This window comes from Dipodomys merriami, unplaced genomic scaffold (assembly GCF_024711535.1).
Source record: "Dipodomys merriami isolate MVZ:Mamm:240054 unplaced genomic scaffold, mDipMer1.0.p SCAF_11, whole genome shotgun sequence".
Classification (NCBI taxonomy): Eukaryota; Metazoa; Chordata; class Mammalia; order Rodentia; family Heteromyidae; genus Dipodomys; species Dipodomys merriami.
Window position 1 is genome coordinate 49,207,603 of NW_027202382.1, and position 126,514 is coordinate 49,334,116.

General features: G+C 59.2%; 11 protein-coding genes across 28 annotated transcripts; 7 read left to right on the forward strand and 4 right to left on the reverse strand.

Moving 5' to 3' along the window:
* Positions 1–3,616: 3,616 nt before the first annotated feature.
* Lcn10 (lipocalin 10) lies at positions 3,617–17,350 on the reverse strand. 10 transcript variants are annotated; one of them, XM_070015089.1, is made up of 11 exons: positions 17,174–17,350; positions 12,376–12,493; positions 11,006–11,145; positions 8,514–8,624; positions 8,269–8,370; positions 8,009–8,034; positions 5,459–5,554; positions 5,005–5,075; positions 4,662–4,769; positions 4,246–4,344; positions 3,617–3,920 (listed from the first exon to the last, which is right to left on the reverse strand). In XM_070015089.1, the coding sequence occupies exons 4-11, from the start codon at positions 8,560–8,562 to the stop codon at positions 3,629–3,631; spliced, it is 843 nt and encodes a 280-aa protein (XP_069871190.1). In that variant the 5' UTR covers positions 8,563–8,624; positions 11,006–11,145; positions 12,376–12,493; positions 17,174–17,350; the 3' UTR covers positions 3,617–3,628. The 10 variants fall into 10 exon arrangements, with proteins under 10 accessions (XP_069871190.1, XP_069871187.1, XP_069871186.1 ...); XM_070015086.1 differs by lacking the exons at positions 12,376–12,493; positions 17,174–17,350 and adding exons at positions 9,118–9,188; positions 11,343–11,588 and having other exon boundaries at positions 3,617–3,842; XM_070015085.1 differs by lacking the exons at positions 12,376–12,493; positions 17,174–17,350 and adding exons at positions 9,118–9,188; positions 11,343–11,585 and having other exon boundaries at positions 3,617–3,842; positions 5,415–5,554.
* Positions 17,351–22,692: 5,342 nt separating this feature from the next.
* On the reverse strand, positions 22,693–25,810 carry LOC138822316 (epididymal-specific lipocalin-5-like). 2 transcript variants are annotated; one of them, XM_070015093.1, is made up of 7 exons: positions 25,602–25,809; positions 25,233–25,369; positions 24,184–24,263; positions 23,628–23,732; positions 23,376–23,477; positions 23,241–23,266; positions 22,693–22,809 (listed from the first exon to the last, which is right to left on the reverse strand). In XM_070015093.1, the coding sequence occupies exons 1-7, from the start codon at positions 25,695–25,697 to the stop codon at positions 22,798–22,800; spliced, it is 558 nt and encodes a 185-aa protein (XP_069871194.1). In that variant the 5' UTR covers positions 25,698–25,809; the 3' UTR covers positions 22,693–22,797. The 2 variants fall into 2 exon arrangements, with proteins under 2 accessions (XP_069871194.1, XP_069871195.1); XM_070015094.1 differs by lacking the exon at positions 23,241–23,266 and having other exon boundaries at positions 25,602–25,810.
* Positions 25,811–37,429: 11,619 nt separating this feature from the next.
* LOC138822318 (lipocalin-15-like) lies at positions 37,430–47,652 on the reverse strand. 4 transcript variants are annotated; one of them, XM_070015102.1, is made up of 7 exons: positions 47,515–47,652; positions 39,749–39,888; positions 39,363–39,433; positions 39,095–39,205; positions 38,496–38,597; positions 38,280–38,410; positions 37,430–37,564 (listed from the first exon to the last, which is right to left on the reverse strand). In XM_070015102.1, exons 2-7 carry the CDS (start codon positions 39,859–39,861, stop codon positions 37,520–37,522), a joined length of 573 nt encoding a protein of 190 aa, XP_069871203.1. In that variant the 5' UTR covers positions 39,862–39,888; positions 47,515–47,652; the 3' UTR covers positions 37,430–37,519. The 4 variants fall into 4 exon arrangements, with proteins under 4 accessions (XP_069871203.1, XP_069871201.1, XP_069871202.1 ...); XM_070015100.1 differs by lacking the exon at positions 47,515–47,652 and adding an exon at positions 40,835–41,333; XM_070015101.1 differs by lacking the exon at positions 47,515–47,652 and adding an exon at positions 40,183–40,283 and having other exon boundaries at positions 38,280–38,353.
* LOC138822317 (ficolin-1-like) lies at positions 42,518–46,164 on the forward strand. Of its 3 annotated transcripts, none has more exons than XM_070015096.1 (10): positions 42,518–42,758; positions 42,950–43,063; positions 43,224–43,274; positions 43,470–43,505; positions 44,098–44,133; positions 44,697–44,729; positions 44,841–44,968; positions 45,251–45,380; positions 45,478–45,612; positions 45,713–46,164. In XM_070015096.1, the coding sequence occupies exons 1-10, from the start codon at positions 42,671–42,673 to the stop codon at positions 45,958–45,960; spliced, it is 999 nt and encodes a 332-aa protein (XP_069871197.1). In that variant the 5' UTR covers positions 42,518–42,670; the 3' UTR covers positions 45,961–46,164. The 3 variants fall into 3 exon arrangements, with proteins under 3 accessions (XP_069871197.1, XP_069871199.1, XP_069871196.1); XM_070015095.1 differs by having other exon boundaries at positions 42,519–42,758; positions 43,221–43,274; XM_070015098.1 differs by lacking the exon at positions 43,470–43,505 and having other exon boundaries at positions 43,221–43,274.
* Positions 47,466–49,702, forward strand: Tmem141 (transmembrane protein 141). The gene is made up of 5 exons (XM_070015103.1): positions 47,466–47,559; positions 47,721–47,787; positions 48,326–48,409; positions 48,878–48,985; positions 49,332–49,702. Exons 1-5 carry the CDS (start codon positions 47,506–47,508, stop codon positions 49,343–49,345), a joined length of 327 nt encoding a protein of 108 aa, XP_069871204.1. The 5' UTR covers positions 47,466–47,505; the 3' UTR covers positions 49,346–49,702.
* A 2,879-nt stretch (positions 49,703–52,581) lies between these two features.
* Positions 52,582–62,997, forward strand: Ccdc183 (coiled-coil domain containing 183). Its single transcript, XM_070015105.1, has 14 exons — positions 52,582–52,721; positions 53,301–53,422; positions 53,994–54,071; positions 54,163–54,330; positions 54,966–55,070; positions 58,366–58,488; positions 59,843–59,968; positions 60,065–60,119; positions 60,530–60,630; positions 61,276–61,436; positions 61,639–61,807; positions 61,889–61,999; positions 62,075–62,171; positions 62,778–62,997. The coding sequence occupies exons 1-14, from the start codon at positions 52,652–52,654 to the stop codon at positions 62,894–62,896; spliced, it is 1,605 nt and encodes a 534-aa protein (XP_069871206.1). The 5' UTR covers positions 52,582–52,651; the 3' UTR covers positions 62,897–62,997.
* A 113-nt stretch (positions 62,998–63,110) lies between these two features.
* Rabl6 (RAB, member RAS oncogene family like 6) lies at positions 63,111–93,987 on the forward strand. Its single transcript, XM_070015104.1, has 15 exons — positions 63,111–63,463; positions 73,885–74,019; positions 75,338–75,385; positions 78,452–78,504; positions 79,288–79,379; positions 83,008–83,148; positions 83,551–83,656; positions 88,422–88,525; positions 89,440–89,744; positions 89,976–90,129; positions 90,920–91,132; positions 91,223–91,496; positions 91,746–91,917; positions 93,008–93,066; positions 93,161–93,987. Exons 1-15 carry the CDS (start codon positions 63,334–63,336, stop codon positions 93,356–93,358), a joined length of 2,184 nt encoding a protein of 727 aa, XP_069871205.1. The 5' UTR covers positions 63,111–63,333; the 3' UTR covers positions 93,359–93,987.
* A 1,439-nt stretch (positions 93,988–95,426) lies between these two features.
* Ajm1 (apical junction component 1 homolog) lies at positions 95,427–101,234 on the forward strand. Of its 3 annotated transcripts, none has more exons than XM_070015107.1 (3): positions 95,427–95,742; positions 96,340–97,243; positions 97,338–101,234. In XM_070015107.1, exon 3 carries the CDS (start codon positions 97,396–97,398, stop codon positions 100,285–100,287), a length of 2,892 nt encoding a protein of 963 aa, XP_069871208.1. In that variant the 5' UTR covers positions 95,427–95,742; positions 96,340–97,243; positions 97,338–97,395; the 3' UTR covers positions 100,288–101,234. The 3 variants fall into 3 exon arrangements, with proteins under 3 accessions (XP_069871208.1, XP_069871209.1, XP_069871207.1); XM_070015108.1 differs by having other exon boundaries at positions 96,889–97,243; XM_070015106.1 differs by having other exon boundaries at positions 95,427–97,243.
* Positions 101,235–101,610: 376 nt separating this feature from the next.
* On the forward strand, positions 101,611–103,640 carry Phpt1 (phosphohistidine phosphatase 1). The gene is made up of 3 exons (XM_070015109.1): positions 101,611–101,828; positions 102,856–102,980; positions 103,397–103,640. The coding sequence occupies exons 1-3, from the start codon at positions 101,669–101,671 to the stop codon at positions 103,487–103,489; spliced, it is 378 nt and encodes a 125-aa protein (XP_069871210.1). The 5' UTR covers positions 101,611–101,668; the 3' UTR covers positions 103,490–103,640.
* Positions 103,641–105,614: 1,974 nt separating this feature from the next.
* Mamdc4 (MAM domain containing 4) lies at positions 105,615–112,873 on the forward strand. Its single transcript, XM_070005232.1, has 29 exons — positions 105,615–105,696; positions 105,825–105,929; positions 105,999–106,169; positions 106,264–106,389; positions 106,505–106,635; positions 106,723–106,807; positions 106,895–107,020; positions 107,171–107,308; positions 107,396–107,484; positions 107,567–107,740; positions 107,949–108,033; positions 108,113–108,292; positions 108,514–108,630; positions 108,716–108,847; positions 108,930–109,054; positions 109,141–109,252; positions 109,339–109,455; positions 109,759–109,893; positions 109,991–110,127; positions 110,193–110,412; positions 110,492–110,629; positions 110,741–110,859; positions 110,938–111,028; positions 111,144–111,290; positions 111,435–111,569; positions 111,658–111,785; positions 111,881–111,989; positions 112,417–112,607; positions 112,715–112,873. Exons 1-29 carry the CDS (start codon positions 105,615–105,617, stop codon positions 112,754–112,756), a joined length of 3,687 nt encoding a protein of 1,228 aa, XP_069861333.1. The 3' UTR covers positions 112,757–112,873.
* Positions 112,874–113,951: 1,078 nt separating this feature from the next.
* Edf1 (endothelial differentiation related factor 1) lies at positions 113,952–118,580 on the reverse strand. The gene is made up of 5 exons (XM_070015111.1): positions 118,397–118,580; positions 115,678–115,729; positions 114,927–115,087; positions 114,595–114,688; positions 113,952–114,178 (listed from the first exon to the last, which is right to left on the reverse strand). The coding sequence occupies exons 1-5, from the start codon at positions 118,472–118,474 to the stop codon at positions 114,117–114,119; spliced, it is 447 nt and encodes a 148-aa protein (XP_069871212.1). The 5' UTR covers positions 118,475–118,580; the 3' UTR covers positions 113,952–114,116.
* Between the last annotated feature and the right edge of the window lie 7,934 nt (positions 118,581–126,514).

The window sequence follows — 126,514 nt, forward strand, 5'->3', positions numbered from 1 at the left end:
GCCCCAACTCAGCCTGAAGAAGTTACAGAAGACAGATCTTCACGCATCAACCCCCCTTTAAGATCAAGGGACCAAGGTCAGTTTTGGAAAAATGGGGCAGGATAAAGGAGTAGGCATGGGAAACCATGGTATGGTTACAGGCCCAAGCCTTCTATATCTGCCCAGGAGATCCTGGGCCCATTGGAGGAAATCCTAGGCCCATTGGAGGAAATCCTAGGCCCATTGTTGTCCTGACACACTGCCCCAGGCCACGGCCTAAAAGCTGCCTTGAAAACCAGCGGGGCCTGCTTGCCGAGCCTGCACACCCAGAGGAAGCACCCAGGAGCCCGTTGGGAGATTTCACTGAAGTCAGGCTCCCACCTAAGGTTCAGTGAATAATGCTCCCTTAAGACTGTGCAAAACTTGAGGGAACTCAGCAGGAGTGCACAATCAGACTGGGAGACACTGGGAGATACTGCTATGGCCCCACCGGGATCCAGCCCAACCCTTCCAACCTGTGTTCAAGGACAGCCTCAAGGCCATCTGGACAGGAGCCGCGTCATCGTGCTGACCACCCACACTGTGGTGAAAGTAGATGGGGCCCCTGCCTGGTTCCCTCACACAGGGCCGGTTCCGGATGGAAGGCCGCCTGGGATCTGCTGAAATGAAGACTTTATTTCTGTGATACACAGATTTGTAAGTCTTACCCAGCCTGACCAAGGCTGCTGATGAAAGCGGTCTAGGCCAGGGGAGCCTCCTTTGTAAGCTCTGGCTAAGGTAACTCCGTCAGGCTCTTGGTCCTCAGTTCACGATGCAGCAGCACTCTCACCAGGAAATCGATGATTTGATTGCGTGCAGCACGCTGGCGCCTGGCTGGGCCCAGCTCCAAAGGCCCAGAGGAGGACGAGCCATCCTGGGAATCGCAGGTGCTTGGCCTCAGGAGAGCTGGGGGAGCCCTGCTTTAGGGAATACGCAGATGTACTGTTTAGCCTTAGGGAAGTTTCGCTCCAGAGACTGACTGCCCCTCCCCAGCATGTGGTTATTGTCTTTAAAAGCTTGGTGCAAGCTGGGTTCTGGGCTGCAGGTCTTTGGGACAAGAATCCATCTACAGATGCCAGCTCTCCAGTAAAGACTCCCAATTCCACCTCGCAAAAAAGTGGCTTCTCTGTTTTCTCGTGACTGAATTCCTGTACCACGTAAATTCGGGGGTCTGGGTGAGAGGGCAGCTCAAAAGAACATGAAGCATCCAACCTAAAGACCTGAGGCCTTGCCAGGCGCCGGTGGCTCACGCCTGTCATCCTAGCTACTCAGGAGGCTGAGATCTCAGGGCCACGGTTCAAAGCCAGCCCGAGCAGGAAAGTCCATGAGACTCTGATCTCCAATAGACCTCCAGAAAACTGGAAGTGGTGCTGTGGCTCAAGTGGTAGAGCGCTAGCCTTGATCTGAAGAGCTGAGGGACAGCGCCCAGGCCCAGAGTTCAGGCCCCACGACTGACAAAAAAAAAAAAAAAAAAAAAAAGATTTGAGGCCTTGAACCTAGTGTCCAGGTCAGATCAGGCTTCCAGAACCGGGGATGGCAAGTGGGTGGACACAGGCTCCTGCAGAAGGACCGTGACCACTGTGGGGAGAGGAGGGGGACGTGGCATCGGAGGCCCCGGCCCTTGGCCTCCCAGTGCCCGCTGGCGAGGGCTTGGTTCTTTCCCACATTGCAGGATCTCACATGGCCTCTCCCAGACTTTGAGTGAACCTGTCACGTGCTTCAACTACAGTGGCTGGGCAGAAGCAGCAGGGGGCTACCTTGAACCCTCAAAAGACTCTCTCTCCCCTCTCTGCCACGTCTGGCTTAGCTGTGCCAGCACCTCCCCCCTCCCCATTACAGGGACGCAGGGGGGAGTGGACTTGTCACTGGAAGCAGGTGAAGGTTTGTGAAGTTTCAGTTTAAAAGTAAGGACTCTTCACCTAGGGTCCTTTACTGTAATCGCAGTGTAAGGATCTCTGGATGAGTCTCAATGGTGAGAAAACTTGGCAGACAGACAGACAAACAGAAGGGCAGGGCGCACTCTAGCAGAGTGTGGGTGCTCTCAAAGGGAAACAGAGACACACAGCTCTTTGGCTTCAAGGGTAAAGGCAGGGGGTCAGGCTTCAAAGTTACGCAGTTTGCTCTAATCACTCCTGGTGTTACTTGCTGAGTTCCTGGGTGTTTGGGAACATTTCTTCCAGGTAAGAATGTATCCTGCCATAAAACAGATCCTATCCTTGAGATAAGGAGGTGCCCTGGGCCTGCATTTGGGGCAGCGGTGGGTGTGTGGCTTAAGTTGTGAGGAAGCATTTTTCTCAGGAAGGCATGCATCCAGTCAGTGTGTTAACCCCTGCCTCCGGAAGGCATGCATGCTGTGTCTCTCTTTGAAGCAAACGTGACACTTCCATGTTTCCAAGTGCTGTATTTGAGATGCCTTCTCCAGGCTTCAGTTTCCATGTTCCCCTGCCTCATTTCCCCCTAAATGACTTTGCTCCCTTCATCTTAAGGGAGGTAGATGGACTAACTTGGGCTTTTGAATTCCTGGAAGCCATTTCCCATGCCCCATTTTGAGGCTATCCTGCCTCATTTTGAGCCAGCCTGCTGTGTCAGGGTCAGAATTAGAGTTAACCCTAATCCACTCACCTCCAGGAAACCCACAATGCAAGATAAACCCCAGCCAAGATCAACAGCCATACTCCAACCTGACCCACAGGGGAGAAAACTGAGTGAGTGTACACTGCTTTATGGCACTAAGATTTGGGGTGTTTGTTACGCAGTGGTAGCTGACAGTTGCAGCCCTGTTTTCTCCACTGTGGAGACCTGTGACCTCCCTTGACAAATACGTATCAGTGCCTCCAGAAGTTTTCTCTCACTTAGGTCCCTGCCTGCCCTCTTCCCTGAGGACTCTGAATTCAAGCTCGGCTACCCCCTCAAAACTGGGTCCCTGGTAATTCCTTCCTATTCCTGATGTACCCGCACCTCCCCACCTGCCTTTTCTAACCCATCCTCCACCTCCGTTTTTCTGCAGCCCTCATGCGGCTCACACACCCTGACTGCCGGGAATCGGGGTGCTGGCTGGCTACCCCTCCAACGTCCCTGGCCACTCCCAACTCCCTCCACCCAACCCATTCTCTCAAACCAGAGTCCTTCTGTCCCTCCACCCCCCACAGCTCAGCCAAAGTCCACTCAAGACCCCCTTAAATACAACCCACACCCTTTGCTGTGACTCTCCCTCCACTGGCCCACACACTCCGTCAGTGTTCCCCAACCTTCTGGATCTTTCCAAGAGTCACCCGAAGCTCCCAGCGGCACCCTCAGCCTGCCCCACCCGTCTGCCTGCTTCCGCGTCCCTTCCCCCTGGAGGAGCGCTGCGCAGGGGTCAGGCGTGGCTGTAATTCCCCACTCCTGTGATGGCACGGGTAGCAGCTGCCTCCACTGGAAGGCAGTTCTGGAAGGGCATTCGCCGTGTGGACGGCCTCTGCCCCAGAGCCAGCAAGGAGCCCGGCACCGGACCTATAAGTGTGTGGCGGTGGGTGAGCCGCTGCCTGGGGCTGCGGGCGTTCAGGCGCAGCTGGGCGGCGGCATAGAGAGGCACACACACAGCGAGGCTGGTGCGGGACCAACCCACCATCTATTTCACGACAGACACTAGGGGCCCAGGAGGAGTGCTGAGGGGTCTGCAGAGCAGGGCTGGCTGCCCGGCCTCTGCTCGCCAGCCTCTGCCCACACAGGTGGCACTCGCTCTGCCCCCCCCCTCTTCAGACAGAACCACAGGCACTTGGTCTTGCACATGCTCAATGTCCTCAGGTCTCCACAGCTTCTCCTCGAGCCTCCAAACGTAGGAGCTGCCATTGGGAACAGTGCTGTGGGGTCTGGAGCAGCAGGGCTGAGGGCTCATGGGAGGATGGTGTGGGCACAGGAGGCTGCCAGGGAGAAAGGCCCCCATGGGGGCAGGGCCGGGGGAGCCAGGCAGCGCCCGCCTGCCCACCAGGCTCCCACACGGCTCCTCCCTCAGCAGCCCCGGCCACCAGCCTGGCATCACCCAGCACAGCACACGGCACAAGCCCAAGGTGGCAGAGGGCCGGGTGGTGCTGGGAAACGCAGGGTTTGTTCACAGTGGGCTCTGGAGGGCTGAACGTGGCGTGGGGATCCTGGGTTGCTCCATCCCCCTCTCCCCACCCTCTGGAAGCCAGCCGTCTAAGGGGCCAGGTAGGGGCCAGGACAGCACCATTCTGGGCTGGAGCGTACCGTCTTTGGGGAGGATGGTGGCCTGGGCGGAGAGCTGCAGCTCGTGACAGGTGTCCAGGAACTCTCTCACGCTGGCGAAGCTGGAGGTGTTCTGTCTGCCTGGAGTTCCAATCAGGAACACAGCAGCGGAGATGCCCGTGTTGGTGTCTGGGTTGACGCACCTGTCCCCAGCTACCCCACCTCAGTCATTCTATCCCTTTCCACCCTCCCCCTGGCAGAGAAGCTGGGGCACCTTGCCAGGGCAGGCAGCCCTCGGCCAGATGTCCCAGATCCCTGATTTCGGAGCCAGCCCAGCTGATGTGGACGGAGAGCCGGCCTGTCCCCTCCGCCCACCCAGATGCTTGGAACTGTCTCCCTCCACAGCCCAGCGCCGGGACTCGCTCGGGCCGGGCCGTCGGGCCGCCTCTGGCACTCACTGAGGAGCAGCAGGCTCCTGTGGTTGCGGTGGGTGCGCCCCAGGCGGAGGAGCACCAGGCCAAAGCTGTAGTCGGTGGACAGCACGTGGAGGCCCTTCACCCCCTTCACTGCAAGAGAAGCCCAGCGCCCCATGCACCAGACACCCACCCCAGGCCACCCAGAGCCCCGTGCACCCGACACCCACCCCAGGCCACCCAGAGCCCGTGCACCGCCAGCCCTGGGACCACAGCCAGCCTGGCGACCGGCCTCGGTGTCTGACCCGCCCACCGCGTGCTCTAAGGACAAAAGGCCGCAGCTGGGCGTCTGGTCCACTTCCCCAGGGGCGCCTGCGCTCCCACGCACAGGAGTTCCGGAACAGAGCCTTCCTCTTGTCCTTCTTCAGGATCACCACCTGGGACTGGCAGCCGTGAGACCTGGGGAGCAGGTGCTGTGAGCCACAGGGCCCTTCCCGCCCCCTGGCTACCACCCCAAAAGACCTGCCCGTGCCTGGGGGCCGGGGGCTAGGGTCAGGGGGCCAGCTCAGGCCTGCATTTTCTAGCTTCGGCAGGAGCCTGCGCTGAGCTGGGCTGAAGGCACCTGGCACCCACGGCGACCTGGGAGATTCTTCCTCCGGGATGGCCCTCTGGGTTTGAGGAGGAGGATGGGGCGTGGCCTTGTGGGGATTTCAGGCTGGCCGGTAGGTATGCATCTCCCCTCCCCCTTTTCCCCTCCCCCCTCCTTTCGGAGCCGGCCCTGACCGCGCGTCCTCTCACGTGCTAAAGGCAATGGCCACCTTCAGCTGGCCCATCTTGTGCACCTTCAGCACGCACGCCCCCAGCTTCCTCTTGTCTCCGGCGGGCAGGAAGCCCTGGGCATCGGTGGCGATGGCAACGATGTACCAGAACCCTGAGAACTGGGGAGCCAGAGAGCACAGGGTGCGTGTGCACCTGCCTCGCCGCCCCGCCCCCCAGAGAACCGACCAGACGCCCCACCCACGTCTACGTCTGCGTCACCCCGGCCGGGGCCCTGGCTGTCCAAGCCAGGCCGAGGAGGAGAGGCCGGAGAAGGCCCGGGCTGGCTGTGAGCACCGGCGGCTGTTTCCCCACCCCTCTACTCAGAGGTCAGGCCTCCACACGCCCAGCCTCGGGAGCCCTGGCCTTCCGCTTCGCCCTCTCCTGCTTGTCCCCGAACCCTGACCGCCAGCTCGTCCTGCCACAGACATCCTGCTCCGACACCACCGTGCCTGGTCCTCCCAGCCACATGAGGGGCTGCTCGCCCGGAGCCTGCCCCAGCCAGGCCCCCTGCTCCTTCCTCCTCCCCCCTACCCGCCCAGGGGCCTCCCCACACTGCCCCCCTTTGCAGCGTGCCTCTCTGGGCCCCAGCAAGGCCCTGGGAAGAGCCCCAAGGCTGTCCAGCCGGCCCAGCAGGTCCTCCGCCCAGCTTCTGCTGGAGATGTCGCTCTAGGTACCATACAGGCGCCATCCCGGCCCCCTGGGGCCCAGGGGCCTGGTGCCGTGGACAGAGGGGACGAGGCTCACCTTTTCCCAGTTGAGGTTGTAGATGTCCCTGGGGAAATGGTCCCACGACTGGGACCCCACAGCCAGGACCGGGGCCGGAGCCAGGGTCAGGACCAGCACCAGCCCGAGCCCCATGCTCCCCAGCCTCAGCCAGAGGCCTGGCTGCTGCACAGACCTCCCAGCCACAGCCTCCCCACTGCCGTGGGCGTCTGCCCAGCCCCCAGCCGCCCCGGGAGGGCCGGGAGGAGACCGGCGCAGCGTGGGCCTCCACCATCCCCCTGGCACAGCGTGGGCACTCTGCCCTCAGCGGGGCTGCGGCCAACCATCGTGGACGCTGCACGTTGGGAGTGTCATCCTGTTCCCGAGAGCTCGTAAGGGTCAGGTCTCTCCATCCTCACTCTGTGGGTGTGGGGCCAGCACGTTCCCCTCGTGAGCCAGGGGCCACTACAGCCCCCCCCACGAGCCAGGGGTCATCACAGCCCCCCTCACAAGCCAGGGGTCACCACAGCCCCCCCATGAGCCAGGGGCCACCACAGCCCCCCCCACAAGCCAGGGGTCACCACAGCCCCCCCCATGAGCCAGGGGTCACCACAGCCCCCCCCCATGAGCCAGGGGCCACCACAGCCCATGAGCCAGGGGCCACCACAGCTCCCACAAGCCAGGGGTCACCACAGCCCCCCCCATGAGCCAGGGGTCACCACAGCCCCCCTCACAAGCCAGGGGTCACCACAGCCCATGAGCCAGGGGCCACCACAGCCCATGAGCCAGGGGTCACCACAGCCCCCCCCATGAGCCAGGGGCCACCACAGCCCACAAGCCAGGGGCCACCACAGCCCCACCCCCTGGGCTGTGGCCTGGTCCTCACGTCTTCAACCACCAGATGAGAGACAGAGCCCAGGGCAGCTGTGTTGCTCTCTGAGTCAGGGTGGTGTAAAAAGAGGGGGCTGGTTGGTGTCCTCTGGGCAGCCTTCTGGAGGCTGCAGTGCCAGTGGCCAGCCAAGGGAGGATGTGTGTGTGTGTGCATGCATGTGCGTGTGTGCGTGCGTGTGTGTTCACACGGAGGGTGTGCCCTGTCTACCAGCCGCATATATGTGCGCCCAGCCCCGGGGACCAAGACCTCGGCGTGAGTGATGTCAACCCCCTCCCAGCCCAGCCACCTCAGGACGTGGACCCAACAGGACACTGAGGCTGCAGAGCTCAGCCAGTCCCAGGTCAGCAGCCGCCCTGGGGCAGATAAGCCAGCTATAGCCATGGGGGGGGGTGCTTCCTGCTAGGACATCTGTGCACACCAGCCTCCCGTCCAGAGCCTGTCCATCCTGTGTCCAGACCTCTCTAGCACCTGTCTACCCAGTGTCCAGATCCTTCCCACAGGTTCTGCCCAACCTAGGCTGGTCAGCCTCTGCCTGCCTGGAGCCCTGTCAAGTCCTCTGGGAAGCCACCAGCCACTGCCGAGCTCCCAGCTCCCAGGCCCGAGGGCGCTCCTCCCCCCTCCCTGACTGGGTGGCTCAGCGGGTCTGCCCACCCCGCCCCGGCTCAGTCCAGACACACAAGGAAGGTTTGCAGTCACTTTATTCTGAGCTCAGGAGAGGGTCCTGTGGGAGCCGAGAGCAGCACCTGCTCCTCCAGCCACGGAGAGCACAGCCCGGCCCAGACAGACCAGACGGTGCCCCGTCACAGAGCACTGCGCACACCCTGAAAACCAGGCATGCATGAGGTGGGGCCATCACAGGCATCGCCCACATCAGCCACCGAGCCACAGGCTGCCTAGCCTCATGAGACCCCGCTGGGGTCCCCGTCCCCCTGTCCCCCCCCCCAGGGAGCCAGCGGCGATGCACAGAGGGGCCGCCTACCTGGACGATCTCGTGTGCGCAGGTGACTGAAAGCAGAGGCCAGGCCAGCTGTGAGGACAGCGCTGCACCCTGGGGCCCAGGGCCCTGTCCCCCCTCACCTCCCGGGACCCAGAGCCCTGTCCCCCCTCACCTCGGGGGCTGGGGACATCCTGCAGAACTCTGGAAGGGCGGGTGACCCCTCAAAGCCCCACACACTGACAGAAGCCAGAAAACAGCTCACACACCCAGCTTGCCCTTGGGGCTCCCCTGGGGTCACTCACGGTCCTCCTGCAGCTGGACTTGCTCGTGGGACAGGAAGCCCAGGCTCTTGCTCCACTTGGTGAAGAGCCGCATGGCCTCCTGACTGGCCACGGCTGTGCGACCTGGGGGGAGGGGTCACGGGGGCCTCAGAGGAGGCGCCCAGCCCAGTGAGCACGTGGTCCCGTGGGTCCCCACTCAGGCGGCCCACAGGACAGCTGGCCCCGGCGTGTGGGGGCCCGAGCACCCCCCGGCCTGCCCCACTCACTGTACAGCTCCACGGTGCTGAAGGCCTCGTCCTCCTGCTCCAGCTGCATGAAGATGATGGCGTAGTCCTTGAAGTTGGTGCCCAGCACCCGGAAGTCCAGCACGCCCAGGGCTAGAAAGCAAGTGTGGGCTCTGCTGTACTCCAGAGGGACTGGCTGGCCTGAGCCTCAGGGCGGAGGGGCTGACTCAGGGTGACCCAGGCGAAGCCCAGCTCTGTCCCTGGAAAGCAGCTGTGTGTAACGGGTGGATAGATGGACGTCAGGTGTGCATCCCTGCTCATCCTGGGAAACCTGAGGAGCAGCTGGGTGACCTACCCTGCCCCTGGCCCTGTAAGCCTGGGCAGCCACTTCCCAGACATCCTGCACATGGAAGGGCCCGAGGCCCAGGTGGCCGCCCGCACAGGCATCTGGCCGGGGCGAGGTGAAGGGGGAAGTGCTGCATTCAGGAGCCCCTCTTATCCAGCCAGATCTGCTAACTCCCCATGAAGAGTGGTTCTGGGGCCCTGGCGCAGAGTGGGCCACCACAGCCAGCCCTGGCCTACCCACCTGGGACCTGGGGACCGTCCAGGCCAGCATCGCCCAGAGACCCCTGGGCATCGTACTCACAGGGGTTCTCAAACACCCATCTGGACTCTTGCTTCAGTAGCTCCACAGTCCTCTGGTGGCAACCATCCAGCCTGGACAGCAAAGGCCCCTCAGCACCCATCCGCCCGATAGCGAGGCCCAGACCAGCACTGGACTCACAGACCTCAGGCCTCCAGGGGCCCACAGGTGCCTCAGCTACCCTGAACGCCTGCTCGGGAAGAGAGCCCCAGCTTCTTCCACCCCAGGACCCTGGTGAGGCCAGCGAGTGCGTGTGAGGAGCTCAGTGCCCGCCAGGGGGAGACAGCCTGGGACATGGGACAAACTGCAGCCAAGCAGCCCAGGCACCCCAACTCTCAGTCCCTAAACGCAAGCAGCCCCGTAGACCCGTGGCGCCTGTCAGACACATCAAGCCAAGGCAGCCTGGGAGTAAGACAACACAAGAAGAACTGAAGAAATTCTGGAAGGAAAACTCCAGCAAGAGCAGGTCCAGCAGAAAACGAGGCACATTTAATAGCCACAAAAAGTACAACCTTGGAGGTCAGACAAGTAAAAACATCAAAGGAACAGCATGAAAAGTGCAACAACAAAACAACAAAAGCAAAATATACCATAGGCATTTGGAGCTAGACAGAGATCACACTCTGGGTCCATGGGGAAAGCCAGGTCACCCAACAACACCGCGGCTGCACAAGCACCTGCCTGAACCTCACACTGACTCCCAGGGAAAGATTCCTGATATAAGAAAAATGCTAACAGCCAGAGCCTGGTGGTTCACGCCTGTAATACCAGCATTCAGGGAGCTGAGACAAGAAGGCCTGTCTCAGAAAATCAAAAATCAAACGGGACAGAGAGAATCCTCAGTGCCGGGGGTGGAGAAGCCCACTCCAGTCCTGATGCACAAGAAAGGGTCCTGTGTAGAACGGCAGAAAATGTTTTAAAACATATATGTCCTGGCAGAAAAGCTCCTTCATAACACAAGAAAAAATGGCAAACGAAACATATTTATAACTTGTTTTTTGTTTTTTGTTCTGTGGCAGTGCTGGGGCTTGAACTCAGGTCATGGGCACCATCCCTGGGCTCTTTTCTTTCTCTCTCCTCAAAACTAGGGCTCCTCAACTTGTGCCACAGCTGCACGTTCAGCTTTTTGATGGTTAAGTAGAGATAAGCATCCATGGACTTCCCTGCGGTGGCCGGCTTCAAGGGGCCATCCTCAGAGCAGAGCCTCCTGAGCAGCTGGGGCTCCAGGGTGAGCTGCTGGCACACGCTCAGCTAGTGCTGTTTATCACACACAGCTGGCTGGCTAACTTCCCGGATACTTGAGGGCACCACTAAAGCCGCCACTAAAGCCGTAAGAAGCACTAGGAGGGAACAGGCTGGAAAGGAGGCACCAAGGCTGTCCCCAGAAGTCAGCCTGAAGCCCCCACGAGTCAGGCCACCGAGTGCTGAGGGCCAGGGCTGGGAGGTAGTGTGGAGCTAGTGTTCAGTCCTGTAGGTCTGAAGGCTGGGCCCAGCCTGGGGCAGGGCTGGGAGGTGGGGCTGGGTGGGAAGAAGTTAGGGCATGGGGGAGGGGGAGCTGCACCTGTGACCTGAGCCTGCTGCACCAACCGAGTACGAGGCGCATCAGAGCAGGCGGCCAGAGGCGGGCTGAGCAGTCAGGGACCAGGCAGGCCCAGCATCCAGGAGTCCAGATGCCAGGGCCAACACAAGGGCGGCGGCTCAGAGGACAGCCCAGCAGGAGGAGGGAGCCCCAGGAGGTGGGGGGAGTGTGAGCACAGCCCCAGGCTCTGGGGGACAAGGCCTGGGCCAGGCGAAGGCTCTCTGGACAAGGGGTGTCAGGCGGAGGCTGGCCTGGCCCGAGGCCCGAGGCCCGAGGCCCGAGGCCCGAGGCCGGCCGGCCCTGCACACTCACCTGCGCAGGGAGGACCGCACTCTCAGCTTGTTTTCCGGTGTGAGAGTCACCACGACGCCCTCGATGCTCCTCACATTCTTCTCCACCACAAAGTTCTTCTCCTGGGAGGCCACGGCCAGGACGTACCAGGGCCCCAGAAGCTGTGTGGAGAGAGAGAGAGGTCGGTGAAGGCCGCCAGGCTCTCCTCCCCCAGGGAGTCCCCGTCCACGCCGCCCCCCGCCCCGGCCCAGCCCTACCCCCGGTACCCACCCAGGCTGGCCGGAGGGCCCCGGATGCTGTGTGGCCTCCGAGCCGAGGCCTGGTCTCCCAGCCCAGCCTCAGTCCAGGAGAGTGTTACCTGGTTCGGGTCCAGCCTTCCCAGCCACCCTGCCAGGGTCCCGGGCGCGGAGGCCAGAGCAAGAAGAGTGGTCAGCAGCCCCACCCCCATCCTGAGGCTGGGTCACCGCACAGCACGGGCGGGGCGAGCCCCTTCCCAGCCGGAGCCGTTTATGTGGCTCGGATGCCCACGTGGGAAGGAGGGCACACACACGCAAGCGGTAGCCTGGCCGCCGCCCAGCCCAGGTGCAGCCCGGAGCCAAGAGACAGCCCGAGAGTGAGGGCGGAGCCCGTCTTCCCACATCCATGATGGGGTGCCAGGTCCCACTCCTGTTCACACGTCTCTCCCCAAAGAAGGTTCCAGAAAAGGCATCCTGAAGCCCTCTCCCTCCTGCCCTCCCCAGGGCCTGTGGTCTTCACAGCTAAGTCTGGGAACAGACTCTGCCCTTCAGGGCCGGGTGGGGGCCTGGCCAGGGCCAGGGCCAGACGGTGAGGAACAAGTGGCTCTTCCAGAAGCTGTGCTTTAGATAGGCTTTGTGTTAATCAATTAATATACGGGAAGTTCTCCCCAAGTCTTCCACCCACTCCTGGTCCGTGTACCTCCTGCTTGGCTGGCCTGGGACTTCCTCCACCCCCAGAAAGGCGCCTGGCTGACCTTCCACCCCATCTCTCATGCGCGCCCCTCTCTGCGGAGGCCCTGGCTTGGCGCAGGCCCCGAGGCCTTCCCAGGCGGCCTGAAGTCAGACGCAGGCACAGGAGTCGGAGAGGCTGTGACTAGCCGTGCCGTCCTGGCCGAGGTGATGTCCCCGAGCCCTTGTGGGCTTCCCACATGTGGTGGACGCCATCTGGACCCACATATCTGACTTAGGGCTGTCTGGCCACAATGGGGGAAAGAGTAGCCGTCTGGCTGCTGTGGGCATCGGGTCTGAGTTCTGTCTTTACAGATGCATCTCACTGAATTCAAATCCTCACTTGTTATGTTTCGAGGTCTGAAAATCAGCTCACAGAAGCACCAGCCCTCCCCCGGCTGGCCTCTGTTCCTCACCCACACTCACCGTAACAGACCCCGTGTCCAAGTCCTCTCTCTTAACCACCTTGAATGGTCCTTGAGCTCCCAACTAGACACTGCGGGCGGAAACTGTCTCAGAATGCTGAGCTGGCTCTTCTCCAAGCCTGCTGAGACACAGATGGAACTTGGGTCTCCCGGCCCCCATTGCCGGAGTGGGCAGGCAAGAGGTCCGGAGAGATGTTGCACGGCCACCATCCATAGAGGACATTGGAACAGGAGGTCAGGAGGGAGGAGAGCACCCTGCCCCCCGCCTGCCCCTGCCTGGCCCCCCCCTTGCAGGATCCAGTACCCACAAAGAGCTGCTCTCAGGTGCTAGAGGAGGCCCCGATGTGCTCTGTCCCAGAGATGACATCCAGAAGTTCACCCACAGGTGTCCACCGCCTGACCAGGTAAAAGGTGGTCACAGGCCGTCAACAAGACCCAAAGGCCAACAGGTTGAGTTGGAAGGTGACGTGCGTAATAGTCGCCCCAGCCCTAACCTCCCGCCTCTTTGTGAATGTTTTGTAATGATCCCAAGGATGCAGTTCCAGAAACTTTCATTGGCCTTCCTACCACGTATCCTACAGAAGCAAGAGTCAGGATTCTGCCTCCTGTGGGGTATGTGGTCTTCCACTAAGGACGGAAGAACTCAGAAAAGGCTAAGGTCCGGGGACATGCGGGCCCACACGCATGGGCAGGATCCTCATAATAATTCCTTATTCTAACTATAGGAGAGAAGAGGGAGAAACACCCCTGAGCCAGCTTGAAGAAGTTACAGAAGATGAATCTTCGCCCATCTTCCCCTTTTAAGAACAAGGGACCAGAGTCACTTAAAAAAAAAAAAATGTGGCAAAATAGCAGAAGAAAAAGGCATGGGAAGAAGTACAAGTTGTCATGTCGAAAACGAACTTTACAACTTTGGTGGGGGGTGGAGGGAGGTTTGGGGGGGGAGGCTGGGAAGGGATGGGAAGGGGAAACAAAGGAGGAGGCTACAATGCTTGATAAGAAATGTACTCATTATCTTGCCCATGTAATTGTAACCCCTCTGTACAGTTTTTTCACAATAAAAAATAAAAAATAATTTAAAAAAAAAGAAAAAAAGAAAAGAAAAAGGCATGGGAAATAGTAATACAGGCCTGAGCCCTCTGTATCTGCCTGAAAAATCCTAGCCTTATTAAAAGAACTATCTAGTTTAAAAAGTTGTCATCTTGGTAAATTGTCCTGGGCTATTGTCTAAATGGTCTTAAAGACTAGTGGGTCACAGCCTGCCAAGCCTATGCAATGTATCCTTAACCAGTCTGCGTAGGAATGTGCAGCCCAGCACGAGGTGTGACAGTCCCTTGGAGCCACTGAGAGACGCTGCTGCTGCTGCTGCTGCTGCTGCTGCTGCTGCTGCTGCTGCTGCTGCTGCTGCTGCACATCCTAATGTGTAAAGTTCAACAACAGCCTGACAGTCACCTGGAGGAAATCTACGTTGTCACACAGACCACCTCCACCATGGTAAAAGTAGACTGAACTCCTGCCTGATTCCATCACCTGAGAATGCTTCCCGGTTGAAAGCTGCTAAAATTAAGATTTTGTGGGACATTCTTTAGGTGATATCCAGTATATTGGGGGCAAGGATATCACTGGCCTGCCTTAGGCACTTCAGGGTCACAGCCTAGTTTGGCTCTGGTATGGTAACAATCTGCTTCCTCTCGGGTGCCGGGTGCAGGTTAAAGATAGAGATTTTTTAATCAATGGAGGTAGTAAATGAGACCCAGCCTTACTCTTAGCCTTAAAATCTAGCAAGCTTCTGCATCCCAGTGGTGCCTTGAGGCTGTTCTGAGATAACTTGGTTCCACAAGCCAAAGGAACGTTGGGCAGTTTTAAACTCCAGCCACAAAGAAGCTCAAGGAGTTGTAAAGAAGAGGAGGGTAGTAAAGAAAGCCTTGGGAAAGGAATTGGGGAAAAATTGGCATCCTCTGGATAAAAAAGGATTTAAAAAGGATTGTCTTAAAATGTTTGTAAAGAAGACAAACCTCAGAAAGTTTAAGTATGTAGCAAATGGTATGTCTTAAAATTGGAGCTTCTGAGTACAGCTGGTATAAAATTAAGTTAGCTGTGACATACGGAGTCAGGACTCATAGAAGAGAATGTAAGGGCCTCTGGTGTGAAGACTTAGGGTCTATATTGAAGGGGCAGAAAGAGGCAGGCTCCGGCCGCAGGATGACCTGAGGACTGTGTGTGTGTATGTGGAAAGCTCTTGGCATGCCGGGCTACAGAGGGAACATGTTCTCTCTCCCTGTCTCAAAACACGTGTCACAGACTCCTGGGAGCTGAGGAAGTAGCTCTTCTGCTTGCTTAAGCATAGACGAACAGCTAGTCAAGCATTTTCCTGAGATTGAGGAAGTGGTTTGAGCTTGCTCTAACATAGTTTAGATAATAATATACAAAGACATTGTCTCATAGGTTAAGTAAAAATGTATCTGTTGAAAGTCTTTGTGTGAGGGGCTGGGAAGGTGGCTCAGTGGTAGAGTGCTTGCCTTGCATGCCTGAGGCCCTGGGTTCGATTCCTCAGCACCACGTAAGCAAAAAGAAAAAAGCCGGAAGTGTGGGCACTGTGTCTCAAGTGGTAGAGCGCTAGCCTTGAGCTGAAGAGCTGAGGGACAGCGCCCAGGCCCAGAGTTCAGGCCCCATGACCGGACGCAAAAAAAAAAAGGAAAAAGAAAAAAAAGAAATTCTTTGTGTGAATGTCTCCTGACTAAATCTTGGCAAAGATCATGCTTGCTTATCTTTAAATACCCACTAACAATAAAGCACAGCATGCAGTGGCAATTGCTGTTTGCACTCTGCATCCCCTGTGTCCTGGTGATTTAGTGACCCTTACCCAGGGACCCCAATGCCTTAGACGTTGACACTTTGGTACTGTTAATTTTGTTACTCACAATCGGACCTTGTATACTCAACAGACTGGTGTCCTTTGTAAAAGAAAAAGATCAGTGCAGTCCATCTATTAGTTCTGAGATCCCAATACCAAACTGTAAATATAAAAGACTATGCCAATTAGGGGACCATGATTGCCCCCTGATGCTCCAGAAAGGAGGAAATGAGGAACCTAAGCAACTCCATTTCACTAAGACCCCCATCTCAGTTCTGCAACTTAACCCTTGACCCACTTCAGCCCCAATGCCTGGAATTATGATATCTGAAACTCCAGAACTGCCCCTCCTAGGGTCTGGTGACCATTGTCTAAACCAGACACCCTGCAGTTTAGCACCTATCCTCTTGAGACTCCCCTGTGGTGCAAGCCAACCAGTGTAAAGTACGTCAGCCCCCTTGATCTAACCAACAACTTGTATTCTGGTCCTTTCCCGCTTTGTAGTGTGCCAATCATACTACAGAGTTGTTTTATGCTTTTTCCGCAGTTTGTAGTGATTTGTTACAAGAAGTTATGATGTATGCAAAGCCCCTGCCTTCCCTAAAAAATGTATAAAAAGTGCTGGAACCCTGGGCTGGGGGCCTCTCAGCGTCATGGCCTGCTGCCATGTGCGCGGGGGGGCACCAAGCTCGAGCTGGCAACAGACTCCTTTGCTTTTCCATTAGTGACGGTCTCTGGTGGTCTTTTGGGTAAGGATTTCCGAATTTGGCTTTACCAAAGGACCAGAAACAGGCTGTTGGTTAGTCAAGGGGGCTGACGTACTTTAAACTGGTTGGCTTGCACCACAGGGACTGCAGGATTCCTTTCTCAAACAAACACCACCTGTGGCCTGACACAGGGTCACCGCGCCCTCCAGCACCTGCCTGCACTTTTCCCAAGATTGTTTATGCTCCTGGTCCCCCGGGAATTGTATTTTCTGTTCATTCCCAGGCCGGGCTCGTGGTCAGCTGCGTGACTCGTACCTCAGAAGATGATCACTAGCTCAAGGAAACACCCTGTGAATGAGATGGGCCTGTGCAGACTTCCCTCTGAACCGCTGAGGTGAAGATGCTGGGTCTGACTGGTGCTATCTTGGCCACGTGGTAGATAGAGAATTGGGTTTACCTGGCGCCACCTTGTCTTCCTGTGGAGGAAGGGGAAGTCCCACCTCCCAGGTGGGAGGCGTGCCTGAATTCCTAGAGGCAAGGGCAGAGACTTGGATGATAGGTTACTGAACCTGTCAATCCTATGTCTTGAACTTGGGAGACTCTCAAGTTTCTGACCCTAATTTAGGGTCAGATCATGTGCTGTATCCTGTCTCGCCACTCAACATGGCATCCCTACTCTCCACTGAGGTTGGTCTGGTGTCGTTGGTGTTGTTTTTCTGCTCTTTCCTTCCTCTCCTGCACATGGGTCAGCTCTCTAACAGTGTTAACTATATTCCTGGGACTGCAGGTCTTCTGACAGGAGTCCGACTGCAGATACCAACTTTCTAATAAAGACTCCCAATTCCACCTCTCAAAATATGGCTTCTCTTCACCTCACTGACTGGATTCAACACCTCACAACACCTCAAAGTAGAAAACTTTCTATGCAAGATGGGGAGTAAAATAAGAAAGCATCCTTTAGCTTGTTTCTGCAGAAAGGAGGCCAGGACACACTGCGGGGAGGAGGAGGGGGCCTCCAGCCCAGGCTGCCGTGCATCACAGCTGAAACCAACACTTGGAGATGGGCTCAGATGTGGCTCAGATGGTAACACAGCTGCCCAGCACCTGCAAGGCACCTCAGCACAACCCTCAGTGTCAACAACAAAAATAAACAAACCAAAGGAGCCTGCCCGAACAATTCCTGGAATAAATTCCGTTTGCAGTGCCAATGGATGTACACACAAAAGAAAGGAACTTACCCCAGGACTTATGGCCAGAGTCCGGTATTTCTGTCTGGAGTTCTGTCTGGAGTTCTGTCCGTATGCACAGGCCAACGAGGGGAGGGGCAGCAGGCGGCCCCGGCCAGTGCTGGGAAGAGCAGCCGTGAGCAGAGGAGGGCCAGCTGAGGGAGATGAGATGCTCAGTGCTGGGACGGGGAGCCCAGCCGGCATGGACGCTCTGCCTGGTGTTACGTAGGAACTGGGCATCTTCATGGGAATGCTGGTTTTGCTAGGGAGGAAGAAAGGAAGGAGGAAAGAAAGGGGGGAGAGAGGAAAAGGAAGAGGTCTTTCTCCGGGTTCTGTACGTTGAGAAGAACTAGATAAAAGTAGAACCAAGCACACACCTAGCACTCAGCTGGCTTTTTTTTTTTTTTTCCCTTTAACTTGGGGGCTAGGTGCTGTCTCTGAGCTCTTCTGCTTACGTTCTACCACTTTGAGCCAAAAGGCCACTTCCAGCTTTCTGGTAGTTCATTGGAGATAAGAGTCATGGGAACTTTTCTGCCCGGGCTGGCTTTGAACTGCAATCCTCAGATCTCAGCCTCCTGAATAGCTAGGATTACAGGCATTAGCTACCTGTGCCCGGCTCAGGTGGTTACTTGATACTCTTCTCCATAAAAAGAACCCAGGGCCTGGCTCCGGTGGCTCACATCTGTAATCCTAACTACTAAGGAGGCTGAAGATCATGGTTCAAAGCCAGTCTGGGCAAGAACATCTGTGAGACTCTTATCTCCAGTGAACCACCAGAAAACTGGAAATGGCACTGTTGCTCAAGTGGTAGAGCACTAGTCTTGAGCTGAAGAGCTGAGGGAGAGCACCCAGGCCCAGAGTTCAAGCCCCATGACCAACAAAGAGAGAGAGAGAGAGAGAGAGAGAGAGAGAGAGAGAGAGAGAGAGAGAGAGAGAGAGAGGAAAAGAAAAGAAAAGAAAAAAGAAAAGGACCCAGAACCCCTTGGAGAAATATCTTAAGTGCTGTGTCACCGAAAACACAACAGGACCCTGGAATTTCTAGAATTCCAGGAAGCAAAATGTGCGCAAGGATCAAGAGAATGTGTCAGAACTCCTCAGACCAGCTTCTGAGCAGTAACGGAAATGATGAGATAAATTGAAACCCTTGGAAGAAGAGAGCTCCTGGGTCCCAGCTGGTGCCGATGAACAGCAAAAGCTTGATCTTACAGGGTCTGTTCAGCCTCACTCCCAGAGCTCTGCTTCTCCCCTGGCCTGGAATGTCAACAAAGCTGAGTGATGGTGGCTCACACCTGTCATCTTAGCTACTCAGGAGGCTGAGATCTGAGGATCACAGTTCAAAGCCATCCCAAGCAGGAGTCTATGAGACTAATCTCCAATGAACCACCAGAAAAGCTGGAAATGGCGCTGTGGCTCAAGTGGTAGAGTGCTAGCCTTGAACTGAAGAGCTGAGAGACAGCGCCCAGGCCCAGTATCAGAATGAATGAATGAATGTCAACATAAAATAACAACGCTGAAATAGAAAAGCATTTATTCTGCACCAAATGTGGGGAACACAAACTCCAGTTACAGGAGAGACATGGATGAGCAGGAAGGGGGTGGGGAAGCTTTCATAATCTCAAGGGGAAGTAGGCAGGACGCTGTAGTAGACCAGTGACTGCCCACAGGCGGAGGAACTGCAGGATTCAGAGCTGTGTTAAGCAAGTGAGGAAATCTCCAACAGGACCTAGTTCTTAGCTTTAGGGTGAAGAGAGGCCTGAGCCTGTCAGACTTAGTGCACATCCCAAGAGTTGTGTCTATTTGTCACACAAGCGTGAGCAGATGTGAAGGTGGGTAGTGAACACTGAAGCTGTTAAGGGGACAGGACGGTGACTGCAGATTCTCCACGTGCCGTCCCTCCTGTACTTGGCGATGCAGGCCGGTCTGTGAGTGCTTGACTACAGATGCAGATCCTTAGAGGACAAGAGCACCCTAGGGCTGGGAATGTGGCTCTAGTGGTAGAGCGCTTGCCTTGAGCTGAAGAGCTGAGGGACAGCACCCAGGCCCAGAGTTCAAGCCCCATGAACAACAACAACAAAAAAAAAAAAAACTGCAAATCTTCTCTTTAATAAGAAAAGATGGGCTGGGAGTGTGGCTCAGTGGTAGAGTGCTTGCCTAGCATACATGAAGCCCTGGGTTCAATTCCTCAGTACCACACACAGAGAAAAAGCCGGAAGTAGTGCTGTGGCTCAAGTGGTCTAGCCTTGAGCTGAAGAGCTGAAGGGCAGCGCCCAGGCTCAGAGTTCAAGCCCCATGACAGACAAAAAAATAATAATAATAATAATACCCTAGCATCGACTTGTACCTATAATATGCTAGAAAGAAATGTGCTCCATTTTATCTGCAATGTCTGCATTGGTCTAAAATGCCTTTAGTTTGCCCTGATTTTTTTTGGGGGGGTGGGGAGGATCAGTCATGGGTCTTGAACTCTGGGTTTGGGCGCTGTCCCTGTGCTCTTCAGCTCAAGGAGAGCACTCTACCGCTTGAGCCACAGAGCCACTTCCAGTTTTCTGGTGGTTTATTGGAGATAAGAGTCTCATGGACTTTTCTGCCCAGGCTGACTTTGAACCACAGTCCTCAGATCTCAGCCTCCAGAGTAGCTAGGATGACAGGTGTGAGCCACCGACGCCCGGCCCCTGCCCTGATATTTGAAGAATGTTTTCCCAAGAGATGGAAAGGTAAAGATGCCTTCCATCATTTCCTCTCCCTGCCTGCCATGAGAGGTCAGATATGCCCCCCCACACTGTGAGCCCCACCATGAGAGGTTAGGCACCCCCCTTTCCTCATACAAAACTGCCTCAGAGTCAGATACTTTCTCTTGTCATTCCCAAAATGCTATTAAGTCCACCCATGAAACTTTTTTTTTTTTGTCGGTCATGGGGCTTGAACTCTGGGCCTGAGCGCTGTCCCTCAGCATTTCAGCTCAAGGTAAGCGCTCTGCCACTTGAGCCACAGCGCCACTTCGGAAACATTTTTTGCTTATTGTTCTTTTAGGGTTTGTCATTTCCACATTGCTGTGGTACAGTTCCTATCTTCCTGCTGAATTTCCCCCAACTGCTCATGTGTCGATTCTACCTCTATGTTTAGTCAATTCTTTATTTCTACCATGTCGTTCCTTCTCAGAGTATGCATCTCTTTCCTTTCTTCTGAGATGTTTATACGCTTCTTTAGGATCTTTCACCTCTCAATCCAACTTTAGGTCCTCCTAAACTAGATTTTAGTAGCCAGTCCCTTTGGGACTATGGCGGTATTTGTCTGCTTTCTGTGTATTCCAACAACTACCTCGAAGGACGTTACAACTGCAATCACCTTCTGTATGGTAGACTTTTGTTGGGCCGGATAATCTCCTCTCAAAAGTCCTGTTAAAATCCTCTCAGTGTCACTGTTTGGAAAAGGGGTCCTCGGGTGAGAATAGAGCTGGGTTCCTGTCAAGACCCCAGGGAGAGTCCGCACAGAACGTTCTTGTTCTCTCCTCCTAGAACACAGAGCCGTCTGCTGGCCAGAGGCAGGAGCAACGGCGCCCAGATCTAACCTCCAGACCATCTCTGTTGCTTAAACCCCGGCGGGTGGCATTTGTCAGAGCAACCAGGGCAGACTGAGACAATGCTCCCACAGGAAGTCCCACTGCAGGCCGGTCTTCCCGCACAGGCCGGGGGACAGCATCCCTCAGCGGCCAGAACTCAGCCTCTCAAAGACTCTCCCCATGGGGCGTTCAGGACTTGGCCAAGAACACGAGCCTGAGCCCTGTCAGAGCCTTTCAGGTGCACCAACCAGACACCGGAGGGCAGCCTTCCTGGCCCTCGAGCCCTGGCACCAACTGCTGAAAGAAAGCAGGGGAACCAGACAGCAGAGCAGGCCAGGCATGGGGTGAGGAGGCCAGACACGGAGTCTCCACGCTGGGAGGGCACAGGGGACGCCCACGTCTAGAACATCCTTCAAAACAGAGGCTGGGGAGATTTGGTCTCTGAGCCTCAGAAACATGTATGCAAGTGTACGGTATGGCCAGGTGCCGGTGGCTCACACCTGTAACCTAGCTACTCAGGAGGCTGAGATCTGGGATCACAGTTTGAAGCCAGCCAGGGCAGAGAAATCTGTGAGATGCTTATTTCCAATAAACTACCTTCCCCCCAAAAAAGCCAGAAGTGGAGCTGCGGCTCACGTGGTAGCATGCTAGCCTTGAGCACAAAACTTAGGGACAGTGTGCAGGCCCCAAGTTCAAGCTCCAGGACTGTCATCAAAAAAAACATTAAAGACGCCAGAAAAAGGGTGAACAACGGCATCAGAGGAGCAGACTGAACAGTGATGAAAGTGAAGAACACACCCACAGGTGGAGATGGGAGGGAGGGACTGGGGGAGAGAGAGGGAACAGAAGACACTGTATAAAAGGAAATGTACTCATAGCCTGACACCTGTAAGGGTAACCGCTCTGTGTATCACCTCTGTAATAACAATAAAGTTAACTCATTTAAAAAAAGGTCTGGGAAGGTGGGTCAGTGGTAGAGTGCTTGCCTTGCATGCCTGAGGCCCTGGGTTGGATTCCTCAGCACCACATAAGCAAAAAGAAAAAAGCCGAAAGTGGCGCTGTGGCTCAAGTGGTAGAGCGCTAGCCTTGAGCTGAAGAGCTGAGGGACAGCGCCCAGGCCCAGAGTTCAGGCCCCATACCAGCAAATTAATTAATTAATTAATTTAAAATAAAGAGCAGGAATGGTCCTCCTTCATTTGCGAGACCAGCTGAGATTGCACTGGGTCTTTGCTCATGGCTGCCTGGGTTTGTCTCTGGCTACTGGAGCAGAACAGAGACTGCTCTGTGGTGGGGGTGAGGCCATGTGGCCCACAGCCTGGGGTGGCCTGACCAAAGCAGGCCTGGGCAGGGACCCTAGGGGCAGAAGTCCAGGGCCCACTGTCCTGAGTGAACACTCATAGAAAATCCAGCTGAGTGTTCCCCTACCCCTGCTGTCCCCTCAGCCCAGCGTCCCTCATCCCACCCCGCTGTCCCCACCCCCGCTGTTCCTTCAGGACAGTGTCCCCCATCCCGCTGTCCCTACCCCTGCTGTTCCCTCAGCCCAGCGTCCCCCTCCCTGCTGTCCCCACCCCTGCTGTCCCCTCAGCCCAGCGTCCCCCTCCCTGCTGTCCCCACCCCTGCTGTCCCCTCAGCCCAGCGTCCCCCTCCCTGCTGTCCCCTCAGCCCAGCATCCCCCACCCCGCTGTCCCCATCCCCGCTGTTCCCTCAGCCCAGCGTCCCCCACCCCGCTGTCCCCACCCCCGCTGTCCCCTCAGCCCAGCGTCCCCCTCCCCGCTGTCCCCTCAGCCCAGCATCTCCCACCCCGCTGTCCCCACCCCTGCTGTCCCCTCAGCCCAGCGTCCCCCTCCCTGCTGTCCCCACCCCTGCTGTCCCCTCAGCCCAGCGTCCCCCCTCCCTGCTGTCCCCTCAGCCCAGCGTCCCCCACCCCACTGTCCCCACCCCCGCTGTTCCCTGAGGACAGATGCTCACTGGACAGCATGCACAGCAGGTTTATTCGGACGGGAGCAGGTCGTCCCCAGGGCAGGGTGTGGAAGCGCGGGGGCAGAGGCTGTAGACTCAGACCAGGGCCAGAGGTGCTCTACATCAGCTCCTGCACGTGGAGGGAGGCACTCAGGCCCTGCGTGGCCTGTGGGCTCTGGGAGCACAGGCTGGGCACTCGGGACCCCAGAGGCCTGCATGTGGCTCTCTCTGCCACGGTCTCCTGAGCTCCACGGTGGGCAGGACCTGAAGGGACAGGGCTGGCCCGCGGTCACGCACAGCCCCTGTGAGCACCGGGCTGTCCTCCCCTCCCCACAGCCTCCACATCCCCCTCCAGAGCCCCGGGGCCGCCTGGGGCCCCGGGGCCGTGCTCAGCGCTGCTGGGGTCCTGTGCAGCCCTCCCTCCCGGCCAGGACGCCGGGCCCTGGGGTCCCGTCCCGCCAGGGCTGGGGCAGCAGCACAGGCTGAGGAGCACAGACCCCCCTCGCTGGGGAGCCCCCCCCCCGCAGAGCAGTGCAGGGAGGGAGGGGCAGGGGCACTCACCTTCTGCAGTACAGACAGACAGGTCACTGTGGACAAAGCAAAGTGGTGGCATGGGGCGGGGCCCGGTGGGCCAGGGCTCTGCCATCCCTGGGGGGCCTGATGGGGGGGTGCTGTGACCCAGTGGGGCCTACTCACAGTCCTGCTCGAACAGGTGTACGTCTGAGCCTGTGAACCCGCGCTCCTGGGCCACTTCGTGGAACTTGCTCAGCAAGTCCTTGTTGTGGGCGGGAGTCCGGCCTGTGGGCAGGGACGGCCGGGCTGGGCGACTGGGCGGCTGGTGGCTCTGTCCCCGGCTCCCGCCCGTCCCCCTCAGCACTGGGAGTCCTCACAGGCTGCTGGAATTCAGAACCGAGGGGGTGGCACCCCATGATTCCAGCCTAGCCTTACTGTAAAGCTTCATCATGGTCCGCACCTCCCCGGCTACGTGGAAAGAGATGTTGATGATGGCGTAGGAGTTGTAGTTTGTGTCCAAGATCTCAATCTCTTTGTCTCCTGGGAGATGAGAAGCCCGACGCTGAACATCTTCTACCAAGTGAGGGACCAGCCCCAGAGCAGGTGCCTGCCCCCCTCCCCCCCACCCCCGCACTCAGGCACCCTCAGATGGGAGGAGAGACCTAGAGCTGTCTGAGGGACTGAGGGACTGTCTGAGGGACTGTCTGAAGGGGAGACCAGGAACACTATTGACTGGGACAAAAGGGTACTGAATCACACCCTTTCTAAGGCTTCAGGGAAAAGGTCAATGACCCTTGGCAAAGAACACCCTAGAGGCCGTGGAAAGTGTATGGGGATGCCCAGCCAGGCTCCTGGTGTCTTGGCAGGACAGCCTGTTACCAGGTGGTGGAGAGGCCAGGAAGAGACCCCGTGAAATGAGTCCTCACAGGAAGGCATAGTTCCTGCCTCTGGCCAGGAAACAAAGGGACAGCTCACCGCTCCACCCCCTTACCAGATTTTCTGATGACTTTGAACTTCCCCGGAGCATTTCCCGGGAAGGCCCCGACCTGCTCCAGCACACAACCCTCCTCGCTGGGGAGACAAGAAGGCAGGCCAGGAGTGGTAGCCACACCCACAATCCCAGCACAGGGAGGCTGAGGCAAGAGGATTGTAAGTTTGAGGGCAGCATGGCCTACATAACAAGTTTGGGGCCAGTGTGGTCTACATAGTGAAGTATGAGCTACAGAGTTAGACCCTGAGAAAGAGAGGGAGGCAAGCAGGGAGGGAGGGAGGGAAGCAGGCAGGAAGGAAGTGAGGGAGGGAGGAAGGGAGGCAGGGATGGAAGGAGGGAGGGAGGCAGGAAGGGAGGCAGGCAGGAAGGAAGTGAGGGAGGGAGGGAGGGAGGGAGGCAGGGGTGGAAGGAGGGAGGGAAGGAGGGAAGGAGGCAGGAGGGAAGAACGTGAGGTACCACCAAATGCTGCCATCGCCTACCAGGCCCCATGTTCCACACCGGACAAGTTAATGGACAGGCCGGGAGTCCAGAGCGCAGCCTGGAGCAGGGGTGCTAGTGTCCACTGAGCCCGGGACCCCGGAAACCAATGCGCACGCGCCCCAACCCAACACCCCAGGTAGGACGGAGACTGCCCACAGAGCAGCGCTGGGAAGCGTGCCCACTCCACCGGCCTCTCCTCACACAGGCCTGAGCCCTCCTCCAGGATGGACACACACAGGACTGGCCAACGTTCTCCCTGAGGTGGACACAGGGACACACACACATTCCCCTGAGGGTGGTCTCATATGCGCGGGCAGGCCTGGGTATCCACCGCCCGCTGGCACCTGGGGACCTGGCACTGGCACCTGGTGTGCCCGCGCGCCCCGGGCTGGCCTGGCCGGATTTCTCCTCCGTCCCTGACATCATCAAGTCAGGGACTGTCACCTCTCATGGTCTCAGAGCAGGGAAGCCTGCTGGCTGGCCCAGCTGAGCCCCAGGTGACTGCGGGGGTCCGCGGGGGAGGTCGGGCCCTGAGGGCAGAGCCGCCCCCACCCCAGGCCCCTGCTCACCTGAAGTAGGTGGTGCTCAGGGAGATGCGATTCCCCTCCACCTTTATCAGCACACCCCCCATCTTCTCCAGCTTGTGAGGGGGGCCGAGCTCCCCCTCCTTAGAGGTGAAGGCAACCTCGTACCAGAGGCCCAAAAACTAGGAGAGGGGGGCGGGGGGGAGGGGAGGGGGGAGACACCCAGGTTTACCAGCACCCAGAATCAGGGACCCGGGGGACCACGCCATGCACACCATGCTCCTCCCTCCAGGGGGTTCAGAGATCGGCAAATTCCAGGGGAGGTGGAGGGCGTCCATAGCGTGGAGTCCCGGACCCCTCCCCAGGCTGGCCGCGAGCAGAGCCAGGCCCCGGACAGTGCCCCGCCATGGCTACCTTGGTGAAGTCGAAGTCCTGCGGCGCAGCGCCTTGCGTCGGGGCGGCCAGCCCCACACACAGCCCCAGCAGGGCCAGGAGCGCCTTCACCCCCATGTGCCCGGCGCCGGACCCCTGGGACTGGCGCCCAGAGCGAGGCCACGCACACACGTTGGCTCGGGCCCCTGGACTTTATATCTCTCTCCGTGGGCGCCCGGAGAGGGCACAGGAAGCTCTGCCAGACAGGTGGGCAGCAAGCCTGAGCAGCCAGGGGTCACCCACTTGCCAGGCCCCGGGGAAACCGCCTCCAGCCGCCCGCAGGTCTTGCTACCAGCCATCCACTCATGCATGCCCCCTCCCTCAGCACTGCCGCTGCCCGGGGCCAGCCGAGTGGGGGGGGGCCACGCTGGCCCCTGCCAGTGGTCTGTGTCCCACCAAGGCCCCTCCGTAAGCCTTGATCGCTGCCGCAGCCCTGGGGGCCTGCTGGAGGCACGGGCAGCCCGAGGCCCTGGAACAGGGAGGACATCAGCGTCAAGCGTGGCTGAGTCTGTGGTCCAAGGGCTGAGAGCAGCAAGGAGAGCACCAGCACCTCCTGGCCCCTCTGGTCCCACTGCTGCCCGGCTCAGTACTCAGAAGGTCAGCAAAGGCCAGATGACCAGCCTCCCAGGGGCCATCTTGGGCCACTGATGCCAGCCCCCTTCCCTGGCTACAAATTGCACACAATTGTTTTCTGGGGTCTAAATGGCTGGCGGCAGGGGGGGGGAGGAGTGAAGGGGCTGTGCCTAGATCAAGGCCTTTCTTCAAGTTCCGGGCCTGCGCTACGCCCACCTGTCCTGCCCTGCACGCACTAGCGGTGGGATCTCAGGGCCTACACTCGTCAGTGACGTCCGTAGGCCGAGGAAGCGAGCTCGTCGCCTGGGCACTGGGAGTTTTCAGTCAGGCTGCGTGCCCCGTTGGTGCTGTGGGACTCTGCGCAGAGCACCCCTGCTTCGGTCTGCGTGGGGTCCTGTTCACAGGCGGCCGTCCCCACCCGGCCCAGTCAGGCACCGCAGGGCCCCGGGCATCAGCCTGGGCTGGCTCCGGGCTGCCTCACGGGGTGCCGGGCACCTGAGCCGCCCTGGCACTCGGGGCGACTGGCTGGCCGCTCTGAGCTTCAGGAACCCATCTGTCCAGTGGGGACTCCGCGCCAGGACTATGGTGAAAAGAAACCGCCCATGGGCAAGCAGCCCATACAGGCAGTGGGTGGGGCCATGTCTAGCCTGGAGGCTCAGCCCCCATTGCTGGCCCTCACAGACAGCCTTCCTCCCCAGCAAGCGCCATAACCCCTCCGCCTGCTGCCACGCAGCCCCATGCTGGCTCTCACCAGCCTAGACTGCTCCAGCCCCCAGAAACAGGACCAGACAGACCTGCTGCCAGGAGGAGCCATGGGGCCCAGAACTAGGGGTGGGCAGCCCGCCAGGTCCAGAGCTGGACAGGGCCCTCGGGTGGGAACCCAGAGGCACTGAACTTCCAGGGAGACACCTTCAACACAGAGTACTCACAGAAAGCACAGAGGTGTCCCCCACCCACCACCCCCCACCCCCAGTGGGACCAAGCCCCACCCCGGCAAGCCTGTGGAAGTTCTTGAGCCCAAGGAAGGCCCCACGGGAGCCTCAGGATGGACCGTGACCGTGCATCAACCACCCTGGGGCCTTCTGGAGCCAGCAGCAGTGTTGGAGGAACTTTATGCAGATACAGACACCCCAAGGGCGAGGAGTAACCCCAAAAGCCATGTCTGAAGGGTCTCACTCCACCCTGTCCCTGCCCTTGTATGCTGAGGGGGATGGGGGCTGGGGAGGAGGGGACTTGGGGGACTGGGAGGTCTGGGGGGATGGGGGGTCTGGGGAGGATGGGGGTCTGGGGGATGGGGGGTCTGGGGAGGACTGGGGGTCTGGGGGGACAGAGGTCCGGGGAGGACAGGGGGCCTGGGGCAGCAGTCTGGGAATGGCACTGGTTGGGAAGCGGCCAGGTGCAGCTTGTGTGTGAGCCCAGCTGGGCGGTGGGGCTTGGGAGGAAAAGCTCATTTCCCTGGAAAGTCTTTCTGAGCTCACTACTTTTCTGTCTTGGGCTTGGTGAGCTGGACAGTAACCGAGTGCTCATGAGGAACCAGCTGGCCTGCACCCTCTTGGGGTAAGTCCCTGAGTGGGTCACACCTGCAGGGACGCAGAGCGTCAGCAGCGTCCTGGAGCCGGAGCGGGGAGGACCACAGGGGAGGACCATGGCCAGGACACTGCGGCGGCATCTCTCACCACCCGCGCCTGCCCTGCACCCACCAGCTTTAAACCCACCAGAACCCCATGATTATATGGGGGAAATGCAGACCCAGGAGCCCGGGCCTGGCTTTCTTAGGGCTGAAGGTCCCAGGCTGATGGACCACCTCGGCTAGATGGCAGCTGTACCTGGCACCTTCGTTGTGTGGACAACAGTGGGATGGGGTGGGGCCGCTCGCACCCCAGCAACAGAGGCAAGCTGTCCCGTGACCCCTCCTGACCCACCCCACACATCTAGCAGCCTTGGACAGCATGGCAACCCTCAAATTCACCAAGCAAGCTAGCATCTCTCAGATCACAGACTCTGTGTGTGTGTGTGTGCGCGCGTGCACACACACGTGCCTGTGCATCCTGGGTCTTGAACTCAGGGTCCCGACACTGTGCTTGAGCACTTTTTGCTCTAGGCTAGCACTCTACCACTTGAACCACAGCTTCCACTCCCAGCTTTTTGGTGGTTACTTGGAGATAGCGATCCTCAGATCTCAGCCTCCTGAGCTGCTAGGGTTACAGGCATGAGCCACCGGCGCCCGGCCATGAAGACTATTTCTTAAGACAGACAACTTTATTTATGACATCGCCTTCTGGAAAGAAGTTTAAGAAATAATATTTCCGGGGCTGGGAAGGTGGCTCAGTGGTAGAGTGCTTGCCTTGCATGCTCAAGGCCCTGGGTTCGATTCCTCAGCACCACATAAGCAAAAAGAAAAAAGCCGGAAGTGGTGCTGTGGTTCAAGTGGTAGAGCGCTAGTCTTGAGCTGAAGAGCTGAGGGACAGCGCCCAGGCCCAGAGTTCAGGCCCCATGACTGGACCTGCGGCGAACGCCTTCTCGGCCTGCGAGGAAGAACGACCACCACACCAGGAGTCTTCTCAGATCACGCTTTATTGGAGAGCCTTCTTGTTTGTAGGAGAGCTTGAGCGCGAGAGAGCGTGCACAAAAAACATGGCCGCTTATATAGGGAATAGGAACACGTGTCGTTCTATCATTGGTCGTCTGCCTTTCACCGTCACCAGGTGCCACGGGATTGGCTGGGGACTCTACGTGGCTCGCGCATGCGCAAAGCCCAGGACCCACCGTCCCGCCAAGCACTGCCTAATATGGAGTTGTTTACCTCAAAGCTGCAAGGGAGTGGGCGCCATCTTGTAATGGCGTTCACCCCGGCTCCCCGCAGTTCCCCCTTTTTGTTTTTGGCAACAGGTAAGAGTAGAGGTTGGGCCTCTATCTAAAACATTAATGAGAGGACCTTGCACTGGCCTTCGCCTGAGGGGCACCTTCCCCAGTGATGACCAGGCCCGTCCGATGCCTTTTTTGCAGAGGTGGGATCTTGGGCATCAACCCACTTGCAACCCAGCATGCTCTTCTTGAGGAGATGGTCCTCCTCAAGTGCAGTGCACTTGCCTCGCACCCTGTCCCAAATTGCAAGTTGCATACCTGTCCCGGTGCAATGGGATCCCCTGATCCCTTGGGGTGCTAAGGCTATGCAGAATGGTAAGGCTTAATTGCCTCTCAGGGCCGACAGCCAGATCTGGGGTGAGGATCCACTCTCCAAGGCGGCTAATGCTTGCGAGATAACAACCTTGTCCCTTCTGGTTTGGGCTCGAAGGCGACAGACCAACCATAGGCAGACCACGCATCCTCCCAGGCAGCAGGCTAAAAACATTCCGACTCCCACCCGCTCTTTGAAAAAGGACACCGCAGAGGCAATCCAGTCAGTAAATTGTAACAGCCCACAGCATCATTGGTTTAGCTATCACAGGGGTTGCTATTAGCACTGTTGCTAACAGCAGGAAGATCAGCTGCATCAGGAGACGAGTGGATGGCATCTTCATTTTGTGGGTCTTCTTTTTCAAGAGGGGGTTCTTCTGCAGTCTCCACCTGCCTGGTCAGTCTCGTTGGCACCCAGTGAGGTACTTCTTGACTCTGTGGAAAAACACAAACAGCTCCCCTGGATCTCGTTATTACCGGATCCGGTCCATACCATTTATTAATAACATCCTTCAACATAACCATGTCTTTAGTATCCATGGGGTCTCTTGTCATATGCTGATCTGCGGCAGACTGATCGTTGTCATTTAGAATTAAAAAATTAAGGGTAAAGAGCGCAAGAGAAAGTCTTTCCCTGGGGGACGCTGACTCAGCAATTCCCCCTTTTTGTTTTTGAAGCATTTCTTTTATGCTTCTATTAGCTCTTTCCACTATACCTTGTCCTTGAGGATTGTAGGGCAATCCAGTGGTGTGGGCAACCTGCATTTGTGCGCAAAAGGCGCGAAAACCATGGGAAGTATAAGCAGGGCCATTATCCGTCTTAAGTCTAAGGGACTTTCCCCAAGCTGCCCAAGCTTCTAAGCAGTGTATTTTGACATGAGACACCTTTTCTCCTGCCAGAGGTGTGGCATGAATGACATCGGAAAAGGTATCGACAGACACATGTAAATATTTCAACTTACCAAATTCTGTCAGATGAGTAACATCCATTTGCCATAGGGCGTTTGGTCTCAACCCCCTGGGGTTTACCCCCACATGGGGAGGATGAAGAAAGGTAACACAAAATTTACAGGCTTTAACAATATCTCTTGCCACATGCCTGGGCAAATTATATCTTTTCCTAAGGGTATTTGCGGGTACATGATACAATTTATGAAAGTCTTTTGCCAATTCTACAGGATCAGCAGCAACCAGGGCCACAGCCCGAGCTGCCTGGTCCGCAAGGGCATTACACTTTGCCATCGGGCCCGGCAACATAGAGTGGGCGTGAATATGTCCAATATAAAAAGAGTGTTTTCTGTTTAAGATAAGGGATTGAATCTGTAACAAAACATTAGAAATTATACTGGCCTGCTTAATTGAAGCAGCAACTTCAAGGGAAGCAATGGCATTTACAACATATAATGAATCAGAAAATAAGTTAAAAGGTTGATCAAATCTTTTAAAAACTTCAAGCACAATTAAACATTCAACAGCCTGTGGGACATTCGGCCGAAAATTAAAGACCACCGGCTGTTTGTGTCCTTGAACAAAAAAGGCACCTTGTCCAGATTTTGATCCATCTGTAAAGATGGTCAGGGCACTAACTAGGGGCTCCTTTGAAGTAATGACAGGAAAATACACTAAGTTTTTATTAACAATGGCAAGCAGGGGATGCTTAGGATAATGATTATCAATTACATTGGGAAACGAGCAAACAAGAATTGCCCACATATCCACTGTAGCGGCCAAAATCTCAACTTGTTCACGGGTATATGGAATGATTAATTTATCTGGAGTCTTTGCAAAGTGCATCAAACAATACTTTATGCCCAAAAGTGCTTGCTTAGCCACTAATTCAGGAAAATATTGAACTGTTCTTGCTCCCACAGAATTGCCATGAAGCCACCACAAGGGGCCATTTTGCCAAAGAACCCCCGTGGGATAATTTTTTGTTTTTAATATACATAAATCGATAGGTAATTTTAAATCAACCCGTGAAAGTTGAGCCCTAGACAAAGCTGCCTCAACCTTTTGTAGGGAATTTAGTGCTAAAGGTGTCAGGGATCTAGAGGAGGTAACTTCAGGGTCGCCCTCCAAAATGGCAAATAAAGGTAACAACTCTGACCGAGGGAGATTAAGAAACCCCCTTATCCAATTAATATCTCCTGCCAATTGCTGAAAATCATTAAGTGTTCTAAGGTGACCAGTTCGAATGGAAAGTTTTTGTGGCTTAATCTCATTGGGAGAAACAATGGTTCCCAGAAATTGAACAACACTAGCCTGTTGAACCTTTTCAGGGGCAATAATCAATCCCTTGTCAGCTAAGGTCTCCGTTACCTGCCCAAACACCTTATGAAGAGTCTCTACCGAGGGAGCAGCCAACAAGATATCATCCATATAATGGACAATCCGTACTTTTGGAAATTTTTTCCTTACAGGGGTCAATGCAGCCCCTACGAACAATTGACAAATTGTTGGGCTATTGGCCATCCCTTGGGGGAGAACTTTCCACTGATAGCAAGCATCCGGGGTTTCATGATTAACAGAGGGTAAGGTGAAGGCGAAGCGCTCCCTATCCTTCTCACAAAGAGGTATGGAAAAGAAACAATCCTTAATATCTAAAGCTAAAATAGGCCACTCTCAAGGTAACGCAGAGAGCAATGGAAGTCCCCTTTGGATGGGTCCCATAATTTGCATCTGGGCATTTACTGCTCTAAGGTCATGTAATAATCTCCATTTTCCGGAGGCCTTCTTGATCACAAAAATTGGGGTATTCCAAGATGACACTGAAGGTTCAACATGCCCCAGCTGTAGCTGTTCCTGGACAAGAGTTTGAGCCGCTTCCAATTTTTCTCGAGAGAGGGGCCCACTGAGGAACCCATACCTCCTTTTGCGTTAACCAAGGTATGGGTACCTCACCTTCAGTGGAAGCTTTGTTTTCAGAGGCCCCTAAGAAAAACCCAAACCCTTTCTGTCCTGCTTAGGAAGTGGCTCTATCGGCTCCTTGCGTCCTTGGAGACATCGACCAAGCCCCAAGGCTGGAACAAATCCTTGCTGTTTCATCATATTCTGACTGGCCTCAGAGTAATCATTAGTTAAAGTTAACTTCAGCTGTTGCTGCACATCTCTTCCCTAAAGATTGACAGGGACGTCTACCACAAATGGCTGCATTTTTCCAACCTGGCCTTCCTCTGTTCTCCAAGTCAATTTTTTTGCACTTAACTGTGGGGCATCAGCATAGCCCAGCCCTTGCAAGGTCTGGGAGGATTTTTGAGTTGGCCATTGCTTTGGCCACTCCCCTCTTTGGATGATGCTTCTATCTGCCCCAGTATCCACCAGTCCCTCAAATCTTCTCCCTTCCACTTGGAGAGTTAGCATGGGTCTTTGGTCTAAAGTTATGGACAGGCATGTAAGGTCGACTCCAGTGGAGCCTAGCCCTTTATCTCCTCTCTTTATCTCCTTAGCAGGGAAGTTGCCGTGAAGAGAAGGCAAAAGCAGGAGCTGTGCGATTCTATCCCCGGGAGAAATGGACACCACTCCATGGGGGACATGGCAGAGGACCTTGATAGTCCCCGTATAGTCAGGGTCAATCACTCCCGGGAAAATTATTAATCCTCTCATTGTGGAGGAGGAGCGTCCTAAAACTATTCCTACAGTGCCTTCATCTAAGGGTCCTGTCATGTCCGTCTCCACAATCTGGACTCCCATCTGCTGTGTTAATACCTGTCCGGAGGTGGCACAGAGGTCCAACCCTGCGGAGCCTGAGGTTGCTCTTTTTGGCTGGGGGGTTGTTGCGGGTGCTGTCCGGGAGCCAGAGTCTGAAATGCCCCGTAAATTTTCGGGCCCTGGGGACGAGGGCCCTTTTTCCCGTTTTTTGGCTCTTGTTTTGAATCAGTGTTTGGAATAATTTGGGGGATAAGATGTCCATTGATGTCTCTAACTGACCGGCATTCATTAGCCCAATGTTTCCCCTTTTTACAACGAGGACACACTCCTGGAGTCCTTGGCGGCCTGGGCGTGTTTCGCACCGGACCACCATTTTGTGGGCACTGCCGTTTAAAATGTCCCAACTGACCACACCGAAAACATCCTTTTCCTTTATTATCTTTTGCGGCCCTGGCAGCCGACAAGACAGCAGCCGCCAGCCCCGCATTGGTCAGGGGGCCACCCACTTCTCTGCAGGCCCTTAACCAAGCTTCTAGGCTTTGGGTTCTTACTGGGGTAATTGCCCTCTGACATTCCTTGGTACTTTGTTCGAAAATGATTTGTTGTACAAATGGCATGGCTGTTTCCAGATTTCCTAACACCCGCTCGGCTGTCTCTAGCATACGGGCAACAAAATCAGAAAATGGCTCATTAGGGGCCTGAATGATTTTTGTTAGATTGCTGGCCATCTCTCCCTTGTTTGGGAGGGCCCACCAGGATTTGTAAAAAAGAGTATTCACCTGTCGATACACCTCAAAGGGATATCCTGTTTGATCTACAGCATAGGGTCCCTGCCCGAGAAGCATATCTACGGTCCAGTCCGGGTGCCCGTCACGGACATTTTGTCTGTATTGGGCTTGAGCCTTGTCTTGAACAATAGACCAGAAATCAAGGAACTGCCCATGATTAAGGCAGGTACGGGCTACCTCAAACCAGTCCGTGGGCGTCATAGCATTGACGGTCAGTCTTCGGAGCAGGGCAATGGTATAATTAGCCGTCACTCCATAAGTCTGGACTGCCTCAACTAAATCCTTAAGCTGGGAGTAGGAAACCGGCTCAAATTTTTTTTTATTAGTAATTGGATTTTTAAAAACTGGAAAGGCGGCCGCCAGCCGCGACCAGGTGCTCCCTTTTATAAAGTGACTCCGCCCCGCCGGCGGGCACGGGGGGGGGGGGGGGGCCGACGGGTGAGGGCCAGCTCCTTTCCTCCTTTCTGGCTGCTGCGGTACTCTTATTGTTTGGGGACGCCACCCCCCATATCTGTCTGCCTCATACTCAGCCGCAGCCTCTTCTAAGTCTTCATTATCAGCTGGATCGAGCTGCTCTCCCTCCTCCTCTAACATTTCTTTCTCTGAGTCACTCACAGGATCACTGCGTTTTTGGTCCTGCCCTTCCACATGTAGGGCTGAGAACCGGTTTGCCTTCAAAGAAGGGTATAGGGGTCTCCTTGAGACCCCCTCTTTGTGGTCATCCCCACAACGCAGAACCACCAGAAAGACAAACCACAAGGGAAGAAGCAACGCAAGAAACAAGTAATCTACAGTAAACAGCATACCGGGGGATACTTACCAACGTCTCCTCCCCGCGTGTTGAGTTCTGGCTCCTGTTCGGCCTCTCGCGTGGGTCCCGGGTTTCGGCACCACTTGCGGCGAACGCCTTCTCGGCCTGCGAGGAAGAACGACCACCACACCAGGAGTCTTCTCAGATCACGCTTTATTGGAGAGCCTTCTTGTTTGTAGGAGAGCTTGAGCGCGAGAGAGCATGCACAAAAGATATGGCCGCTTATATAGGGAATAGGAACACGTGTCGTTCTATCATTGGTCGTTTGCCTTTCACCGTCACCAGGTGCCACGGGATTGGCTGGGGACTCTACGTGGCTCGCGCATGCGCAAAGCCCAGGACCCACCGTCCCGCCAAGCACTGCCTAATATGGAGTTGTTTACCTCAAAGCTGCAAGGGAGTGGGCGTCATCTTGTAATGGCGTTTGCCCCGGCTCCCCGCACGGACCCAAAAAAAAAAAAGAAAAAAAAGAAATAATATTTCCCTTTCATCTTCCCATGCTCACTTCCTCCAATTCCCTACAAATGAAAAAGGGGCAGAGTCCTGGGGTGCCCGGATGCGAAGCCTTCCTCCCAGGGCCCGGGGAGGTGATCCGCTCAGTGGTGACGTGGGGGACACAGACGCCCTGGGGCCCGGGATCCAGCTCCCAGGGAACTCACACAGCAGGGAACAGCTGGCACATGGTTGAGAGGGGCCTCAGGGGACCCGAAGCAACATCTGCCCAGTCCGTGTTCCTGGTCCCGGCTGAGGGGCTTAAGAAGAGGTCCTGCCCACCAGTCACTGATGCTACTCACGGGGGGGGGGGGGGGGGGGGGGGGGGGGGGACTATGATGTGCCCTGCCACGCCGACCCCAGTAGAGTCTGCTTAGCATGGGAAACCATCTATCAGACCATGATAGGGGCCTCGAGACCTATCTCTGAGTTTTGGGACTTCACCGAAGTCTACCTCAGAGAATGGGGCTTTACAGAAACCTATCTCCAAGTTTTGGGACTTCACCGAAGTCTACCTTGGAGAATAGGGCTTCTAAGAGGCCTACTCCTGGGAAAAGGCTGGAAAAACCCCTGGGAAAAGATGTGTTTCTGCCTTTCTTCACTGTATAAGAGTGCCTATTAATCTTTTACTGCTTCTACTGCTCTTTGTACTTACTCATTGTCAACGTTCCCTTATTCAAAGCTCTTTCTTAAGAGTGTTGATGACTCCAATATCTGATGAGTGTCTTAAAAATATGACTAACTCACCAGAGTTAAGTGCTACCCTGAAACCCCTCTTATGGAGGCTAGTAGACAAGCCATAAGCAAATATAAAAGTATTGGGGGTTTCACAAAGTCACTCCAGCAGAAGGAATTGTAAGAAATTTACAAGAAGCTGTAGGCGCGGCTAGAACAGAAGGAATGTATGGCAATTGCTGAGATAACTACTTAGGAGAAAGAACTTCCTGTTACTCTCTTTCATTTATTAAGAGACTTGCTAGATCTAGGCCTCCGGGGTGCTTACTATTAAAGAAGAAACAGGAAAGATCTTATGGGACAGTTAAGGCCTCTATAGAAAAAAGTAGTGGTTAATTGGTGACAATCATCGAAACCCATTGTATTTCTTAAAAATAGAGGTAAAGCCGGAAACAAGTGCATATCAGGCGACTAGCTGGTGACCACCCAAGGATGAAGCCCTGCAGCAATATTGTGTATCCTTTTGCCCTTTCTTCTGGAGACTTTTGCTATAAAAGTTTGTTATCCTCCGCATTAAATCGCACTCAGCACTCAGCATCCACTCCTCTTGTGTGTGAGTTGTCTGTTTGCCATCTCCCCACCTATTCCAGGTTCCTCCCCTAGGTGTCCTCCGTCGTCCCGACAGAACCCGGTCCGCGGCAGTGCCCCAGATGGACTGTTGGGCAGGCACAAGGGGACATTAGGACATGGGTCTAGAGCTGGCTAGAGACCGAGAGGAATCACCACAAGAGGTAGGGAAAGGCCGGCTGAGGACTGGCTGATCCCCAGCTGAGCCAGCGTGTAGGGTGACAGCAGAAGCAGACAGGGCAGGCACAGGACAGGGGAGCCCGTGGCTCCCTGTGTGCCCAGGACAGGGAGGGCACAGGCCCCCTCAGCGCTGACCGCTTCCAGCTCAGGTCTTCTGAGGACCACAGGCAATAGACCTTCTGATGCCACATGCTCTTTGCATGTGAGCTCTGGCCCATCACAAGAAAGGTCTCCAGGACAAGGACACAGGCCCTGACCCTAGGAGGGTCTGCCCCGTACCCCACCTCGCATCAGGAGCAGGGTACGTGCACACTCTGGTGTTCAATCACAGCTCGCTCCCTGCCGGCGGGGTGGTCCTGGTGACCTGCCAGGCCCCAGGCCTCAGTGCCTCTCTAGACATGAGGGGGGAAGGGGCAGCCACAGGGGAGCTGCCGGCCAGCACGGAGCCAGCTGTGGTGACAGAGGAGTAGGCCGCCTACTTCTGGAACTAACGCGTGGGCCCGGGGTTGCAGCTGGGGTGGGTGGCGGACTGCAGACTCTTCTGGACCCACTCCAGCTGCTCTACATCCAGTTCCTGCCCCCCAGAAAGCCCTGGTGACGCAGGGTGACTCCGTTTCCCCAGAGGCCCTAGGAACCTGGGGGCCGCAGAGGGACGCTCAATTCTCCCCTGACACGGTCCAGGCCTGGCTGCAGCCTCCTGCCCACCCCCAGACCAGAAGAACCTCAAGGGGCTAGGGATCCTTTCGCCCCCACCTCCCTGCCTCAGTCTCCCCAGGAGGGCTGGGGTCAAGACGGGACCTGCGATTTCCCTGCACAAAGACAAAAGGCTGTGCGGCTTGCAGAGTCTGTTTATTGGGCGGGAGGAAGCCCGGCGGGCTGGAGGCTGTAGCAGGGGCTGGGAGGCTCGGGGGGGTCCGAGGATGAGGGCCTCACTCTGTGCGGGGGGTGGTGAGGTTTAGGGCTCCGGGCTCACCCTGCGCAGAGGAGGTGCAGATGTGGCATCCACCCTGGACAGAGGCGCTTGCTGCTCCCCACAAGCTGGCCAAGGCACAAGGCCGGACAGCGGACTCTCCACCAGAACTTCCATAAACCGGGAAACACCCCACACCCACACTACCACCCCAGAGAGTCCCTCAGTCTTGATGGGCAGGGACAACTCCGCCCCCCAGGCTCTGCCCGGCCCTGGGTCAAGGGGTGCAGGTAACAGGAGGGTAATCGAACATCGACCCCCACACCCTACCACCATATTGGAAGGCTTAGGGTTCCCTGGGTTGTTTAGATCCATGAGCAGTTAACCCATCCCCAAACCCCCAGGCCCTCTGGCAGGCAGCCCACGAGAGAAGAAAGCAGCCATGAGCCGAACTCAAGCTTACCCGAAAGGAAACAAACTGTAGGAAATTAGGGAAGGGAAGTAAGGACTGAGGCAGGCTACAGAAACATCTGGAGGAACCCCAGGAAAGCCCACAAATCTTCCCCCACCATGCCGGTGACCCGCACACCTCGTCCACTGCTCTGGCTGTTTAAGGGCTCAGGCTGTGGCGCTTTAGCCCCAGAAAACCAAGGCAGGCTTCCCAGCGGGGGGGGGGGGGGGGGGGGGGGAGGCTTCCAAGAGGCTCGCCAGGCAGAAGGGGGAGAGGACGGCAGGCTGAGGGCCAGCCCGGCACAGCCCACACAGGACACCAATCTCACCGTGCTCTCCTGGGAGGGGCTGGCCTGGGCCTCTGGGGGTGCCGGGGTGCCTCCTTCCCTGGGGGAGCACATGTCTGTCGGGGGAAGACACATCTGTGCTGCCTGCACCCTCCTGCGGCCCCCGGCCTGGCCTGGGTGCGGAAGGAGGGACGCTGAGGAGCAGAGGTCACAGGTCACCCAGCCCCAGGGGACCCGGCTGCCCACTCGACCACACACCTGACTTGGGCAGCAGGATCATCATGTCATCCTGAAGCCCCACGGTGGGGTAGAAGTCACGGAAGGCCCTCAGGGCCTCGGGGGTGGGGTCCTGAGTCCGGCCTGGGGAGGGAACAGGGGGGGGAGATACCAGAGGTTTCCTTTCCTCACTTCCACTCCCCAAAGGTGACAGCTAGGCCGCCAGCTTGGGGGGCCGGCTGGCTGGGCAGCGGGCACAGCCACCCAGAAGACCTCCCAGTTCCTATGAGGTCCTGGTAGTGGCTGGTGTGGCCGGGATGTCTCCGGGGCCATGTTTGCTTTGCTCCACCACCACCCCCTCCCCGCCTTTTCCGGAAGCTTCCACACCATTCCCCCCTTCCCCCATGTTCACTTGGTCTTCTCCACCACTCCAGCAGGGATGCCAGACCCCGGCTGGCCCTGACTGATGACTGGGGGCCAGGGAGGGGCAGGCGGGGGACCCCAAGGTACAGGACCTGGGACAACCGGAAATACAGCTAGCCGGAAAGCAGCTAGTGCTGGGTGAAGAACCAGGCAAGGCAGGGGAGGGAAGGAGAGGTCTGAGCGGTGGATGGGCGGTGGGGGGCAGGGGAGGCGCTCACTGTACAGCTTCACCGTGGTGCTGAGAGCCCCCACAAGCTCCTTGGAGATGTAGAGCACAGCGAAGGAGCTGTAGTCGGTCTCAGCCACGCGCACGTCCAGGTAGTGCAAGACTAAGGAGCGGGTGAAGATGTGGCCAGTGCTGTGACCCAGCCATGAGCAACCTCGAGCCCCGGGGAGTGAGGGGCAGAGAGGGAGGGAGGGGGAGGGCTGGGGACCTCCAACGGAAAGGCAGCCCCTCACCCCGCGAGGAGCAGCTCCAAGACACACCTGGGACCTGGAAGTGGCCCTCGGAGCCCACCCTCAGGTAGTCAGCGTCCACCTGGATGCAGCCTTCCGCCCTGGAGAGCACAGACAGCATGGCGTGGCCTCGCCCCCTCTCCCCCCTCGCCCCCCTCGCCCCCTCTCCCCCCTCTCCCCCTCTCCCCCTCTCCCCCTCTCCCCCTCTCCCCCTCTCCCCCTCTCCCCCTCTCCCCCTCTCCCTCTCTCCCCCTCTCCCCCTCTCTCCCTCTCCCCCTCTCCCCCTCCCCCTCTCCCCCTCTCCCCCTCTCCCCCTCTCCCTCTCTCCCCCTCTCCCCCTCTCCCTCTCTTGTCTCCCACCACCTCCCCCCCCACGCTCTGGGCTCCCCCACGCAGCGCCATCCGCAGACACTCACCCGGGGAAGACCATGTGGGCACTGAGGTCACCTTCCGCGGTGGCGTTGATGGTGCTGGAGGACATCAGTAGATGGTCCTTCGTGCCCAGGAAGACTTGGCAGTCGGACACCATGGCCACCACATACCAGAGGCCTGAGAACTGCAGGGCAGCTCTGTGACCAGCCAGGTGGGCGGCCGACGCCAGACCCCCTCCCCCGGGACGAGAGGTGGTCTTCCCCAGCTCGGACCCACGGACAGACGGACGGAGGCCCCGTTCTACCTCCTTCCCCACGGCCCCAGCCCCACGGTCGCCCACGCCCAGGGTCACTTTGGATCAGATGACAGCAGTGCTAAAGCTGCCCCCGGCCAGGCCCATGCCCAGGCCAGCACGGTGGCGGCCATGCTCCCAACAGGCGCTGGGCACTGCGCCCTCCCTGGGTGCAAAGCCCAGTACCTTTTGGGCATCGAAGTCCGGCTGCACCAAGACCTCAGCCTGAGCCACAGACACCCAGAGCAGCACCAGGACCCAGCACGGCAGGACCAGCCCCATTCCCACACCTGTGTTCCAGCCCCAGCACCCCAAGACTCCAAGCCCAGGCGGCCTCGGCTTTATGGCCCAGCCCAAGGCTCACCGGAAGGGCAGGTTGGGGAGGAAGCAGAAGGCGCCTTGGACACCTAGCCCTGCTTTGTCCATTGTTTGGCACAATCACTCAAGTGTACCCCCTGACCCCAGGGGTCACTTCCTGAAGCACTCCAGACAGCTCGGCTCCCACACACACTGGCATTGGCCAGCAGGGTTGCCTGTGGAGCCCGTCGAAACAGGACAGACCCAGGAGCTGCGTCTCCCTCTGCCGCGACCATCTCGGGCCCCGGGTGCAGCTGGGAAGAAGCCGGGCATGACCGTCCTCGGCCAGCAGCCCCGCCCAGACCCAAGAACACAGGGATTCTCTCTCTCATCCTCAACTAGGAGCTGGGGTCACCACTGGCCGGCCTCCAGGCCTCATCAGGCCCCGGTTCTGTGTCAGCACAGCTGTAACACCTCTGGGCCTCCTCCCTCCCGCCTCCACAGTCCCCACACAGCCTCCAGTGGGCCCCTGAATGCTCACCTGGGCAGGAGGGGCTGGGCGGCACTGAGAGTGGATTATGGTTATCGGTGGCCGCCTTATCTCCAGTTTAGGAAGTGTGCCCATGGGAATGACGCCGGCGAGGCGCCAGGGCTGGAAGAGGTTAGAGTGGGGGAAGGACTTCCCAGGTAACCTCTGTGCCCCTCAAGACCCCAGGGACCCTAGTCCAGAAACAACGCCCAGTGCCCTGCACACCTCCCGGACCTTCCAGACACAACACATAAACCCTGCACACCTCCCAGAGCTTCCAGAAACACCACCTCCCATACTTCCAGGGTGGGCTTCTGGGAGGCCACACTCTAAGCCCTCCAGGAGTGCCTGCCCACCAAGCATCAAACGATAGTACTGGCCAAAACAATACAAAGACTGTGGGAACAAACCACCTGGCTCAGTGCTCCAGCCTGTGATCCTAGACTTTGAGAAGCAGGGACTGGGGGACTACAGTTCCAGGCCAGTCTTGAAGCTTTTCATCTGGACCAACAGTTAGGCAGTGTTGTACCACTGTCTCCCCAGCTACGGGAAGAAGAACAGCTAGATGTAATGGGGAAAGCCACCATGGCAGCTGAGAAGGAAGCTCAAATGGGGGACGGATGTCCAGCCAGGCCCGGGAAAGATTAAAACTCCATCTTGAATTTTCAAGATCTATGCAAAATGAGAGTGGATCAAATAGTAGGATGTCTGCTTAGCAAGCACAAAGGCCTGAGTTCAAACCGCAGTGCCACAAAAAAAAAAAAAAAAAAGGAACAAGCTTTTTGTGCTTTTATGCATATCCCAACTCATCTATCTGCCATGGGCAAGTCCTGCTTCTCAAGAAACAGTAACTTCTCCATAAGAGACTCTGTTGGCCGCGGGGAGCTCGGCCAGGGCTCTGGGGCAGTTGCAGATGGGTGGCTGGCTCCGGTACAAAGAGTTCATTCAGATGCAGTGATTTCTGTTCTTTCCCACACAGAGGAGAACACGAAATCAAGGAGACTAGGACAATCACCAGAGGTAGCCCAGCAAGTAAGGGCCCTCCAGAGGGGGAACCTGGTTCTAACCTGAGCCCCAGGTGGCACCAGAGGCAGGCCCGCGGTGTGGTGGCGGTGGACACTACCCGTCCTCTGGTGCCTGGTGCCAGCAGCCTCCCCGGGGACGGGAGTGCAGGGGAGCGGCACCCTGGGTAGCAGCCACCAAACCTGCAGCTCTGGATGCTGCAGCTGCCCAGGACCCTGCAGAGGGCAGGCTGGCTGACGGACAGCCAGGCGCAGCAGCTGAGCAGCCAGGCCTAAGACAGAGCGGCCTGCCACCGTACCAAGTGCACACAGCCTCTATCACCAAACCACTCCAGCCACGCAGCCCCTGTGAGTTCCATGCTTGCTGGCTACAGCCATCTCCACCCCGCCAGACCAGGCCTGACCCCCGCAGCAAGCAGATGCCGCACCCTGAGTAGGGGTCCCTGCCCAGCCCCTCTGTGGCCATTCCTTGTCTGAGCCCCGGTGACACCTGTCCCCCATGTGCACAACAGGAGGCTGCTCAGGCCCTGCTGGGCAGGAGAGCCGCCCCTACCACGGGGGCACTGGGTGCGGGGCTGGGTGCGGCTGGCGACAGGCAGGAAGTGTGCCTGCCCGGGACTTGGGTTCCCTTTCTGGGGGGGGGAAGTTGAGCTGTGAGGATTGTGGACGAGGCTTCGGGGGGTGGGGGAGGAAGCTGAGCTGTGAGGATCGTGGACGAGGCCACCCCAGCCACGGCCCGCAGGAAGAGCCCCAGCTCACTCCTCACTGAGGCGGAGCGGCAGAGGACTGAGCTCTGGACCCTGGAGCAGCTGCTCTCCTTAGAAGAATGGGGCGCCCTGCCCTGCAGCCCCTTATGTACCTGCTCTGCCTCTGCTCCTCCCAGGCACTGGGCCAGGAGGGAGGTACCTGTCCAGGTGAGGGGGCTGCTCAAATGTGTTTTCACGCACACGCACGGGCGTGCGCGAGCACACACACACACACCAGGCCTGACAGGTGGACCAGCCGGGAACCCTCAGGAGTGTTCTGACTGGCACCGAGGCTTGAGGAACAGGGGTGCTGGAGGGGGCAGGCCTGCCCTGAAGCCCCACCCTCTTTGTTTGTGCAGATGTGAAGATCGTGGGTCTGGGGGCCCAGGACAAGATGGCGATCATCCAAACTTGCCCTGGCTTTCCTGGCCCACCAGGGCCCAAAGGGGAGCCAGGCAGCCCTGGCAAGAGTGGTGGGGCCAGACCCGGGGTGCGGTGGAGGGGTGGGGTCTGAGGGTCAGGGGGGAGGGGGAGGGGGAAGTTTGAAGGCTCCATCCGGGAGCCCCCCTCCCGCAGCCCTCCCCACACCCATCCCAAAGATGCAGTGCGGTCCGCTGTCTGTGTTTCCAGGAGACCGGGGACCCCCGGGCAGCCCGGGGAAGAGGGGGCCGGCCGGCAGCACAGGTAGGAGGGGGCCCCTGGCTGGACGTGGGAGCAGTCAGACTGCCCGGTACACAGGAATTCCTCCCATCCCTCCCTTCCCCCTCCCCCCTCATCCCTCTCCCCCTCCCTTCCTGCGCCCCTTGCACACATGCAGTAGGAAGAGGAGGACCTCCTCCTCTCAGGGGGCTGAGTGTGAGGACGCCCTTACACCCACAGGAGAGCCCGGAGCTACGGGGCCCCCGGGAGCCAAAGGTGAATGAGCAGACGGAGCCTATCTGGGAGGGGGTGGGGGCTCTGGGTGAGAGGTCTGGGGTGGGCTCCCACCCAAGCCTTGCTCAGAGGACGGAGGGAGTGCCTGGACCCATCTGGTTGGCTTGGGGGACCCAGCAGCAACCCCAAGATCTTCCTAGGGTACACCTCTGGGAGCAGCTAATGGCTGCCTGCTCCTGCATGATAGGTTCCCTGCATGACAGTTTCCCTGCATGACGGAGCTCCCTGCATGACGGAGCTCCCTGCATGACGGAGCTCCCTGCATGATGGTTTCCCTGCATGACGGAGCTCCCTGCATGACGGAGCTCCCTGCATGACGGAGCTCCTGCATGACGGAGCTCCCTGCATGACAGAGCTCCCTGCATGACGGAGCTCCTGCATGACGGAGCTCCCTGCATGACGGAGCTCCCTGCATGACGGAGCTCCTGCATGACGGAGCTCCCTGCATGATGGAGCTCCCTGCATGACGGAGCTCCCTGCAGGGCAGGGTCCCTGATGTGGGGTGCGGAGAGGAGCTGGGGGCGCTCGGGAGCTTGGTCAGGGCTCTAGCTCTCCATGCCCTGCATCTGTCCAGGAGAAAAAGGCGACAGTGGAGCTACAGCCTCGCTGGGTGAGGACACCCCAACCTGAGACTCCCAGAGGAGCCTGGCTCCCGGTTCCCGGCGGGGCCCTGCACCCCCAGCCTGGGCCTGTGCGGTGGAAGGACATGGGGACCCCAGGAAGGCCCTGGGGCCTGAGGAGACTGCTCATACCCCCAGCCCAGCTGGGCTGACTTGGCTACAGAGCCTCGGAGCCTCGGGGCACACTGGTCTTGGGGCCAGCACTTTGGCCAGAGGGACTAAAGGCGGGGAGGGGCAACCGGCACCCCTCAGAGGGGCCAGATGCTAGCTAGCGGGGATCCAATGGCTGTGCCGGGCCTGGGTGAGAGGGGCAGTGGGAGGGGCCAGGGTGAGGGTGGTGAGAGGAATGGTGGGAGGGGCCTGTGTGGGAGGGGCTGGGGACAGTGGGAGGGGCCTGGATGGGAAGGACACCAGGAAAAAGGACCTGTGGAAAAGGGACAGTGGGAGGGGCTAGGTGGGAGGGGCAGTGGGAGGGGCCTGAGTGGGAAGGACAGTGGGAGGGGCATGGTGGGAGGGGAAGGGACCAACAAAAGATACCATGTCTCCTGCCCAGGGGCAGCACTGAAGGACACACTGTGTCAGAGAGGTGAGCGGCTGGCCGGCCCTCCCACCCCACCACCGGCGGGAAGGTGAGCCAGGGACTTGGGGAACCCACACGGCACACCCCCCAGCAGGCCATCCCTCCCTGCCGGCACAGGGGCCCGGAGCTGCAAGGATGTGCTGGCCCAGGGTGGCTTCCTGACCGGCTGGTACACCATCTACCTCCCGGACTGCCGGCCACTGCAGGTGCTGTGCGACATGGATGCGGACGGAGGGGGCTGGACCGTGAGTACCGAGCCTCGGGCCAGCACTCGGGAAGGCAGCGCAAGGGCGGGGTGCAGAGAGAAAATGGGGGGCCTCCCCGACCAGAACTCCCACCTCCATGAAGAGGGGTGCAGAACGAGAATGGGGTGAGGCCACAGCAGTGGTAACGGCTGCACTCAAGCCTCCAGTGACCCTGCCCACGCCCCGTGGCCCCTTCACCCCTACTCCCCACCCACTGGTGCCTCTGTGAGGAGAGAGGAGGGAGGCCCCGCAACCCACGACTCATGTCCCTGAGCCCCACAGGTTTTCCAGCGGCGAGTGGATGGCTCCGTGGATTTCTTCCGGAACTGGGAATCCTATAAAAGAGGCTTTGGCGACCAGAACACAGAGTTCTGGCTGGGCAATGACTACCTACACCTACTCACCAGCAGAGGTGAGGATGGCACCCGAGCCGGCCAGGCCTCCGCACACCCTCCCCGCTGCCGCCTGGGACTCAGCCCTTCTCTTCCCTCCTCCTGCGCTGTGGCCAGGGAACCAGGAGCTGAGGATCGACCTGCAGGGTTTTCAAGGTGAAGCCGTGTATGCCACATACAGCCGATTCCAGATATTGGGGGAAGAGGAGAAGTATAAGCTGCTTCTGGGTGACTTTCTGGGGGGCACTGCAGGTAGGTTTTGGAGAAATCGCGAGGCCCTGGGCAGGGCATGGCGAGGGCCGGGCTATGCCTGAGCTCTGGGAGCTGACAGGTGCTGGGCTTTTCTTTCCAGGAGATTCCCTGACGAACCACAAAGACATGCCCTTCACAACCCAGGACCAGGACAACGACATGCACAGTGAGAACTGTGCCACTCTGTTCCGAGGGGGCTGGTGGTACAACAACTGCCATCACTCCAACCTCAACGGGCGCTACCTGGAGGGCTCCCATGAGAGCTACGCCGATGGCATCAACTGGCTCACTGGCAGGGGCCACCGCTACTCCTACAAGGTGTGCGAGATGAAGATCCGGGAAGCCTAGGTTGCTTGCACCCACACCCTGACCCCCCATGCCCAGGCCAGGTGAGAACATGGACAGAAGGCCACACAAATCCAAAGCCCATGCTCTCTGCAGTGTGCTGTCTGCTGTCTGTTCCTCCGGGAATCTGTCCAGCGCATGCACAGTGCATGAGGGTCACTGCATAGCTGGCACAAATAAAGATGAAAAGCAGGGCATATGCCTGACACCCTCAAAGGACTTGTGGAGGCAGGGCCACAGAGGCCCAGGCAGGAGGAGGGAGGTCCCCGGGCATCCTTGCTGGCCCCAAGATCACCTTGACCTCTGGATCACCTCCCAGAGTACCAGGGAGGACAGGAGCAGCCAGCTTCTGCCAGAGCCTGCTTCCAGGAGCAGACTGGTAGGAATGGGGATGTGAAGGGGAACCCAGCTCAGCCCCAACCACAGCCCTGCACACACCTAGACACCAACAGAGGGGCACATCAGGCCTCAAGAGACTTGGGGTGGCCTCTCCCAAAGCCCCTTCTACCACAGATCTCCACGGTTACCCCAGGCAAAGCCCCTTCTACCACAGATCTCCACGGTTACCCCAGGCAAAGCCCCTTCTACCACAGATCTCCACCGTTACCCCAGGCATGGAAAACATAGGGCAGAGTAGCCAGTGCAGGGCACAGCCTAGGAACACCAGGAAAGGCAGGCAGGTCATCCCAAGATGACCAAGGATGACAGGCTAGACCAGGGACCAGACCAGACAATGGCCCTGCAGGCAAGCAGAAAGCCACACCTACAAGGAAACTGAGGCCTAGAGGGCTGAGAGCTGGCTGAGACCCACCCCTGGCTCACTCTCAGGATACAAGCCCACCAAGGAGACCCCCCGGAAAGGCAGAGGCCGCAGCCCTACTGCTCTGGGCCAGGAAGGCCAAGCCCGGGCCCGGGGATGCGGTGGAGACCCCGGACCGCAGGCAGGCGCCCCGCCCTCACCAACCACACACCCAGCCGAGACTCGCTGGGCCAGGAGGGGCGGAGGGAGGGGGCCGGCCCGCGGGAGGAGACCCGTGGACTCCCGTCGACCAAGGCATCCGCAGCCCGTTCGCTTTCAAGAGGTTTAACCCTGACCATCAGGGCCGAGCAAACTCCAGACCCGACACACAAGACACCCGCCTCAGTCTCGGGTGGGAAGAAGGCCGCGTGGGCGCTGGGAGAAGAGTCTGCAGCGCGCTCCGCTCCGCCCCGCCCCGCCCAGCTCCGCGCAGGCCCCGCCCCGCCCAGCTCCGCGCAGGCCCCGCCCCGCCCCGCTCCGCGCAGGCCCCGCCCCGCCCAGCTCCAAACAGGCCCCGCCCCGCCCAGCTCCAAACAGGCCCCGCCCAGCTCCGCCCCGCCCCGTCCCGCCCAGCTCCAAACAGGCCCCGCCCCGCCCAGTTCCGCCCCGCCCCGCCCAGCTCCAAACAGGCCCCGCCCCCAAGGGCTCCTCAGGCTCTCCCGTGGCCCCGCCCCCTCCGGCGCCCGCGCAGGCTCCCTCCGTAGCTCCGCCCCGGCTCCGTCCCCCGCCGGCTCCCCCATTCGCCCGCCATGGTGAACCTGGGCATGTCCCGTGTGGATGACGCCGTGGCCGCCAGGCACCCGGTGAGAATGTCGGGCGAGGACTCAGAAGCTGGCCTGTGTGCTGGGCCTGTCCGGGAGGAGGGCGGAGGGGGGGCCGCTGTGGGGCCCGGGATGGGGGGGAGCCTCCGAGCCCGCAGGGGCGGGGACGGCGCGGGAGCTGAGCCCCGCCTCTTCCGGCCCAGGGGCTCCGGGAGTACGCCGCGTGCCAGTCCCACGCCTTCGTGAAGGGCGTGCTCACCTTGCTCGCAGGTAGCTGGTCCGCCCCGCCCGCCTTCCCGCCCCTCCCGTCCGGGATCCCCAGCTAGGGGGGGGGGGTGAACCGCCCCTCCCGTTTCCTTCCCCCCCCTTCCCAGGGCGGGGGTCCCGCCCGTCCCGGGGCCCCGCCCTCCCGTCCCGGATCCCCAGCTGGGGGGGTGAACCGCCCCACCCGTTCCCTTCCCCCCCTCCCCAGGGCGGGGGTCCCTCCCGTCCCGGATCCCCAGCGGGGGGGGGGAGGGGACCACCCCTCTCGTCGTTCCCTCCCACCCTTCCCAGGGCGGGGGTCCCGCCCGTCCCGGGGCCCCGCCCTCCCGTCCCGGATCCCCAGCGGGGGGGGGAGGGGACCGCCCCTCCCGTTCCCTTCCCCCCCTCCCCAGGGCGGGGGTCCCTCCCGTCCCGGATCCCCAGCGGGGGGGGGAGGGGACCACCCCTCTCGTCGTTCCCTCCCACCCTTCCCAGGGCGGGGTCCCTCCCGTCCCGGCTTCCCAGCCCCGCGCGCCGGCCGACCCGAGTCCTGGGCTCCCGGCAGGCGCGGGCGCCGCCTTCGGCCTGCTGACGGCCCTCCGGCGCAGGCGCCCCTACCCCTGGCAGTGGAGCCTGCTGGCGGCCGCAGGTGCGTTCCCGGGGAGGCCTGCGCCCCGACACACACCCGGGTTGTCGGGGTGACCGGCTCCTTAGCGGGGGTGGGATGCCACAGTTTGCCCCTGGCACGGGACCCCCATTTGGGTAAGAACCCCATGGAACCCCGCCCACCATTCCTTCTCAAATAGCCTGCACCCTATTCCCCTTTTTATTTTTAGTCGGTTGTGGGGCTTGAACTCTGGGTCTGGGCGCTGTCCCTCAGCTCTTCAGCTCAAGGAGAGCACTCTACCACTTGAGCTACAGCGCCACTTCCGGTTTTCTGGTGGTTTATTGGAGATGAGTGTCACAGACTATTGCCCAGGCTGGCATTGAACCGTGATCCTCAGATCTCAGCCTCCTGAGTAGTTGGATGATAGGCGTGAGCTGCTGGCGCCCGGCCCAGTTTCCCTTCTGAGAGGTTGAAGCCCCAGCCACCACCTTTCTGCTTCCTGTTCCCCAGTTGTTGGTTCTGTGGCAAGTTATGGGGTGACAAGAGTGGAGACCCAGAAATGCAGCAACCTCTGGCTTTTCCTGGAGACAGGGCAGCTCCCCAAAGACAGGAGCCCAGGTGAGTGGTCTGGAGAGGGAGCAGTTAGGCTCTAGTGCCTGGAATTGGGGGGGGGGGCAAGCTTCCCACCTGTTCTTCCCAGTCAAAGGGCTGGTTGGGAAGGGGCACAGCAGAGCTCAAGAAGATTAAGGGGTCAAGGAGACTCCGAGACAGAGGGAAGATTGCAAAGTGAGGAGTGTGGGCAGGGCGCAGCAGCCATGTGGACACTCGAGGAAGAGCGCCCGGGACCCTGGGACCCTGGGACCCAGCCTCCAATACCAAGCTTTTGCCCCTGTCCCATGGTGAGCTGGAGGCAGGACCTTGAGCAACCATGGACACAGCTCTGTCACCCTTTGCCTCTTAACAGATGGCCGCAGCTAGGTGCACTCCAGCTGAGATGTGGAGGATCTGGGACGGAGGCAGCCCTGAAACACAGCCCTCTGCACCTCCAATTCCAGACCTTGCCTCCACCTGCACAGGTGTGCAGCCAGATCTGACACACCTGAGACCTGCCAAGGAGTCAGCTCAGAAAAGGTTGGGGTGGTGAGCTCTGCTCCAAGATGACAAGAAACAGGGTCAGCACCGTGAGCCAAGGGCCCTGCAGCAGCCTGCAGGTGGAGGAGACTCCTGCACGGTCCCAGGAGCTCAGGGTCACCTTCCAGCCCCTAAACCTCCGAGACTCAAGGGGACATTGGGTACTGGGGATGTGAGGTGAATAAATGACATCCTTTCTCCTGAGTGAGAAAGTAATGAGTGGTACAGTATTTGCCTAGCATGTATGGAATCCTGGGCTCAGTCTCCATTCCTACAAAGGTTCAAACACACAAAGAGGCACACACATCTCTGGTCACTCCCCCTCCTTCAAAGGGACTTCACCCTGTGACTTTGTTGATAATGTCAGGTAAATGACTAGATTGCCAAGGAATGAGAACACCATGCAGTAGTCAGGCCAGGGAGAAAAGTTTATTTTCTGAACTGCTGGCTGGCCTCTGGTCAAGTTCGAAGCCCAGGAGGCTGGAAAAGGGTCAAACCACCCCCAGGCCAGGACTTACCAAGGCCAGGGGCTTTTTCCACACCGGAAAGAGAATATGACCTTGGGGAGGGGGGAGATGAGCGCCTCTGGGTGTGCCAGTTACCTTAGGTGATGGGCAGGTACTGGGCGGAGACTTAGCCAAGAGGAGGGAGGAGTCTGCTCTGCCTTCCCAGGGCAGACCTTACAATAACCATGGCTTTAACAGATGACTTTTATCTAATCCTAATCACCTCCTTGCAGCCCCACATCTAAAGAACTTAATCATGTTCCTTTATAATAAGTTATCAAACTACTCAATAGGTGTTAGGCTCTTCCGTAAGCCAAATGCTGAGAGCAGTTGTGTGGGAAGTTGTGGGCTCAATAACTCAGACTTCTCAGTCTGTTCCCTGCTGTAATGGCCCCCCATTCCCAAATCCACATCATGGTTCCAGGTGACTGCAGTTACCCCAGCCAGTGTCTTCCTACCATTTAATAGGAAGGAGGAGGGTGGAGGAAGACATGGAATCCACCACTTCTGTTCACATTAGGCCGAACTGTCTACGGGTAAGATCACCCAGGAAGGTATCCTTGCTCTGGGAGGCCATGAGTCCCACTAAAATTCAGGAGCTCTAATTCTGAGGAAAAGGGGACAGCCAATATTGGTGTTAGGTTTTTAAAAAGAGGTAGCCGAGTAAGAACAGCACCACACACGTGGTATTCAGGTAAGGGGTAGGTTTATTCAGTAGACCTGCTGGGACCAGGCCAGGTTGGCACTCCACACAGCTGGGAAAAGCCTGTGAAAGACCTGGGAAATAAAGCTGGGAAAGAGGGTGTCTGGGCCTGGGCTAGGCCTTATCTAGGGTATGGGTGGAGAAAGGTGTGGCCACATCAAATTCAGAAGTGACCTCAGTGGATGCAGATGTGATCTCTTCCAGGTGTGCCAGTTGCTAGGTAACGTAGGTACTGGTTGGAGTCTGCTTGCCATCCAGGAGCGGACCTTACAGTTGGGGGACTGCGGATAGGCTCTACCTCAGTCACACAAGGGGGGCCACCAAAACTGGGGAAGTGAGCAGACTGCGCCCATGGCAGGCCTGCTTGGGAGGGAGAGCAGGGGATGAGCTTGGAGTTTAGACTGGAAAGGGAAAGGAACTGTGTGAGAAGTCAGAGGAAGATGAGTACTCTACCTGACCAGCACTACATACACTGTGGTCTGTGTCCCCAGATTATTATTTTCTTTCTTTGTTGGTTGTGGGGCTTGAACTCTAGGCCTGGGCGCTGTCCCTCAGCTCTTCAGCTCAAGGCGAGTGCTCTACCACGTGAGCCACAGCGCCACTTCAGTTTTCTGTTGGTTTATTGGAGATAAGAGTCTCACAACAGCCAGGGGCCGGTGGCTCACACCTGTAATCCTAGCTACTCAGAAGGCTGAGATCTGAGGATCACGGTTCAAAGCCAGCTCGGGCAGGAAAGTCCGTGAAACTCTTATCTCCAATGAACCACCAGAAAAACCAGAAGTGGTGCTGTAGCTCAAGTGGTAGAGCGCTCGCCTTGAGCTGAAGAGCTGAGGGACAGTGCCCAGGTCCAGAGTTCAGGCCCCACAACCAACAACAACAACAGAAAAAGAGTCTCACAGCTTTTCCTGCCCGGGCTGGCTTTGAACCAAGATCCTCAGATCTCAGCCTCCTGAGTAGCGCAGAGTAAAGGCGTGAGCCACCAGCACCCAGCTGTGTTCCCAAATTCTTATGCTGAAGCTCTAAGCCCCCAGGACTTGTAAGGGGCGATTAAAGTTAAATGAGGTCACCGAAGTGGCTAATCCAATCTTCCGGGTGTCCTCACACGAGATCAGCACACAGTCCCGGGTGTCCTCACACGAGATCAGCTTACAGTCCCAGAGATCGACCATAGAGGACATAGGGAGGGGCCAGCCTGTGTGTGTGATGGGAGAAGCTGGGGCGTGCACGCTGTGGAGAGCAGAGACGCTGGCCCTGCCCACCCTGGCCTCAGCCTTCTGCCCCAGGACTGAGAGGCACAGACATCTCCCAAGCCCTGGGCACACTGCTCTAAGGGAAGAAGCGGGGTGCAGAGGTGTGGCCTGGACCCTGTGTGGGGTAAGTAACTGAACCAAGCCCAGGGTCTGAGCCAGGTGGAAAGTGGGCAGGCTGGGCTTCAGGAGGCGCAGCACAGGTCAGAAATGGAAGAGATGGAACAGTGAGGGGCAGAGGTGGGAGGTGCCCAATGGGTTGTCTTGGGCATGGGCTTTCAGGACGTGGCTGTGGCACGGTGGTCCTGCCTGGTGATGACAGGTGTAACAAGCTTGGGAGCAGCGCTGCGGGCCTAGGGACAAGAGGGGGTCAGAGAGGAACAGGGTGTAAGTGTGGAGTGGTGTGCCAAACCACTCCAAGTCACCCACCACTACCAAGAGGCTCCTGAAAACCAGCAGGGTTCCTGGGCAGCAAGCAGCCACCACAGAATTCATTTCCATGACAGTCAGCATCCAGGCAAGAGTCACGGCAGAGGGCAGCTAGGGTTCCAAGGTCCCCTGGGCAAGGCATTCAGAACACTGTCTCCCGTCACAATGGGCCCAGGTTCCAGACACAATCTGAATGTCAGCTCTGTGAACAAGCAACACACTGAGAAGGAGAAGGTGCACAGAGCCCTGAGGAACCCCCAGGGCCACCATGAAGTTGCACGGAGAGGCAGAGGTGGAGGGAGAAATTCAGGAGCTGAGGACCATGACTCGGCTCCAGGGTGAGCCACACCCTGGGCTGGCCCACCTAGCAGTCGGGGGTGTCCCGGGCATTAGGTACCTGAAATAGGTGTACAGGTGGCCCATAAGGAGAACACCATATGGTATTCAGGCATATGGTTCCCCCCCCATGTGTGGGGGAGGGGCAGATCTCACTTTGGGTTGGGTTTGCTTTGTGGGGGGGGCTACTACCTGGAGGATACTAGGCAAGCACTGGAGCACTGACCTTCACCCACAGAAGTTTCTGTTGTTTTAATACAAAGCTCCGCAGGGCGATGGCCACACTGCCCCCCACCCTATCCCCCTCCCCCCCCACGACACGAGGGGAGATGGGGGAGGGAGGAGGCTTCAGGGAGATCTGTGCTCACAGACACAGTAGCGGCTGAGGGGGGGGGAGGGAAGCAGGCGGCCTCTGGAAGGGACGAAGGTGCCCTGCTGGCCCTGGCCTGGGCGGATGGCCTGAGCCAGGCAGCCCGCGCCCCCGCGGGGGGAGCCCGGGCACCAGCGCGGCGTCCCCCCGCACGCGGCCTCTGGCCCGGGCCTGGCCCTCAGCTGGCCCCTCTTCCCGCGGCCACCCCCAGAGCAATGCCGGACGCTCCAGATCCAAGGGATGAAGGAAAAGCTGGCACAGAACAAGACCGCTATGGCCCTGCTGCGCGACCACATCCGGGAAAGCGCCCAGGACAGGGCCTTCACCGCCAAGGTGCGGGGCTGGGCCTCACACAGACGGCTCCCCGGGCGAGCTGGGGCGGGTGCCCGGCCACGCGCGACCCCGGCCCGCCCCACGCCCCGCCCCGCGCGACCCCGCCCCGCCCCGCGCCCCGCCCCGCCCCGCGCGACCCCGCCCCGCCCCGCGCCCCGCCCCGCGCGACCCCGCCCCGCCCCGCGCCCCGCCCCGCGCGACCCCGCCCCGCGCGACCCCGCCCCGGCCCGCGCGACCCCGACCCGCGCGACCCCGGCCCGCGCCCCGACCCGCGCGACCCCGGCCCTCGCCCCGCCACGCGCGACCCCAACCTGCCACGCGCGACCCCGACCCGCGCCCTGCCATGCGCGACCGCGCCCCGCCACGCGCGACCCCGACCCGCGCCCTGCCATGCGCGACAGCGCCCCGCCACCCGGAGTGCCTGGCCCCGGTGGGCCGGCCGCCTCCCAGCCTGGCAGCTGGCTCTTCGTCCCGGGAGCGCAGGACCCGGAAGCCGGCGGAGGCTCCCGCAGGGCGGCGGCCGGGGTCCTCCGGGGCCCGCGGAGCGCTCAGCCTCCCCGTCGCCCCGCAGTTCGACCAGCGCGCCATCTCCAAGGTCTGCGCCAAGGACCCGGCCCTGTGGCTGGCGCACAGGAACGGCACGATGGAGGTGAGGGGCGGGCGGGCCCGGGCGGCCGCCCGGGGTACGGGGCTCCCCGGCCACCCCGCGCCCGCCCACCCCGGACCCCTCCCGGACCCAGGGGACGCAGGACAAGCTGCGCAAGTGCATCTTCGACCGCGTGAACACGCACAACGAGCTGATCCACCTGGTGCGGCGGCGCGGGCAGAAGCTGGAGGGCCTGAAGCTGGAGCTGGATCAGCTGCGGAGCCAGTCAGAATCCACGCGGGAAGAGCAGCGGCAGCTGCAAGTGCGTGGGGCCGGCCCGGGGGTGGGGGTGGGGGCCTGGCCGGGGCGGAGCCTGGCCGGGGCCCCGGTGGGCGGAGGCCCCCGGTGGGCGGAGGCTCCAGTGAGGGGCGGGTCTATGCAAGAGCTGTGCTTCCATTGGAGGAGTAGAGCCCCATCAGAGAAGCAAGATTAGGGAAGCCAGACTTCTTGGGAAGGAGTGTGTCCTACTCATAAATTGACTGGTTGAATTGAATCCTTTGTACAACTACTTAATCATTTAAATTGGTGCCTGAGGCTCAAGTCTATAATCCTAGCTACTCAGGAGGCTGAGACCTGAGAATCGTGGTTCATGATTCAAAGCCAGCCCACGCAGGAAAATCCCTTAGACTTTTATCTCCATGTAATCATTTAAAAAAGCTATACATGGAGCTGCAGCTCAAGTGAAAGAGCTCTAGCCTTGAGCAAAAAAAGCTCAGGGACAGTGTCTAGGCCCAGAGTTCAAGCCTCAGGCCTGGCACCAAAAAAAAAAAAAAAAAAAAAAAAATTAGCCCTCTTGGAAGAAAGCCCAGGTCCCCATGCCCTCTGGGCAGGATCTGAGCTCTCCAGGCCCTGGGCCTGCTCCCCAAGCACTCTAAGTGAGTCTTCAGCCCACCCCAGGTCATCCGTCAGCTAGAGAACAACATTGAAAAGACAGTCGTCAAGATTAATACCAGCCACAACATCCACCAGCTGTACCTCAACCTGCTGGAGTACCTGAAGAGGGTGAGTTACTCACCTCGGGCTAACAGGGGCAGGTTGCAGGGCTTAGCTTTCGGTGGGGGCAGAAAGACTTGGATAGGGCTGCCCCAAGCCCGCAGCCATCTTCCAGGCTACCAGCAAAGCAGGACCCTAAAGTTGTAAAACATTCTTATACAGACTTCATTTTTGCTGTTCCAAAAAGCATGTTGTAGGGTCTATCAGAATTACTCATACTTAAGGCTGGACGTGATAAGCACATGCTTGTAATCTCAGCACTCAGAAGGCTAAGAGTGGAAGACTGAGTTTAAGGCCAGCTTAGCTACACAGTAAGGCTCTGTCTCAAAACCCAGCCGCAACACGGCTAAGCACAGGGCCTCTGAGGGTCAGAAGTGGCCAAACGTCCCCTAACGAGGGCAAGTCCTTCTCACCTTCCAGTCCTCCTGCTGGCCACAGCTTGCTGCCTGCTGCCCACCTGGCCTCCCTGCTCTCTGCACAGAATATGAGGAGAAGCTCCTAAGAGCCATGAGTTACAAGGTGGCAAGCCCTCAGACACCCACAGTGGAGAGCAGATAGGGAGGAGTTGAAGGGTGGCAGGAGAGGCACTGAAATGGAAGCCTGGAGAGCTGAGGGTCCGGAGACGGACACCGCAACCCCAGACACCTCTGCCTTGAGAAAGGGCAGCATGCAGGACAGAACGGCTTAGCAGGAGGAGCTGGTGGGGGGACAAGTAATGCAACTCTTTCCTGCCTGGGTCCTGTTTCCTGGCCCTGCCCCGGGGCTCTCAGCTTCATGTTTCCACTTTGCCTTCTTGCCTGGCCTCCCTACCAAAAGACTCTGCCCATTTTCCCTTCTTCAGCTGGGTGCTTTTTTTTTTTTTTTTGGTCGGTCGTAAGGCTTGAACTCTGGGCCTGGGTGCTGTCCTTGTGCTCTTCAGCTCAAGGCGAGCTCTCTACAGCTTGAGCCACAGCACCACTTCCGGTTTTCTAGTGGTTTATTGGAGATAAGATTCTCACAAACTTTCCTGCCCGGGCTGGCTTTGAACCTCGATCCTCAGATGTCAGCCTCCTAAGTAGCTAGGATTATAGGTGTGAGCCACCAGCAGCAAGCTGAGACTCTTATCTCTAACTAAACAACTGGTAGAGCCTTAGCCTTGAGCACAAAATGCTTAGGGACAGCGCTCAGGCCCTGAATTAAAGCCCCAAGACTAACCAAAAAAAAGAAAAAGAGGGGCTGGGAAAGTGGCTCAGTGGTAGAGCGCTTGCCTTGCATGCCTGAGGCCCTGGGTTCGATTCCTCAGCACCACATAAGCAGAAAAACCTGGAAGTGGCACTGTGGCTCAAGTGGTAGAGCACTATCCTTGAGCTGAAGAGCTGAGGGACAGTGCCCAGGCCCAGAGTTAAGGCCCGACGACTGGCAAAAAAAAAAAAAAGAAAAACAAGAACAAGAAATAAAAATTACCATGTTCATCCATATTTCGCCCCCCAAAAAAGGCAAATATTCAAATTACTAATAACTTAGTTAAAGATTCAAATAGTAATCCCCTGCAGGAAACATGCCATTTTACATTCTCCCTCAGTCCCCATAGCAACCTTGCAGAAGAGCTGTGCTATCAACTGTTTAGATCAGGAATTAACTTTCCCAAAGTAAAGTGAGACTTGGCCATGGCCTTGAGCACAGCCTCAAGGATGCCTGGCTCAGGTTTTGAGCCCCTCCTCCACCTCAGAACCAGCAAGCCCCACTGGGCTTCAGCGTTAGCCTTTCCTACAGGTAGACTGAGCTCAGCACATCCGCTGAGTAGGCCAGGGTTTACTCAGAGTTTGAACTCCAGGCCTCATACATGCTAGAGAGACCCTCAGCCCATCAGGTTCTATCTTTTTTTTTTTTTTGGTTAGTCATGGGGCTTGAACTCTGGGCCTGGGCGCTGTCCCTCAGCTTTCCAGCTCAAGGCCTAGCACTCTACCACTTGAGCCACAGCACTACTTCCAGTTTTCTGAGTGGTTAATTGGAGATAAGAGTCTCATGAGCCAGGCACTGGTGGATCACGCCTGTAATCCTAGCTACTCAAGAGGCTGAGATCTGAGGATCACGGTTCAAAGCCAACCCAGGCAGGAAAGTCCATGAGACTCTTATCTCCAAGTAACCACTAGAAAACCAGAGGTGGCACTGTGGCTCAAGCAGTAGAATGCTAACCTTGAACTGAAGAGCTGAGGGACAGTGCCCAGGCCCAGAGTTCAAGCCCCACAACCAACAAAGAAAAAAAAAATGAGTCTCATGGACTTTCCTACCCAGGATGACTTTGAACCATGATCCTCAGATCTCAACCTCTTGAGTAGTTAGGATAACAGGCGTGAACCACCAGAATCTGGCTATGTTCTATCTTAAAGTACCTCTGTGCTGGGTACTAGTAGTTCATGCCTGTAATCCTTACTGCTCAGACTGAGACCTAGAGTTCAAAGCCAACCTGGGCAAAAAAGTCTTCAGGAGGGCTGGGAAGGTGGCTCAGTGGTAGAGTGCTTGCCTTGCATGCCTGAGGCCCTGGGTTCGATTCCTCAGCATCACATAAGCAAAAAGAAAAAAGCTGGAAGTGGCGCTGTGGCTCAAGTGGATGAGCGCTAGCCTTGAGCTGAAGAGCTGAGGGACAGCGCCCAGGCCCAGAGTTCAGGCCCCATGACCGGACCCAAAAAAAAAAAAAAAAAAAAAGTCTTCAGGACTCCATATCTAATTAACCTGCAAAATGCCAGGCTGAAGTGGTAGAACACCAACTTTGTGAACAAGAAACCTTGAGTGTAAGCCTCAGTACTGGCACCAAAAAAAAAAAAAAAAAAGAGTTAAAGCTAGCACCAGTGATTCACGTCTATAATTCTAGTTACTCAAAGGCTGAGATCTGAGAATAATGCTTCAAAGCCAGTCTGAGCAGAAAAGTCTGCAAGATTCTGCCTCCAGTTACCTGGCACTGGAGTCAAATAGTAGAGCATCAACCGTGAGAGGAAAAAGCCAAGCAAGACCAGGAAACCCTGAGTTCAAGGCCTCAGGCCAGCAAATGAATGAATGAATGCTTGCATGGGTAAATGTGCCTCTGTGCTGTGGGGCTGGACAGTGAGTGTCCCCTGGTCTGCATCTGGCCCTCCTGGCATACTTCCTTTTGCCTGCACTGTGCCTGGGCACGGGCTGGGACCGCAGACCAGAGCCCAGCCCTGGCCTGGGACCCCCAAAGCCTGGTAGAGGCCGGGCTGCTGGGTGGGATCAGAGAAGCCAGCCCAGAGCGTAATGGCACCCCATCTCTGTGGCCCTCATGACTACTGCCTGCTGGCTCTCACAGGTGCTGGCAGTGTACCCCAAGGAGTTGGACAAGCTGCAGAACCTGGTGGCTGACTACTGCTCAGAACTGTCAGACATGACGGTCATGTCCCAAGACGCCATAATGATTACAGATGAGGTGAAGGTAAGCTCAGCGCCCAGGACACGGGGGACCCTCTGCCCCTTGAACCTGACCGGCACAGGGCCCCCCAGGACACTCCCTGCCCACACCATCTGCAGCCCAGGAAGAACCCAGCAATTGTCCCTGTCGGCTGCTCTGTCCACTCACTGGTCAGAGGAGTCCCTTTGGACCGAGAATCCATGAAGTGGATGCAGCCGGGACTGGGTTTACCTATTACCCCAGGCTATGCCAAGACTCCTTTAAGGCGCTGGGGAGACAGCAAGGACGGGTGGGCGCATACACTGTCCTCCCAACGTGGGCGGTGTGAGGCGGATGCCACATAGCAGAGTATGGGTGTTTGGGGGCTGTCCAGGGTGCTGACCTCCTACTCAAGAAGGTCCAGGGCAGCTTTCCTAGAAGGCAGTGTTTGAGTGGTCTGCAGCAGCTGGAATCCCAGCTATCCCAGAGGCCGAAATCTCAGAGTCACAGTTCAGAGCCAGTCCAGTTAGGAAAGTCAATGAGACTCTTATCTCCAGTTAACCAGCAAAATGCCAGAAGTGTAGCTGTGGCACAAGTGGTAGAGCACCAGCCTTGATTGAAAAAGCTAAGGGACAGCGCCTAGGCCCCGAGTTCAAGCTTCAGTAGTGGCATGCACACACACACAGCAGGGGGGGAGTGGCCCAGCAAGGATAGCTAGAACTCAAGGGGAGAGGTTCAGAAAAGCCAAGGCCTGCAGCTGTGAGGAGGCTGCGGCACAGGGAGCAACAGCCTCTGCGTTGGTGGCAGCCTGGGGCCTCGGAGAGGCAAGGGACACATGGTAAGACCCACACTTCCAAAGGCTGCACTCAGACTGCATATACTAGCAGGTGCTAGGGAAGAAATGCTGGCCCCGGCAGCAGGCTGGTTATGGAGTAGAAGTGGCCTGAGCAGTGAAGGTCACCCCAGTGATCTCTAGTGCTGGAGCTAGAGAGGGAGAAAGCTGTGTCTAAGATGCAGAAGCATTGATTTTGGTTTTAGCCACCAAAGCAGGATGCACTTAAAGAGGCCAGGGTTTGGGGTTTCTTGCGGGGGGGGGGGGGGGGAGGGAGGGAGTGGGAATAATAAATTCACATCTAGACATGTCAGTCTACTTGAATGGGTTCTGATGTAGGCCAGGAGGCAGCTGGGGGCAAAGGACTGGAGGGCTGAGGGAACTGAGCTGGAGAGAGAAGTCGTTAGGCAGGAGTGCCAGCCAAGGGTCCCAAAGAGGAAGGCAGGAGCCAGCCAGCGTGCAGGAGACGGTAGGAAGAGAGACATGGCAAGAAGCCCTGCAGGACAAAGACTGGCAGAGCACTGCCTTGGTGAGCCAGCACCCCCCCCAGCATCCCTGTGTCCCCAGAGGAACATGAGACAAAAGGAGGTGACCTTCATCGAGGCGCGCCGGGCCCGCGAGAACCGGCTCAACCAGCAGAAGAAGCTCAATGACAAGATCCACAACAAGGAGGCCAGCGAGAAGTACCGCCGGGTGTGTCTCAGGGCAGAGCCCGGGGACCCTGTGCTCGGGGCGCAGCCCTGCTCCCGCAGCTCCGCTCACCGTGCCTGCTCCCCTCTCTCCCATCAGGGCCACAGAGACTTGGACTTCCCATCCAACATAATAAACGCTGAGACCCAGAGGGGTGAGTCTTAGCTCCCTGCCCTGGTCAGGGTCTCCACAGAGGCTAGCTCTGGCTGACCGCCCAGGCAGGCCACCATGAGGCCAGGTATAACCTGTGGTCACCAAGGTAAGTGACACATACAGGCCCCGCCTCTCCCCAGCTGCTCCTAATGGGGACACCGAGATGCTGCCCCAGGGCTCGGCCACCCAATGACTTCTCGGAGCTACACAGTACCATACTAGCTGGGTCCTCAGCTGCCTGGACCGTGTTGGGGTGCCCACGCCAGGTCCTGCTGAGGCAGACAAGTCCAGGTCCAGAGAGCTCTGAGGAGCTCCGGCATCCTGGGTATCTTCCCAGGGACTTGGCACACACAGAGATTTCTGATGGCCGTCACCGCATGCCTATGGCCCTTCTCTTTCTGCTGTGCCCAGTGAAGAAGAGAGACTCGTCTCCAGTGGATGTGGAGTACCAGACGGAAGTGACGGCCCTGGTGGAGAAGGTCAAGTCCACTGTGCAGTGCTCCCAAATCTGGGTAAGGCTGCTTGGCCTTCCCAGGGCGTGAAGGGCCTATCCCGGGCCTGTAGGTCCCCTGGCAAGGACAAGGAAGGCTTAGCCCCGTCGCATGTCCTCAGACGTGGGGCTCCCAGGCCTCACGGCCTAGAGTAGGAAACGCACCCACGATATAGCTGACACATCCCAGCCCTGTCCCAGCTCCTCCGTGGAGCTTGCCAAGAGCTAGACACCCAAATGGTCAGAGCGTAGCCTTTACCTCTGGCTCTGCTTCCCTTCCCACCCTCAAAGAGCCGAATAAACAGCTGCTTCCGGCCGGCCCACTTAGTATAATCCTGGCAGCTGATCGTCTGGGGGCCTCCAGCTCCCGTCCCTTGCCCTGACGTGAGCCTGTCCAAGATCAGACAGAGCAGCTCAAGGTGCCATGTGCTCTCCTCACCACAGGTGAGGGTCTCACTCTCTGCCTGTCTTGAGGTGTGTGCCACGGCTCAGGCCCAACCCTTGTAACCGGCTCCTCACAGCCCTCGCTGCCCACCACTGGTCAACATGGTGACTGAGCCCAGAGAACCGGCACTAGCCACCGTATACCACCCAAGAGAAACCAGGGCTGCGGAGCCCTGGCCACCTTTCAGGCCCGCACCTGCTTCTCTCTGCCCGGACTGGTCAGGATATTGCCGGCCGCTTCCTGGCTCAGAAGAACACTGAAGAGAACCTGGAGGTACAGATGGACGACTATGAGGCGCGACGGGCACAGCTGGACGCCCTGATGAAGAAGCTGGAGCTCGAGCAGGCGCTGCTCAAATTCCACCAGACACCGGGCTTCACCAGGTACATGGCTCCAAGGGCTGCTTCCATCCCGCAGATGTCAGCAGGGAGCTGCAGCCTCTTCATGGCGGGTCAGCCTGTGTGTCTACAGAGGAGCTATAGGCCCGTGTGCCAGCTCTGAGCTCCCAAGCTCGGGACCCAGCTCAGAGCCAGGCCTCGGCACCCTCCTTGGGCCTGGGCACTGCGTCACCCTTACTCTCCACAGCTTTAAGTCCGTTGAGAAGAAGATGAAGAACAAGCTGGAAGAGGAGGAAGCCAGGCTCCAGCTAGCCACCAGAAACCTGACCAAGAGCCAACAGCTGCTGCTGACGATCCAGGTGGGAATCGACAACCTCTACATGCGGCTCATTGGCATCACTCTGCCAAGTCACCAGGTACCAGCCCTGAAGAGGAGCTATCACCCAGGGTCCCTTAGTGTGGCCCGAGCGGAGATGAGCCCCTCCTCTGGCCTGCAGAAGGAAGTGGTGCTCTCCGACCCACTGGATGTGTACAGCAAGCTGGAGTACTGTGAGAGGAAGCTGGCGTACCTGGCTGACAAGCTGAAAATGAAAACCATGACGCATGAGGTAGCCCAGGGTTGAGGGAGGGCCTGGAGCCCCCACGTCCGCTCCAGGCTGACAAGAGTGTGGGCCTGCATGCAGGCCAACCTAAAGGTGAAGGATGCCTTGGAGTTGTCCACTGTGAAGGAGAAATACAACACCAGGATCACCTTTGAAGACTCGGAGGAGGATGTGATAGGTGAGGCTCTGGCTGGGGACCTGGAGGGGTCCTCCCAGCCACAGGGAAGGGGCCACGGGGCCACAGGCAGAACCAGATACAGGCCTGAATCGCTGAGACAGAGGCTGAGGGTGGTGGTCCTTCCATCTGACCACATCCCAGAGGGACAGTAGGGGCTGCGGGGACAGGGACAGCTTGCTTGTATGTATGTAGGTAGGTAGGTAGGTAGGTATGTGTGTAAGCATGAACTTGGGGCCTTGTGCTCTCATCTGGCTTTTTCACTCAGAGCTGCTGCTCTATCACTGGGCTTTTAGAGGTGACTTAGCGATGACATGGAAAAGCTAAAGCCACAGAACGTATTAATTTTCCCAAAGGAAGGGCCCCACTGGCCACGAGGGGAGCCGGGCCGGGGCCTCTGGCAGAGCCGGGCGGTTGGAGGCGTTTTAGTTGGTGTGGGCCCTTCCCCTGGGCCGCCTCGGACGGGCCTGGCTGGAAGGGGCGGGCAAGCGCGGGCCTGTGGGGGTGGGTCGGGAAAGGGTCCGTCCCGGGGCGGGCGGGGCGGGGCTCAGGCCGGGCCGGGCACGCGGACTCGGACGTCCCCCTCGCCCCCCCCTCCCGCCTCCGCAGACACCTTCCAGTTCGACGACGTGGACATGAGCTACGTGCCGTCGAGGATGGAGATCAAGAAGCAGGGCCAGGAGCTGATCGAGGGGAAGCTCAAGATGGCAAAGAAGAGGAAAAAGTAGCGCCGCTCGCCCTCGGTTACACGAATAAACATTTTTTTCCGGGACCTCGAGGGCGCCGCGCGAGTGCCGGCCCGAGCCAGGCGGGTCGGGGAGGCGGCGGGTCGGGAGGCGCGCGCCCGAGCGCACCCAGGCGCGGGGCCGGGTCTGCGCTTGCGCGACCGGCGCGGCCGCGTGCGCATGCGCGGCCCTCGCGGCGCCCCGTAGGCCCGCCGGCGCCAAGATGGCGGCACTGGCAGGCGGACGGCGGCCGCGCCGGAGGCCGCGGGGGCCGGAGCGGAGCTGCCGCGGCTGAGGCCCCGCGAGCGCCGCTCGTGGCCGCGCCGGCTCCGGCCTCGGGGGGAAGCCCGGGCCGCCGGGACATGGTGCCGGGCGCGCCGCGCCGCCGCCGCCACCGCTGAGCTCCCGGGCCGCGCCTGGCTCCGGCGTCCAGGAGGAAGATGTTCTCGGCGCTGAAGAAGCTGGTGGGGTCGGAGCAGGCCCCGGGCCGGGACAAGAACATCCCCGCCGGGCTGCAGTCCATGAACCAGGCGCTGCAGAGGCGCTTCGCCAAGGGGGTGCAGTACAACAGTGAGTGCGGCCCGCGCCGTCGGGGAGGGCGGCCGGGGGGGGAGAGGGCGGCGGGGGGACAGGGCGGCGGGGGGGGACAGGGCGGCGGGGGGGACAGGGCGGCGGGGGGGGGAGGGCGGCCGGGGGGGGAGAGGGCGGCGGGGGGACAGGGCGGCGGGGGGGAGAGGGCGGCCGGGGGGGGGGAGAGGGCGGCGGGGGGACAGGGCGGCGGGGGGGGACAGGGCGGCGGGGGGGACAGGGCGGCGGGGGGGGGGAGGGCGGCCGGGGGGGGGAGAGGGCGGCGGGGGGGACAGGGCGGCGGGGGGGACAGGGCGGCCGGGGGGGGAGAGGGCGGCGGGGGGGGAGAGGGCGGCGGGGGGGGAGAGGGCGGCGGGGGGGGAGAGGGCGGCGGAGGGGGAGGGCGGCCGGGGGGAGAGGGCGGCCAGGGGGGGCGACGCCGGGGGAGGGAGGAGAGGGCGACGCCGGGGGAGGGGAGGGCGGCCGGGGGGAGGGCGGCCGGGGGGGGAGGGCGGCCGGGGGGGGGAGGGCGGCCGGGGGGGGAGGGCGGCCGGGGGGGGCGACGCCGGGGGGGGAGAGGGCGGCCGGGGGGGGCGACGCCGGGGGGGGAGGGGCGGCCGGGGGGGGGGGAGAGGGCGGCCGGGGGGGGAGGGGCGGCCGGGGGGGGGCCCGGAGCCCCGCCCCGCCCGCCTCGCCCCCCCCCGCCGGGCCCGGGCGCCCTCGTGGAAGGGGCGGCGTTACGTAAGAGCGGGTGCAGGTCCGCCCCGCGCGCCCCGGCCGGCCGGAGTTGGGTGGGGGGTTCGTGGTCGACTTCGAGCCCCTCGGGCTCCGCGGCCGCGCCTCTTCCTTATTCACACCTATTTGCGTCTCCTTAGGAGCACTGGTGAGGGGCGCGTTCAGAAGAGGCTGCGGGAGGCGCAGCCTTGGACTGTAGCCGCCTCCCCGGCCCCTGCTGGAAGCGGAGGGGCACGGAGACCCCCGGGGCCCTTCCATCCCGACCCCAGTGATGCACATCGTGCAGCTCCTAGAAGTGGACTGGCTTCTTGACCTCTTTTGAGTTTTTCTTTTCGGGGGTTCCTGTAGCAGATGCTGGAACACACACACACTGCTCACTTTATACTGAGCCTTAGTATTCTATTTTGGTGATAATATAACGTAATAACTGATTGAGAGGACTTCTGAGCAGGGTTTTTTTTTTTTCTTGGTCGGTCGTGGGGCTTGAACTCTGGGCCTGGGCGCTGTCCCTCAGTTCTTCAGCCACAGCGCCACTTCCAGTTTTCTAGTGGTTTATTGGAGATAAGGGTCTCACAGACTTTCCTGCCAGGGCTGGCTTTGAACCGAGATCCTCAGATCTCAACCTCCGGAGTAGCTAGGATTACAGGCTGAGCCACCGGTGCCTGGCTTTCTGAGCAGGTTTAAAAGCAAACTCAACCTGTAATCGAAGCTACTCAGGAGGTTCCTGAAAGGTTCTTGGTTTGAAGCCAGCCTGTGCCCTCCTCCCCACCCTCAGGATAAAGAATTGGTTGTGGTAGCTTTCATCTGTCTTGGCTGCCACATTGGAGAGGTAGAGTTGGAGGGTTGAATTCCATACTGAGCCAATCAAGAAATGTGAGATTGGGCTGGGAATGTGGCTCAGTGGTAGAGTGCTTGCCCTGGGTTCAATTCCTCAGCACCACACAGAAAAAGCTGGAAGTGGCGCTGTGGCTTAAGTGGTAGAGTGCTAGCCTTGAGCATAAAAAGCTCAGGGACAGTGTCCAGGCCCTGAGTTCAAGCCCCAGGACTGGCAAAAAATAAAGAAAAGTGAGACTATAAACCAAAAGTAGAGAGGCCTTCACTAAAGCAGAAAGTCTGGTAGTACAGCACAAGTGATGGAGCACCTGCCTGCCTGGCCAGCGCAGAGTCCTGGATTCGAGCACCAAAGTAAAACAAAAATACTCATTTCAAGTCAACTTGAAATTTTGTATGTATTTCTCTCACATCAGAGAATTTGGAATGCTCATTTACAGCCAGTCTTTGGAATCTTCATTCGGATCCCTCATTTATTACTTACAGTGTTACCTGAAACCTAACCCTGGTCCCTTGGAAATCTAACCTGAACGGCTCACTTTGTGAAAGGGTTCCCTAAGGGGCCCAGCCCCCAGTGATCCTGGCGTGAATGGACTTACAAGCGCAGTGAGGTTGTTCCAGAGTAGAAAATCTAACCTCCGGTAGCTGGTGGAGCTGGTTATAATCTCACAGAACCAAAAAGAAGGTGGGAGGAGGGGAATGTGTATTTGTATATCAGTTACACTTGAGGGGGACCGTTGTCCATATAGATGAGGAATAAGGTTTTAAAGTTTCTAGATCTTGGGGCTGGGAAGGTGGCTCAGTGGTAGAGCGCTTGCCTTGCATGCCTGGGTTCAATTCCTCAGCACTACATAAGCAAAAAGAAAAAAGCCGGAAGTGGCTCTGTGGCTCAAGTGGTAGAGCGCTAGCCTTGAGCTGAAGAGCTGAGTGACAGTGCCCAGGCCCAGAGTTCAGGCCCCACAACTGGACCCAAAAAAAAAAAGTTTCTAGTTCTTATTTTTTTCTTTAATATCTTGGAGATCACATCAGCAATATGATAACTATAGATCAGGATTCTTTTTTTTTTTTTGATTGGTCGTGGGGCTTGAACTGGGCTTGGGTGCTGTCCCTGAACTCTTCAGCTCAAGGCGAGCACTCTACCACTTGCGCCACAGCACCATGTCCATTTTTCTTTTTTTTTTTTTTTTTTGTCGGTCGTGGGGCTTGAACTCTGGGCCTGGGAGCTGTCCCTCAGCTCTTCAGCTCAAGGCAAGCGCTCTACCACTTGAGCTACAGCGCCACTTCTGGTTTTCTGGTGGTTTATTGGAGATAGGAGTCTCACGGTCTCTCCTGCCCGGGCTGGCTTTGAACCGCGATCCTCAGATCTCAGCCTCCTGAGTAGCTAGGATTACAGGCGTGAGCCACCAGCGCCCGGCTCCATGTCCATTTTTCTAGTGGTTTGTTTATTGGAGATAAGAGTCTCACAGACTTTCCTGCCCCGGCTGGCTTTGAACCACAATCCTCAGATCTCAGCCTTCGGAGTAGCTAGGATTACAGGCGTGAGCCACTGGCACTCAGCTAGATTAGGATTCTTTTTTTTTTTTTTTTTTTTTGTCGGTCGTGGGGCTTGAACTCTGGGCCTGGGCACTGTCCCTCAGCTCTTCAGCTCAAGGCGAGCGCTCTACCACTTGAGCTACAGCACTACTTCCGGTTTTCTGGTGGTTTATTGGAGATAGGAGTCTCACGGTCTCTTCTTCCCGGGCTGGCTTTGAACCACGATCCTCAGATCTCAACCTCCTGAGTAGCTAGGATTACAGGCGTGAGCCACCAGCGCCCGGCTAGATTAGGATTCTTATAAGTAGGAATCAATTATTGCTTTCTAACTCACAGAATGTTATCTTTCTGGGGCTGGGAATTTGGCTCAGTGGTAGACCTTGCCTAGCATGCATGAAGCCCTGGGTTCAATTCCTCAGCACCACATACATAGAAAAGGCTGGAAGTAGTGCTGTGGCTCAAGTGGTAGAATGCTAGCCTTCAGCAGAGTTCAAGCCTCAGGACTGGCCAAGAAAATGTTGAGGCTAGGAAAGTGGCTCAGTGGTTGAGTGCTTTCCTTGCATGCATGAGGGCCTGGGTTCGATTCCTCCGCACCACATAAGCAGAAAAAGCCGGAAGTGGTGCTGTGGCTCTAGTGGTAGAGCGCTAGTCTTGAGCTGAAGAGCTGAGGGACAGTGCCCAGACCCAGAGTTTAGGCCCCACGACTACCACTACCAACAAAAGTAATACAATCCTAGCTACAGGCGTGAGCCACTGGCGCTCAGCTTACTTTTGTTTTTTGTTTTGTTTTTGAAACTGGAGATAAGAGTCTCATGGGCACTTTCCTGTCCTGGCTGGCTTTAAAACATGATCCTCAGATCTCACTGAGTAACTAGGATTATAGGTATGAGCCACTGGTGCCAGGCTTCGTGAAATAGTGTCTTACTATGTTGCCCAGGCTAGTTGTAAAGAGTTCAGACTTTCTTCCAGCTTCAGACTGCATTGTACCTGAGATTACAAGTACACACCACGCAAGGAAACCACCAAGCAAGAGAGTGAGTCTAGAGTTCAAGCCCCAGTACCAGTGCAGAGGGAAAGGGTGGGGAGCTCAGCCAGGACACACTAGGCAAACACTCCACCACTGATCCCCGCCCCCCAGGCATGGGGCTTCTTGAACTCAGGGACTGAGAATTATCCCTGAGTTTTTTTTGGGGGGGGGAGAGGGGGTCTGGTCGTGGGGCCTGGATGCTGTCCCTCAGCTCTTCAGCTCAAGGCTAGCACTCTACCACGTGAGCCACAGAGCCACTTCCGGCTTTTTTCTTTTTGCTTATGTGGTGCTGAGGAATCGAACACGGGGCCTCATGCATGCAAGACAAGCGCTCTACCACTGAGCGACCTTCTCAGCCCCTATCCCTGAGCTTTTTTTGCTCAAGGCTAGCGCTCTACCACTTTGAGCCATGGTGCCACTTCTGGTTTTCTGGTAGTTAATTGGAGGTAAAAGTCTGGCAAACTTTCCTGCCCTAGCTGTCTCCAAACTGTGATCCTCAGATCTTCAGCCTCATGAGTAGCTTAGATTTATAGGCATGAGCCACCAGTGCCTGGCCAAAAACACACTCTTAATAACTTTGGATGCCTAGGCAACTTGCAAGGAGTTGCCAAAAACTTAAAGCAGAAGAAAAAAAAGGGGGGGGGGCACTTGTTACTTCTTAGGGAATAAAGCATTGTATAGGGAACGTGAATGGAAGGGACGCAGGAGATAGGCAAAGAATGAGGAAATGGGCTCCCTACTTCCCTGAAGAGAAACCAGTAGGTAGAGCTCAGAACTGAAAGTGGAAATATAATACAAGAGTTTCTCCAGAACATGGAAACAAATACCACATACCTTTTCTGTCCTTTGGAGTAATGTCCTTGTAGATCTTTGAAGAAGTGGGCAATGTAGACTTCAGGCTTGGAGAATTGAGATCTTTGCACAGCTAGCTCCTCATAAAGTACTAGAGGAAAATGACAGTGACATGTCAGTGTAGGCATGTGATTCAAGGAAGACGAGTGAGCCTTGGAGACGGTTCCACATGTGCAGCCCACATGCAGGGGTGTCCAGCTCCCGTAAGTAAAAGGAGCAGATTGAAGATACCAATGGCATTGTTTGGGACTGGGAGTATCCACTGTATAAGGAGGCCGTTGGTTGGGTTCCCAGCACTGAAAGGGAAAAAAAAAATTTAGAAGAACTCTCAAGAGTTTCTGTTACCTGAGAGGAAGTTGTTATTCTACCAAAAGGGTAGACAAGTATTGATAATGGAGGAAAAACTAGAGAATACACAGAAGAAAAGCAGACAAGCCACGTGCTAAGGAGCCTTCGTGTACAGAAGCTCTGGACACCTAGTTGGCTTACCACTTCAGATAAGCCAGACCCCAGCTGTGTTTCCTGGCTAAAATACAAGATTGTGGAAAGGCTAAAGAATGAAGCAAGCAACTGTAAGGCCCGCACAGGGATACCTCCCTACATCTTGGCTAAGTTTCCACTCCGTGTCTGTTACCTAGGTAACTGGCACACCTGGAAGCAGTCAACTTCCCCCTCCTGCTAGGTCACATCCTGGGCCACCTCTGGTCACATGCCTCCCATCTGAGCTTAGGAGGGTTCCAGACCCTGAGGTCCTGTTCGGATCCAGTGTGGCCATACCTTTCCCCCTCCTGGCCCAGGGGTGGGTTGCGCCCTCCCCCCTCCCCCCCACTTTCCTTTTCAGCTGTGCTTCACTACCATGCGTGGCAGGGGCAGCAGTTTGGTAAATAACTTCTCCTGCCTGAATAGTGCATGGTGTTCTTCTCATCGGCTACCTAATGAAACCTACCTATTTAATATATATCTTACATCAACTGTATCCAGGAGAGGGCTAACTGAAATCAAATCGATTTAGTTTTATTTCATTTACAACAGGTAAAGTAGATTCTGAGACCAAATGAGAGAAAGTGACCGAAAGACAGGAGAGATTGAGGCCCATTTTTGTTTGTTTTTTTTTTAACTAAGATTTGAACCCAAGACACCATACTTGCTGCTCTGTGCTCTGCTGTTAAGCCATGCCTCTAGCCCTGCTTTTTAGTGGTCATTTTGGAGATAAGAATTTAGCAAACTTTTCTGCCCAGGCCAGCCTCAAACCACAATCCTCCAGAGCTCAACCTCCTGAGTAGCTAGGATTATAGGCATGAGCCACCAGTGTCCAGCTAAACAATATTTTAAATGTTCAATGTAGGCTTGAAAACGTAGAAGAAGCTGGGCACCAGTGGCTCACGCCTGTAATCCTAGCTACTCAGGAGGCTGAGATCTGAGGATCGTGGTTCAAAGCCAGCCCAGGCAGGAAAGTCCATGAAACTCTTATCTCCAATAAACCACTAGAAAACCGGAAGTGGCGCTATAGCTCCACTGGTAGAGCGCTCGCCTTGAGCTGAAGAGCTGAGGGATAGCGCTCAGGCCCAGAGTTCAAGCCCCACAACCAAAAAAAAAAAAGAATGTAGAAGAGCAGTCTGAGGAAGAGGTAATTCTCTGTAAAGACCAATAAGTTTGACATCTCTGGAAAATGATCAGTAAATGATAATAAAATAGATTTGTAAAACTTCAGAAGCTTTCAATATCAGGGAAAATTACCTTTTCAGTAAACACACACACACACACACACACACACACACATACATCTTAAAGGCCCTTTATCACCAGGCACAGGTGGCTCACACCTGTAATCCTAGCTACTCAAGAGGCTGAGATCTGAGGGTCACAATTCAAAGCCAGCCTAGAGAGGGAAGTCCTTGATATTCTTATCTTCAGTTAACCAGCAAAAGACTAGATATAAAGCTGTGGCTGAGTGGTACAGCACTAGCCTTGAGCAAAAAAAGGCACAGGGACAGGCCTTAAGCCTTAGTTAAAAGCCTCAGGGCAAGCACCAAAAAAAAAAAGCCCTTTGGGCTGGGAAGGTGGCTCAGTGGTAGAGCGCTTGCCTTGCATGCCTGAGGCTCTGGGTTCGATTCCTCAGCACCACATAAGCAAAAAGAAAAAAGCCGGAAGTGGCGCTGTGACTGAAGTGGTAGAGTGCTAGCCTTGAGCTGAAGAGCTGGGGGACAGCGCCAGGCCCAGAGTTCAGGCCCCATGACCGGAAAATAAATAAATAAATAAAATAAAATAAAAGCCCTTTGTTATAAGGTATAGTTTTAAACTTTACTCAGATTAAATTTATAATTGCTATGATTTCCTGTATATGTAACAGGAATGTAGTAAAATTACCAAATACTATTTTATCCTTCGTTGTGGTATATAGAAACAGTACATACATCTAATATATGTTGGTTCTTTGACTTATTAGTTACAGTAACAATGCCACAAAATATAAAATGTGTGCTTGGTGATCACTTGTTAACATCTAAAAGATGGCAGCTAGAGACGAGCTGTAAATATTGACACGTGGCTGTCCTGCTGACAGTTGTCACTATATCTTGTAGCATGCCATTGAGACAGACGCAAAGCCTTTCTACAATCTCTGTGCCACAGCAATGATGCCATGGATTTCCTGGCTGGGCTGTCAAGAGTGTCAGGTAGGGTGTGAGGAATGACTCAAGTGGTAGAGCACCAGCCAGTGAGTGAAAGCATCAGATACCAAGTCCTGGTCTCTGGCAAAAAAAAAAATATATAGTGCTGAAAGAAAGGCAGATGCCAAGTCCTTATTGGCCTGTGCTTGTTCCAGTCATTGTCCACATTTCTGATGGAGATGATGTAACTTTGGTGAATGTGAAATCATTAGTGATCATAGAGCTGGGAGATGATGTGAGCCCACAGCAGACTCAAAGTATGTGGTGATCAGCCCCAGCTCTGATGTGCAGCCCAGAGACATAGAAGATGGCAGGATAGCCTGCTCCCCTCACATCAGTCTGTTCCATTGTACTGTTCTCAGCTGGCATCATTGACCCTGGAGAAACAAGAGGGAAAAAGAGGGAAAACTGGGTGCCGGTGGCTCACACCTCTCCAATTAACCACTCAAAAACTGGAAGCGGGGCTGTAGCTCAAAGTGGTAGAGCACTATCATTGAGTAAAAGAACTCAGGCACAGTGCCCAGGCCCTGAGTTCAAGCCCCACCACCACCAACAGCAGCAACAAAAAAAGAGAAATCCTGGCATTGTTTTTCTTTTTTTGGGGGGGGGGGGGAGGTCCAGTCATGGGGCCTGAACTCTGGGCCTGGGCGCTGTCCCTCAGCTCTTCAGCTCAAGGCTAGCGCTCTACCACTTGAGCCACAACGCCACTTCCAGCTTTTTTCTTTTTGCGTATATGGTACTGAGGAATCGAACCAGGGCCTCTGGCATGCAAGGCATGCGCTCTACCACTGAGCCACTTTCCCAGCCCCTGGCATGGTTTTTCTAGAGATGTAAATCATGCATACAAATAAAATAACTCAGTGGGAAAAAGTTACTTGTAAACTTTTATTCATAAATAGAATTGAAGGTATATCTCAAATGGTAGAGCAGCAGGCCAAAGTAACCCCCCCCCACGCACACACAAATTATAGTATTATAATTATTCCAGAAATAAAAAAGACAAAATTGTTTTAAACAATATAGCACCAATAAGTTTAGATGAGTTAGATGTCTTGGGTCAGTCCTTAGAAAGTATGTGCTGCTCTTCTCGGATCTCTGGATCTGTCTCTTCTACCGTACTATGAACACATTTTGGGGGAGCATCCTGGATCTGACTAGGCCACACATACTTTCATGTGGCTGCAGTGGGACTTGAAGGGAAGATGGAACAGAGTGAGGTTAGTGAAGCATTTCATGGAAGAAGAGATGAGTGTCACTGAGAACAGAGGTGCCAAGTGAGCCCAGGAGTAGCCCAATGAGCCTGAATCCAGCCGAGCTGTGAGGCCAAGGTGCCTCATTTGTCTTTGGTGTCAGGGTCCTCTGTACCGGAGAAGGATTCAGACTAAGAACTGTGTTAAATAGCCCTGTAGTGAGATTGAGACAATACTGGAAAAAGAAGCCTGCTCCTAGCCTTGCCCTGAGCCTCCGACGCTTCCTAGACCCTTCCCCAACTCCCTCCTGGAAGCCTTGAGGGGGTGGCCGGGTCATGGTGGCCTCCTCTGGCTCCCTGGGGTGTGCCCAGGCTGGGAGCTCCTCTGCCTGGATGAGCAAGACCACCAGAAACCTCAGGCCTGTTTTTGACATTGTTTCCCTCTGTGTCACTCACCAGATGTGTCATGCTTCCTCCAAGTAAGAGAGGTCAGATGCACCCCCCAACTCGGATGATGAAGCATGGTTTGTTGGAGAATTTGAATCATTCATGGTCACAGAGCTGGGAAAATGTTGTGAGCCTCAGGCATATTGAAGAGCTCCTGGCTCTGCTGACCTGGTCCTCACCTCCAAACTGCTGTTCCTCCCCTTTTCAGCCACAAGGTGGCGCTACCCTACTCCAGAGCACAGGCCCACCCACAGTGAGTGAGACACAGCCTCCTTAAAAGTCATGTACCAAAAGTACATGCTGCTTCAGGAGTCCGAGATCCCAAGCGTTGAGAGTCAAGGCCAGCCTAGGCAGGAAAGTCTGTGAGACTTCAGCTCCAGAATAACCAGCAAAAGCCAGGTGCTGATGCTCATGCTATGTAATCCTAGCTACTTGGGAGGCTGAGATCTCAGGGTCATGATTCAAAGCCAGCCCAGGCAGGAAGGTCCATGAGACTCTTAACCACCAGTTAGTTACCAAAAAGCCAGAAATGGAGTTGTAGTTCAAGTGCCAGTCTGAGCTAAAAGGCTAGAGGATAGCACCTAGGTTCTGAGTTTAAGCTCCAGTACTGGCACAAAAATAAACAGTAAAAAGCCTGGTTGGGGTGTAGTTCAGGTGGCATACTACAAGCCTAGCAAGCAAGAGGTCCTGAATTTAATCCCTAGTATGTGATCCATCAATCAATCTGCCAGGATGTGGGGGAGAGTAAAGAGCAGACCATTAAGGCCTGGAATGTTGCCCTGGGTCTTACTCAGGTTGGGCAGGTCAAAGCTTCCTCATAGTGGGTCCTAACCTGAGGGTCGTCCGTGGTTCCCAGCGCATGTGACTCTGGGAGAGATTGTTCTTCCACAAATTGGAAAGCTAGGCTCAGGGGAGCCTCCTACTCAGAAGTCTGACCACTGTCCTTGGTGTCGGCCTGCTTGTTGTCAGGTACCCTTGAACCTTGGAAGAAGCTATCTGGCCAGCCAGGGTTGACGGGTGAAGAACTGCTATTCTCCCCATGCTTGCCAGATGGCTGCAGAAAACAGCGTGTTGAGGTAGAGCAGACAATGTCTTAGAAGTGTGGTTTTGATTTCTTTTTCTTTGCCCTTTTTCATTCCAGTGAAGATTGTGATCCGGGGGGACAGAAACACAGGCAAGACTGCGCTGTGGCACCGGCTGCAGGGCAAGAAGTTCCTGGAGGAGTACATCCCCACTCAAGAGATCCAAGTCACCAGCATCCACTGGAATTACAAGAGTAAGTGGAGGGGAAGGCACGCAGCACTACAGCATGGACTGGGGACGCGTGCAGTACAGTGCCCCAACCTCCTCACCCTCCCAGCACTCACATGGTGCCCAGACCCTCTAGCACAGTACAGCCCTGCCTGCCCCTCTACCCTCCTTCCCTCCCTCATGGGTCCTAGGAGGTGCTTTCCCCAGACTAAGCAAACAGTGGCTGTCACTGTGGGAGTCCCTAGGTGAGCTCAGAGCTATTTGGGGACCATTCATTCATAGAAGCTGCTTTTGAATCACCCCAATTCATAGATTTAGATCATGAAGTTCCCTTTCAGTGTTGAAGCCACAGCTGTGGTTGAACAAGAGAGAAAATATCTTCAAACACTACAGTTTCTAGACACCTCTGGGGGTGTTGCCTGCCGACACTGACAGCACATGGAGAGACACTGAGCCCCACTTCTGTTCAGCCCACCCTCCATGTTCTAGGGCTTCCACTATCCTCTAAGGCCTCTCTGCTCCCACTTACCTAGGGAGAGAGGCGAGATCACAAGAACTCAGAAACTGGTCCCCTTTCTCATGAGGCAAGTGAGAGGGTCCACAGCCCTGGAGAATACCATGGGACTGGCAGGATATGCATTCCTGGAGAATACCACGGGACCGGTAGGATGTTCAGCCCTGGAGAATACCACAGGGCTAGCAGGATATGCAGCCCTGGAGAATACCACGGGGCTAGCAGGGTCAGCAGCCCTGGAGAATACCACGGGGCTAGCAGGGTCAGCAGCCCTGGAGAATACCACGGGGCTAGCAGGGTCAGCAGCCCTGGAGAATACCACGGGGCTAGCAGGGTCAGCAGCCCTGGAGAATACCACGGGGCTAGCAGGGTCAGCAGCCCTGGAGAATACCACGGGGCTAGCAGCAAGGCACAGAGGCCACAGGATCAGTAGCAGTGGCTGCAGCCTTCCTGGGCCTGCTCTGTGTGACTAGCCCCGACCTCCTGAGTTTGCTCCTAGGAGTAAACTGGGAGCCAGCAGGATAAGGAAAGGGGCTCAGGAGGACGGGACTCAGGCAGCCTTGCTGTGTGCACGTCCGTTTATGTGTGTCTGCCTGGGGGACCCAACAGGTATGCTCGGTGGTGGAGGCGCTGTGCAGCAGCTTTGCCCACAGGCCAGCGTTCATGTGGAGACCAGTAGAAGAAGCCCCGCCTCACTCAGTAGAAAGCTGCCAGTGAGGCGGTGGGCTACAGGGACCCAGGGAGCTGGTGTCTTGGGGAGGGGCAGCCAGCCGCATAGGGTAGGAATCCAGGAGTGTATTAGCACCAACCAGAATTCTGCTTGTTTCAGCCACTGATGATGTTGTGAAAGTTGAAGTCTGGGATGTAGTGGACAAAGGTAAGGTGCCTCTTCCTTTCTCTCTTGAATGCTCTAGTCACTCTAAATAGAATCTGCCCCTTGCTTCCAGTCTTGGCTTCTCTGCCTTGAGTCCTGTGTTCACATAGGACCTACTGCACAGTCTGGGGAGGCCCAGAGATGTGGCATAGGCCCCAGCTGCCCCACAGGGGTTGGGGAGCTCCCAGATTCTTAGTCCAGCCCCTGCCAGCTCTGTTCTAAGCCTGGCTGAGGTTCTGGGTCCCCAGGAGCTCCCAGATGCTTTGCGCATCTGTTTAGTCCTGACCAGCTAACCTTGGGTGGGGTGAGGAAGCTCCCAGCCCTGGCCCACACAGGAGCCCTTCCTCCCATGCAACCACTGGTGTAACTCTCCAGGTGTCAGTCCAGCCCTGGTCATGAGCACCCCAGCCACCTGGAAAATCCTGGCAGCTGCATGAAGGGAACTTCAGAGAAAATCCCAGAAGCTCCCAGAGGGTTGCCCACCAGATACTTACTGCACTTGGTGATGGCCTCATGCCGTGATCAGAGGTTCCTCTCACAGGTTCCCATCTTCACTGGCCTTGTGGTTCTTGTTAGACTTGGGGCCAGTTTGTGGCTGCCGAGCATAGCTCTTGTACTAGGAAAGCCCAGCACAAGGGAGCTCTGGTATTCTTACGGAAGGTGCAGATTCTATGCACCACCTGGACAGGAAAGTGACAAGGCAGGGACACAATGAGAAGACATCAGTCCTCCATCCCCAGTCGGGTGAAGTGGGAACAAAGAATTATGGGAGCAAGAGAGAAGGCAGAGCGAGTGCCTGAGCCTATCCCTTTTTGTGTCAGTTGGTGGGTTTGGTGGGGGCGCTGCTGTCACTAAGGCTGCTGGCCTCTGCCTTCTGCGGCATGGGAGTCGGCGGGCCCTGTAGTCTCCCTCAGGAGGGTGCTCACCAAGCAGAGGGACTAAGGAGCCTTGGAACCGTTGCTTCTGCCTGAGAACAATTGACAAAAGTTCACTACAGCACCCAGGACTCAGGCCTGTGCGCTCACAACTGAAAATCCAGCTGCTTCACTTCTGGGTAGACATCCCTCCCCCAGATACCCCGACCCACCAAAACCTGTAGCAGGCAACAGCAGGGTCCCAGTGTCCCCAACAGCATCTGATTCCATTCCTGTCTTCTCACATCAGGTCACAAGTTCCTCTATGATCCTTGGGTGAGAGCTCACAGCCCACCCTGCTGCTAGCATTGTGTGTGTGCGTGTGCATGTGCGTGCAAGTGTGCACGCGCACACACACATGCATGTGTATGGTGCTGAGCCATATCCGGTCAGGCCAGTGTATCACCTGACCTTGCAGGCATGCTCTGAGCTGACCCGTTGAAGGGCTCACTAGGTGATGTGCCTCATGCTGTGTTCTCCACTACGGGTTGTGCCTGCTCCTCTCTGCAGCCCACGTTCAGTAGGGCTCTGTTGGGGGTGAGTTGGGAACATCAGCTGATGAGAAAGCAGTGAGGCCAATGTGGCTCAGCAATTCCAGCAGCAGCAGGGTGCAGCTAGCAGGGCCGGCCCAGCAGGCATGCCAGCTTTGTGCTTTCATACACTTTCTCTGCGCGCGTGTGTGTGTGTGTGTGTGTGTGTGTGTACACACAGCATTTGGAGTGTAGCTTGCCATCAGAGGCCCTGGTACTGCCCACATTGCATCCCCTTCCCGGGTCCCCACCCCTGTCCTCGTCACTGCTGCTGTCCCTTGAGAGGCCAAGACCTGGGCGCTCAGCGACCTCCAAGCCCTGCCTCAGCTCTGTCCCAGATCTGCACCTGCTGGATCACGGTGCACTGTCCCGTGGACAGGATTTCCAGAGTGGGTCAGGACTTGGGGCTGAGTGTCATGGGGAGCCATACTCCACGTAGGAAGATCACTTGTGGATGGCGTCCTGTACCCTCAGCAGGCATAGGCCAGCCTCCCCTGCCTAGGAGTCTATGAAGTGCCCCCTTCCCATTCTGTGTCTGGGATAGACAGGGTAGAGGGTCCCCAGGGCCATCACTGCCTCCTCACACCCACCTAGTGATGTCCACCCCAACAGCCTCACTTGGCTGGACCCCAGGAGGGGTCGGTCCCCGCGCAGTGTCGCCTCCACACAGCCCTGTGATCCGCGTTGCTGAAACACAGAAACATTGTTAAGGAAAGGAAAGTACCTCTGCCTTCCCCTCCCCCAGGATGAGGGCTGAACACAGCAGCAGGGGACCGAGAGGAGTAAGAATAGTAGAGACATCTTGAGGCTCAAGGCCAAGAGGAACAGAGGGGGCTGGACAGGCAGGACTGGCAGGTTCAGATTTTACGAAGGCAGAACTTGTGAATATGTATTGAGAAGCTTCTGGAAGGGATGGTGATAGGGAGCAGCCTCAGCAAGTTTTAATATTCTCTGGTTTCTCCCCCCTGCGAGGTGGGCTGGAGGCCTCTACCTCTTGAAGATCAAGCTGGGCTTCGGCTCCTGTGGAGCTGGACCCCTCAATGCTCCTGCCCCACTTCCAAGCCAGTCAGAGCATGAGGGTGGTTCAGAAATGAGTTCAGGAGTGATGGAAATTGATGTCTTAAAGACATGAGCCCTGGATTATTGGAGGGACTTTCCTCTTCTGCCCAGTTGGCATTCTAGGGAGGAAGGGAAAGGGAGGCAGAGTGTCAGCTTGGAGGCAGAACCTAGGGCTTTCCCCTGGCCACAAGTGTAGCATGGGCTGGCCTCGATCATAACCACTAGCCAGGATGGGGTCCCCTCCCTCCTAACGCTGCTATCTCCCCTTTGCCCTAGTGGAGCTGCATCTCACTACTACTCTACTCACCTGGACTTGGTCTGGGAACCAGGCAGTTGGGAAGGGCCCCTTTCCACCGTGGCAGAACTGACCTGGCTTCAGACTGCTCCAGCCGCTGAGGCCTGCGGGGTGTGCCCTGCACTCCTCCAGCCCTCAGGGCCTGTCTCCCAAGGCAGAGCGAACCAGCACAATCAGTGGCACTATGAGAGGCGTGGGGGGTCCCCCTTTCCCTAGTCAGTCGCAGAATTCAGAAAGGTCGCTCCTGAGCTTCTGCTTGTCTTTTAACTAGGAAAATGCAAAAAGCGAGGAGACGGCTTGAAGACAGAAAACGACCCACAGGAGGTGAGCCACACACCACCATCGTCATCAGGCTGGTCTGTGTCTCTCCTGGGCAGAGCTGCTTATGGTCCTCCACAAGCCTGTACAGCCCACGAGAGAGAGAGACAGGTGGCCAGTGAGCATGCCCAGCGTTCCGTGGGATGCTGTGCAACAGGGCTGAGTGTTCTTCAGTGCATTCCCGGTGATTGTCCCCTGTGAGGTGTCTGCTCTGATTCACTCAGCAGGTGCTGTAGTGGACTCACCATCAGACTGCCTTTGAATCACCTCAGCAGCAAATAAGGGCCACATTCCCATCCCTCTGGCAGATGGTTGGAATCCACAAGCCCTGGGCGTTGTACCATTGATGGTCTGTGGGAGGCAGCCCTCCCCTGCAGAGGCTGCCCACCCAGCACCCCGGCAGATCCATGTACCCAGCAGTGTCGTTTCCTGTCTTTCCCCAAATGAGACAGATGATTGCTGTCTTTTTAATTTGTAAAGTACCATTCAAAAGCTGGCACAGGCTGGGAAGGTGGCTCAGTGGTAGAGTGCCTGCCTTGCATGCATGAGGCCCTGGGTTCCATTCCTCAGCACCACATGAGCAGAAAAAGCCAGAAGTGGTGCTGTGGCTCAAGTGGTAGAGCGCTCGCCTCAAGCGGAGGAGCTGAGGGACAGCGCCCAGGCCCAGAGTTCAGGCCCCACGACCAGAACCCCCCCCCCCTAAAAAAAAGTACCATTCAGCTTTTTCCAGGTGACTGAGGGACCACATGGCTGGGACAGGGTCTTACACCTCTTCCCTCCCGCTCCCAGGCGGAGTCTGACATGGCCCTGGATGCGGAGTTCCTGGATGTGTACAAGAACTGTAACGGGGTGGTCATGATGTTCGACATCACCAAGCAGTGGTAAGGAGGACAGGCAGCTGGCAATGGCTGCATAGCTCTTAGCCCTGTGGGACATTATGGACCAGCCTTTGTTGGTGTGGGCCTCCTGCAGGGCTAGTGTTGAGTAGCGCAGCCAAGCCCCTGCCTTAGACCCAGGCATTGTACCGTGGGGCAGGAATGGCCCAAGTTGGTACCTATGCAGAGGGTAGGATGGTACTGATGGCTCAGGCCTGTGGCAAGGTGCGCCCCAAGCAGCCCCCACTCCCACCCCCGTCCTGAGACGGGGCAGAATCAAGTGACTGTAGTCTACTAGGAAGACAGCAAAGACTCACAGCGGCCAAGGACCAAGAGCCAAGCGGGCGGTGGGTGGAGGTGCTAAGACTAGAGCCTCAGTGGTACACAGCCTCCTCTGGGGATCCCACAGGACCCACCTAACTCCTACCCCTCAAGTGTGATGTTCCAGTAGGAAATGGCACATTGCTGTCACCAGCCACAGGACGAAGATGCCCCTAGACACACGGCCCTAAGGTCATGCCTCCTGCACACCACTGGAAACGAGGCCCTTAAAAATGCTGAAGGAGCTAGGCGCCAGTGGCTCCAATGGCTCACACCTGTAATCCTAGCTACTCAGGAGGCTCAGATCTGAGGATTTCGGTTCAAAGCCGGCCCAGGCAGGAAAGTCCGTGAGACTCTTAATTAACCACCAGAAATCTGGAAGTGGCACTGTGGCTCAAGTGGTAGAGCATTCGCCCTGAGTGAAGAGCTGAGGGACAGCGCCCAGGCCCAGAGTTGAGCCCCACAACCGATTAAAAAAAAAAAAATGGGGCTGGGAAGGTGGCTCAGTGGTAGAGCGCTTGCCTTGCATGCATGAGGCCCTGGGTTCGATTCCTCAGCACCACATAAGCAGAAAAAGAAAAAAGCCAGAAGTGGTGCTGTGGTTCAAGTGGTAGAGCGCTAGCCTTGAGCTGAAGAGCTGAGGGACAGCGCCCAGGCCCAGAGTTCAGGCCCCATGACGGGACCAAACAAAAAAGAAAATGCTGAAGGAGGGCTTGGGATGTGGTTCAAGCAGTAGAGTATCAGCCTAACAAGCATAGCCCTTAGTTCAAGCTCTAATACTGCCCCCTTCCCCATAGAAAAGACTACGTCCTTTTGCTTCATCTAGCTGAAATGTGGCTCAAGTGATAGAACACAGTCTAGCAAGCAAGTGCAAGACTGTTCAAGCCCCAGTAGCAATAAAACAAGGACGAAATGCTGAATTGATCTTTGAGGTGCTTGCGTAGCTTCTATTCTGCTTTTAAAAGTTTATTATTGCATGTGTAATCCATATTCATAGAAAATTGGAAAATGCAAGGGAAGACAATCTGTCCTGTCATCAAGACCACACAGCTGATGGCTGGTGCCACCAGATTTTCTTACAGCATTGCACAAGCACACTGGGATCCTGCTACACCTGTCTAGGTGGGCATACTGCTTTATTTTAGAACAAAGTGAGCCAGATGCTGGTGGCCCATACCTATAGTCCTAGCTACCCAGGAGGCCAAGGCCTTAAGGATCCCAGTTTGAAGCCAGCCTGAGTAGAATGGTGAGACACTTACCTTGAAGTGGCACAGTGCCAGCCATGAGCAAAAAAGCCAAGCAAGTGCCCAGGGCCATGAGTTCCAATGCTAACAACAGCGTGTATGCGTGAGCATGCGTGCGCGTGCGCACAGAACACAATGATGTGACATGGGCAGATGTCTCGGTGTTGTAGAGGTTCACAGAATAGAATAAGCCTGGGGATGAAGCTTACACTTGGCATGTGTCATCAACTCAGGTCTGAGGGATACGGAGTTGGAGGCCCTCAGTGGCACAGTCTGGGTTGGTGTGGTTGTCCCCAGCCTCTGCCTGCCAATCAAAGGCCCAGACTCGGCCCACCACATGTTCAGGGGCCTTCCAGGGAGTGCCAGTGGCAAGCTAGCCACAGAACGTAACCCTGTGCTGTGGGCCATGAGCAGCTGTTTCAGGTACGGAGGAGAGGAAGTTGCGTTTCCCCATATGGGTGGTGGTGGTCTGTTGGCCTGGTGAGTGGAGAGTAACTTCATCCACATGACATTGAGTGGACATTGAGGGGCTACCTCAGCTGCACTGAGGATCCGGGGGCCTTTATAGGCCTTATGGCTCCCAAGAGGACTGAGCTGGGAGAAGGTTACTGAAGGCCTGTTGGCAGGGTAGGTCCGGAGCACCAGGTGTGATCAAGATTCCAGGGCTGCAGCAACTTCTCGGTGCCTGGACATTAGTGCATTTGGTCAGGCTGGGACTGTGCAGCAGCTGATACTCTCCAGAGTCCCAGTGTTCATGGAAAGGAAGAAAATACGCCTCACACTGTGGCTGTGTCACACCAGTGAGTAGGCTTCAGGATAGCTCCTGGGTCAAAAAGATGGAGGAGCCAGGCACTGGTAGCTCTCACCTATAATCCTGGCTACTCAGGAGGCTGAGATCTGAGGATCGTGGTTCAAAGCCAGCCCGGGCAGGAAAGGCTGAGAGACTCTTTATCTCCAATAAACCACTCAGAAAACATGAAGTGGTGCTGTGGCTCAAGTGATATATTGCTAGCCTTAAGCTGAAGAGCTGAGGGACAGCGCCGAGGCCCAGAGTTCAAGCCCCATGACCGACAAAAAAGATGGAGGAGATGCCCTCAGGAGAAGAAGCTAGAAGACAAAAGGCCTTCGCAGTTAGACAAGTGTTTTCACCACTTTCTCCATGGGGAGGGCGGGCTGAGTCACTGGTGTCTCTGTAGGCTGGGCTGACCTTGTACTTGGGCTTTGGCCTCCCTGAGCACTGGATTTGCAGATTGCATCACCACCACAGTTGGCTGTGTCTGTGCCAGCCTTTTGAGAATGTTCACGATGACCAAACACAGAGCAAGGGCTGGCCTGGAGAGCCTTGCCTGTCTCTCTCCTCCCCCCCCCCCCCCCCATGCTGTGGATCATTGCTCAAGGCAGCGCCAAGCTCATTGCCTCCAGGATACCTTGGTGTCAGGAGGACACCTCCATGATGGTGTCTATACACCAAGAGCCACTGAGCAGGGCACTCTGCAAGGATCCCAGGAGACGTTTCAATCCAGTGTGGTACTGGCAGTGTGGAAAGGGGGTGCTAAAGAGAGGGGGCACCCTAAAGAGAGGCAGAGAAGTGGGGCGCCTGGACTTGGTACAGGCACCATGCCAACATGCTGGGGTGGCGTTCCTCGCTTCCCTAAGCCCTGATGGCGGCGGTGATTCCTGCTCTTAGCAGGTCAGCACCCAGCCGTGGGTGTGAGCCCAGGGCCTTGAACTTCCACACTTAAGCCACTCTGCTACTGCTTTTGCACTGTTGTTTTCAGGATTGAATCTCACTGTTTGCTCCAACTGGCCTAGACGGTGATTCTTCTACTTGTGTTTCTCCCCTCGCTCAGACTGACAGGCACCACCACAGCACCCAGTGGAAATGGAGTCTTTGACCTCACGTGTGCCTAGGCTGGCCGCCAACCTTAATCCCCTTCTCCACCTCCCCAGTATCTAGAGTGAGAGGCAAAATAACTAGAGGCATCACTGCGGGCTTAGCAAGTTGGACCTCAGACAGGAAAGGCAGTCCCCTGGGGCCACTGGAGGCTAAGATACCCTTCCCTCCCAAGGACCTTCAACTACGTCCTCCGGGAGCTGCCCAAGGTGCCGACCCACGTTCCAGTGTGTGTGCTGGGCAACTACCGGGACATGGGTGAGCATCGAGTCATTCTGCCAGACGACGTGCGTGACTTCATCGACCACCTGGACAGGTGGGTGCTTCAGCCCTTGCGTGGGGGCCCCCATTTTGGGTGGGGCGGAGAGGACAGGTGAGCGTGGGCAGCCAAGGCAGAAGCCACACCTGAGTTGGGATAGAGCGGGGAGCGGTCACAGCCCCTAGTGAGCAGCTCCAAGAGATCTGAGATGCTGGGAGCCAGGGAGCCAGGAAGTCTTAGTTCCCTGTGAATGGTGGTGGTGCTGTGAGGTGTGAGCGGAGCGTGTGCCGGGTCAGCGGCTCCGGTCCAGCTCCGCAGGCCACCCCAGGCAGGAAGGCTGTGTTCGCTTCTCTAGAGCCTATTGGAGGAAGGGGCAAGTGGACTGGCAGCCTCAGGCCTGGGAGAGGCTGAGCCAGCTGCCCACCAGGAGCCTTCCCCTTAAATCTCTCCTGAAAACAGACCTCCAGGCTCCTCCTACTTCCGCTACGCTGAGTCTTCCATGAAGAACAGCTTCGGCCTAAAGTACCTGCATAAGTTCTTCAATATACCGTTCCTGCAGCTGCAGGTGAGCTCTCGCCACACCAGGCACGAAGGCTGCTGCCACTCTTCCCTGTCTCTTCCCTGTCTCTCTCTTCCCTGTCTCTCTCTTCCCCTGTCTCTCTCTTCCCCTGTCTCTCTCTTCCCTGTCTCCAGAGGACAGGCCTCCTCTCCAAGCCCTGAGACGGTCATTTGTGACGTCTGCTTGAAAGCTGGCCACCAACAAGGACCCAGAGGACTTTGGAGGTGGCCTGCAGAGCAGTCAGCAAGAGGCAGAGTGGGTGACAGGCCCACTTTGTTTTTTTGTCAGTCGTGGGGCTTGAACTCTGGGTCTGGGCGCTGTCTCTCAGCTCTTCAGCTCAAGGCAAGCGCTCTACCACTTGAGCCACAGCGCCACTTCCAGCTTTTTCTGCTCATGTGGTGCTGAGGAATTGAACCCAGGGCCTCATGCATGCTAGGCAAGCACTCTACCACTGAGCCACCTTCCCAGCCCCAGGCCTACTTCTTGATAAGGAGGTCTTCCCCTGCAAGGGTGGAGCCTTGTGCTTCTGGGCTGTAGGTGGCAGCAAAGCACGTAAGATGCACAGGTGGGTGTTGCCCAGTTAAACGGAGCTGCCTGTCGGGGCTGTCTAGAACATGCAGCCCCCATGGCCCTGACTCCATCCTCCAGTGCTGGGCCAGCTGGCCCGTGGCTCCTTTGTTGGACTAGATGCAGGCTGCATGATCAGGGTACCCAGCGTTCCTGATACAGACGAGGGAATAGGGCAACTTGCTAGGGTGAGGTTCTGGCCTGTGAGCAGTCATCTTGTTAGAAATTGAGGAGATGATGGGGCCGGGAAGATGGCTCAGTGGTAGAGCGCTTGCCTTGCATGCCTGAGACCCTGGGTTCAATTCCTCAGCACCACATAAGCAAAAATTAAAAACCCGGAAGTGGTGCTGTGGCTCAAGTGGTAGAGCGCTAGCCTTGAGCTGAAGAGCTGAGGGACAGCGCCCAGGCCCAGAGTTCAGGCCCTATGACCGGACCCCCCCCCCCCCAAAAAAAAGAAAGAAATTGTGGAGATGAGCCGGGTGCCGGTGGCTCATGTCTGTAATACTAGCTACTCTGGAGGCTGAGATCTGAGGATCTCGGTTCAAAGCCAGCTCAGGCAGGAAAGTGCGTGAGGCTCTTATCTCCAATAAACCTCCACAAAACCAGAAGTGGTGCTGTGGCTCAAGTGGTAGAGCGCTAGCCTTGAGCTGAAGAGCTGAGGGGCAGCATCTAGGCCCAGAGTTCAAGCCCCACGACCTACAACAACAACAACAAAAAAAAACTGGAAATGTACAGAGTCTCTGTACATCTCCTCCCTCCTCTCCCCTTCCCCCCCCCCCCCCAAGGTCTCATATTTCCACGTTGTTTTCTCAAGGCCAGAGAATTAAGGTCAAGGATCCATCCAGACCTTCTCTGTCCAGGGTCACTTCAGGAGCCTACCTCCATGAACTGTCACCCTGCCTCCTTATGGTGACTTGGTGGGTAATTTCATCTGCCCCCTACTTGGATTCAACTGACATATCCCATGAGACTGAAGCTTTGGTTTGGACAGAAGACCACAAAGACAGGATAGGAGCCGTGGCATGTTCCCTGCTGCACTTCACTTGAACTCTGGGCTTCAGCCACCGTGGGACAGACCATGAGAAAGATGGGGCTCCATGGAGCCAAGGGCAGAGGGCTAAGACAGCTAGGGGAGCCTGGTGTGGGATTGCTAGTAGACAGGAGGAAGGTTGAACAGTCTTGGGCTTTCAGCCTGCATCTGGGAACCTGTAACCCTTCCACAGAAGGACACGGAACTTAGGAAAGCAAAGCCTTCCCTTTCCTTGTATCTTTTCCATTTGAGAGACATGGGGCTCACACAGGGTTCTGTACTGAGGACAAGACCATGGGGTCTTAAAGTGCCCCCCACCAGGGAGGCCTCTGCTCACCTCACCGTGGCGATGACGGCGCTCAGCTGTGCCACTCCATGGAGGCTTTGCTGCAGGCTTCCAAGGGAAAGGAGCAGGGCGCCAGAAAAGCCCTGGAGCCGGGACCGTCACGGGCTCCTCCTGTGGATGCGTGCAGAGGCCAGTGCCCATGGTCTGCGTTGGCAGAGCGATTGGTACCCGGCGGCCAGCCCTCTGGTCTCTTGCCTGTTCTGGATGTTCTAGAAGGAAAGCACGATGCTCCTTAGTTTTATACAGACACCTCTAAAAACCAAGACTAGAGCTGGCCATGGTGGTACACGTCTGTCCCTGACCCTGGCACGCGGGAGGGCGAGGCAGGACAGCGGAGGTGCAAGGCCAGCTGGTTGGTGCGGTGGGGCCTCCGCAAAGACTGCCGCGGTAAAAGGAGTGGCAGTCTGCTTTTAGTCTGTGCTGCTGCTGTCCTGGTTTGGGGGCTTACTTTCCAGACCTTTTTCCACTCAAGGCTAGTGCTCTACTACTTGAACCACCACCATTTCCAGCTTTTTGGTGGTTAATTGTAGATAGGAGTCCCATGAACCCTCCTGCCCAGGCTGGTTTTGAACCATGATCCTCAGATCTCAGCCTTCACAATAGCGAGGATTAGAGTGAGCCACTGCACCCAGCTTTTTGTTTGGTTCTTTTTGTCAGTCGTGGGGCTTGAACTTGGGGTCTAGGGACTGTCCCTCCTTGCTCAAGGCTAGTAGTGCTCTACCACTTTGAGCCACAGTACTACGTCCACTTCTGGTGGTTAATTAGAGGTAAGAATCTCACAGACTTTCCTGCTTGGGGTGGCTTTGAACCGTGATCCTTAGATCTCAGCCTCCTGAGTAGCTAGGATTACAGGTGTGAGCATTCACTGATGCCCAGCTAGTTTTTTGTTTGTTTGTTTGTTTGTTTTGGGGGGGGGGGAGGTCTGGTTGTGGGGCTTGAACTCTGGGCCTGGGCGCTGTCCCTCAACTCTTCAGCTCAAGGCTAGCACTCTACCACTTGAGCTACAGCGCCACTTCTGGCTTTTTTCTTTTTTTTTTTTTTCTTTTTCTTTTTTTGCTTATGTGGTGCTGAGGAATCGAACCCAGGGCCTCATGCATGCAAGGCAAGCGCTCTACCACTGAGCCACCTTCCCAGCCCCCGGCTTTTTTCTTATGTGGTGCTGAGGAATCGAACCCAGGGCCTCGAGCATGCAAGGCAAGTGCTCTACCACTGAGCCACCTTCCCAGCCCCGCCCAGCTAGTTTTTTGTTTGTTTTCACATTGAGGAGTCTTCGTTGAAAAGCTGGCCAATGCGGGTGGACTCCTGCCACAAAGGCCTGCAGCCCCGTGACCACACTTAACACAGTCAGAAAACAGCCATGAGAGACAGAGAGGAAAGAAAGAGCAGAAAAACAATGCCAACAACCCAGGTCAGCTCTGCTTGGGGGCTGAGTGGGACGCCTGGTGACAGTAGAGCCAGGAGATGGGACCGGAGCAGACAGGAGATACGTGGATGGCACTCGTTTTTAATTGATAAAAACTACGTGTGAATGGGCACACTGTTTTGATACATAGTGATAGGGTCCCTGATCTCGCACGTCATTTTTCCATTTTGAGTTAGCATGTGTTAGTCATACAAGGGGTTTCATTGAGCTATCTCCATTAGTGCATACGGTGTGCCCCGTGTCCCGTCAGACGCAGCCCCTCACCACCCCACCCCCACAGATTCAGCAGGTTTCATGGTTTGTTTTTATACGTTGTACACCTTAAGATTTAAAGAATTCTTCACACTAGAAGGTATTCGGTCCGTGCGCAGAATAGGGTCTAAGCTGGGTTCACGCTTTGCATTTGGTAGTTGGGACTAGCTGTCTCTTCAGATCTCATGTTTATTTCAGAAGTGAAGCTCCGCCTGCCTGTCGGCACACGCCTGCTTGTTCCCTTGGGGTCCCGGAGTCGCCCTGCACTGTGCCACGCCGTGGCTCTCTCTCACACGTAAATCCCAGGTCTCTCTGATCTGTAATTGCTGCTTTTTTTGCTCTCTACCAAAACCCCAGTGTGGTTCTGTGGCCATCCCACAGCTTTGCTGAGCCCTACTTCTGCGCCAGCAGCAACTGCAGGCCCACGTGGAGACCCCTTCAGTCCTTTGGCACCACCACACACCTGGCCACAGCCTCAGTGGCCACTGTAACTGAGCCTAAGCTGGGCACTGCAGGCTCACATCTGTAATCTTAACTACTCAGGAGGCTTAGATAGGAGGATTGTGGTTCAAAGCCAGCCCCAGCAGGAGCATCCATGAGACTCAGCTCCAGTAAATGACCAGAAAAGCCAGAAGGGGCGCTGTGGCACAAGTGGTAGAGCTCCAGCCTTGAGGAGCAAAAGAAGCTCAGGGACAGCTCCCAGTCCCTGAGTTCAGTACCAATGACCTGCAAAAGGACACCTGTTTTTTGAGTCTAAATGTAAGAAATCAGATTGACTAGGAGCCGCAGTGGCAGCCTGACCCAGACTCAGATCTTCAGCCCAAGCCTCGGCTGGCAGTCTTCCTCGAAGCAGCCGGGTGTTTCCAGGACTGTGGATACACAAGTGACCACGGTCGGGCTTGGGCCTGGGTGGCTGCTGCAGCCAGCAGTAGGCGGGGCTGAGCTACTGTCCAGACATCGGGGCTTCTTAAAACTCCAGCATCGTCTCGTGACACGGAAGGGGCTGCCTTTCTGGGGATGTGTCTTCTGAGCCACCGGGTCCTTCCACTGTGGACACACAAGCAGTTAGGCCCCACATACCTCCCTCTGCTGCGTGAGGGCTGCACATGGGTGGGGGAGGTGTGCTGCTCATCCATGTCCTCTCCCTTTCCAGAGGGAGACCCTGCTACGGCAGCTGGAGACAAACCAGCTGGACATTGATGCCACGCTGGAGGAGTTGTCAGTACAGCAGGAGACGGAGGACCAGAACTACAGCATGTACGTGGGCGCCGCCTGGGGACACCCATGCCCTGTCTCACCCTGGCCCTCAGAGCAGGGGGGTGGGTACTACCCCCTCCTGCCCGCACATCCCTACTGGTGAGACGGGCAGAGGGGCTCAGAGCACGGCACGGTGGGAACACGTCCCCTGGGACAGCACCATGCTGTGTCACCTGTGGAGGCTTTTTATTATTAATGTGCAGTCATTCACTATTTAGTCAGATGGGCACTTGAATAGAGCAAGTGGCTGAAAACCGCTAAGCGGAGCTGTGCTGGTCCCGGGGCAGCTGTGGTGGCCGGGCACACCCTGGCCAGGCCACGCTCCCACTCCCCAGCACTCCGAGCCTCTGTGACGGCCTTCAGGACCACAGCATGGTGTGCGAGGACCCAGGCTTGTGAGGTGTGGACGGGCAGCTGCTGTGCGTGAGCCCCGACACCGCATCCCACAGAACAAGCCGCACACTCCAGCCAGCCCCAGCCGGCTGCTGGTCCTGGTGGGTTCTGCCAGTGGCCACGCCTCCCCGTCGCTGTGGAGCCTGCGTGTCCTCGGGTCGGTTGCGGAGGAGGAGACCAGGGCCTTGGCCCCTGAGGCGGAAGGGCAGCCGCTGCCTGGCAGCTGGGCCGCGGAGGCCGGTAGTGGGAGGCGGCGACGCGGCCCTCACGAGGGCGCGGGCGGCATGGGGGCGGGTCCTCACCCCGCCTCCGCCTGCCTTCCCTCAGCTTCCTTGAGATGATGGAGGCGCGCAGCCGCGGCCCTCACGAGGGCGCGGGCGGCATGGGGGCGGGTCCTCACCCTGCCTCCGCCTGCCTTCCCTCAGCTTCCTTGAGATGATGGAGGCGGGGAGGCGGCCCTCACGAGGGCGCGGGCGGCATGGGGGCGGGTCCTCACCCCGCCTCCGCCTGCCTTCCCTCAGCTTCCTTGAGATGATGGAGGCGCGCAGCCGCGGCCACGCCTCCCCCTTGGCAGCCAACGGGCAGAGCCCATCCTCCGGCTCTCAGTCGCCGGTCGTGCCTCCGAGTGCCGTCTCCACTGGGAGCTCCAGCCCCAGCACGCCCCAGCTGCCCCTAGGCACCCCATCCGCCGGCCCCCCCGCACTGCCCACCTCCCCCGCCCCTCCCATGGAGGCCTTGCCCCCCACGGCCCCCGCCCCGAGACGCAGCCTTATCTCCCGGCTGTTTGGGACCTCACCGGCTGCAGATGGCAGCCCTTCGCCTCCAGGTGAGCCTGGGAACAACCCTTGGCAAGGTGGCCTTGTGTGGTGTGTGTCTTGACGGCTGGTCCTGTGGCCCGGCTCTAGAGGCGGCCCGTACCCCACAGCCAGGGCGCCTGAGCCACTGTGGGCTTTGCAGTCTGTTCTGGGGGCTCCTCCCTGGGAGGTCTTGGCTGGGGAACAGAGGTGTGCTGAGGTCAGGTGCCGCGGGAGGAGGAACCAGCCTCTGCCATCAACAGAGTCGGCCCAGGCGACAGAAGCCCTAGAGAGAGTTCAGAACGTTGAGGAGTTTGTTCCCGAAGACAGCCTGGACCGGAGCTTCCTCGAAGACGCCACCCTGCCTAGGGAGGAGAAGAAGGCAGGAGCCAAGGCCCCACAGCAGGACAGCGACAGGTAAGGACTATGCTCGGTGGGCCTGGAGGCCAGCGCTGGCCTCCACACCGGCCTGGTGGCCAGCACATCCAGGAGTATGATGGAGCCTCTCGCCACAGAGGACAGAAGCAGAGCTGTGGCTGGAGGAGCTGAAGGAAGGGCTCAGATGTGTCTCGAGGTTTGCCCAGACTCACCACCAAGCCACTAGCCACCCTGGGACAATTGGGGTGGCTGCCTGCCAGATAGCTCTGAGTAGAGGCTGATGTCCTGGGTCCACTGGAGAGTCAGTGTCCGGACAAGCCCCCGGGCGGGTCCTGACAGAGAAGCTCCCGGTCTCTGAGAAAACACCAGGCCTTGCTTCCTGCCCCCAGATCTGAGCAGTGAATGGGATCCCTTTCCTGGGCGCTGGCTTCTGGATGCTGACAGTTCTGTCCCCCTGTCCACTGAACACTTGAGTGAGAGTAGCTGAGCTTGAGGTGGAGTCCAGGCGTCATTCCTGCCTGGCAGATGGCCTCTCAGATGGGCATCTCCAGTGTCACCATGTCCTGTGGGCTGAGATGCCTCCCTCCAGAATAACGCATGGCGGCCTTTGGGCCGGGCTCCCCTCCCTGATGGCGCATGGCGGCCTTTGGGCCGGGCTCCCCTCCCTGATGGCGCATGGCCCGCGTCAGCGCTCCCCTCAGTACAGCTCCACTCCTGTGAAGAGAACCTTCCGCACTAGAACGTAGCACCAAGCAGGGCAGCGCCCCTGGCAGGGGCGGGAAGCTGGCAGCACAGAACCGCTCTGGTGACTGCTGCCCTTCCTTTGCAGTGACGGGGAGGCCCTGGGAGGGAACCCCATGGTAGCGGGCTTCCAGGACGATGTGGACCTCGAAGACCAGCCTGGCGGCAAACCCCGGCCCTCGGCCCCTGTCCCCAGTAAGAACATCAGTCTCTCCAGCGAGGAGGAGGCGGAGGCGGCCACAGGTCACCCTGCAGGTGTTGCCCTGGCTCCCCAGCCGTGTTCAGAGCCGGAAACGAAACGGTACCCAGGCAGTCTCCACACTCCCGGGGCTTGCCGGGGGCAGCCTGGGGTGGCGGCGGCGAGGCCCTCAACCCTCTGCTTGCCCTGCAGCTCCTCCGCCACGGCTGCAAAGCTGCCAAAGAAGGCAGCTCCCACACACGCAGAAGCACCGCCCCGGCCAGGCGGACGCCCTGCACAGCCAGGGCCCGAGCTGGGCAGCACCAGACCCCCCACGGAGGGCACCCACCGGCCCCAGGAAGGCAAGGACAAGCAGGTGTCGTCATCCGAGAGTGACCCCGAAGGGCCCATTGCTGCCCAGATGCTGTCCTTCGTCATGGATGACCCTGACTTTGAGAGTGAAGAGTCGGATGCCCAGCGGAGAGGGGTGAGAACGGGCTGCCGCCAGGAGGCCTGGACGCTCTGGGTCTTAGCCAGGAGGGCTAAGGGCTCCCCAGGTGGGAGACTGAGGGCAAGGTACTGGCATGGCGTCCCTTGGTCCGTGAGTATATAAGTCCTGCTAATTGCCCTGGCCAGCCCTGGCCAGGTGTGACAGCCCCGCAGATTGCAGGGTCCTCTGAGGGGAGTCCCATGGGGTGGGGAGGGACCGCGGCACTATCTCCCGCCCCCTCTCCAGGAGGAGTTCCCCGTGAGAGAAGACCTCTCTGATGTGACCGATGAAGATTCAGGCCCTGCCCAGCTCCCCTTGCCCCCCAAGCCCCCCGTGCCCTCCTTCAGACTGAAGAATGACTCTGACCTCTTCGGGCTGGGCCTGGAAGAGACAGAACCCAAGGAGAGCAGTGAGGAAGGTGGGTAGGCCGGGCCCGCCCCGCCCCACAGCCCGCCCCGCCCTCCCCCACAGCCCGCCTTTCTTTTCTGTGTTACCCTAAAGGTGATGTACAGCGGGGTTACGGTTAGGTAAGGAAGGCAGTGAGCACATATGTCTTGTAACAGCGTTACCCCTGCCCTCCTTTCCTTCCGCTTTCCCTAGACCCCCTCATTCTGTTTGGAAGGCCGCTTTTTCCCTTACGCTGGCTGTCGGCCCTGGCTGCCTCCAGAGCACCTTCTAGCTTTGTCCAGGACCGAGACAGCCCCACAGAATAGACTCTGGAGAAGTTTAAACTATTGCTCTCCTGTTGCTTGAGCCAGCTGTGACATCAGCACCCAGGCTTTCAGGTGTCAAGGGCCTCAGGCAGGGCCGGCTGGAGGGCTGAGCAGCTCGAGACGCTGCCCAAATGAAGGTCCACACGAGGGGTGTGTGGCAGCTGGCTCGCTGAGCACTCGCTCTGAATTCAGCCGTACTGTGTTGGTGGGCTGGAATGGTTTGCAGCCAGGAGTGCGTGTGGCCCCGTTCCCCAGCTAGCTGCAGCGCCCCCGTCCTGGCCTGTCCCCCAGCTAGCTGCAGCGCCGCCGTCCTGGCCTGTCCCCCAGCTAGCTGCAGCGCCGCCGTCCTGGCCTGTCCCCCAGCTAGCTGCAGCGCCGCCGTCCTGGCCTGTCCCCCAGCTAGCTGCAGCGCCGCCGTCCTGGCCTGTCCCCCAGCTAGCTGCAGCGCCGCCGTCCTGGCCTGTCCCCCAGCTAGCTGCAGCGCCGCCGTCCTGGCCCAGTTTCCAGCTAGCAGCAGTGCCCCTGCCCTGTCCTGTCCCGTCCTCCAGTCTCTTCTCTCTGACAGCAGGCTAGGGCTATGACTAGCTCTCTGCTCCAATCAGCAGCTTAACTCGGGAGTGCACCGCAGGGTCCTGGCCCAAATGAAGAGGAAGGCACTGAGGCACCTCAGCTAGAGTGCTTGGGACCCCAAGGCTCCCGTGTGACCAGGCAGGCTGGGCGTGGGGCATCTGCAGAAGCCTGAGCCTTTCCTGTGCAAGGCGTTGCAGGCAGAGCTAAGGCATCTTTCCCATGCAGATAAGGACGGCAAACCACCTTCTAAGGAGAAGAAAAAGAAAAAGAAGAAGAGCAAAGAGGTACCAGTCCCAACCTCTCCTGCCCTGCAGGCAGGCCTGGGATCTGCCTTCTGGTGGCTCCTAGTGGTTCTGACGCCCCTCTTCATGCTCCCAGGAGGAAGAGAAGGCTACAAAGAAGAAAAGCAAACATAAGAAGAGCAAGGACAAGGAGGAGAGCAAGGAGGAGCGGAAGAGAAAAAGGAAGCCAACTCGCAGCAAGGAGCAGAAGGCCGCTGACGAGCTGGAGGCTTTCCTTGGGGGCGGGGCGCCCAGCAACCGCCACCCTGGGGGTGGGGACTATGAAGAACTCTAGGCCTGCTCCTGGCAGTTGACCAGCCTGCCCGCGGTCCTGCCACCTCCTTCCAGCCACCGTCTTTGTCCCCATGTGGCCTGATCCACTTTGCATTCACTTCCATGCTGGGCAGGACCCGAGGCCAAGCTCTGGGGGTCAGGCCCAGGGGCCGGGCACTGCGTGTGCCGGGCCTCCACCCAGCCGGAGCCTGCTCTGCAGGGAGGGAGGGGACAGCTGGGCCGCAGGTGGCCTGGTGGACCAACCCGGCCCTCCAGGCAGAATGCAGCCAGTCCCCAGCGTTTCTCAGGGATGTGTCAGGCCGAGGAGGGACCCCAGAGGGTCTGTTTACAGAGATGGCGTGGGGCTGCTTGGCTTCTCAGATGTCCACCACCCAGCCCCGCACCTGCTTGCCCTCCCGAGCTGTCCCAGGGCCCAGCATGCCCACAAGGCTCTGCTTCCCACCAAGAGGCTTGGGCGGTGGAGCCCCAGCCCCGGAGCACAGGTGAGCCCTGGCAGAGGCCGGCAGGGCCCCCGCAGCAGCTCCTCTCCCGCAAGGGGCTCTGTCGGTCTCATGGCAAGAGCCAGGCTGGCGCAGGGAGGCACCTTCGCAGACACTCCACCCAGACTATAAAGCTCTTGGGTTTTACCAAGTTGTGTGTCTATTCTTTTCGTCCTTTCTGTCCATCCTGCCTGGGCGGGACTGACCCGCTCTCCTTTAGCCCAGGTTCCCTGCATCCGGCCCGAGAGCCTCTTCCCTGCCTATTCTGAAGGTAGGCAGCCAGCCCGGACTAAGAGCATGTGGCACGCCACACCATATCCCTGCCCCTGGGCAGCAGGGTGTCTCCTGGGCTCCCATGCCAGCAGTGCCCCGCCCACCACAGGCACGTTGCCATGAGAACCCTCCGGGGCGCCGGGAGCCAGCCGGGGCGGTGTGCTGCTGTGCTGCCTGCTGGTTGCGTCCGGAGCCAACTCCAGAACGTTCAACGTTCACCTCAGACGGGGGGGGGGGGGGGGGGGGCCAAGGAGGGTCACTGCTGGGGGCCAGGCCCCACAGGCCGTCTTCACAGCCCATGGCTCTCTGCTAAGACCTCAGCAGGCTCTGCCTTCAGAGCTGAGGCCCTCAGCCCACCTTGCAGCCTAGAAAGGCCCGAGGTTCAGCACATTGGACAGGGAGCTGCCAGGCCCGAGTAGGGATGTGGCTGTTTGGCACCCACAGGCCACATGCAGACCTTCCTTGTGGAGAGCGGGCAGCAGCCACCACGGTAGTCACCCATGCAGACCTTCCCTGTGGAGAGCAGGCAGCGGCCACCCACACTGACCACACACAGACCTTCCCTGTGGAAGTAGGCAGTGGCCATGCTGACCACACGCAGACCTTCCCTGTGGAAAGTGTGCAGTGGCCAACCACGCTGACCACATGCAGACCTTCCCTGTGGAGAGCGGGCAGCAGCCGCCCACGCTGACCACACGCAGACCTTCCCTGTGGAGAGCGGGCAGCGGCCACCCACGCTGACCACACGCAGACCTTCCCTGTGGAGAGCGGGCAGCGGCCACCCACGCTGACCACACGCAGACCTTCCCTGTGGAGAGCGGGCAGCGGCCACCCACGCTGACCACACGCAGACCTTCCCTGTGGAGAGCGGGCAGCGGCCACCCACGCTGGTCACCCATGCTGACCACACACAGACCTTCCCTGTGGAAAGTGTGCAGTGGCCACCTACGCTGACCACACGCAGACCTTCCCTGTGGAGAGTGTGCAGTGGCCACCCACGCTGACCACACGCAGACCTTCCCTGTGGAGAGTGGGCAGCGGCCACCCACGCTGGTCACCCACGCTGACCACACGCAGACCTTCCCTGTGGAGAGCGGGCAGCGGCCACCCACGCTGGCTGGACCCCCACCAAGAGATGAGCTGGCCATCTGGCCCTAGGTGCCTGGCGAGACTTGGTGTGTCTAGCGCCAAAGAGGAAGGTGCCTGGGGAGAGGCTGTGGGGCAGGGGGCCGCCCATCTGCTCCTGCCCAGGTCCAGTCAGGGCATGCGTACCAGAGGCTCCATCCTGTCTTGGAGGGGGTTGGTGGGACCGTAGGGTTGCTCCCAGTTAACAGCGGCCTGGTTCCGACCCCAGGGCCTCTACTTGGGGCACTGCAAGGACTCACCAGCCTGCTGACCTGGCACAGCCCCCAAGGGGAAGCCTGCGCGCACAGGCCGGCACAGCCCCCACCCGGCACGGCCCCTTTAAGTGCCTCCCCCCGGCCGCCATCGGCGGCAGCACTGAGGCGGCAGGCCGCATCCGCGCCGCTGCCTTGAAGCTCCTGCCGTGTGCGGGAGCGAGCGCACCGGAGACGCGGCGGAGCCGGCCTGGGGTCACAGCCCACCCCGGCTTTGCTGGGAGAGCAACGCCCAGGTAAGAGGCCAAGCCGACGTGGCCTGCGAGCTGTGGCAGTCACGGGCTGAGGCTGTGCAGAAGGACGGGGAGTCCCCACCCCCAGCAACGCAGACCGGGTCCTTGGATGGCGGCTCCCGGGCAGGGCAAACGCGGGCCGCAAGGCGGGGAGGACTGCCTGGCCACTCACGTGGGCTCGGAGAGACCGAGGGTCCCAGAGCGGCCCGGCCCCACCCCCAGCCTCTAGGGCAGGGGGTGCCACGGGGCCCGGGCTATCAGGCCTGATAGCCGCAGCAGCAGCCAGCCTGCAGCCGCCACCTCCCTGGGGCGGAGCCTCGGACTCCCCACCTGGCCTTGAGCTTAGAATAAAGAGGGTCCGGCTGGGATGGGCATGAGGCCAGGATGGGGTCAAGGACTGGAACCTGGTGCCTGACCGCCCCCCCCAAACCAGCCCTGCCAGCAATGCCTCTGAGCTGGGGGTTGACCCTGAGAGGCTGGTCCATGCAGGCCCAGGGGACAGGGCTCACGGCAGCCCCAGCACCCTCCCCCCACCCTAGAGCAGTGCTGGTGAAGAGGGGGAGGGGAGCTGGCACCACCCTCTGACTCCCTCCCCACCAGCCCAGCCCCAGGGAATGAAGCGCTGGTGGTGGCCCACATCTGAACGTGAGCGGCAGCTCGGGGGCTGAAGAACCGCAGGTTTCCATGGATCCCCACGGGATGCAGCACAGAGAGGGCCCTCTTCCGGGAGGCGTGGGGGGCTTTACCCACCTCCACCAACCTCCCCTCGCTGGCAGCCTCCTCTCTGATGTGCTAGTGCTCAGCCCGGGGACAGGGGCGCCCTGAGCATCTAGTTCCACCAACGTCCCCCGTGGGTCCTGCCCTCAGCGGCTCCGAGAACACTGCCCGGGGGATGGGTCCAGGCCACACCTGTGCAAAGCCAGTGAGGGCGGTGTGCAAGCGTATCTGCCGCCCGGCTCGGTGCTTTCAGTCACCCCAGGAAAGCTGGGTTCTCGGTTTCTGCCAAAGGAAGAGAGCTTTAGGGGCATTTGGCCAGGGCCGTGCCAGTCGAGGGGACTCCGGGTTGGACACAACCGCCCCGCATGCCCGGGCCCTGGGGAGGGGAGGACAGGGCTCGGCCCCTTCGGCAGGTGCAGTGTCTCCGCGCAGATCCACCCGGGCCCGGACTCGCCTCCGACTCTGCACGGTCAGCGAGGTCCCTGCGGTGGTCCCTGAAAGGAATACTGCCCCCCAAAAGCGGGCCCGGCGTTCCAGCTGCGGGCACCAGAGGGCACTAGTCCTAGGACCACATCCCCACTCGGCCACCCACGGGCCGTGCCTGTCAGGAGCGGTCACCTGCCTGCCCCGCCGTCCCGGGCGCGGGGAGGCCCCGAGGGTGCGGGGAGGCGGGCCCCGCACCTGCACCGCCGGCCAAGCTCTCCGGGCGCACCCGCCCGCCGGCTTGACATGGAGCCGGGCCCCCGCGGGGCCGGCAGCCGCGGCGGCTCCGCGCTCGTCGCTCCAGGTAAGCCAAAGCGCGGGCCGGGGGCGCGGGGCGCGGGGCGCGGGGCCGGGGCCGCACAGGGCGGCTCTCACCGGCGCCCTCCGCTCCGCTGCAGGGCAGACTCCCCGCCAGGCCCAGTGACCGGAGCCGCCAGCCTGGGGACGCCGTCTAAGATGACCCGCACGGACCCGCCCGACCTGCTGGTGTCGACCGTGTACCAGGACATCAAGGTGGCGGCCCCGGGGCCCGCGTCCGGGGGCCAGCCATGTGAGCCGCCCGCGGCCCGGCCCGCCGCGCCCGCGCCTTTCAACAAGCGCCACTGCCGCAGCTTCGACTTCCTGGAGGCGCTGGACGGGCCCGCCATGGAGGCCCGCGCCGAGGCCCGCGCCGCGCCGCCGCCGCCCGAGCCCGCCCCGCCGCGCGCCCGGACCCGCGACGCCGAGCCGCGGCGCCGCGCCCGCTCCAAGAGCGCGCCCCGCGCGCCCTCGGGCCTGGCGCCCGCGCCCGCGCCCGCGTCCCCGCCGGGCCCGCCGCGCCGAGGACGCGAGGCCCGGCGTGCGGCGCGGGCCGAGGGTTCGCCGCGCCGGGAGCCCGCGTACCCCGCGCTGCGCGCGCTCGCCAACGAGCTGCACCCCATCAAGCTGCAGCCGCAGCGCGGCGGGCCCGGCGGCGTCGCGCCACTGTGCGCCGTCCCCGGCCGCTGCGCGCCGCCCGAGCCGCCCCCGGGGCCCGCCCCGCACGTGCGCTGCCGCCTGGACATCAAGCCCGACGACGCGGTGCTGCGGCACGCCGCCCGGGGCTCGCGGCCCTGCGGCCCCGCCGACGCCGCGCCCTGGGCCCGCGCCGCCCCGCAGCTCTACGGCCTCACGGTCCCCGGGCCCCGCCACGCCGCCCTGTCCCGCACTCCCACCCCCAGCGACCTGTACTGCGCGGACCCCCGGGCGCTGTACTGCGACGGGCCCCTGCCCGCGCCCCGGGACCAGCCCTTCGCCGCGCCCCCGGGCCCCACCCGCTTCTTCTACACCGAGGAGCCCGAGGCCTACGCGGGCGGCTTCGCGGCCAGCCCGGGGCCTCCCTTCGAGGGCTACGGCCCCAGGCCCTACCCGTACGAGGAGCGCCCGGGGCCCAGCCCCCGGCGTGCGGGCGGCTACTACCCCGGGGACGCGCGCACCTTCCCCGTGCACGAGCCGCCCGCACGCGCCTACTCCGGGGAGGCCCCCCGCGCCTGCGGCCCGCTCTGGGGCGCCCGCTACGGCCCCGAGGAGGCCTGGGCCCGGCCGGGCGCCCGCCCCTTCTACACCGAGGACTTCGGGCGGTACCGCGAGCGCGACTCCATGGCTCGGACTTACCCGCACCAGCGCGGCAGCACCGCCTGGGCCGACTGGGGGCCGCGGCCCTACCGCACCCTGCAGGTGGCGCCTCCCCCGGGTCCCGGCCCTGGCCCCGGCCCGCTGCTGGCTTCGTGGCACGGCGGCACGGGCACCAGCCCACCGCGGCTGGCCACCGACAGCCGCCATTACTCGCGGTCCTGGGATAACATCCTGGCGCCGGGGCCGCGCCGGGAGGACCCCCTGGGCCGCGGCCGCAGCTACGAGAACCTGCTGGGGCGGGAGGCGCGGGAGACCCCCGAGGCGCGGCGCCCGCCGGTCGTGGTGAACCTGTCCACCTCGCCCCGACGCTACGCGGCGCTGTCGCTGTCCGAGACCTCGCTGTCGGACAAGGGCCGCGCCGGCGACGGCCTGGGCCGCAACTGGTACGTGACCCCGGAGATCACCATCACCGATAACGACCTGCGCGCAGCCCGGCGCCCGGCCGCCCGGGGCTGGGAGCCGCCCGCGCCCGCGCCCGCGCCCGCCAGCCGCCAGCGCAGCCTGGAGCAGCTGGACGAGCTCATCACCGACCTGGTCATCGACTCGCGCCCCGCGGCCGGCCGCGGAGCCCTCGGCCCCGAGCCCTCAGCCGACGGCCTGGGCCGCCGGCTGCGCCGCCTGCTAGACTCCCAGGCCCCGGGCCCCGGCGCTGGAGCGCGCTCGTCCCCGGCCTCGGCCGGCAGCGCCGAGGAGCCCGCGGGCCCTGCGGAGGCGACGGACGGGTCCCCCGAGCCCAGCGCGGACGAGGACGACCTGATGACCTGCTCCAACGCGCGCTGCCGGCGCACCGAGACCATGTTCAACGCCTGCCTCTACTTCAAGTCCTGCCACAGCTGCTACACCTTCTACTGCTCGCGCCTGTGCCGCCGCCAGGACTGGGACGCGCACAAGGCGCGCTGCGTGTACGGCCGCGTGGGCAGCGCCTGCCGCCACGTGCTGCAGTTCTGCCGCGACAGCGGCCCCGTGCACCGCGCCTTCTCCCGCATCGCGCGCGTCGGCTTCCTGTCCCGCGGCCGCGGCGTGCTGTTCCTGGGCTTCCCGAGCCCAGGCTCGGCCGACAACTTCCTGCGCTTCGGCCTCGAGGGGCTGCTGCTGTCGCCCACCTACCTGTCCCTGCGCGAGCTGGCGGCGCACGCCGAGCCCCTGGGCAGCTACGCCCGGGAGCTGGCGGCCGCCGGGCGGCAGTACGAGCCGGCCGAGTGCTTCCTGCTCAGCGTGTCGGTGGCCGTGGGCCCCGGCGCCGCGCCCCCCGGGACCCCCGCCCGGCCCGCGCCGCGCAGCCCCGGCCCCACGGTGCGCAAGTTCGCCAAGGTGGCGCTGGCGGCCAGCAGCCCCGCGCGGCCGCCCCCGGCGCGGGGACGCGAGCCAGATATGGAGACGTTGATCCTGACGCCGCCGCCCGGCACCGCGGGCCTGGACCAGGAGGGCGAGGCCGGCCGGCGCGCGCGGGAGGTGGCCTTCATCCACATCCAGCGCGAGCTGCGCCTGCGCGGCGTCTTCCTGCGCCACGAGTTCCCGCGCGTCTACGAGCAGCTCTGCGAGTTCGTGGAGGACAACCGGCGCTTCACGCCCACCACCATCTACCCCACCGACCGGCGCACCGGGCGCCCCTTCATGTGCATGATCATGGCCGCCTCCGAGCCGCGCGCGCTCGACTGGGTGGCCAGCGCCAACCTGCTGGACGACATCATGTGAGCCGCGGGCCGTCGGGGCCCGGGCCGGCCTGCCGAGGCCCGCCCCGCCCGCCGGGGGCCCCCCCGCGAGCCCGCTTCCTCCGAACCCCGTAGGCCTTCCCGGGGTCCGGGCCCAGCCCCGCCCCGCCCTCCGCGGCGGTCCCCACCGGCCTCGCCCCTTCCACCTCCGGGGCTCCCGGAGGCCGGTCCTCGCCCTCGGTGCTCCCCGCTGGGAGGCGGGGTGGGCCAGAGGACCGGGCGCTGCCTTCCCGCGGAGGGTCCCACCGCGCACGCCCCGTCCCCGTCCGTCGCGGGCTCGCTGGAGCCTTCTCAGCCCCGTTCCCTCCCGCCCCGCCGGAGTCTGTGCGGACCGGCTGGTGTCCGCGCCCAGGACGCCCCCAGCCCCGCTGTGCCCGCCCGGAGGCCTTCCTCTCCGACCGACCGCTGCCCTCGGCCCCCTCCGGAGCGGTGGGCAGGGCGCCGGCGCGGGGGCAGCGGGCGCCGCTTGCCCTGGAGGAGAGCTTGGGATCATGCAGGGGTCCTCGGCCCCCGCGCTCAGCCACCAAGGGGGCCCTAGGCGGAGCCAGCGGGCGGCGTGGGCACCGAGTCAGGCAGCGAGGCCGGAAGCGTGTGCCCGGAAGGGACCGGCGGGCCGGCCGCGGGGAGGGCACCTGCCCGGCGGAGTTGGGAGAACGCGACAGCAGCGGGTGGGAGCGGGGGCCGGGCGGCCGGGGGCTCGGCCGGGGCCCTCGGCCCGCACCCAAGTCCCGGCCACGCCCCGAGCTGCGGGCTGGAGGCGCCAGCCGGCTAGGCCACGGAGAGCGCCCCGCGCGCGAGAACCGGGCGCCTGCCCGCCCTCACCCGGGCCTCCGCTCTCCGCCGCGCTGCGGGCCCGCACGGACGCCCAGCCCCGGGGGCCTCCCCAGAGCGCGAATGCTTTCGCACCAAGTAAAATAGAACTTGAACGTAGCTGCTGCGGCTGCCTCTTTATTGGGGATCGCGGAAGATTGGGGCGCGGGGGAGGAGGCCGGGGAGCCCGGAATGGGGGTGAGGGCGGCGCGCGTCGGCGTCGTCTCCCGTCCGTCACCGCCGGCCTCCGTCACCGCGCCTGCGGTGCCGCCCCCGGCGCCACGGCAGAACTGGGCCGTTGGTGGATTTAATCGCCACCGACTAAATACTCTGCGTCCCCTTTAAGCGGATCGCTGTGGTCCCAAGGCCACAATGAGCTAGGTTGCAATTGGTCAGTCCGTGCCGTAGGGAGGCGTTACAATTGGTGGAGGCGCTGAGCCTCGGTAAGCATCTCCCTGCGTGATTGGCCGACGCTGCCGTAGAGCCCGCCCCCACCATGCGGATCCGGCTGGGTAAGGGGCCGTGAGACCCAGAGGCCGGGTGCGCCCGGGAACATGGCGGCGGAGGGCCTCGCTGAGATTCCTGATGTGGATATCGATCCCGAGGGCGTCTTCAAGTACGTGCTGATTCGAGTCCACTCGAGGCCGCCCTCCGGGGCTCAGGGCGAGGACAGCAAGGAAATCGTGCGCGGCTACAAGTGGGCCGAGTACCACGGTGAGGGCGGGGCCCGGGCGGGGCTGGGCCTCGGCGGGGGCGGGGCCCGGGCGGGGCGGGACCTGGGCGGGGCCCTGGCGGGGCGGGGCCTCGGCGGGGGCGGGGCTGGGGCGGGGCGGGACCTCGGCGGGGGCGGGGCCCGGGCGGGGCGGGGCCCGGGCGGGGCGGGACCTCGGCGGGGGCGGGGCCCGGGAGGGGCGGGGCCCCGGCGGGGGCGGGGCCCGGGCGGGGCGGGACCTCGGCGGGGGCGGGGCCCCGGTGGGTCGGGACCTCGGCGGGGGCGGGGCCCGGGCGGGGCGGGCCTCGGTGAGGGCGGGGCCCCGACGGGGCGGGGCCTGGGCCGGGCCTCGGCGGGGGCGGGGCTCGGGCCGGGCCTCGGCGGGGGCGGGGCCCGGGCGGGGCGGGACCTGGGCGGGGCCCTGGCGGGGCGGGGCCCGGGCGGGGCTGGGGCGGGGCTGGGGCGGGGCGGGACCTCGGCGGGGGCGGGGCCCGGGCGGGGCGGGACCACGGCGGGGGCGGGGCCCGGGCGGGGCGGGACCTCGGCGGGGGCGGGGCCCAGGTGGGTCGGGACCTCGGCGGGGGCGGGGCCCGGGCGGGGCGGGCCTCGGTGAGGGCGGGGCCCCGACGGGGCGGGGCCTGGGCCGGGCCTCGGCGGGGGCGGGGCTCGGGCCGGGCCTCGGTGAGGGCGGGGCCTCGGCGGGGGCGGGGTCCGGGCTGGAGACTGAGCTAGGTTCTGGCGGGCCAGTGTCTTGTACCAGACCCTTGCCTGGCCTGCCTGGAGAAGCCAGGCTCTGGACAGCGGGGGCATCTGGGGTGAGGCCTGACTGACTCCCTGTCTGGACCTCTGCCCGCTCTTAGCACCCTTCGCCCGTGCCTGTGCCAGTCTGAAGATGCTTCCTCTCTGCCAGGGGCGGGGCTGCTCAGAGCCGGGGTTGCAGACCTCCAGTCCACTCTCCTAGTTGGCCCCCAGGTCCCCTAGCCCCCAGGCCTCCCAGGGCGCTGCTTGAGGTCATTCTTCCCATTCTAGCCGATATTTATGACAAAGTGTGTGGCGAGCTGCAGAAGGAGGGTTATGACTGTGAGTGTCTGGGCGGCGGCCGCATCTCCCACCAGAGCCAGGACAAGAAGATCCACGTGTATGGCTACTCCATGGTGAGGTGCCAGTCCTGCCTGTCACGCCGGCGCTCTCGACCCTAACCCTGACCCCAGCCCTGACCCCACAGAGAGGCTGCCCCTGGGTGTCAAGGGCTATGAACTCCCTCACTTTTCCCATGTTGCATCAGAGCCCTGGACAGGTCAGCTGCCTTGGGCTGCACTCCCTCCTTGTCGCAGAGGCCCGGTGGGTCTCACTGCTGCCTCTTTGGGCTCTTGGCCCAGTGCTATGGCTGAACTTAAGCCCTGACCCTCTCATCATGACCCCCTGGTGCCTCAGGGCATCTGCGGAGCCCTTCGGTCCTCACGTCCCCAGGGTGGTGGCTTTGGCCCCCTTCCCAGGCCTGTTCTTGGAGTGTTGCTGGGTGGACTCCCAATGTGAAGGGCAAAGCCAACCGGTGGCCTCTGCGTTCTAGGGCTATGGTCGTGCCCAGCACTCTGTCTCTACGGAGAAGATCAAATCCAAGTATCCCGACTACGAGGTCACATGGGCGGATGATGGCTACTGATGCCCTGTCAGCAGCCAGGTCGGGACTCTGCTCTTTCTGAGGCCCCTCCCGAGGGGCCAGCCCCACCCCTCCCTTCACCCGCTGGTGACAGGCCACCCTGCCACACCTCAGACCAGCCTGGCCCACAGGAATTAAAAGCGTTGTGCCAGTCTCTGACTGTGTCCTGGCTTTCTCTTCTAGATCACCCCCTAGGGCTGCTCTCTGCCTGTGGGGGGCCCAGGTCTTGGCGATGCACACTCAGCCTCTTGGGTCTGATAAGGGGCCCCTGCCTGCCGCTGTTTATGGCCTGATTACCCCTGCCCAGACCTGCTATCCCCAAGGACATCTGGGAAGGAGGCCCCATGAGGCCTTGCACACGGAGTCAGCACATGGCCCCTCCCAGCCAGCCAAGACCTGGGTTGCCCGCCGTGTCCCCTTCTGGAGCTCACCTTTTGTTCCCATTAGTGAGGGGTGCTGGTGACCACGGTCCTGGCCAGCTGACCATGGCCATTTACACAGTCCACAGTGCTCCTGCCTGGTCTGCCAGCCAGGGACACATGTGACATGACACAGTACCATAGTCATGGCTTCCAGAACAGAGTTCCCCTGCCTGCCCCAACCACAGAGATCTCCTGATCCTCCATTACCCTGGCGAGCCTTAGCCTCTGCCCCAGCCCCACCTCCACCTCCTTATGTACAGGACGGGGTGGGGACAAACTCAGCTCCACTCAGCTGGCGGGATACAGGGGGCCCTGGTGATGGTTCTGGGAGAGCCAGGGTCCCAGGCTACTGGGACACACAGCACCCTCACCACACGGGCCAGACTGTCTGCTCTCTGGATGGTCAGTACTGAGATGTAGTACTATCTGCTCTCTGGGTGGTTAGTACTGAGACGTACCATCTGCATTCCAGGTGGTTAGTATCAAGATGTGGTACTATCTACTCTCCAGGTGGTTAGTACTGAGACATGGTAGTCTGCCCGCTGGGTGGTTAGTACTGAGATGTAGTACTGTTTCTCTCAGGGTGGTTAGTACTGAGATCTGTTACAGTCTGCTCTCTGGGTTGTTAGTACTGAGATGTAGTACCATCTGCTCTCAGGGTGGTTAGTACTAAGGTGTACAGTCTGCTTTCTGGGTGGTTAGTACTGAGATGTGTTATTGTCTGCCCTCTGAGTAGTTAGTACTGAGACGTGGTATGGTCTGCTCTCTAGGTAGTTAGTACTGAGCAGTGGTACAGTCTGCCCTCTGTGTGGTTAGTACTGAGATGTGGTACCGTCTGCTGTCTGGGTGGTTAGTACCAAGACATGGTACAGTCCACTCTCTGGGTGGTTACTTCTGAGACCTGTTTCAGGTCCACAAGTAGTAGGCTCAGGCTCCATCAGCAAGGTCACCGTGGTGTGTCCTCCTGATGAGCCTCCATCCTGACTGGGTCTTTTCCTCAAGAACCAAAAGTTTCTGTGCTCTCCAAAACTGGGCGCCTGTGAAGGTGGGGTGGAGGGGGACGCTCCGGGGTGGCCGAGAGTTGGTCTGGGATGGAGAGCACAGGCTGGCTGTACACACCGCCTCCACCTCCATGGCCTGCATAGGGTAGGGGAGGCTGGAGACCCCCAAGAGGAGCCACAGTGGCTTCCACCACCCCCACCCTGCTTCGCAGAGCCCTCCAGGCTCCAGTGGGGTTGCTGGGCGGTGTGCGGGATGGCCAAGGCCTGACCTTTGGTCGGGCAGGTGAGGGCTGAGCCCTCCGGGGGCCCCCTGGGACACATTTACAACCGGAAGCCCAGGCTGTCAGCAGCAGGTGGGGCCCAGCCCAGGGCTATACAGAGGAGGGACAGAGCCACTCCAGTGAGACCCACATCAGCCTGCAGAGCCATGCGCCTCGCCACTTACCTCCCACCTGTCCTGGTCCTGCTTTTCGGTGAGTCCGCTGCTAGCTGGGTACCAGTTATAGACACTGGGGCAGATGTAGGACCCCCCGCCCTGCCCCCCAGAAGGAAGGCCTGTGAGGTACATCCAGGACAAGCCCCGGGCCAGGGACTATGCAGTCACAGTAGACATCTGCCCAGCTGTCCAGGCCTCCAGCTGCCCCTCTTGCGGGGGGTTTGGACCTCTACCACTGTGGAAGCCCCTCCATTTCACTGCTGAGCGGCATGAAGTCCTGTGCCTTCCCTCCGGCGTTCACTGCGCGTGCCCACACTTCCAACCCAACTGCAGCAGCCTCGGGCTGGGAAAGTGAGCCCCGCTGGCAGATCCTGGGCCCACCCTGCCCAGCCTGGGGACGGCCCTGGGGCTGGGTGCGGTGCCTGGGGTACTACGGGGGGGGGGGTCCTCCACCTACCCGGCTGCTGTTCTACCAGCAGGGGGGTCCCCAGGCCAGGGGGTGCCCGGCCGCTGCAGGAGCCCCAGTGAGGCTGTGTGCAACTTCGCATGTGACTGCCTGGGCTGCTCGGATGAGGCGTGGTGTGGTGAGCAGGGCCCGGCGGGTGTGGGCAGCGTGCGTGCTGGGGACACACGCTGACCACCCGCTCCCCCAGGCTACCACGGGGCCCCTCTTCAGGGCATGCCCTTCAGCTGCGACTTTGAGCAGGACTCTTGTGGCTGGCGGGACATTAGCACCTCGGGCTACCGCTGGCTCCGAGACCGAGCAGGAGCGGTGCTGGCGGGCCCCGGGCCGCATGCTGACCACACCCGTGGCACGGATCTGGGTAGGCTGGGGAGAGCGGCCGGCCCCCGCCCCTCCCCCACGCTGGCGCTGGTGCTGGCGCTGGTGGGCGAGCTCCGACTTCTCACCCGGGCCAGGCTGGTACATAGCCGTGGGAACCCACCCCGGGAAGGAGGCGTCCACCGCCGCCCTGCGCTCCCCGGTCCTGCGCCAGGCAGCCCCCGCCTGCGAGCTGAGGCTCTGGTACCTCACAGCCTCGGGAGGTGCGTGCAGGGCCCGGAGGCCCTGGAAAGGGGCAGCTCCGGGACGGGAGGCCCAGGAGTGGGCTGGGGCGCGGCCGGAAGGCGGAGGGGACACTGGTTGTCCGCCGTGCCGTAGGTGTGTCTGAGCTGCGGCTGGAGCTGACCCACGGTACAGAGACCCTCACCCTGTGGCAGAGCTCAGGGCCCTGGCGCCCCAGCTGGCAGGAGCTGGCTGTGACCACTGGCCGCATCCAGGGCGACTTCCGAGTGAGCCGGGGCTGGCCGGCCGGCCGGGCATTGGGGGTGGGGAGGTCGAGGCCCCGACCGAGGTCTTGAGAGCCACCCTCTCTTCAGGTGACCTTCTCTGCCACCCGAAATGCCACCCACAGAGGCACAGTGGCCCTGGATGACGTGGCGTTCTGGAACTGTGCGCTGCCCAGTAAGGCCCCCCGCCCATAGGTCCCGACCCTCGGGTGTCCAGGGGTTCCCTGCCCCGCTCAGACGGCCCCCCACCTCCCCACCCCAGGCCCCCAGGCCAGCTGCCCCCCGGGACACCTCCACTGCCGGAACGGGGCCTGCGTGGCGCCCGACGGCGTGTGTGATGGCGAGGACGGCTGTGGGGACAGCTCTGACGAGGACCCCGCCACCTGCAGTGAGGCGGGCCGCCCAGGGGCCGGGAGGCGGGGCTGTCCTCGGGGTCTTCGCACAACTCGGGGGGCTTGTCCGGGAGGGTGTGCCTCAGCGTGCTCCCGCTGCGGCCGGGCGCCCGCTCAGCAGCCCCGACCGCCCTGCCCCATCTTAGGCCACCTCATGGCCACTGACTTTGAGACTGGCCTGGGCCTGTGGAGCCGCTCGGAGGGCTGGACCCGGAACCACAGTGCTGGTGGCCCGCAGAGCCTGGCCTGGCCGCTCCGGGACCACAGCCAGAACAGCGCACACGGTGAGCACCCCAGGGTCCTGGCGGGCCCATCCTCTGCCCGCTCCCCCCAGCAAGCCTGGCCGACCCCCCCGCCCCCGCTCTCCCCAGGCACCTTCCTGGCCTCTGTGGCCAAGCCAGGCACCCCTGCCGTCCTGTCCAGCCCGGTGCTCCAAGCCTCAGACCCCTACAACTGCTCGGTGAGGCGGTGAGGCGGACAGGGTCACCCCTCGGGCTGCCTGGGGCTGGGACCCTCCGGGCCACCCTTGGCATCTCTTCCAGCTCATCTTCTATTACTACCTGCACGGGTCTGAGGCCGGCCATCTCCAGCTGCTCCTGCAGACCCGAGGGCCAGGCGCCCCGCAGGCTCCCAGCCCCCTGCGAAGACGGCACGGGGAGCTGGGGGCGGCCTGGGTCCGAGACCGGGTTGATATCCGGAGCACCCATCCCTTCCAGGTGAGCCTGCCAAGCAGTGACAGGGACAGGGCCACCGAGGGGTGTGGCCTGGGAGCCCTGCTTAGAGCAGAAGAGGGGGTCCCGGGCCCTCCTGAGGTGCCCTTTGGGGGAGACTGGAAGCAGTGTCCAGCGATTCGCAGGGACAGTAGGTGGATGTATTAAGGATGTATTAGCAGCCCCTCACCTCCCCCCCCTCCCCCGCCACCAGATCCTTCTGGCTGGGGAGACGGGCCCAGGGGGCGTCGTGGGCCTGGATGACCTCATCCTGTCCAGCCACTGCAGAGCAGCACCAGGTGACCTGCCCAAGCCCGGCTCACCGCCCTGCCCAGGGCAAGCACCAGGCCCTGGCCTGAGCCCCGCCCTCCTCCACAGAGACGTCCATCCCGCAGCTGCCTGAGCCCTGGGCCCTGGCTCCAGCCCCCCAGCCCCCCTGGCCGCGGCCCCAGGGCTGCGAGCCGGGGCACCTCCCCTGCCAGGACCTGTGTGTGCCCCCAGAGCAGCTGTGCGACTTCCAGCCGCAGTGCGCCGAGGGCGAGGACGAGCAGGAGTGTGGTGAGCCCGGCCCGGGAGACCCCTGTCCAGAGGCCAGGACCCTCACTGCCCCTCAGCACAGCTGCCCTGAGCCCGGCCGGGCAGCCCGGGAGACCCCTGTCCAGAGGCCAGGACCCTCGCTGCCCCTCAGCACAGCTGCCCTGAGCCCGGCCGGGCAGCCCGGGAGACCCCTGTCCAGAGGCCAGAACCCTCACTGCCCCTCAGCACAGCTGCCCCCGCAGGCTCCACTGGCTTTGAGCTGGCCTCGGCCGGAGGCTGGGAGGACGCCAGCGTGGGCCCGCTGCAGTGGCGGCGGCTCCCAGCCCAGGCGCACAGAGACGCGCGCGGCGCTGCAGAGGGTAAGGCCCGGACCACCCTGCAGGAGAGGGTCCTGGGCTGCGGGGGGCCCTTGCAGGAAACAGGGCTGACCTCCCCTCCCCCCAGGGCACTTCCTGTCTCTCGAGAAGGCTTGGGGGCAGCTGAAGGCAGAGGCCCGGGCCCGCACGCCCGCCCTGGGCCCCTCCGGCCCCCACTGTGAGCTCCACATGGCTTACTATTTCCACGGCCACCCCCGAGGTACCACCCACCTGCCACCCTGCCTCAGTGAGTCTCTGCGTGGAAGGGGTGGGAAGAAGCCCACCCCCGTTGTGCTTACCAGGCTTCTTGGCGCTCGTGGTGGTGGAGAGGGGCTTCCGGGAGCTGGTGTGGCAGGCCCCAGGCAGCAGCTCTGGGAGCTGGACAGTGGACAGGGTCCTCCTGGGATCACGGCACCGGCCCTTCCGGGTGAGGAGTGAAGCCCTGGCTGGGGGCGGGGGGGGGGGTCTTCACAGAGCTTGCCTTGACTTACATTGTTCTATGCCTGCCTGAAGCTGGAGTTCGTTGGTTTGCTGGACTTGGACGGCCCCGGACAGCAGGGGGCTGGAGTGGACAATGTGACCCTGAGGGACTGCAGTCCCACAGTGACCACCGGGAAAGACCAAGGTCCCCGCGGAGCTCACCCCCCCCCCCGGGACGTCAGAGCGGGGGAGGGTGATGGTGGAGGGGGGCTGACCCCACCTCCCTTCCAGAGGTCTCCTGTAACTTCGAGCGGGATGCATGTACCTGGCACACGGGCCACCTCACGGATGCCCATTGGCGCCGGGTAGAGAGCCTTGGCCCTGGATACGATCATACCACTGGACGAGGTATGTGGGCCTCTGGACCCCAGGGGACACCTTGCCTGAAGGGGCTTCCAGTCTGGGGTCCCGTACACACAGGGATGACCCCAAACCCAGGGGTCATTCAGATGCAGGAGACCCCAGACCCCGGAGGCCCTCGGATTTGGGGAGGAGGCCTCAGATGCAGAGGAGCTGCCAGACTGGTGGGTCACCCCAAACCTCTAGGGCCCTGGGCTTAGGGGGCCTCAAACACAGAGGTTCCCAGGCCAGGGGCTGGGGGAGCTCAGACTTGGAGGCGCATCTCTACAGCTCAGCCGTGTCCCCCCTCAGGCTTTTACATGCTCCTGAACCCCACAGACCCTCCTGCCCAGGGCCAAGGAGCCCACTTGCTCACAGGCCCGCAGGTGCCGGCGGCCCCCGAGGAGTGCCTCAGCTTCTGGTACCACCTGTATGGACCCCAGATCGGTGAGCACCCTGGAGCTCACAGCTGTGCTGCCGGGCTCCGAGACGTGTCGGGGGCTCCGCTGGCGCCCCGATCCCCTCCAATCCCACCTCCTTGCAGGGACATTACGGCTGGCCCTGAGGAGGGATGGGGAGCAGGACACGCGGCTGTGGTCGCGCTCGGGCACCCACGGTAACCGCTGGCACCAGGCCTGGGCGACCCTCCACCACCAGCCTGGGCCGAGTACCAAGTACCAGGTAAGCCCGACACCAGGCAGAGGGGTGCGGGGCAGCCCCAGCCAGCTGACACCCGTCGCCTCCAGCTGCTGTTTGAGGGCCTCCGGGACGGGTACCACGGCACCATGGCACTGGACGACGTGACTGTGAGGCCCGGCCCCTGCTGGGCTCCCCGGAGCTGCTCCTTTGAGGACTCGGCCTGTGGCTTCTCCAGTGGGGGCCAGGGCCTATGGACGCGCCAGGCCCACGTCACAGGCCACGTCCCCTGGGGCCCATGGGCAGACCACACCACGGAGACAGCCCAAGGTATTGGGCGTGATACCGCCTGGCACAGGCAGAGGGTGAGGGCTGGCCAGGGCGGGCAGGCTGACGCTGGTCCTCCCAGGGCACTACATGGTGGTGGACACCAGCCCAGGCGCCCTGTCCCAGGGCCAGGTGGCCTCGCTGACCTCAGCGCACCACCCACCGCTGGCCCAACCCAGCTGCCTGACCTTCTGGTACCACCTGAGTCCCCAAAACCCAGGTAAGGGCTGTGGAAGAGGCTCGGTCCGGCTTCCCCCAGGCTGGGGCAGGCCTTGGAAGCCAAGTGGCAGCTCCCCTGAGTGGCTGACCAGGGTGGGCCTTTGGTGGGCAGGCACGCTGCGGGTCCACGTGCAAGACGGCGAGAGGCGGCAGGTGCTCAGCCTGAGTGCTCACGGGGGGCTGGCCTGGCGCCTGGGCAGCGTGGACATGCAAGCCGAGAAGCCCTGGAGGGTGAGTGCCCAGGACCAAAGTGGGGTCCCCACGCCAGGGCTGCCCCGGCGAGGCTGCCAGCTCCCACCACCCCTGCAGGTGGTGTTTGAGGCTGTGGCGGCGGGCGTGGAGCGCTCCTACATGGCTCTGGACGACCTTGCCCTGCACGACGGGCCCTGTGCCCGGCCAGGTGAGGCTGTGGACCCAAGCTCATGGTCCACGCCCCAGGCTGGCCCTGTCCGGGACCGGTGGTGCCCAGGGGCTGGGAGGCAGGGACCGCCCGCTCACCAGCCCGCTCCCGGCAGGGTCCTGCGACTTCGAATCTGGCCTGTGTGGCTGGAGCCACTGCGCCCGGGCCAGCCCTGGCAGGTACAGCTGGGACTGGAGTGGCGCATCCATCCCTTCCCGCTACCCCCAGCCCGCGGTGGACCACACCCTGGGCACACAGGCAGGTGTGCACTGGCTGGAGCGGAGGACAGACCTGGGAAGGTGGGCTGAGGCCACACTACTACCTGCCCGGCTGGCACACCCACAGCTCCCACTGGGTCACCGGCCGCAGATACAGGGGCCTGGCTCACCTTCCCCTTCATCTCCAGGCCACTTTGCCTTCTTTGAAACCGGGGTGCTGGGTGCTGGGGGCCGGGTGGCCTGGCTGTGCAGCGAGCCGCTGCCTGCGACCGCGGCCTCCTGCCTCCGCTTCTGGTACCACATGGGCTTCCCCGAGCACTTCTGTGAGTGGGGTTGGGGCTCAGGGAAGGGGGGTCAGGGCCGAGGGCGGGGCCTCCTCCGAGGGGCCTGACCACGGGGCTCCGCTGCCAGACAAGGGCGAGCTGAGGGTGCTGCTCAGCAGTGCCCAGGGCCAGCTGGCCGTGTGGGGCGAAGGAGGACGCCTGCGGCATCAGTGGCTTCAAGTGCAAGTGGAGCTGGCCAGCACCGAAGAGTTCCAGGTGAGGCCTGGGGACGCCGCGCCATCGCCCCAGTTGGCTCCCTTCCTTCTTCCCTTTCCACGCTCCCAGGCCCTCAAAGCATCTTCCTACCTCAGATCGTGTTTGAAGCCACTCTGAGTGGGCAGCCGGCTGAAGGGCCCATTGCCCTCGACGACGTCGAGTACCTGGCCGGGCAGCACTGCCAGCAGTCTACACCTAGCCAAGGTGAGCTCCTGCTGCACATGGCGGGGGGGGGGGGGGGGGGCAGGATCCCCAATCTGCTCTGGTCTGCGGTGGTCTTAGGAAGCCAGAATCGCCAGAACCCCACCTGCCCTCCCCAGTTGCCCCGGCCTGCCTGGGCTGGGCTCTCCGTGAGGAGCCTCCTCAGCCCCCCCTTGGCCTGGCCCCTGCCTGTGGGCTCCTGCTTCCTGTGCCTGGACGCACGGCAGGTTGGGGCGGTGCGTGGTGGGGTCTGTGTGCGGGGCGCTTGTGGCTGTTGAACTGAGGAAGGGGTGGACCTAGGTTCCCGGGTCTGCAGCCTGGTACTGACAGGACAGCCCTGCCTTAGCGCCCTCTACAGCTGGGGGGGTGCCAGACCCCAACATCGGGACGGGGGCTGGAGTCCCAGCATCACAACCCCTCTGGCCTCCAGGGGACACGACCATGCCAGTGCCGGTGCCGGTGCCGGTGCCAGCTGCGGTGGGCGGCGCGCTTGTCTTCCTCTTGCTCCTGGTGCTCCTAGGCCTGGGGGCCCGGCACTGGCTGCAGAGGGGCTGCTCCTTCCCAGGGGGCACAGGCGCCGCAGCGGCAGCCCCTGGCTTTGACAACATTCTCTTCAATGCGGTAGGAGCCCCACATGGTGAACCAGAGCCTGCCCCTGCCCTGGACCACTGCAGGGCAAACAGCCCACTGCCCTGCTCCATCCCCACCTGCTCCTTCTTTCCTCCCAGGATCGAGTCACTCTCCCAAAGTCTGTCACCAGCACCCCATAGACCACTCCAGACATGGCCCTGGTCCCCAGCATTTGGCCAGACCTCAGCCAAGAACGTGGACATGGCATCCCCTCGGGCTGGGGCGCTCGGTGGGACATGCCACACTTCCGGGGCCCCCTTCCCACGCAGTGACTGCCTACCGGGGAGCTGCTGTACTGTGAATAAACATCAGTGCCCACAGCAGCTCAGCCTAGGTCAGTGTGGGCGTACTCTGGCCGGCGGGTGGGTGGCTGCGAAGGTTCGAGGCCCTGGGGAGCATGCTCGGACGCTCTGTGCTATGGCACACGGGTGGAGAGGTGACTGCCAAGGCCTCAGGTGCGGAGGCAGGCAGACTCCAGGCAGACACGGGCCAGGCTGGCACCCAATCCCCGGCTTGCTAGCTCGTTCTGCACCCACTGGGGAGGGCCACCTCACAGGCCTGAAGAGCTCTGGACAGGGTGACTTCCCGATGGACGGTGGAGGAATATCGCCTCCGCCAGAGGCGCCCACAGCACTGCTCCCCCAGACGGTGCCTGGTGCATGTTCCACAAAGGCCCCACGCCCCGTTCCCCTGACAGAGGGCTGAAGCCTGCGAGCAGTCCCAGGGCTGTGAGTGGCGACGCGAAGGACCTTGGCAGCCTCCCACTCCCCATGAGGTCACGGGGAGCCGGCCCTGGCCTGAGGGTGGTGACACCTGCCCAGAACCAGGGTGCGGATCCAGCGATAGGACATCTCCACCGCAGGGTGGCCTGAGGCTCCGGCCCACTGCAGGACACAGGGCGGGGAGGGTGGAGAGCTCACACCCAGGCAGCCAGGAGTGCCCCTCCTGCCACACCACCTGCTCATGGACACATCTGACCTAAGAGGCGGGTGGCCGGCCCCTGCCTGTGCAAGGGCCCAGCCACGCTGGGGGCACAACACTGGGACACGGCCAAGGTGGCTGTGATGTCCACTGAGCAGAGGATAAAAAGGAGACAGCCCTGCGGAGCCCTTCATCCTCAGCTCCCCAGCTCCCTTCCCCCGCTGGCCAAGGCGACCTAAAAGACACAGCAGGGCTGCCCACAGCTTCTCACCAGCAGGAAGGGCACTGACCATGGCCCCTGCCTCCCACAGGGGGTCACCAGAATTCCCCAAGCCTCGGGCAGACACCTACCGAGGCAAGTTTTCAGCCTCACTCCGGTGCAAGAGACAGGCAGGGAGAAAAGAGCGGGGCTGGTACTTTGCAAGGTTTTGCTTTGTTTGACAGCAGGTATGGGTCAAGGGGGCCCACGGCCCTGCCCCCATGTTCCGCTCCACCACCTGGGAGACCCACAGCAGTGCTGGTGGTCAGGGACCAACCAGAAGAGCTCAGCCGGAACGCACTGGCTTCGAGGCTTTGTGCTCATTTCGCCCGTGGCCCCTTCTCGATGGGCTTTCCGATGTCCTTTCCCCGGAGCTTGAGGCCTGAAAGGAGGCGGTGCGTGGCTGAGCCTGGGGCAGCCCACGGGGCCTGCTCAGCAGGCCACCCCCTCTAGCTCAGTACCAACTCCCTGGGTCCTGAGAGGCCCTCTCGGGCCTCCTGGGGCTGGAAGGCGGGGCACACGCCCTGTTCCTCCACACACACATGACCAGCTTTCCAGTCCAATTTTCAAGAGCAGTAGCTAATGATCTGAGAAGACAGATGAACACGTAGTCCCAGAAGCACTGGAACACTGAGTCTGGCCACTGTGGAGGGGCGTGGCAGGAGCAGAACACGGCATGTGCGGGAACCCCAAACGCTGCTTTCTTAGGGAAAGCTCTTGGGCAGAATGGACATGGGCCCTGGTCCTCAGTGTCCACCCCAGGAGGGCCTGGCCAAGGCCTTGCAACAGAGCACTCACCAATGGCTCTCTCGATTTTGCCCAGAACCTGGTTATTCGGGATGGCGCGTCCACTCTCATAGTCTGCAATGACTTGAGGCTTTTCATTGATTTTCTGAGGAGAAGAGGCAGCTTTAGCCACGCGGGCCGAGGGAGTGCCTGGGGGAGATGCCCGCGGGATGTGCCTCTGGGGCTTGGGTTTCACCATCAACAGACAGAGCTTATCAAGAAGCTGCTGCCACTCTGACCTGGCCCACCCAGAGGTTCTGGTGAGGCCAAAGTGGAGATCCCAAAGCCCCCAGGCGGGTAGTCCCCCCCCCCCATCTCCCCAGGCCGAGCTGCCAGAGCCTCACCGTGGCCAGGTCCTTCTGCGTCAGCCCGTTGCTCTGCCGGCCTCGCTGGATCACCTTGCCCACCTCCAGGGTCACCCTGTCGTGGTGCAGTTCCTCTGTCTCCCGGTCTAGCTTGGCTGTGTTCTTGGTGATTGAATGCTGCTTGTTCTGGCCAGCAGCCCCTGAACAGCACAAACAGAGTAGAGGATGTGCAGTTTACACAGGAAAAAATGATTTCAGAATGGTGTCCAAGCCAGGCGCTGATAGCTCACTCCTGTAATCCTAGCCACTCAGGATGCTGAGATCTGAGGTTGCATGGATTGAAGCCAACCTAGGCAGAAAAGTCCAAGGGACTCTTATCTCCAATTCATCACCAAACCAGAAGTAGAGCTGTGGCTCAAGTGGTAGAGTGCCAGCCTTCAGTGGAAAAAAAACAAGTGAGAGTGTAAAGCTCCGAGTCCAAGTCCCAGTAGCAGAATAAAAATAGAACAGAATGGCGTCCAGACCAACAGGCTTTCCCAATGACAACGGCAGCCACACTGCCTCAGATCAAACCTAAGCACACAGTCCACGCTGCTCTCAGTAGGAGGAAGATAACAGTCCCTAATGACCTCACACTGCACTGGGCTGGAGAGACCATCCACCCTTCCTGGCTGTCAGCAGCTGCAAGCCACTGGCTCCCCAGAGGTCCCTGGCAAACTATCTGGCCACATCTCAGGCACATGACCCCGTAACACATTCTTATTTTGCAAGCAGAAACGCAAGTACCTACATTTCTTGGATGTCTCCACATCTTCACCTCGTCTTTGAGCCGCTAAGATGGCCTAGAAAATTAGAAAGAGGTTCAGGAATGTCAGACACACCATTTAGATTACCACTAGCCAATCAGCATGCTCCTAATGGTTCTGAAGGACTGATAGGCAATACTGGGACTAAGAACCTGAGCTCATTCAAGAACCCCCTTAGCCACAGTTTTGGTTACCTGTAGTCAACCAGAAAGAGACTACTCGTGAGTTTTGAACTGTACAGTCTCTGACTGGTATAATGAAATCTCACCCCATCCCCTCTCCGTCCCACCTGAGGCGTGAGCCAGCCCTCTCTCTCATGTCTCTCTGCTGAATGCGCTACCCGCAGGTTATTACTTAGTCAGCTTGAATCAGTGTCACAGCCCTGGTGTTCAAGGAGCCCTGGCCCAATGGACTAAAGCTCTATCACAGCACCCAAGATTCACAACACTTCATTGTACCCAAGACACTGTATGTTCTCATACCACCACAGATAGAGTAAAAGAGAGATAACATTCACTTATTTATTTATTTTTAGGTCATGAGACTTGAACTCAGGGCCTGGGCACTGTCCCAGAGCTCTTTTGCTCAAGGCTAGCACTCCACCACTTGAGCCACAGTACCACTTCCAGTTTTCTGGTGGTTAATTGCAGATAAGAATCTCACAGACTTTCCTGCCTGGGCTGGCTTTGAGCCATGATCCTCAGATCTCAGCCTCCTTGAGTAGCTAGGATTACAGGTATGAGCCCCACCAGCACCCAGCTTTACATATCTTCTATTATAGGATATTTCTATAACTGTTTTATTTGATATTAATTATTAATTTGATAATTATTAATATTGTGAATCACTGTTCCTAATTTATACATTCACACACACACACACACACATACTCTCTCTCTCTCTGTCTCTCTCTATCACTCTCTCCCCAGTATTACTGAGTGGGCACCTCTCCCAGCCACTACCTTAGGCCCACGTGGCTAAGGTGCTTCTTCTCCTCAGGTATTCACTAGAGAATTGAGGATCTCTCCTAAAGATGGGGGGCCTGGGAAGGTGGCTTAGTGGTAGAGAGCTCGCCTAGCATGCATGAACCCTGGGTTTAATACTTCAGTACCACATACAGAGAAAAAGCCAGAAGTGCACTGTGGTTCAAGTGGTAGAGTGCTAGCCTTGAGCAAAAGAAGCTCAGGGACAGTTCCCAGGCCCTGAGTTCAAGCCTCAAGACTGGCCAAAAGAAAAGAAAAAGATGTCAGGATATGGTAGTACATGCATGGGATACCAGCTTTCAGTAGATGAAAGCAGAGAACAATGACTTCAAGGCTGGCATGAGTTATGTATTAAGTCTCTGTTGAGCCAAGAGCCGGTGGCTCAGGCCTGTGATCCTAGCCACTTAGGAGGCTGAGACCTGAAGATCATGGTTCAAAGCCAGCCTGGGCAGGAAAGTCCACAAGACTCTTATCTCCAATTAGCTATCAAAAAGCCAGAAGTGTAAGTGTGGCTCAAGTGGTAGAGTGCTAGTCTTGAGAAGAAAAAAAATGAAGACATATGGGCTGGGTGTGTAGCTCAGTGGAGAGCACTCATGTAGCACATACAAGTCTCCAAGTTCAATCCCAGCACCACAAAAAAAAAAGGGGAGGGGGAGAAGGCTTCTCTCTACTGCAAAAGCGAAGTGGGAACAGTGTTGGCCTGGCCTGGCCTCCTCCATGCATCTGGCCCTAGTGAGACAGATGACGCATCCCAGGAAAACTGCAGTCTCCCTGGACACAGAAGCACTGATGACAATGAGTAGGGTCTGCAGTTACTGAGCATTAATCCATCTTGCGGCCCTCTGGGGGTTAGCTTGTGAGCCATTCTAAGTGTGATGTGTCCAAAATCCCTTCTACACAGTTCACATGACTTCTAGCTAATGGCTAATTATGTTTCCTCGGGAAGAAAACGGGAGTAAATTTTATTTTGTCTCTGCAGCTTGACAAGTTCAGGGCTGGTCACAAATAACAGTCACCTGACTTGCACTGTACAGCTGAGGCTCTGGCTGGGGGCTTCCTCAGTCACAAGGGCTCAGAAATGACCCTTGTATGGACCACCCAGACTGGTCACCTCCAGCCCTGGGTATCCCTCCTATTATGCAGAAAAGCAAGGTACACCTGCCTGGATAGACTCCAAAGGTTGCAGCCCACTGGATCCCGGAAGAACCAGGCAGAGGAGGACTTGGCCTGGGGTGCAGGGGGGGGGGAGGGGGGGAAGGGCGGTGCGCTGGCCCTGTGTCCACCACTTCCCTTGGGCCCTGGAGCCTACCCTCACCTTTGGTCCTCACGCCTGGTCCCAGCCCAGTTCTCCACCCGCGCACCTGTCCCCAGCCTCATCTCCAGATCCTTCCCGGGTCCCAGCTCCCCGTCCTATTCGTCCCCATCCCCACCCCGTCCCTGACCCTCCCTCCCAGCCTGCCCTCGGCCTCCAGTCCCCGGCCTCAGCCCAGGCCTCAGGTCTCCCGCCCGGTCCCCGCCCTCCGGCCCTCGGCCCCCGCTCCGCCCCGACTCCGCTCCCCGCTCGCTAGCCCGATCCTGGCCCCCGGGCCCCCGTTCTCCGGGCCCCCGGCCCCGGGCCCTCGTTCCCCGGGTCCCCCGCCCCCCAGGCCGATCCCCCCCCCCCCCGCCCGGCCCTGCACCCGCGCCGCCCCGCCCCGCGCGGCCCGCCGCCCGCAGGCACCTGCTTGGACTTGGCCTGCGCGGCCGTGGGGCCCTTCTTGCGCAGCACCGTCACGGTGTCCCAGTCGCTCTCGGCCATGGCGTGGCGGGGGCGGCGGTCCCTCGGGCGACTCCGGCAGCTGCTCTAAACCCGGCGCGGCGACGCGACGTCCCTCCGTCGCCTCTCCGCTTCCGGCGCCTGCGCCACAGCCCCACCCCCGCCTCCTATTGGTCGACAGCTCGAGGGGCGGGTACTTCCCGCGGCTCGGAGCCAATCCGCGCCCGGCTTGCCTGGGGAACGGCCGTAGCATCTCGCGGGCGACGGGACGGGGGTGGGGGGCGACGCGGTGACCCGGGCTGAGGGGCGAGCCGGGCGGCCGGAGGCACCCCGGGCCCGAGAGAGGAGGGGCACGAGGACCAGGAGGCTTCCGGTGTGGAAAAGCGAGGTGTGGGCGGAAACGCGGGCGTGCGCGGGGCCCCGTGGGTGGAAACGCGGGCAGCGCGGGCGGACCGACCCCCGACCCCGGCCTCCACCCCGGCCCCGACCCCCGACCCCGGCCTCCACCCCGGCCCCGACCCCCGACCCCGGCCTCCACCCCGGCCCCGACCCCCGACCCCGGCCTCCACCCCGGCCCCGACCCCCGACCCCGGCCTCCACCCCGGCCCCGACCCCCGACCCCGGCCTCCACTCCGGCCCCGACCCCCGACCCCGGCCTCCACCCCGGCCCCGACCCCGGCCTCCACTCCGGCCCCGACCCCCGACCCTGGCCTCCACTCCGGCCCCGACTCCAGACCCCGGCCTCCACTCCGGCCCCGACTCCAGACCCCGGCCTCCACCCCGGCCCCGACCCCCGACCCCGGCCTCCACTCCGGCCCCGACTCCAGACCCCGGCCTCCACCCCGGACCTAGGCTCCCCACCCTGGCCTCCACCCCGGACCCCGGCTCCCCACCCCGGCTTTCACCCCGGATCCCGACCCTGGCCTCGACCCGGGTCAACGGCCCCGACCCCGGCCTCGACCCCCGACCCGGATCTCTGACCTCGACCCCGACCCCAACCCCAACCCCGGCCCCCGGCCTCGATCCCGACCCCGACCCCCCGGCGCGCGTACCACCCGGCCTTGGGGAGCGGAGCTGGAGCCCAGCAGGCCCGCACCTGCCCACCCAACCCCGCCTCCCGCGTGGTCCCTGCCGGCCGCCTGCAGCCCCAGCCCGGCATCTCGAGTACCCGGGGGTGACCGGCGCCGCTCAGGAAAAAGGACAAAATTGCAGAGATGAGTCTGTGGCACAGTGTTTTTAATTGTCTGTCTGTACTGGGACTTGAACTCAGAGCCTGGCACTCTTGCTTGGCATTTTCATTCAAGGCTGCCACTGTACATGAGCCATACCACCACTTCTGGCTTTTTGCTGGTAAATTGAAGATAAGCATCTCACAGATTTGTCTGCCTCTGACTAGCTTCGATCCTTGATCCTCAGATCTTAGCTTCCTGAGCTGCTAGGATATTTTACAGTAGCTTTGTATGAGCAGTCTATAAATTTAAAAAGGTGAGTGCCACAAGCATCCCAAGGTCCAGAAAAAAAACAATAATTATGAATTAACAAGTGTGCACATCTCTTCCACTTATTTGCTGTTGTGGGCTGTGTTCTCTGATTTCCTCCTTTTGATTTGGGGAAAATTGTTTTCTGAAAAGGATGGAAAGAGTATGCAGACATTTCTCCAGTGTACCTGATCAAGTTTATATCTAATTGCCAGTATCAACATTGCCTTGGGGAAAACCCAAGGTTCACAGATAAGATCCCTGTACACAATGCTACTGGCTGGTTCCACAAACACTGGGATCCTAGTAAATGTAATCCCATCCTAGAAGGAAGAAAGATGTGGGGAGTTTTGTGTTGTGTGTCTTGCAGTACTAAATAAAAGTTTTAGAAAGCAGCTTTGGTTTGATTTGGTTTGGGGCTTTTTGTTTTGTTTTGTTTGTTTTTTTGTCGGTCCTGGGGCTGGAACTCCGGGCTAAGGCTCTATCCTCTATCCGTGGGCTCTTCAACTCAAGGCAAGCGCTCTACCGCCTGAGCTACAGCGCCACTCTGATTTTTTAGTGATTTATTGGAGATGAGTCTCACGGACTTTTCTGCCTGGGCTGGCTTTGACCGTGATCCTCAGATCTCAGCCTCCTGAGTAGATAGGATGACAGGCGTGAGCCACTGTCGCCCGGCTTGGTTTGGGTTTTTGAGACAGGGTCTCACTATGGCCTAAGACTGGCCTTCAACGCTTAGACCTTGCCTTAGCTTCCCAGATGCTAGGATACAGGCATTCCCCTTGCACCTGTGAGGAGACTGTTTTCATTCTACCCTGACTGAGAGCAAACCAAGCTCTCTGCTTACATGTCACAGCTTGGATGACTGGGAGAGTTTTGCAGAGACTGCTGGCTTGGTACATAGAAAGCCCATTTCTCCTTTACTTCCTGCTGATGGCCAGTGCCAGCACTGTGGGTGGATAGTTGGCATCCTTAGAAGACTTTCCTGCCCTGGGCACCCAGCAAGGACTAGACTGAACTGCATGAAGATACCCCCCTAAACTCTCACCTCATTCCCCTTGGTTGTGTGCCAAAAATACAGGTAGTCAGCCAGACTTGGTGGCTGACATCAGTAATCATAGTGACTCAAGGAGACCTGAGGTTCAAAGCTAGTCCAGACAGCAAAGTCCATTCAATTTACTATCAGAAGCCAGAAGTGGAGCCATAGCTCAATTGGTAGAGTGCCAGCCCTGAGTGAAAGAGAGCTCTGTACATCTCCCAGACCCTGAATTTGAGCCCCAGTACTGGCATGCATACACACACACACACTCATACACTCATGGAGTCATCTCAATACCTTTGGACCTCAGAATGTGATAAATAGGTCTGCCTGGGAAAAGGAAGTGGTCTTAAGGAATAGAAATAAAAATATTCTACTTGGTGTATTTAACCTATATTCGACCTCAGGAGCCCATTAAGGGGCCCCTTCCCAGTTGTTGGAAGAGCCTGGTAAATGCAGCCCCACCAGCTTTTTACCACACTTGCTTAGCTGGCCTGGGCTGCAGGAGTAGTATCGAGACCCAGTTACCCCCTGCGCTAGTGTCCATCAGGCCGGCCATCATCCATCTGGTCGTCAACAGGAGTCTAGCCCTAGTGTCACAAAGATGTCTGCCATCCGGTCCTAGGTGCCCTCGACTGCCAGGACCCAGATGGATGCCATGTCTCTATAAGCCTGAGACTCACTCACTTTATTCAGGGCTCAGAAGAGGGGTGCTGTGGGGTGAGACCTCAGCAGCTAGATGGGAAGCCAACTTTGGAGGGTCCGGTGAGCAGTGCACCTTCCAGAGATGGTGATCTCAGTAAGTTGTCTGTCAATTCTGTTTTAAGACAAGCAGACTACCAGTATTATTCATTTATCTTCACATATTAAAAGAACAAAGAAAAGATAGCTTTCATTCCTTTCTCTCTCTTTTTTTTTTTTTTTTTTTTTTTTTTGTTGTTGGTCGTGGGGCTTGAACTCTGGGCCTGGGCACTGTCCCTGAGGTCTTCAGTTCAAGGTGAGCACTCTACCACTTCAGCTGCTCTACCACTTGAGCGACAGCACCACTTCTGGTTTTCTCGTGGCTTATTGGAGATAAGAGTCTCTTGGACTTTCCTGCTTAGGCTGGTTTTGAAACATGATCCTCAGATCTCAGCCTCCTGAGCAGCTAGGATTATAGGCATGAGCTACCAGCGCCTGGCTTATTTCTAGCTTTTTGAGGGTTTATTGGAAATAAGTCTTAAGGACTTTCCTGTCCAGGCTGGCTTCAAACCAAGATCCTCAGATCTCAGCCTCCCTGAGTAGCTAGGATTACAGGTATAAGCCACCAATGCAGGCTTCCTTCATTTTCATGCATCTGTGAAACTCCTCTCAAGAGCCTCACTGTCAGGTGACCCATCCCATTGTTCCCAGGGTATTCTCCTCTGCAGCAAGCTCATCTCAACCCTGTCCAGGCCAGGAACAGAGAACCTGCGCTCCCCCCTCCCAGCCCACACACACACCGTTTCTCCTGGAGCCAATACTGGCCTCTTCTGTTTGCTTCCTTGATGGTAAACATTCCCCCATAGCTTTCAGACACTTGAGAATCAAGTTCTTTGAGACCACAATGTCGAAGACTGATTTTATTCTTCCCCTGGGCTGGAACGATAGTCAGAGCCCAAGCAGGGAGGTGGCAGAACTCAGGAACATGCTCCATCATCTCCAGAGCACATGGAGGCCCTGGGGCCCGCCCCTGCCCCCCCCCCCCCCCCCGCAAAATTCCAGGATCTTCAGCTCAAGGACACAGGGATTTGACCTGGCTTTGTTCTTCTGCCATTTGCTTGGCACCGTTAAGCTTTTTTTTTTTTTTTTGGTTAGTCATGGGGCTTGAACTCTGGGCCTGGGCACTGTCCCTCAGCTCTTCAGCTCAAGGCGAGCACTTGTTCTACTACTTGAGCCACAGCGCCACTTCCAGTTTTCTGGTGGTTTATTGGAAATAAGAGTCTCATGGACTTTTCTGCCTGGGCTGGCTTTGAACCAGGATCCTCAGATCTCAGCCTCCTAAGTAGCTAGGATTATAGGCACCCAGCTACCATAAGCCTTCTTAATTTGGAAAAGAAAGACCTTCCATTTGGGAGTGTTTTCTGCTGTGGTTTAAGGCAGGCCCCAAAGCCTGTGTGCAGCTTAGGCTTGGGGCACAGGTGTTTGGAGGCAGGGTCTGACTGCCGCTGCCCACTCACCGGAGGCTCTGTCATTTGACGAGGCCTCTGGCCCATTAGCTTTCTCCTGCACTGTCAGTCCTTCCATTACTCCCCTGTGTACCTCCTCCCTTCTGGGGACAAAGTGTTCAGGGTTCTGCGGTACCTTGGAAGCAGGCTAAGCGCCTACCGGATACCCAGCTTGTCTACCTTGAGCTTGGACTTCAGCCTCCAGAAGCATGGGAGGCAAGTACACAAATGTGTGTTCTTTAAAACTTACCTTGTCTCATTTTTCTTTTTGTGCCAGTCTTGGGGCTTTAACTTGGCCTGAGCTTTTATTGATCAAGACCAATGCTTTACCACTTGAGCCACCGCGCTATTTCTGGCTTTTCCTGTTTGTGTTACTGAGGAATTGAACTCAGGGCTTTATGCATGCTAGGCAAACACTCTGCCACTAAGCCACATTCCTAGCCCATATTGTTTCTGTTCTTTTTTTCTGCCAGACCTGGGGCTTGAACTCAGGGTCTGGGCACTTCCTTAAGCTTGCTTTGCTCAGAGCTAGCGCTCTACCACTGGAGCCACAGCGCCACTTCCAGCTTTTTCTGCTTCTGTCTTGCTGAGGAATCGAACCCAGAGCCTCATGCATACGAGGCAAGCACTCTACCACTGAGCCACCTTCCCAGCCCCTCCCTCAGACTCTTATCTATAGTTAACCACCAGAAAACCAGACTTGCACTGTGCCTCAAAGGGTAGAGTGCTAGCCTTAAAGTAAAAGAGCTCAGGGACAGCACCTAGTCCCTGAGTTCACGCCCCATGACAAAAAGAAAAAAAAAGTGTCACAGACTTTCCCTGCCCTAGCTGCCTTTGAACTACAATCATCAGATCTCATCCCGGGTAGCTGGGATTACAGGCATGATCCACCGGGCCTGGTATCATTAATGTTTCTTCCTTTGTTGTATAGTGATAGTTACTTAGTGTTTTGTTATTTTTTTTCTTTGCACTAGGATGACGGGCAGATGAACCGAACCTCAAGGAGGGTGATGAGAGGGGGCCCTGCTAACTGCACAAGAGAGAGGTGCCCGGCAGACAGGGTCAGAGCAGGTGGGGGCCCATGTGGGCAGTCCCCAATGGTGAAGCCTATGGATGGCTAGGCGGCCTAGATGGTGTCAAGGACCGGGGCCAGGGCCAGGGGTCCCAACTGGTCTGGAACCAGCCAGTGTGTGAGAGCTTCAAAACGGAGCCTGGCTGAAGCGGGCTACAGAGGTACGGGGAGCCCCAGCTCTGCAAGGTGCCAGGGTGCTTTGAGCCACACTCCTGCGTCAGTTCTCACTCCTGCCAGCAGGTGGCACACAGCCTCACCTTCCCCTGGGAGGCTGCTGCCCCTGAGCTCCGTGCACCGGAGCCAGCCAGCACCAGCTATGTTGAGTGATGAGGGAACTAGGGCGCAGGCGGGTGATACCTCCACTATGTTGGGGTCTTGTAGGACAAGCGGTGTGGAGGGCAGGAGCCCGGAGAAAGACTGGGTTCATCCTGAGCCCCTAAGATCCTAGACCTGAAGAGGGCCTAAGCCCTGTGAGGCTGGTGTGGAGTCAGGGTGGTGGAAAAGTCAGGCTGGTGTGGAGTCAGGCTGGTGTAGAGTCAGACTGGTGGGGAGTCAGGCTGGTGTGGAGGTCTGGCTGGTGTGGTCAGGCTGATGTGGAGTCAGGCTGGTGGGGAGGTCAGGCTGGTGTGGAGATCAGGCTTGTGTTGAATCAGGGTGGTGTGTAGCCAGGCTGGTGCGGAGGCCTGGCTGGTGTGGTCAGGCTGGTGGGGAGGCCTTGGGGCCAGGCTGGATCTGGCAGTGGGTTCCTTGGCTCTGGAGCATGGAGACCAGGCGTGTGTTAGGTCTGGCTGTACATGGCTCATTGGGGCAGCTCAGGACCTCATATGCTACCAGAGCTTGCTGGGACGGAGGCTCCCAGGGGCAGCAAGGACTGGCCTCCTTGCCAGGCGCCCTCTTGCTCTCTCCATGATTCTCTGCCACCTCTTGGAAGGCTGGGACCTGCCCATCCTGCCGTCAGGGGCTTCCTGTCCACTGCTCACTGCCCTGGGAGCCTTCCCGAGTGAGGCCCCTCTCAGCCCCTCAGCTGTGGCTGAGGGAGGCCTGCGGGGGGTGGGGGGACACATCTCCAGCAGTCCATAGGCTGTGGCCAGCCTGGGTCAGGCCCCTCTTGGCACTGGCACTGGGAGATTCTAACCCAGAGCTGGCACTAGTCTCTCTGAAAATACTTCCATTGGATGGCCGCAGAGAGTGGACCTGGCTTCTTTCAGCAGTAGCACGGCTGACATTCCGATGCCTTGGAGCAGAGAAAGCGAGAGAGAAGTCCGCTCAGCGAGCGAGCGAGTGGGCTACTGCCACTGTGCGGTGGGTTCCTCCCCACAGCGTGGCTATAGAAATAGAATCTCAAGATTGTCTTCCTCCCTCTTGGCCCTTCAGGAAGCAGGCCTCGGTCATCCTGAAAGCCTGGAATTCCAGGGGCCAGCACCGCAAGGGGGAGTGGCCAGGGGGAGGGACCACAGTGCACAAGCCAGACAGGAAGAGCAGCAAGGAGAAAGCAGGCAGGGTCCAGCTCTCCAGGGGTCCCTGTTCACCTTAAAGAGCCTTTACGCAGAGCTGGGGGGAATGCAGGTCACCTCCCTGGGTGCCACGCAGGCCGGTGGGCAGCTGACAGGGCTCCCCTCCCCGACCCAGCCACAGCGGTGGCCAGGAGAGCAACTTCAGTTCATTGAAGGTCTCCTGCTGGAAGCCCCAGCTTGGGACGCTAGACAGGCATCGCTTCCTCCTCTCCCCCAGAAAGATGAGACCCAGCCAGGCTGCCAGGAGGCAGCCTGCCTGCTGCTGCCCGGCGCTGATCTACAGCCAGTGTCCCAGGGCCCGTAGCTCAGTCCACTGAGGCCCAGGAGAGCCAGTGCTGACACCTCAGAGCCTGAGCTGATGGGAAGTGCAGCCAGGTGTCCCCATGTGCAGGCCCGCACAGCCGGTGCTGGTAGCAGCTCCGAGGACCCCAGCCTTGCAAGTGGGAAGATTCTGTGGTCCCTCTGGTCTGCCTAGGGGACGTCCCTTACCTCTGCTCAGCACAGCTTTTGCTTTCTTTTTGGTAGGAAGGGACCTATGTGGGAATCCCCTGTACTATGACATCTACAGTGACTCACCCTTTTTGAAGCCAGAGATCAGGCCGTGCTGGAGGATGTGGAGTTCCCAGGACAGAGGTGTAATCAGTTCTGAACTGGTGGGGGTGGGGTGGATGGCCACTTCCCTATTCAGTCTCTCTCTCTCTCTCTCTTTCTCTCTCTCTCTCTCTCTCTCTCCCCTCCCCCACTTTCTCTCCCTCTCCCTCTCCCCCGATTTCAACACTGTATGCTTGGCAGGCCT

Bases quoted from the DNA above. Each gene is read 5' to 3' on its own strand.
- Ccdc183 (XM_070015105.1), top strand. From the start codon at position 52,652: ATGAAGTTGCACGGAGAGGCAGAGGTGGAGGGAGAAATTCAGGAGCTG. The intron at 60,631-61,275 runs GTAAGGCTGCTT...CGGACTGGTCAG, and splicing joins TGCAGTGCTCCCAAATCTGG to GATATTGCCGGCCGCTTCCT. The intron at 61,808-61,888 runs GTACCAGCCCTG...TCTGGCCTGCAG, and splicing joins TCACTCTGCCAAGTCACCAG to AAGGAAGTGGTGCTCTCCGA.
- LOC138822318 (XM_070015099.1), bottom strand. From the start codon at position 40,278: ATGGGGCTGGTCCTGCCGTGCTGGGTCCTGGTGCTGCTCTGGGTGTCT. The intron at 38,411-38,495 runs GTGTGTGGTCGA...TTCCGCACCCAG, and splicing joins GATCCTGCTGCCCAAGTCAG to GCCAGGCCGGGGGCCGCAGG. The intron at 37,565-38,279 runs GTGAGATTGGTG...TCCTCTGCGCAG, and splicing joins GCCCCTCCCAGGAGAGCACG to GGTGAGCCCGGAGCCCTAAA.
- Edf1 (XM_070015111.1), bottom strand. From the start codon at position 118,474: ATGGCCGAGAGCGACTGGGACACCGTGACGGTGCTGCGCAAGAAGGGC. The intron at 115,730-118,396 runs GTGCCTGCGGGC...CTAATTTTCTAG, and splicing joins CGCAGGCCAAGTCCAAGCAG to GCCATCTTAGCGGCTCAAAG. The intron at 114,179-114,594 runs GTGAGTGCTCTG...GCCTCCTTTCAG, and splicing joins CAAAATCGAGAGAGCCATTG to GCCTCAAGCTCCGGGGAAAG.
- Ajm1 (XM_070015106.1), top strand. From the start codon at position 97,396: ATGACCCGCACGGACCCGCCCGACCTGCTGGTGTCGACCGTGTACCAG.
- Lcn10 (XM_070015083.1), bottom strand. From the start codon at position 11,432: ATGGGGGTGGGGCTGCTGACCACTCTTCTTGCTCTGGCCTCCGCGCCC. The intron at 4,770-5,004 runs GTGCGTGGGAGC...CTTCTCTTGCAG, and splicing joins GGCTCTGTTCCGGAACTCCT to TGAAGGGGGTGAAGGGCCTC. The intron at 4,345-4,661 runs GTGAGTGCCAGA...TTGGAACTCCAG, and splicing joins CAGGAGCCTGCTGCTCCTCA to GCAGACAGAACACCTCCAGC.
- LOC138822317 (XM_070015095.1), top strand. From the start codon at position 42,671: ATGGGGCGCCCTGCCCTGCAGCCCCTTATGTACCTGCTCTGCCTCTGC. The intron at 42,759-42,949 runs GTGAGGGGGCTG...TTGTTTGTGCAG, and splicing joins GGAGGGAGGTACCTGTCCAG to ATGTGAAGATCGTGGGTCTG. The intron at 43,064-43,220 runs GTGGGGCCAGAC...CTGTGTTTCCAG, and splicing joins AGGCAGCCCTGGCAAGAGTG to GAGACCGGGGACCCCCGGGC.
- Tmem141 (XM_070015103.1), top strand. From the start codon at position 47,506: ATGGTGAACCTGGGCATGTCCCGTGTGGATGACGCCGTGGCCGCCAGG. The intron at 47,560-47,720 runs GTGAGAATGTCG...CTTCCGGCCCAG, and splicing joins CCGTGGCCGCCAGGCACCCG to GGGCTCCGGGAGTACGCCGC. The intron at 47,788-48,325 runs GTAGCTGGTCCG...GGCTCCCGGCAG, and splicing joins CGTGCTCACCTTGCTCGCAG to GCGCGGGCGCCGCCTTCGGC.
- Rabl6 (XM_070015104.1), top strand. From the start codon at position 63,334: ATGTTCTCGGCGCTGAAGAAGCTGGTGGGGTCGGAGCAGGCCCCGGGC. The intron at 75,386-78,451 runs GTAAGGTGCCTC...TCTTTTAACTAG, and splicing joins CTGGGATGTAGTGGACAAAG to GAAAATGCAAAAAGCGAGGA. The intron at 91,133-91,222 runs GTACCCAGGCAG...CTTGCCCTGCAG, and splicing joins TCAGAGCCGGAAACGAAACG to CTCCTCCGCCACGGCTGCAA.
- Mamdc4 (XM_070005232.1), top strand. From the start codon at position 105,615: ATGAAGTCCTGTGCCTTCCCTCCGGCGTTCACTGCGCGTGCCCACACT. The intron at 106,808-106,894 runs GTAAGGCCCCCC...TCCCCACCCCAG, and splicing joins CTGGAACTGTGCGCTGCCCA to GCCCCCAGGCCAGCTGCCCC. The intron at 111,291-111,434 runs GTGTGCACTGGC...CTTCATCTCCAG, and splicing joins CACCCTGGGCACACAGGCAG to GCCACTTTGCCTTCTTTGAA.
- Phpt1 (XM_070015109.1), top strand. From the start codon at position 101,669: ATGGCGGCGGAGGGCCTCGCTGAGATTCCTGATGTGGATATCGATCCC. The intron at 101,829-102,855 runs GTGAGGGCGGGG...TTCCCATTCTAG, and splicing joins CAAGTGGGCCGAGTACCACG to CCGATATTTATGACAAAGTG. The intron at 102,981-103,396 runs GTGAGGTGCCAG...TCTGCGTTCTAG, and splicing joins ACGTGTATGGCTACTCCATG to GGCTATGGTCGTGCCCAGCA.
- LOC138822316 (XM_070015093.1), bottom strand. From the start codon at position 25,697: ATGGGGGTGAAGGCGCTCCTGGCCCTGCTGGGGCTGTGTGTGGGGCTG. The intron at 23,733-24,183 runs GTAAGGGGGTGG...CTCATCTCCCAG, and splicing joins CAAAGTCATCAGAAAATCTG to GAGACAAAGAGATTGAGATC. The intron at 23,478-23,627 runs GTAAGGCTAGGC...CCCTGCCCACAG, and splicing joins GACCATGATGAAGCTTTACA to GCCGGACTCCCGCCCACAAC.